We start from the raw sequence: 138496 nt of genomic DNA on the forward strand, positions 1-138496 counted from the left end.
TACCCCCAAATTCTCTGAGGTACACCTTCCCCTCAGGTTTCTCCCCCGTGGGGATCACTTGGGGCTCCAGCCTCCCCATGTTCTCCCAGATGCCCCCATACTCACCTCCATGCTCTCTCCACAGCTTTGCCCCTACAGGCCCCTCCATATCTTATCTTTAATCTCCCCTCCTCCCTGGTATAGCCCCAGCTCCCTCTGGGAACCCCAAGTCCCCCAGCTCCCCTGGGCTGGCCCCATTGGTCTCCCTTGCACTGTACTCACATGTCCCCTTCCTCTCCGCCATGGCCTTCCCTTACGTTTCTCTCAGACCTCCCCCCACTCCCCTCCCCACACTGCGCCGGACAGCTGGGCACTAAGTTTAGCCCTTGGCTGGCACACATGGGCTCTGGTTACACTCCAGGCGGCAGTGGGTACCGGGGCCCGGCCCTCCCCAACACTGCCCAGCCTGGAGAGCCCCTGAGCCTGGCTTTCCCCACCCTGGAGAAGTGGTCCCTGGTCCTTGGCCCCCAGCACTGATGGCCACCGCCTTCTCACCCATATAGCCCCTGGCCAAGCGGTGTCGCCTCCAGCCTAGAGATGCCGCCAAGATGCCTGAGAGCGCCTGGAAGTTTCTCTTCTATCTGGGCGCCTGGAGCTACAGCGCCTACCTGCTCTTCGGCACCGACTACCCCTTCTTTCACGACCCACCCTCTGTCTTCTACGGTAGGGGCCTTGCTGGACAGAGCAGGGTGGGGGAGGGTTCTGCTCGACATGGGGGAGCTGGACACTCATCATACATCTCATGCTGGATGTCAGCTCCAAGATAGGGCCGTCCCAAGGCAGCCCCAAGACAAGGGTGCCTAAAGGGCTCTGGGGACAGGAAAGGGTCCTGTTTAGGACCTGGTGCTATTAGGGCTCAGGGAGGTGTCCTGAATGAGGTGACCCCTTGTGTGGACCCAGGTGGGCATTCCTGGTGTCTGGAACAGCATGTGCAAAGGCCCTGGGGCCTGCCTGAGCTTGGTGTGTGAGGACGAGAGGAGGGTAGGAGGAGTTTGAGTTTCATTCTAAATGGGATGGGTTTGTGGATCATAAAAAGCTGCTTCTTCTGGCTGCCATGTGGAGGCAGGAGAGTCCCGGATAAGGAAGAAAGGGCCCAGGGGGGAGGTGAGGGCCTAGTGTGGCTTGGACCAGCTTGGCGAAGAGATAAGGATGGTGAGAAACGGCTGCATCCATTGATTGGATTAGATGTGGGGGTCGTCAAGGCCTGAGCTTAGTGGGGTAGGCAGGAAGGTGACTGTAGTGTCCTTTATCGCCTGCAGGCAGGCTGTTCTAGAAAACCCAATCTGTGATGGGGGTGTCGGGATTTCTCTATTCCTGTGCTGACCGCTCAGGCTGTGCGCCAGGGACACACATGGAAGTGTTTCCTGCCACAGGACGTAAACAGTTTCTGAAGCCTCCGTGGCACCAACCCCGCGCTCCGATCCAAGGGCTGGGCACAGAGCTTCTGTGTTTCAGTTTCCCGGTGACGAGCACCGCGTTTGCTGGGCACCTGTCTGTCTTGGTGGGACTGCGTCGCCCACATGGCCACTCTCCCCACGTGCATTGCCCTTGTTATAAACCCCTGGAGGGCAGGTTTTAGCTGTCATTCAATTTCCCTTTGTGTGACTGAACCACCATAGATCCCTGTCAGTTTCAGGCATGGAGTTGCCTCTGGCTTTTTCTTTTAAATTATGCTGTGATAACATGCTTGCAGGTGAGCTGCTGCTTTGCATGTGCACTTATTGGGCACCTACTGTGTACCAGGCACTGTGCTGACAGGGCTGTGAGTGCTCCAGAGAAAGCCCCCCGCCTTGATGTCTTGTGGTGACAATTAAGTACGAAATCTGTTAACAGCTGATAAGAAAACTCCAGGGGGGCGGGGAATGTTCTACAGAGATGGGGATGGCCCCACCAAAAGTGACCTTTGCATGGGGACCTGGAGGTGCCTGGAGCAGATAGGAAATGCAAGGGCCACCGTGGGACAGGCACACTCCTGGCAGATGCTCAGAGGCAGAGAGCAGCCCCCCCCAGGACAGGGGGTAGCTACCGGAGGGCTGTGAGCAGCGGGGGATACTGACAGGCCCAACTGAGAAGGGGGCTGAGGGCAGGAGCCAGGACACGAGGGGGCTAGGCCCAGGATGGGGCCCAGAATGGGAGAGAAATGGCCGGCTTGAGAAATGTTTTGAGGGCAGAACTGATAAGGATCCACTGCCAGGCCAGAGGGAGGGGTGAGCAGGGAGGGTGGGGATGACACCAGGGGCTGGGATCCAAGGTAGGGGGCAGGTTTCAGGGAGAGCAAGGAGCTGGGTTTAGGACACCGCGGCGCTGATCCCAGAGGCCAGGGTGGGGGATGTGGTGGGGGTGACACGAAGCGTCCAGAGCAGCAGGTTGGATGTAAATGCGGAGAGCAGGCCGGGGCTCCATGGCCCCCCGAGTGCGGGGAGGTGCAGACGGAGTCTGGATGGGGGATTCCATGTGTGTCGCACTCTCCCTACCCCGCCCCAGATCCGGGGCTCTAGGGTGGAGGGGGACGCTCGCGCAACGGTAAAAGTCTTGCCAGTGCGATTGGTGGAAAATTCTGCGTCCTGTTTCCACAGCGGGCTGGCTCTGTGCACCGAGGCACCTCTACATCCCTTTCCTCTCAAGGGGGGCAGAGGCGCCTGGCAGGTGTTGGGGGGGGCCTCCACCGGCTGCAACATTCCCACAGAGCTCGGGGAGGGGGGCTCCTGCCAGAAGTGTGCGTTTTGCTGTCAGACTTTGAGGAGCCCCTGGACCTGATAAAGTGGTGGGAGGAGATCTAATCCATTGTGGGGGGGGTGCATTTTTTTTTTTTAATTAGGTAAAATATACATGACGTAAAGTCAACCATAATTTGCCAGTAGCTGGTACTGTCCGCTGGCGTGAGGTCCCTGGAGTAGCCAGGTGCGTGGAGATGGAAGCCAGGACTCGGGGAGGGCACGGGGAGCCGGGGCTTAAGGGGCACAGAGGTTCGGGTGGGCGCCACGAGGAACGTTCTGGAGATGGCCGCGCCGCGGTGCAAACACAGTGGGGCCACAGAACAGAAAAATGGCTGAGGTGTCAGCGTTCACATGGTACGTGTCTTACCACAGTTTTTAAATATTTACCATGTTCAGGTGGGCAGTTCCGTGGCACACGTGGCACATTCACCGTGTTGTGCCTCCATCCCCGCCCCCCCCCAAGGAGGCCCCCCCCCCCCGGGCAGGCCCCCCCCCCCCCCCCCCCCGCCCCAACCACGGATCTGCTTTCTGTCTCTATGGATTTGCCTGTTCTGGACCTTTCCTGGAGGTGGAAAGGGATTATGCTCTCTGTGACCTTTTGTGTCTGGCTTCTTTCACTCAGCGCCGTGCTTTTGAGGTTCATGGACCCCATAGGAGAGCTGGTGCCTCGCCGCTTTGTACGGCTGGGTGGTAGTCCGTCGTGTGCAGGGCGCACATTTTGCTCACCCACTCGCGCGTTGGTGGGCACTTGGGTTGCTTCCACCGTCTGGTGGCGGCCGCGGCGCTCCTGTGCACTTGCGTGTGCAAGGAGCCCTGGCCTGAGCTCCCTTGAGCACCTGACTAGGAGTGGACTTGCTGGAGCACATGGGGCTCGTGTGTTCACAGCTGCTGCAACCACCGCAGGGAGGGTGGACCGTCGGGGACAGGCTCTGGAAAGCCAGGAGGAGCTGGGGCCGAGCTGAGCGGGAGACAGTGGTGCCCGGAGCAGGGTCAGAGTGGCGAGGGCAGGGGAAGTGAGCAGAGGCCTGGACAGAGAGGGGACCCCGGATGGGGGCCCACGTGAGTGGGTCCCTGTTGCGTAAGGAGTCAAGGCGCGGATGAAGAAGGGTCGCCGAGGCGAGGCACTGGGCGTGGGGGTTAGGGGACAGCCAGGCTCCAGGCGGCATGAGGGTCTGGCTCCAGGTCTCTGAGGGTGGAGGCAGGAGCCCTCGGGGGGAGCCCAGGGTGGTCATTTTGGGGGTGTGAGCAGAGAGGGAGTGGCCAGGGAGGTCCAGGTCGATGCAGGCCAAGCCCTCTTGGTGATGGTCCTGAGAGAGGAAATGGGGAGAGCCAGGGGTCAGTGTCACCGGGAGGGGGTGAAGCCTGAGTGTGGGTGGGCACAGGTGGCCGCAGGAGCAGGTGGAGGGGAGCCACACCCCACTGGGTGGGACAGCCCATCTGCAACAGGATTGGCCCGTCAGCTTTCTGCCTCGGCAGTCCTGCCTGGCATGGTGAGGCGGGTGGCAGCCTCCATCCTGCAGGGGGATTTGCCGGGATGGGAGAACCTGGGACAGGGGCATCGAAGCTGCCTCCAGAGAGCCTGATAAGTGAGAGAACACAGGAAGGGGAAACCAAGCCAGAGTTGGAAATCCTGCAAGGGACAGATTTCAGGGGTGGGAGCATCTTTTTCTATAAATCTAGAACCACTCCAAAAAAAGAACACCCGTTCATAAAAAATAACAGGTAGAGAGTGGGAACAGACTACCAGGGACCAGTGTGCCTGCAGAAGGGGGTGGCACGCCTTGGCTTGTGGAGGCTGCACCCCAGCTGGAGGGGTCCTGGAGGCCCCTGACCACACAGGCCTGCTCTCCCCAGACTGGACGCCGGGCATGGCGGTGCCCCGGGACATCGCAGCCGCCTACCTGCTGCAAGGAAGCTTTTACGGCCACTCCATCTATGCCACGCTGTACATGGACGCCTGGCGCAAGGACTCGGTGGTCATGCTCATCCACCACGTGGTCACCCTGGTCCTCATCGTCTCCTCCTATGCCTTCCGGTGAGTCCGGGAGCGGGCTGGAGGGCAGCGGGCACAGCATGAGCAGAGAGGGTAGGCTGGCAGGGGCCACGGTGGGTATCCATGGGGGTGGGTTCTGGAGAGAGACTGCAGAGGGATGGGGTATATCAGGTGCAGAGAAGCCCCAGCCTGCTCATACCCCATCCGTCCCCCTCTGGCCCCTCCGACCCCATGGCAGCCTTGGCCGGGTCACTTAGAAGTGCTTCCTGGGCCACCAGCCATGCCCGGCTGCTGCAGGGGGTGTGGCTAGGAACACAACCAACCCACCCTAGCATTCTAGAGCCCACTGTGGCCACCACACGTGGCCCCTGAGGGCCTCAGACGCAGCCCGTCCACACCTCAACCTGCCGTACGTGTAAGGTCAAAGACAGTGGAGAGTGAGTATCTCTTGCCAATCCTTCTGTTGTATCAGTCGCATGTGAAGATGACAACATTTTGGACTTACCGAGTCAATTAGAATATAGTGTTAAAATTAATTGTCTTTTTTTTTTTTTAAGATTTATTTATTTGAGAGAGCGAGAATGAGAGAGAGAGAGAGTACATGAGAGGGGGGAGGGTCAGAGGGAGAAGCAGGCTCCTCGCCGAGCAGGGAGCCCGATGCGGGACTCGATCCCGGGACTCCAGGATCATGACCTGAGCCGAAGGCAGTCGCTTAACCAACTGAGCCACCCAGGCGCCCTAATTGTACGTCTTCTTTACCTCTTGTTTAAATGTGGCTGATAGAGAATCTGAAGTAACACGCACGGTTCACCTGCTTCCCGTTGGACGGGCTGCTCCACACCTCTAGAGCTGCCGGCCGCCAGGGCCTGTGTCAGCTCGGACTGAACTGAAATAAAGCTGCATGTTCTCTTCTGCAGCCACAGTAGCCACGTGTCAGCTGCTTAGTGGTCACGTGTAGCTGCTGCCTCTCCTACTGGACAGTGCAGGTTTAGAACATTCCTATCATTCTAGAAAGTTCTATTAGGTAGCAATGTTCTAGAGTAGAATTAGGTGATAAGACCCAAACAAACAAACAGACGAGAAAAGAACTAACAGTTTGTTTGAAGGTGATAACTATGGAGAAAAATCAAGTGGGAAGATAAGGACCGTGGGGGTGGTGAGGTGTGGGTGGTTGGGTGACACGTGAGCAAAGTCTGAAAGGTGAAGGAAGGCTCCGTGAACACTGGGGAGGTGCATGTTAGGCGATGGGAACAGCATGTGCAAAGGGCCTGTGGCACGTGAACTGTCAGGAAGGCAGAGTGAGAGAGGTGCTCAGGCATGTTCAGGCTGAATTCAGGTCCAGTGGCCCAAGCAGCTGTCAGGTGGAATGCTGGGGAGGGACAGGCGGATGCCTTCAGGCTTCTTTAGAGCCTGGTGGGGACTCGGCCTTCCCTAGGCAGGTCTGCAGATTGCAGCAATGTTCAGGTTAAACGAACAGACCTAGGAGGGTCAGTGTGGCAATGATGTTGGAGGTGAGGGACAGACTTGTGGGGGATGCAAAATGGCCCAGGCCACTGAGGGTCAGGGGTCACAGAGACGAGGAGGGGCAGACAAGGAACTTCCAGGGAGGCTCCTGGGTCCCCTGGGGACAGTGAGGCAGGGAGGGTGAGGGAGTGAGTGGGGCCACCAAGGCGCAGGCACAGCTTGGGTGCTGCCCCTGACCTGGCCCGCTGAGGAAATGGGCAGGTCACGGAGGCCAGGGAGGGCAGCTTTGAAGGGGCCCACAGGAGGCTTGGGGTACAGCCTTGGTGCAGGATAAGGGTCTCCAGTGTGACCCACCCTCTCTCCTCCCCTATCCCACTCCCCTCCCCAGGTACCACAATGTGGGCATCCTCGTGCTCTTCCTGCATGACATTAGCGACGTGCAGCTGGAATTCACCAAGCTCAATGTCTACTTCAAGTCCCGCGGCGGCTCCCATCACAGGCTCCACGCTCTGGCGGCCGACCTGGGCTGCCTCAGCTTCAGCCTCAGCTGGTGAGGGGGCAGGGAAGGGGGTGGGGCTGGCGAGAAGGGGTGGAGGCATTCCGGGGAGGAGGTGGGGCTGGCGAGAAGGGGTGGGGCCAAGCTGGAGGGGGTGGGGCCTGGCGGGACAGGGGCGAGCCGGAGGCGGGGCAGAAGCAGGGTTGGGCGGGGATGGAGACAGACGGGCAGGGGTGGGCAAGGAGGGGGCAGGGGGACCGGGATGGGTGGGGGTGTGCAGGGACAGATGGATGAGTCCAGGTGGGACAGCACAGGGCCCAGGTGGGGCAACCCTCCACCTCTCCCCGACAGCTTCCCCAAGCCCCCCTCCCCGCTGCAGGTTCTGGTTCCGCCTCTACTGGTTCCCGCTCAAGGTTCTGTACGCCACGTGCCACAGCAGCCTGCGCTCCGTGCCTGACATCCCCTTCTACTTCTTCTTCAACGCTCTCCTTCTGTTGCTCACCCTCATGAACCTCTACTGGTTCCTGGTGAGTCAGCAGCCCACCGCTCCTTGCCCACCCAGTGGTTGGTCCCCAAGCAGTGGTCCAGGCACAGGCCCTTCTCAGGCATGCCCAGGGAGGGGGCATATTCGGCCCTGGGAACAGCACGTGCAAAGGTCCGGTGGCAGGAGCACACAGCCATCGGGAGGGCAGCAGGGTCAGGGAAGTGGCTTTTTCTCACTTGTGCGCCCCCCTCCCCCCACAGTACATCGTGGCTTTTGCTGCCAAGGTGCTGACAGGCCAGGTACACGAACTGAAGGACGTGCGGGAATACGATGCGGCAGAGGCCCAGAGCCCCAAGCCCAGCAAAGCTGAGTGAGTGTGGAGGGGCCGCCGCCCCGGTTCGTTCCTTTAGCCACATCTGTCTGGTGCGCACACTCTGGGGGCCGGCTCTGGAGACAAGGCAGCGGATGAGGCTGCCATGGACACTGCCCCCGTCCCCAGAGCCTCTGTCCCAGAGAGAGTGCAATAAAGGCGTGGAAGCTTAGCGACAGAGTTAGATGCGTCAGGCCAGACAGGAAGTGGGTGGAGCAGCCTGGGGGTGGGGCAGGTTGGCGAGGGTGGAGAATCTGGGTCTCGATGGTAGGAGTTGGTGGTAGGAGCTAGGAGCATGAGGGCCAAGCTGAGTCGCTGGCCCAGTGGGTGAGCAGCCATGATCCAGGTCAGAGGGGAGCCTCTAAGCAGGTGGCAGTGGAGGTGGGGAGGACGGGGAGCCGTGATGGCCCAGAGAGCCCACACTAGGTCCGTGTTGACGCTCCCTGGCCTTGAGGCCCAGCAGGGCAGCCCACAGGGCAGTCAAGCAGGAGAGGGGGCTGGGGGCTCAGACCCAGTCTGGCCCAGGCGGGAGTCCTAGGGAAGGAGGGGAAAAGGGGCCTCATCAAGCACCACGGAGGTAGGACCCCTGGGATTCGCCAGCCCCAGGTTGTAAGCCAGACGATGTCCAATGCTCCCAGCCTGGAGGGGCCCCAGGAGTGAATGGAGGCAGTTTTGGGTGATCAACAGAGTCTAGGGTGTACAACACCCCAAGATGGGGGGCTGCTGTCGGCTTGCAAGGTACCAAGTCAGTGGACCCTGTGATTTGGCTTCTGGGGGGCTCATCAGTGACCAACCTGAGAAAGGGGGTTTCAGGGAAGCAGTGTGCTCAGAGCTCGATGAGATGGGTCAGAATGGGCTGTGAGGAGGATGAGAGAAGCAGAGATTTTAAAAATCTCCTTGGAATACGTAAGAAGGGGAGCAGAGAACCGGCGGGTTCCAGAGTGGAGAGCTGAGGGCTCTCTGGCCAGTTCACATAAATAAAAGCACTTTGCAACCCCCAAGCGTGGCACTACTGTTGGGGGGGTGCTAAGGCCAAAATGCCAGTGCCCAGGCCAGAGAGGGACCAGACAGGCGAGCAGGGATCACGGACATGAGAGGACTGGACAGCAGGTGAGGTCTCCGCAGCTGGATGGTGTGGGGGCCTAATCACCACGCGGCCGTCCCTGTCATCGGGACGGGTGGGCACAGGGGCCGTCGCCAGGACGAGTGTGGTCAGATCCCAGCTCTGCTATAGAACCTACCAGACTTGTTTTAGGTGAACCAGAAATAAAAAAAGCAAAGACAATCCAAGACTTCCGTCTCGAGCTGCCATTTACCGAGACGGAAGTTGGGGCTGAGTTGGGGTAGGGCTGTGTGCACCGGCCAAGGGGGGTGGGCAGGAATCAGGCATCTAGTTTGGGGGCTGTTTGATCATCCGATGTCCAGGGAACATGAGTTAGGAATTCCACGAAGACATCAATGAGGTATCCCCAAGGAGTCTGACCAACCCTCAGAGAAAACCTCAGAAAAAGCAACAGCTAAAGCAGCAGGTGCAAGAGGGGAGCACTTACTTGGCCAAAACGAAAAACTGGAAAGATCTTCCTGCTGTAGACTGGGGAGCTCCTGGTGGAGATGTCCAGACCACCTAGCCCCACTCGGTGCGGCTCCCTAGCCTGTCTGCCCTGAGAACACCCGGCCAGAACATGGGGTGGGGGGCAGGGGGCTGGCACGTGGCCGGCATGTCCAGTAGGATGAGAGCGTGAACTCCGCACAGAAAGGACAGGGCAGACCAGGGAACGCACTGCCAGGATCCACCCCCCGGGTGTCACCCGCAGAGCTCAGTTCCCCAAGGCTGGCCACAGTTAGCGCAGTCGGATGTAACATGGATAAGAAGCAAGGAGAATGTGGAACATGCTGCCGAAGAGTGGTCAGGGCGCCTCCAAACCCTCAGGTCGTGGAAAACAAGGCAGCTGAGGCGCTGTCTCCGGTCAGAGGCAATGAAGGCATGTTGCCTGAACGCAGTGTGGGCTGGTGGGCCAGAAAAAGGACATTCGCGGAAAAACTCGGGAAATCAAATAAGGTCTGCGTTTCGTTCGTAGCACTGTCCCGGCCTTGGTGTCCTCGTTGTGACAAATACACGGTGGAGGTGTGAGATGGTAACATGCAGGGAAGCCGGGCGAGGGGTACCCCACAGCTCCCTGTCCTGCCTTCGTAGCATCTCCACAAACCGACGATTACCCTAAAATAAAAATCTTATTTAAAAAAAAAAACATGAAAGATCGTCAAAAATGACATTGGATGTCATAGTGTGTTGCCAGTTTTGTAGGAACAAAGTACCGTGAGTTGGGGGACCTTAGAACAGAAATTTGTCTCTCACAGCCCTGAAGACCAGGAGTCTAACATTGTCGGCAGGGCCATGCGTGCCCCCTCCGAAGTCTCTAGCAGAGGACCCTTCCTTGTCTCTTCCAGCTTCCGGGGACTCCACGGGTCCCTTAGCTTGTGGCCGTGTCACTCCAGTGCCCATTCTCTGTCTTCATATGACCTTCTGCTCTCCAGCTCTTCTCTCTTCTGAGGACACTTGTCTTCAGACTGAGGATCCATCCTAAATCCAGTCTGATCTCCGCCCAGATTCCTTCACCTAATCACATCTGCAGAGAGCTTTTTTCCCCTAATAAAGTCACATTCCCAGGTTCCAGAGATTAGGATGTGGGGACTGCCCATCAGCCCCCTGTGGATGTTAAGGCCCATAGAATTAGATGCTGCTGGAGAGAGAATCAGAAAGTTAAAAGCTGGGGGTGCCTGGGTGGCTCAGTTGGTTAAGCGACTGCCTTCGGCTCAGGTCATGATCCTGGAGTCCCGGGATCGAGTCCCGCATCGGGCTCCCTGCTCGGCGGGGAGTCTGCTTCTCCCTCTGACCCTCTTCCCTCTCGTGCTGTCTCTCATTCTCTCTCTCAAATAAATAAATAAAATCTTAAAAAAAAAAAAAGTTAAAAGCTGCGAAGAAGTGACCAAGGTTACAGCAACCGCAGCTAGAAACGATGACAGCTAGAATTCTAAGCATGACCTGGCCTCGCTGAGTTCTGATAGGAGACAGACACAACATGAGAAGACACAGTGCTGAGAATTTTCCAGACGTAACGGTGTAAATCAGAAAGAGGATGAATAAAAAGACATCCATGGCCCCAAACACGTCGTAGCGAGAAATGCAAAACAGCCACAGGAAAGATGGCCTATGCAACAAGGACACAGCCGCAAGGGACGCAGGACGAGTGTGGAGGGGACTGTCCTGTCCAGTGCCGAAAAGAAGGAAGCAGCAACTGGGAATTTCTTACACAATTCTGAAAACATTTGCCTGAGGGAACCTGACCGGCTTCGTCGGTAGAGCACGCGACTCTTGATCTCCTGGTCCTGTGTTCGAGCCCCACGTTGGGTGTAGAGTTGACTTAAAAAAGTAAAATCTTTAGGGGCGCCTGGGTGGCTCAGTCGTTAAGCGTCTGCCTTCGGCTCAGGTCGTGGTCCCAGGGTCCTGGGATCGAGCCCCTCATCGGGCTCCCTGCTCAGTGGGGAGCCTGCTTCTCTCTCTCCCACTCCCCCTGCTTGTGTTCCCTCTCTCTCTCTCTCTCTCTCTGTCAAATAAATAAAATCTTAAAAAAAAAAAAAGTAAAATCTTTAAAAATAAAAACAATTCCTCAAGAGACAGAACACCCACAAGAAGAAAAACTAGGAAAGTTTACCACTCATAGATCTTGAGGGGTGTATTTTAGAACACAGGAAAGCTATCCCAAGAGGTAGATCAGCAGGTGAAATGACACATATCTGGGTAAAAAAATGTAAAGGCCCGATCTGAGCTTTAAAAAAATGAGAACTGAAGCAGTAAATACTGAAATGGGATTGGGGCCTTTGCACTTTGCAAGAGGGTGGGGATTACCTTTAGGCTATATTAAGGACTTCTGGGAACGCTGGTAGGATGTAGAGGGGAACCCCGGACAGGGACAACAAAAAAAAAAAATGCAAAAAAGGAAGATTAGTAAAAGCAGGATAAGGAAGGCAAAACCAGAGGGTAGACTCTCAAATATTACTCATCCAAATAAGCATACATGGAATAATCGTGACAGTTACAAGGTTTTTTTAAATTTATTTTTTTAAAAAACTTATTTAGAGAGAGTGCAGCAGGGAGGGGCAGAGGGAGCGAGAGAGAATCTCATGCAGACTCCCTGCTGAATGTGGACCCCCGACACGGGGCTCGATCCCACGACCCCGAGATCATGACCTGAGCTGAAACCAGGAGTCAGATGCTTAACCCACTGCGCCACCCAGGCGCCCCACAAGATTTTTTTTTTTTTAATCCACCTCTTCGCTGGTTAAAGGACTTCAAGTCCAGGATACGTGAACGTTGCAAGTAAAAGAACAAGACAAAAAAATCAGATGTAATACTTGATCTGGAACATTCCACGTGTCACAACCCTAAAATCTCAGCATGACGGGACCACGGGAGGTAGTCCGAGCTCCTCATTGAGCAGCTCAGAAGCAGTGGGAACAGATGTTCTTTTTAAGCACAGGACGTTTCTCAGAATTGACCAAACCCAGCCACAGGGGAAATCTCCAGGCCCCAGAACCAGGATCCTGCAGGCTGCGTAGACGAAAGTTCAGGGAGGTTTGAGAACAGTGAGGAAATGTTGACTGAGACCCACGACTGTGGAGCTGGGAAACCGAGCACGTGGCCAGTAAGTAGCCCCGCCCCCTTCCTCGTAGTGCCCGGCTTCATTCGTTCTGGCTGCTTCTCTCTTTTTTTTTTTTTTTTAAAGATTTTATTTATTTGAGAGAGAGAGAGAGAGCGCACACGAGAGGGGGGGAGGGTCAGAGGAGAAGGAGACTCCCTGCCAAGCAGGGAGCCCGATGCGGGACTCGATCCCGGGACTCGAGGATCATGACCTGAGCCGAAGGCAGTCGCCTAACCAACTGAGCCACCCAGGCGCCCTGCTTCTCTCTTCTCACTCCCTCTGCCTCCCAGAGCCCCAGGACCACCAGCACTGCCTCCACCATCAGCCCCCTGGAGGGGCCCCCGTGCCCCAGTCCTGGCCCAGCCCCTCGGTCTGAAGCCCCCCATTGCCGCCTCAGGGGCTGCTGAGACCAGCAGCCACCAAGGGCCCTCACCCCACTCGGTCTGCTGACCTGCCCTGCAGCACCCACCACTTCCCCACGGCCTCCCCTCTCACGGCCCCTTCATTTAATTCACCTGACTTCCAAGTTTCTCCCCCAGCTCCCGATGCTCCTCTGCGCGCCCATTCTCTGTCTCCGGGTCCGCCTGACATTCCCAGCTTCTGTGAAACTATTGGGAATCAGCCCCTCTTCCCTCCCCAAAGTACCTTTCTGGAACGTTTGCCTATCGCAGTGGGGGGAAACTCAAAGTGGAAACCTTGCCAAACCCTAGGGAGTCCCCTCGCTCCCTGTCCTCCTTACCTCCGAGGAAATATCCAGAATCCTCCCAAGATGCTGCCTGCTTTCCTCTCCCTCCAGTTTCCACCCTTGTTCTGATTCTCTTTTCCCCATAGTGGGGCGATGACACTGAACAGCGCAAATCTGACATCGTAGAGAAGCCATCCCCACCACCCCACCCCCCACCCCCCACCCCGCCAAATACTGGTTTTGAGTGGGGAGGGGTGCTTGGAAGCTTGTACAGAAAAATAAACCAGCATCATCGGGAAAGTTCTGGTAAGGTGCATGGCGGGGTACCGATCCTCGAACGTATTAAACCTACTATAAAAGTATAGGAACTGAAACAGTGAGGAACAGAGCTGAGTCCATAAATGGAATAGACTGCAGTCCTAAAGATCACTGGGAGCAAAGAGCTGTCAGAAATACTTGGTAACCATCTGGAGAAAAGAGCAAACTTGTGTATCTCGAATCAGCCCGAGGCCAACTTCCGATGGATCAGATGTCGAAGCCAAAGCAGAAGCTGCGAAATAAAACCCGAGCCGAAAAGGGAGATTGTGGCATCTAGCACCTGAGCCATGAGAAGAGTCTAGAAGCCAGCAGCCCCCACCTCTGCTCCGTCTAGAGAACCAACAGGCAAAAACGGACGACAAAGGACAAACCTGAGGGCTTATCCCTGGGGGCTTATCCCTAACCTCACAGATCAAGGGCTCCTGCCGGTGGTAGCAGCCAGAGAAAGGGCAGCAAGCCACGGAAAAGTGGGCAGAGGATGGGACGCGCGCTCCCAGGAAGGGACATGCAGTGGCTCCAGCCCAAGGAAAGAATGAATTAAAGTGACTGAGGTCATCTCGAGGGAAGTAGGTTCCTATATGAAAGGGTCTCTGAGCCAGAGTGCTCCGCAAGACGAGGGGATGCCCGGGGTGGTAGCACACGCCGTGAGCTAGGATGTGGGTGAGATACCCGCAAGATGTGTGTGAAATGCTGCACGGAAGCAAGAAACCCAGGTTGATTTCCAGGAGTGGCTCAGGCAAACTGTGAGTTCCCTGTGCTTTCTGATGTCCAGATCGTGAGAATACAGTAGCCGCTCAAAAAACTTGATAACAGGTGTACGTAAGCCGCACCGTAGGACCCACTTCTGCAAAGACACGGATAGACCGATGCGCAGAGGCAGGAGGGGGCTCCCCTAAGTGGGAACAGGAGTAGCCAATGCCATGACCAGTAAGCGGCAGTGAGATGCTGGGTCAGCACCAGCAGGCACTGGCAAAGGCACCAAGGAGCAGGGGCGGAAACCCTTGTCGAATCTGGTCAGGTGGTCCTGGGCAGACCCCGAGGCGGAACCCGAGACCTGCCACCAGCGCCGGCAGGGAAAATAGAATTTATGGAGAGCGGTGGTGCGCACGGCAGCAACCTCTGGGTCGACTTTTGGGAACACTGGGGTGCAGAAGACATCTTTTTTATTTTTTTAAGATTTTATTTATTTGAGAGCAAGAGAGGGAGAAAGAGCACAGAGGGAGAGGGGGAGGGAGAAGCAGACTCCCTGCTGAGCAGGGCTCTATCCCAGGACCCCCGAGATCAGGACCCGCACTGAAGGCAGACGCTTAACTGACTGGGTCACCCAGGCATCCCCCAGAAGACATCTTTATAGTTTGAAATATGCAAACCATACCTTATTTAGAAATTAGGGGGCTTGGGGCGCCTGGGTGGCTCAGTCGGTTAAGCGTCTGCCTTCAGATCGGGTCATGATCCCAGGGTCCTGGGATCGAGCCCCACATCGGGCTCCCTGCTCAGCGGGGAGCTTGCTTCTCCCTCTGCCGGCCGCCCCCCCTGCTTGTGTTCCCTCTCTCTCTGTGTGTCAAATAAATAAATAAAATCTTAAAAAAAAAAAATTAGGGGGCTTTCTCTGGACTTAACCTGGACACTTACCATATTGATTCGAGTTTTTAAAACACTGCATAACTTGTTTTCAGAATGTGGAAGGAATGTAGGGGCTGTGGCAGATGGAGACAGAGGCCAGTGGATGGAGAATCACAGAGGCTGTGAAGACTTTCCTTGTTGGGCTGTGAGCCAGCCAGGGCCCCCGGAGCCAGGGAGGAGCCCTACTCTGGGCGGAGTGTCAGGGAGCTCTGGCCAGTTTTGCCCACTCTCTGGAAGGGGAGGAGGATAAAGTGCAGGGTTTATCCAGACCCAAGTGGTGGGGTTAAATCAGGCGGAGGGCTTTTGCCCTCCAGCGGCAGTGGGTAGCTCCAGAGAGAGGAGAGAGGAGGGTTTAATTGGGAGGAGCAGGGACGCCATGCCCACTAGGCGGAAGGCAAGGTCTTATGGCCGTGTGGGCAGGGAGGAAGGACCCAGGTGGGCCGCCGCCTGGCAGGAAAAAGGGATGGGGAGGGCGATGCGGGCGAGACAGGGCGGTATGCGGGGCATGGGGTCCCGGGGCTAACCTGGGTCCGGTTCTGGCCCCCAGGAAGCCGCTGAGGAACGGCCTGGTGAAAGACAAGCGCTTCTGAATTCCTTGATCACCGTCCCACCCCTTAGGACCCAGCCTCGCCCGACCACGCCCCCCAGGGACCGACCACGCCCCTCCTCCGGGACTCTGGCTCCGTCCCTCCCCGCCCCACCTGGGCCCTGGCCACTCCCGGTCACCTCCCCCTGGACTCCTGCCCCGCCCCCGGGGTCTACCCCCGTCCGGCTTCAGGACCGCGGCCACGTCCCCCGGGACCCTGACCCCGCCCAGCCCCAGACCTCCGTCCAGGCCCCTCCAGGGACCTCGGCCCCGCCCCCAGCCTGCAAGTCGAGGGTGCCCGGCGGCTCCTGAGCACTCGTCCGGCCGCCGCCAGCGAGGAAGATGCCACCGCCGCGCCGCCGTCCTGGCCGCCGCGTCCTTTTCCTCCTCCTGGCCCTGCTGCTGCCCTCACCGCCCCCAACGCGCGCCCCAGCGCCCCCGGGCCCCGCCGCCGCTCTGCTCCAGGCTCTCGGGCTGCCCGACGTGCACCGGGGCGCCCCCACGCCCCGGCCCGTACCCCCCGTCATGTGGCGCCTCTTCCGCCACCGGGACCCCCAGGAGGCCAGGGTGGGCCCGCGGCGGACGCCCCAGGGGACCACCCTGAGACCGTGCCACGTGGAGGAGCTGGGGGTCGCCGGAAACATCGTGCGCCACATCCCGGACCGCGGTGAGTGGGGCCTGCGCTGGGGGCGTGTGTCGGGGAGGCTGGACCCCGCCGCGCGCCCCGCCACGAGCCTCCAGCGCCGCGTGGGGGAAGCCAGAGCGGCTCCGAATGTCCCCACCCGTCCCGTCCAGCCCACGAGCAACCTGGCCCCCCGCACTCCATGGGCTCTGCCCCGTGGGCACCTGCGGGGACCGGCTGGAGTGGTCCCACGGCCAGGCTCCCTTGCACGGGGCAAGGCCCCTAGCTTGCAGCTGAAGCCCTGCCCCCACTCTCCGCTCGTTCCCCCCGCTGTTTCACACCATTTGATGCCTTTCCTGCAGATACCACCTCTCCAGCATCGCTTCCCCACCGGCCCCAGGCATCCGTTCATCTCTAGCCCCGGCTGGGTCCCGCCGGCAGGCCGCCCTGCACCGGGCCGGGCCTCCTCTTACTTGCCAGCGATGCCCTGCCCCCACTCCCTCACTCCCCGCCCCCTCCCCCGCCCCGCGCGCCACTTAACACCGTTTGACGCCTTCCAACATTTGCCGCCCCCAGCCCCAGGCGCTCACCTTTTCCCCGTCCGCAGCAGAAACCCCCTCGCGGGCAGGCCAGGCAGGGCGCGGGGGCGCAGCGCGAGCCCAGCCTTCTCCCTGCCTCCCCAGGTGCGCCCACCCGACCCCCGGAGCCCGCACGGGCCGCGGGGCAGTGCCCTGAGTGGACCGTCGTCTTCGATCTCGCGGCCGTGGAGCCCGCGGAGCGCCCGAGCCGAGCCCGCCTGGAGCTGCGCTTCGCGGCGGCGGAGGCGCCGTTCGGCTGGGAGCTGAGCATAAGGCAGGCGGCGGAGGGCGCGGGCGCGGGCGCCGGGCCGGTGCTGCTCCGTCAGGCGGTGCCCACCCTGCGGACGCCGGTGCGCGCCGAGCTGCTGGGCGCCGCCTGGCCCCGCAACGCGTCCACGCCGCGCAGCCTCCGCCTGGCGCTGGCGCTGCTCCCCCGGGCCCCCGCGGGCTGCGCGCACCTGGCCGAGGCCTCGCTGCTGCTGGTGACCCTCGACCCGCGCCTGTGCCACCCGCTGGCCCGGCCGCGGCGCGAAGCCGAGCCCGCAGTGGGCGGCAGCCCCGGGGGCGCGTGTCGCACGAGGCGGCTCTACGTGAGCTTCCGCGAGGTGGGCTGGCACCGCTGGGTCATCGCGCCGCGCGGCTTCCTGGCCAACTACTGCCAGGGCCAGTGCGCGCTGCCCGCCGCGCTGTCGGGCCCCGGCGGGACGGCCCCGCTCAACCACGCCGTGCTGCGCGCGCTCATGCACGCGGCTGCCCCCGGCGCCGGCGGCCTGCCCTGCTGCGTGCCCGCGCGCCTGTCGCCCATTTCCGTGCTCTTCTTTGACAACAGCGACAACGTGGTCCTGCGGCACTACGAGGACATGGTGGTGGACGAGTGTGGCTGCCGTTGACGGGGCCAGATGGGGGGCCCAGACAATAAACACTGCGTGGTCCGCTCCCCTGTCTCCCGTCTGGTCGCCTGGGGGCGGGAGAGGAAGCAGCCAAGGTGGTGGGACAGTGACCCCCAGTGACGCCACCTGCCCAGCTCTCCCAGGGCTGGGGTCCTACATCCCAATCTCCACGTAGCCCAACAGCTAACCTGCCCAAGAGCCTGGGAGCTGCCCACAGCAGGCCCAGGCACTGCCCAATAGCAGGGGCCTTGGTCACTACCCGCGGCCAGTCCCCGCCATGCTGATCATCTAGCCATTCTCAGCTTTGCCGTCCAGGCGACCCCAAGGCTTCCAAAAAGCCAGGCCCCCAGACCAGGAGCTCTGCCACCTCCCTGCAGTTCATCTGCCCCAGTGTGAACACAAGAGCTGTTTATTAAGATTTTATTGGTGACAATAGAGCTTAAAACAAATCGACCAGAAATCAAAAGTTACATTGCCTTGGTACAGATGCCCCTCAATTTGGAAAACAAGAACTGCTGCTATTAAGGTGGAGAACAAAGCAAACAGCACAAAGCAGAGGCAAAGCATTCCAAGGAACAGAACAGGGCGGGCGGGTGGGCACAGGTTGCCCACGGGGTGTCGCACAGGGGGTCAGAGCGGAAACCTATCCAAACTCTACGCCTCTATGTGGCCTACCAAAAGAAGGGGGAAACCGAAAGCCCTACAGCAATGGTAATAAATAAGAGGCCTAGCCAGAAGGAAGGTGGCCTGTGTGTCCCCGTCTCCCAAGTACAAGCTGGAATCTGGAGGCTTTGATAAGGGCCAGTGTCAGCCTCACAGGGACGGGGACGCTGGGGGGGGGGGGTATGGTCAGGGTCACCAGGGCCTGGGTAGGCAGGGGATGGTCCCCAAGTAGGTGGTTGTCAGGGAGACTACCACCCCCACAGTGGTGTGCAAGGAGCTGGGGATGGCTCTCCCAGCTACAGTAACTTCTGGAGTTGTGGCCCAGACCCCTCCAGACAGAAGCCCCCTCTACTAGCTGATGTGACGAACTGCTCCAAGCCCCTTCGGCGTAGAACCAACTTATTTCTGAAACTCCTTTACCCCAAAAAAGCAGAAATCACCCCACCCCATCACAGCCATACCCACAGGTAGGAGGTCTCCCAACCCGGAGGGTGGGGTAGAGAACAAGGCAGGTGGGGCGCTCGGCATGTCCAACCAGCCACGGGCACTGTGGGCGCCTCCCTGGGGATGGGTCCTCTTGGCGGCGGTCTTCCACCAAATCCTCAGGAAGGACCCCGGGGAAGAAGCCACCCCCCCACCCTCTGGCCTCACAGCCAGTCCTGCCCAAGGCCCGTCCCGGGGTGGGTGGGGCACGAGTCCGCGGCGCGCGGGAAGCACTTGGCTTCTCAGAGTCCAGCGGAGACACCGTGGGGCTGCCTGGCCCGGGACGAGACCGTGCTCCCTCACAGCCCTGACGTGCAGGGAGAAGCCGCTGGAAGCTAAAACTGAAAACAAAATTTCTCCTCGCGATCCCGTCACAGGTGTTGATCCTAATCTTGAGATGTGTTGGCTTGTTTAAACTTCGTTTCTGGAAGCTTCTCACATCTCCCAGGTCCACCACTAAGATTTGGGAGACAAACTCAGGAAAGTATATTTTTCAGTACTCATTTGAAAGAATCTTTAAAAAACAAACAAAAACCCCAAACACCGTGTTTTCTTCAAATGAAACCCTCTTAGAACACAGGCAGCGTGACCAGGGCCGTTGCAGAGCTGGCGTGGACAGAACCCACACCTCCGCGGGGCTCTCCCAGCACGGCTGCCTCGGCAAGGAGCCTGCTCGGCACAGAAATGCGAAGTTTTTCCTGCTAAAACGTAGTCCCCTTTCAAGAAAAGAGAAACAGAAAGAAAAGAACAGAGGAAAGGGCTACTCTGAGATGAGGGTGTGCCTCCCTCCGCCCTGGTCGCAGACCCAGGTGTGCACGCGGCGAGCGCTGGGCCTCCTTGGCGAGCGGGGCAGCCTGGCAGGGCTCGCTGGCGGACGGTCCTCCGCGGCCGCCCGCCTCCCGCTCTCCCTTCTCCTTCTCCTCGCCGCCGCGGGCCAGCAGTGGGCGCTCGCTCGGTCTCGGGCTCCTCTCTCCCTCGGGTGCTCCTCTCCCTCTCCTGTTGCTCACAGTGGTGCTTCAGTTTTAGCAGTGGAAAACAGGTATCCATTTATTTTTATTTTTTATTACCCAGAATAAGATGCTGATGGACTAAGCCACATAGCTTAGCTCTTCCGCTGCCACCTGCAGGGAGGGAGGAGAGCAGAGGGCCATCAGAGCAGCTCGGGGACCCCCCGCCCCGAGGGTGCAGGGCTCCTCCCCTCGCCCCACCATGCGCTTGTGAGATGGAGCGTCGGAGGCTGGGCGAATGCCCGCGCTAGTGACTCCCCACGCCACGGAGAGGGGCGCCGAGAGTTAAGGGGCCCTTCTGCCAGCGGCACTAGCACCCCGCTCACCCAGCACACAGGGAGGGGGCCCGGGCGCAGGCTCACCAGCTCTGGTCACGCCACATTCGGGGGAACCCTACGTCAGGGTCTTAGCGGCCCCCCGAGCCCCTGGTGCAGAGGAGCCCCGTGTAGCTGGGACAGGACTCCCACCCCCACCCCTTCCTCACGGAGTCCTAGGACTCTCTCAGGCAAGGACCACCACGCAGGGAGCTGGGCACGAAGCTCCTATCCCCGTCACCACGAGCAGATGCACAGGAGCCAAAACGGCCGGCCACAGGACAAGCTGGCCTCTTGGGGACTTGAGACCCCTACCACACATTTCCCTGATTTCCCATCAAGTCCAGATCCCGACGATGAAGACCTCCTGCAGGGGTCAGCTTGCCTTCTAGTACTGGGACAGCCCTGTCACTCCGCCGTGCTGGTATGCCCGCTCCCCTTGGTACGTGGAGTCTTGCGACAGCGCCACATCGATCTGTGACTTAAACTCATCGCCAAGGTAACTGTCCTGAAAAACAAAGTTGGGGAGATAGGCATCCACTTGGAGGATGTGTTCACGTCCTTCCAGCCTCAAGTACCTGCCCCAGAGAAGGATCTGGAAAACCCGGTTCTAAAGCCTAAGTGGCAGGAGACCCACACTGGTTACCTCACCATCGGACACAGGTCACCCAGGCCAGCTGCCTAAGACTGCATCGGGAAGGTGATGCTTTAGGCCCCCCAGCCCCCCTGCTGAGAGCGGACCTATGCAGAAGGCCAGGCGGAGCCGTGCTCAGGTCTGCAGGGGTGAGTATGGGGGGTCAGTCCCGGCTGTCCTGACCTCCCTGCCGCCGGCTCACCTGGGACAGCTCGGGCTGGGAGAGGCCAGGCTGGCTCATCTGGGAGGGCTGGCTCATGGAGATGTAGCCCTGGGTCAGGGCGCCCTGGGAGAATGGCTGGGACGCCACGTCCTGGCTGGCCTGGCTGTTGGGGAGATTCGTCTGGCTGGGTCCAGGGAGCCCAAAGCGGTTCTTCTGGCGCCCCCCACGACCAGTCTTGCCTTTTGGGGTACCCCGGCCTGAAAGACAGCAGCCCAGGTTCCTTGAAGGTGATCTGCACCCGACCGACCAGCCCAGCTGCCCAAAGCCCAGACTTGAACAGACTCCAACGCCAACGTGCTTTGTCCGACATGCTGCCGCCTGGCGCTCACCTGCTGCTGGCCCGTTCGCTTGTCCAAAATACCCTGGTGGGGGCATGGGGGGCATGACAAGGTTGAAGGGGATGGGAATGTTCATGGCGGCCACATGGCTGGGGCCTGCACTGATCATGCCGATCTGGTCGTGGGTCTGGAAGTACATGTTTGAGGGCCGGCCTGCAAGACACAAGGTGGATGGCAGGCGTCACCGCCACATCCCAACGAGCCTGCTGCCTGCCCCGCCAATGGCAGCTGGAGTGGCTGGAATGTCACTCGCACCCTGCTGCTGCTCTGAGTGCCACAGCGTTGCTCGGGCAGCCCGACAGCAAAGCCACCTGGGTGATACAGAATTTCACCACTCGACCCCCACTCCTGAGAGCCTCCCTGGGGCTGGCTCCTGGGAACAAGCCTTTTCTCCCAGGGTATTTGGAGAATCCCTGGCCTACAAGCACCCAAAAGACTGAAGCTACGTTGCATTTCCAACTGAAAAAAAAAAAAAGTTCTTTGTGGATAAAATTCTATGCTCGTATTACCCGCACCCCCCTCTCTACCATTACCACCAAAAGCAAGAAAACACCTTACTGAACAGACCAGTGGATCCCACTGAAAATGAAGGCCCCCGGGTACCCCCAGGCTAGGCATATCCCAATGTGCACAGAGCCGCCCCAGGGCCTGGGAAGTCAAAGGGAGTCAAGGCATGACAGCACAGCCTTCTGGTCTGCCCCCAAGGGCCGAGAGCCTTCGCTGGGCCCACGGTGAGCTCAAGGATGAAAGATGGACCCAGAGCACCCTACATGGCAACTCACTGGATGTGGCAATGAGATCTGTCACTTGAGCCAACAACCAGGAGAATACTGGGCAAGCAAGGAAAGCGGGGGCTTGCTCATTTCACACGTGAAAGGAGCTGCTGGGGTGCATCCGGCCCCAGGATGGCCAGTGAGCTCACGAGGGGACGAAGCTCAGTGTAAAATGCGGGCGTGTGGCACCAAGCCCTGGGTGAGCCAGTCACCCTCTGCAGAGGCTGGTGCGGGGAAGGGTCCCAGGAGGCAGGGATCTGGGCGATGAAGGGGAACCATCCAGATGCTGGCTCAGGCAAGAGGGGCTGTTGCACACAGCAGGGGTAATGCTCAGCTTCAGAACAGAGACCCTACACAGGAGAGCGGTCTGAGAGAGCAAGCAGAAACGGGAAGACCGGCGAAACTGGAACCAAGACTGTGGGCAGCCTGGAGGAGCTGCAGCGGTGCCCCTCCCACTGAGTGGGCAAAGCGCAGGGGCTGGGGGAGGGGAACACCGTGGCCTGGGGCCCAGGAGCAAACAGGCAGAGCTACAGTATTTGCTTGCAACCCTCCATAAGCAGACCTGTGATATTTTTTAAAAATGTGTCTTTAGACACTGGCAAAGACCAATTCTTTGATTTCAGACAAGGGAAGGTGAGAAGGAACTGTCAGGCAAGCTTCTGTGGACTGAGGCTTGGGAGGTGACCCCAGGAGTGACAGGGCCAAAAGCTGCAGGCGTGGGAATGATCAACATCCAGGGCCCGCGTGGTCCCCCGCAGACTCACCCTGGCTGCTCCGATCATAGACGGATCCTGGGATAATGGCCTCCCGAGCATCATACATGGCTGTTGTCATGAAGCGGGCTCCCTGCAAACAGTTCAGATAGGTGAGGAATTTACCACCTCGACACAAGAACCACCTCTCAAGATCTGCGGGCCGGGCCACGCCTGGGCCGACCCTCCTCCACGGACTTGCTGACTGTGGGCTCTGGGCCTTGCACACCCCTCCTCCACGGACCTGGCCTTTGGTGCTGCACGAACTCTGTCTTCGGCCTTCACGTCAAGCGGCAGCACAGCTTCTAGGTGCCCCAGAGCACCCTGGGTTCACAGGGTTTCCTAACTGCCTGTGTCCAACTCCTGGGCGCCACCCATGACTTTACATCCCGAAAGGCCAGGTGGAAAAGCCTTGGAGATGTGGGGCGGAGGAGCTCTGTGACAACTCAGCTTGCGCCGGCCGCCACCCACTGCCACACGCCGCGAACCGCAGCCCGGCCCTGGGTTCCTGCCACCGCACCCGCCGCCGCTCACCGGGTTGATGGTGTTGACCAGCTTCCTGGGCTTGCTGAACTGCATGAGGCTCTCCCGCAGGTTGTTCAGGGGCCCCTCCACCAGCACCTTCTGCTCCTTGTAGTAGTTCAGCAGGTGGTTCCAGAGCGGCTGCTTGGACAGGGCCTTTGGGTTGCCCACAATAATGACCCCATACCTGCAAGGCGTGGGCACGAAAACACGGTGTTTGGGGCTCTGCATGGTGAGTGGAACACCACGTAACACAATGAAGCAAGACTGAACAAAAACTCAAAATCCATATCCAAGGTGACGGGCCGTTCTCCCGGCACCCTGTCTGCCTCCCTGCCCCGACGCCCGGCCTGCCCATGACAGCGCCCACCGCTGAGTGCCGGGGACAGAAGGGCATACCGCTGGTCACAGTGACCCGGCACTGAAGCCCGCCACGCAAGCTGCCCACAGTGCACTGGGTGTATCTGCAGACAATTTCTGAGGAGCCCAGACATCAAAACCCCTCCATGAGCAGAGGAGCTCAGATGAGTCTCCTTGTTTGCAGCCACGGGTCGGCCTCCTGGGAGGTCAGCCCCAGCAGGCTCCGTGGCCTTGGGAACCCCGATAGGCCAGGGCACAGACCTCAATGACCAAGCCGGGGACTGGCTTCTCTGGTGGACGCTCACCCCACCGAGCTGTTTCAGGACCCCCGTGCCCCAGTGCTGGCCACCAAACAAGACAGCACCTTAGAAAGGGGGGAGGTGGTAACAGATAACAAGCAACATGTCCTGACAGGGCAAGGAACCAATGTGTGAAGTGAGCCTGACTTCTGGCTGGTATGGGGGCAGCTGCAGTCATTTTACTCAAAGGTGACAAAGAGCCACCTTATTCTCTGGGTCCCCTCTGCTATCATTATTTCAAAAAACATTACATTCTAGGGCCAAAAAGGTAGGCGAGACCAAAAGATAAGATTTAGGGTTAAATGTCTCCACGTGGACACAACCTGCACTAGTGGCTTTCTTAGGTCAAAAGGGCCTAGATGACCCTTCCCACAAAACTGAGGCCACACAAACCCACCAGGACATGAAACAAAGGCATCTCATGGGGAGGCATTCTCTCTAAACTGCTGCTTGGGAGCGCTCTGACCTCTGGCGCTGGCGAAGCCCAGTCCCGCCCCAAGTGCAGCCCAAGGTTCAGGTGTGGGGCAAGGAGAAGAACCGAAGAGGCGATCCAGGCAGGGAGCAGCTCTTGGGCGGACCCTCCCAGCTCCAGACTCTAAGGGAAAAGTCCCTCTGAAGAACTCCCATGGCAGGAGGGAGGCACCTGCCATCAGCAAGGCCCAGCGGGACACAGTCCTCTGTACCTCGCTCTGGTCAGGGCCACATTAAGTCGCCTGGGGTCGTTTAAAAATCCGATGCCTTGGTGCTCGTTGGCTCGCACACAGGAAAGGATGATGAAGTCCTTCTCTCGCCCCTGGAATGCGTCCACGCTGGCAATCTCCACCTCCTACAAGGGACACACGGTCACAGTCAGCCAGCTGCTGGCTGCCTTCAAGGACCCTCAGACTGTGGGAACGCTGTTGAGGTGCACCGTCCAATCCCACCAAGGAGCCTGGGACCTGAAGCCTGCAGAGCACCCCCACGCCACCCACCTGCTCGCTGCGCCTCCGGACAGCAAGGACGGAGCCCCTCTGGCTGGGCCTGCTCCCACTGGGCCTTCACGGTCCCCAGCCCCACTCTCCTGGCCTTCCTGTGCTTCAGCTGCCTTTTTAACTGTGGCAATTTGTTTCCCAATAATAAAAGCACACGTGCTTGCCATAAAAGACCTTAGACTGGACCCAAGTTAATGAAATAGAGACCACCTGTCATCCTCACTCAGTTGCTACTTTGCATTTTGGTTCATTTCCGCAGAGATAAAGAATGACGTTGTCCCGCACCCTTTCAGCACACACATCCTGGACATTTAATCCAGGCAAGGACACAGGGGTGAATCGCATTTTCATGACTACATAACACGCACTGTAAGGCTGCCTCGTAATCACACCGTATGGCTCGACTTAGAATTATTTTGTTTAGCTCTGAAAACTATCCCTCGCAGGCCGGTGCCCTCACAGCCGCAGGCCAGGCAGGGGGAGCCGGCAGGCCCGAGTAGGTGCGCGCACCTGGTAGAGCTTGGTGTGCAGGGAGCCGCTGAACTGCATGTACTGCACCAGGTAGGAGCGCTGGCCCTCGTACGGGGTGATGATGCCGATCTGGTCAGGCTTGGCGCCCGCCTTCAACAACTTCGTGGTGATCTTCTCCACGTTGGCAGCTTCCGTCCTAAGAAAACCCACCTTTCAGCTCCTGGGCTGCCCCCGCGGGCCCGAGACCAAGGCTGGAGCCTGTGGGAGGTGTGGGGCCAGCTCCACCTCTGGGGCAGCCCTGAGAAGGCCTTACCCGCTGCGCCCACAGCCAGGCTCCCCATCATTTACCAAGAGAGTCACAGGGGACGGGACAGGCTCACACGTGGGCTTAGCAGTATCTGCTCAATAGAAGAACCCACACTGAAGATGCAAGGTGGAAATACGCTGTTGGTTTAGGTGTCCACACAGAATGGGGACGAGAAGGGCGAGGAAAAGCTTTAGCACCGCGGTAGAAAACGGAGTGCCAAGCTGCCACTGACGCCTGCGGATGCTGAGGGCGAGTCTCTGCTTACCTGTTCAGGTAGGAGGTGCCTGAGCTAGCGATCTCCTCTTGGCCCTGGGTCACGTAGAAGAACATCGGCTTATCAGGTTGGGGCCACTGGAAGTCAAACCCCTTCTTCACTCGGTCCGCTGTCACCGGGGGGGGGGGGGGGGGGGGAGGGAGGGGAAGAGACAACACTACCCATTAGAGAAAAAAGCCACAGCCCACCTTGACTGAGTGCCGATGGAGCAACGCAGAGACCGGGCCATCAGAGGCAGAGGCCTGTGGTAGAGCAGTTAACAGCAGGCTTCAGGCAAGAGACCCTGGTCAATGGGGCCCCGAGGAGGCCGCTGGAGCGGGTTCCACTGCCCCAAAACGCCTCGGATGAAGGGAAGCTGCACATACCAACACCCAGCTGCCCGGTGCACAAAGCTGGCTCACTCACTGAACATTCTCTCACCAGCTGGTGCTTTCCGTGGCCTGTTTAAGAAATCTCTGCCTACCCCAGGGTCACAAGGATACTGTTTTCTTCTAGAAGTTTTACTGTGGTGCCTTAAAGGACCCCTAAGTCCCTCCAACTGGCTTTTGTGGATGACACTGTTGAGTCAATCTCATCCTGTCACAGACCAAAGCCTACGGACGGGTGGGCCTGCCTCTGGATTCTACCTGGGGCACCGTGCCCACAGTACCCTGGCAATTGCAGTTCTACAGTAATTCAGGACATGTGGTAGTGTAAGCCACCACCTCCACTAGGCTCTTCATGTTCACCTTGGCTATTCTGGGCCCTGTGCATTTATTTCCTTATAATTTAAAAAATTAGCTCATCCATTCACACGCCCCACTCACCCCTTTGGGAATTTTGGAGCTGCATCTAATCAACAGATCAGCATGAGAAAAATGGCATTTTTGCCTCAAAACAGCCTAACATCAGGGATCCACTTTATGTCAAGCTGAGAAAGAGGCCACATCCACCTCCACCCTTCCCGCAAGGGCAGTAGCCAACTGGCTAGCTCAGTGGCGCATTAGCCCAGGGGCTGCCGGCAAACGTTTGCCCACTGGGGGCGGTGGGGCAGGGCTGGTCTATAAGGCTCCTGCCCCAGCTAATGTCAGGCTACCCCAAGAGGGAGTCTGGGTGGGTGCCAGCACCGCCTTGGGCAGGGGCCACCTCGGGGCTCAAGGGGGCTCCTGGGAGCTGCTCAGGCTGTGTTCTGGGTTCAGATACTAATTACACAGGTGTGTTCACTTAGAGAAGACTCACCAAGCTGAACACAGGATTTGGGCACTTCTTTACACTTTAATGAAAAATTAAAAAATATGTATTCAGGGCACCTAGGTGGCACAGTCAATTAAGTGTCCGACTCCTGGCGTCTGCTCAGGTCATGATCTCAGGGTCAAGAGATCAAGCCCCGTGTTGGGCTCTGTGCTCAGCGTGGAATCTGCTTCAGATTCTCTCTTCCCTCTCCCTGCCCCTTCCGCTCATGCTCACTTTCACTGTCTCTAAAATAAATAAATAAATCTTTGAATGGAAAAAAAAAAAAGACAGACATATACATACACGTACGTACTTACTGGGTGCTGACCACGTGCCGGGCACGCAGGACACTACAGGGAACCACCAGCACTATGGCTCCCTGCCCCCCAGAGCCGCCACCACGAGGAAGGCAGAGCAGGGCCGGCAAGGGCCAGAATCGGTGCTAAGTGGTGGCTTTCCCAACTAGTGTCAAATGGCAAACAAGCTCCTTGTGGCCTGGCCTTTCCTCGCCCCACCCCCCAACGGACCAGCACCGTTCTAAGTGTCACGGTGATGGTGATGATAACAGTGCCGTCAACCCCCAGGGCCACACGACACCGCGGCTGCACGGCCGGGCCAGGCGGGCACTCAGCCTCCGTCTCACCCAGACGGCGGGCCGGGCAAGGCCGACATGGCAGGCTGCTGGCATTAACCGGACATTAAGAACGCCAGTCTCAGGACCCCTTATACAGCCTAAAAAGTTGAGGAATCCAAGCAGCTACCATTTGCATAGCTTGTATCTACGACATTTGCTGTATTTTAAAACCCAGAAACATAAAATATTTATGAATTCCTTTAAAAATAATCAGCCAAAAACATATTTTATAAAAAATAACATTTCCTGGGCGCCTGGGTGGCTCAGTCGGTTAAGCAACTGCCTTCGGCTCAGGTCATGATCCTGGAGTCCCTGGATCGAGTCCCACATCGGGCTCCCTGCTCGGCGGGGAGTCTGCTTCTCCCTCTGACCCTCCTCCCTCTCATGTACTCTCTCTCTCTCATTCTCGCTCTCTCAAATAAATAAATCTTTTAAAAATAAATAAATAAATAACATTTCCCACTAAAATATGTATCTCTTGAGTTTCTGCAACTCAGCGACGTGGCTGACTCTGCTTCTGTGCTCAGTCTCCCATCAGCCCTTGCAGGAGGACGATTGGGCGTCACAGATGCACATAGTTGGAAAAGGGAAGAGTGTTTTATAACTTTCCCCACAATCGTGGGGTTTTGACCGATTCCAGACCAAAGCTGGACAGGAGGTCACCCTGCAGGTTCGTGATGCTGGCCTCTCTCTTCTGCCCTGCCTTTGGGACGGCCTCTGACTTTGTAATGCCCTTGCTGGCCATCAGAATGAGAAGTACTTGCTCACCAAGTCTGGCAGAGCTCCCAAAGACTCGCACGCCTCACGGACATTTGTCACCACAACAGATCCCACCAGAAAAGCCACTCAGCATTGGAAAGACTTGGTCAGCCCAGATTAGGAACATGAGTTTTCCAAAATTCTGATTTTCATTTTGAATCCTCAGGTTTTATCACTGGAGACAAATACTGTCAATTGTTTTCCTTGAAGCCAAGGGCTGACTCACTTTGATCATTTCTGGCAAAGCACTGCTGAACTCAACCCCAGTCTGAATGACCGACCATACTGTGTCCCTGAACCCTTTTAAAAGCACCTACCACACCCTTCAAGTGTCTCAGAACTCCCTACCCCGTCACACCCAGGGTCATACGGATGGGCACCCAAGGGGTTAGTAAAGTGAGTACTCCCCACTGATGCATTCAGGGTCTTGCCTGCTGCAAGCATGTGGTGGTGACGACACATGGCAGTCTGGCAGCACTGTCCCCACTCATGTCGAGGCACCAGCCAGCCCTCCAGGGTTGTTTCTGTACCCTCAGCACGAGCGTCCGCATGGCAAAAGGGCACACGATCCCTCAGTGTTACTATGAGAGTAGTTCTGGCCTCAGTCCTGTGAAGCCCCAGGGCCCGGGGTACGAGAGCACCGGGGTGAGGAGTGGGAGGCACGGTCAGCTCAGCCACCTCCTGTTCTGTCCACCGTGTGACAGGCCCCCAGCGTGAATTCTCATGGAGTGACCCTGCATTTTACAAGGACAAGCTCCCCCTTGCCCACGGGCCAAGGACGTCCCCACTCCAGAGTGGACATGCCGTCCCGCAGACCACTGTACCTCTCTGAGGTCCCCCCTACACATAAGTGATCACCATGTTAAGGCCGCTTAGGCCGTGACAATAGGTTTCATCTCCCCAGGCTGCACTCCCTCCAGGCCCCCCACTCTGGGCTGAGCACTACCTGCCGTGACGCCATTCTGGAGAGAGCCCTCGTAGAAGATGTTGGATGGGAAGGCGCTGAGCGCAGGGTGCATCCGATACTGGACCTGCAGGCGGATGGGACGGATGCCCAGCACCACCAGGCGCTCGAAGAGTGACTGAGATAGTCCGGCCTTGGCTGCCTTCTTGCACATCACCACGGGGCCCAGCTGACAGTGGTCACCCACGAGGATGAGCTGTGGCGAGAGGTCCACACAGGTGAGGAGCTCAGGTGTGAAACCGCACAGACGTCCACTCATGGGGCACCAAGGGGCCCTGGTGTTATACAACCACCCAGCCACATGAATTCAACCAGGAAGAGGCGACCAGCACAGGACACCACCCACCACATAGAGGCATCCAGCTTTCCTAAATAAGTTCGTGTCATGTCACTGCTCTTTTACGGAAGACCTACGTTAGAGGTAATGGCTTTTGTCGTAAAAGCAAGAATCCTCTTCAGATTTCTTTTGGTTGTCAAAAACAGGTACTAACGTAGGTCTTTTGTAAAAGCAAGGTGGTGTAATAGGAACTTTCAGAAAGTAGGGATATTCTTCGCTTTATCCCATTTTGGCTTATAAGAGGTTTCAAAGCAGTGTTTCACTTTCGGATAGTGGGGGAAACCTATATATGAAACACACAGACTTGCACTCAGGACCCACAAGAGGTGCTCTGTGTGGCACCCATCCTTCCAAGAACCACTCAATGAGCCCGCTGGGCATCCCTCTGCTCTGCCAGGACATCACACGGCATTACAGAGCATTATCAGAAATGAACCCCCAGCACTGAGAATGACACGGAACTGGAACAAGAGAACACACACTGGTTTTCAAACAGGACGACAGTGAATGGCCCACCTGCTTGGCGCCAAGGACCACAGGGACCATGCACTCTGGTTCGGTGGCCTGGGTGCTCTCATCAATTAAAATGGAACGGAACTGCATCTTGGCGAGCCTCGGGTCCCCTGCACCCACACACGTGCAGCAGATGACATCTGCATTCTGGAGACGAGAGCAGGCAAGGCATCAGGAAACCTGCACGGTAAATGCTACCAGGCCCCAAAGGGCAGGCGGAACAGGACACTGACTGGCACCCTCCCCGACACCTACGGACACGGGCCACTGTCCCACCTGGGGGGCCGCATCTACGTCCAGGCTGCAGCGGCACTACCTTCTGAGACCCTAAGTGATCATGCTTCGTCACAAAAACCTATCAGCACAGATGTGGTCCTGTGCCTCAAGACAGCCTCAAAGAGGCAGTGCTGAGCTGGGGAAAGCTTGTCTGTTATAAAAGAGCAGGGGAGTGTTCCAGACCCACCTCCAGGCCAAGCTGTACAACCACTGACAAGGCAAATACGGGAGGTACTGAAGTTCTTTCTCAAAAGCAAACTAAACTGATGTAAAGGCTCCACGCCATGATCCGCATTCTGCAACAGGTCCCACGGCCACACGGGGCCAAACGGCCCAGAGGTTAAGAGCTCACCATGAGCAGCTCCCTCTCGGCGGTGCGCTTCAGGGCCCGGTACCGCTTCTCGTCAGCAGAGGACAGCTCCCCCGTCTCGTCCTTCAGCTGCTGTAACTTCTGCAGCTCCGGCATGCTGGAAGCATGGCGACACGTCAGCAGGCACGGGAGCCAGGCGTCGCCAGGGACCGCGCATGGGAGACGTGCTGCACTCGAGGCAGGCTACCCAACACCCACCTATCCATATTCCTGATCTGGTTGTGCAGGGCCAGGAAGGACACTGGGGAGTCAATGGCCTCACGGCTCTTCGCGCAGAGCCGCACGACTTTCAGCCCAGTCTGGTGGATCTTCTCAGTCAGCTGATCCACAGCTATGTTACTCGGAGCACAGACGAGCACAGGCCTTCAACACACAAGGCGAACAAACATCTCAGAGCTCAGCCAGAGGAAGTTCAGGAAATGCTCACTGCCAGGACTATCGTTCTGAATCCTAGGCAGTGGAGCACCTCCCCACTGGGGACCTAGAACTAAAGTCAGTGAACAAAGCTGAAGGAGCTAAAATCCAACTGGTCTGGAGCTTCCTGTTCCCAGCTGGTTTTCACACTTCTCATGTACAGCAACGCTACTAAGTGAATCCTGCCTCCTCACCCTCCTGGGTCTGCACCGTAAAGACTCTGAAAGCTCTGCGACGCGCACAGGCCCGACACTCGGGATGCGCTGACCCACCGCCCCACGGCTGCCTCCACCAGAGCAGCAGGCTTACTTGTGAGTAGCAACCACAGAGACCAGATCACATACAAATAACGTAGAATACACAGTGCCGGGACCGTGCCGAGCCCTACCCATTGCCCTGCCGAGCAAGGTGGTAGACGATGGTGGCAGAGGTCACCGTCTTCCCCGTGCCTGGTGGTCCCTGGATCAGGCTCAGCGGTCTCTGCAGCACAGTCTTGACAGCGTAAACCTTCGGATAACAGGCAGTCGTTAGGCTGCAGCCACCTCCGGGGAGTGGGGGGCCACCCACCCAAGCAGGCTCTGCCAGCCAGGCCCCTCCTATCCCCCAGAAGGGGTGAGAACCTGCGAATGGTTGAGGTCAGGGAGCCCCTGTGCCGTGAAGCGCTTCGGCAGCTGGCACTTGATGATCACATCCTCCACCTCGTGCCCGAGCAGCTTGTGGTAGATGTAGCCCGAGACAGAGGTCTCATCCACAGCAAACGTTTTCAGCGCGCTCTGCATCCTGGAAGGCAAGCTCGGGGTCAGCGGCATGCACACGACCATGGAGCGGTGAAGCCTGGCTCTCGCGGGTGAGCAGAATCGTCCAGATGCCGGAGGCGGTGGGGCACCCCAGAGCAGATGCAGTGGCACGGGCAGGGACAAGGTGGACGTACCTATCAAACGAGGTTGACTTCCACACGAAATCCACCTGGAAGTTGTGAGTCACCTCCACGGGCGCACCCACACTGCTCCGAAGCTCAATGGCGATCTCATCGCCATAATCTGTGCCGCTGAGTTAAGTTTCATCGTTGTCAAAAGCTGAGTTTACCTTTCTGAGGAGCCTTCATTTGGTGACTGAGGAAAAAGACCCTCCTCTGCGCCAAACACAGAAGACTCAGCCCGCCCGGCCTGTGCTCACCGCCAGACGCCGGCCCAGTGTCGGGGCCCCTGCTGCCAGCTCCCGTGCCCTCCCTGTGAGCGCCTGGGCAGCGCCCAGCATGGAGCACGCCGGCCGGGGGTCGGGCTGAGCCGCCAGAGCCCTGGGGCGCAGAGCTGGGAGCACCCTGGCTTCAGGCTAGGCAGCTCTTTGATCAGTTTGATACACATGGTGCACCTCCGAGTACAACTGAAGAAAGGACTCAGTGGCAAACACCATTCGGAGGGGCCCCCCCAGCGTGGCCGCCCACAATGCCCTCTCCTCCACCTGTGGCGATCCCCACACAGGCCGCCCGTGCTCAGGACGAGCTCACCCGTCTTTACACAAAGGATACTATCAGGGACCTTGATGACGTGGCCGATCCCTTTCCACAGGGGTGCCAGATCCCCTTTGTACCTCAGGCATATCTCATCCCCCTGCATGAGCCGCATGTCTTACAGAGAAAAGACAGCAAGAAAGTTAGCGCTTTCAACACGTGCCGTGGCTGCCATCATGAAGAGTTCAAATTAAGGGACGCTTTACAAGGGTGAAACTAGGAATTTTATGCTACTTATGGTCACAAATATTTTAAAACTTAAAATCACCTCTTAACCAAATTATGACTAAATCCTCATTACCAGAGTCAGTCTTGGGCAAAGTGAAGTAGGCGATTCTCTTCTTGTTAAGGCCCAGGTCCCACCTGACCGTGATGTTATCTTGAGTCTGAGCACATGAAAAATAAGAGCCCTGTTAGCCTGAGACACAGACACGGCCCTGGACTCCTCGTGTCTGCGTTTCCACAGGTGTGTGCCCTACGGCGACCTTACGAGCCGTGACGTCAGGGTGCCATGCGCAGCACCCAACAGCCTGCGACACCAACAAGGGCACGTCCGGGAGAAAAGCCATTAGGACCCCCAGACCCCGCTCAGGATGACCAGGAGACCCCCACACGACGTCTGCTCTCGGAGGCGGCTTCTCTGTGAACTGCGGAGGGAGAAGGAAGCTGGCGGCCGGCCGTCTGAGCTCCCGCCGCCTCGAGGTGATCTTCGCGGGACTGGCACAGGGGTGCCCTCGGTGCGCCACAGGCTCCTCGGTTCTGACGCTCGTAGCCGTGGGCAAAGGCCGCGACCGCGACCGGGAGGGATTTTTGTTGGCTTTTACATCAGAAAACACTCAGGCCGGCGTTCAGCTCTGAGCGACCGGGCGTGCGCCCAAGGGTCACTCCCTCGCCTGCCCTCAGTCCGCCGTCCGTCTCTCCGGGCACCGCGCCTCAGCCCGCAGCAGCGTCCGCAGTTTGCACAGGAAACCGCCCTCCCCAGACCTTAGGAGAGAGGCTGTGTTAAAACGACCGAAACCCTCCTGCACACACCACATCACCTGGGACTCTTTCAGTTTCTTATCGTAGTCGGCCTCCAGCTTGACCAGAGGGCCGAATATGTTCTGGTACTGGTAGGCATCCTCGTACCGCAGGAGGACGTGCTGCGGCTCCTCGTCCACGCCTGGCTTCTCCAGGTCCTCCAAGGTGGCAGAAGGGTTTTCCTAGAAGACAAGCACCGGGCCGGTTCTTCCCCATTTTCGCCTACAGACGAGAGGAACTACACGCGGGATCACTAGTCACTAGAAGAACAAGGCCTATCCGTCACCTCTCAGAACGAGCCGAGGTCGGCCCGTCATACAGAGGGCACCGGTGGTTGGTGGTGTCCCCTCCATGAGGACAGCTCTCGTACGGGGAAGTGTATGTGGCACGGGGAGGTGGACACTGGCCTGGGTCTTTGCTCACCCTTCAGCCACTGCCCCTAACCCTCCCCTGCCCAGGGCCACACCGACAGGGTGAATACTGGGGAGGACACCTCAGGTATCAGGTACACAGCCCGACACACCTGCACCACCAAATGGCTTCATTCCCCAACCAACGCCTAGTCCCTGAACTGAAAGAGAGAATACCTCTTTCGAGCTGCCAGAAAGACCACTAGTTCTCTGCTTGTGTAAATAGAAGGGGAGGCCCTTCTTCCCCCCACCAGCGCCCCAATTTCCTCCTGACCCTGTGCTGCACCGACAGGGGCGACACACTCCTCCCTGGCAGGGACAGAACGGTATCTGGGCTGTGTGGCTATAAACGGGAAAGGTCAAAGAGTTCTGGCCATCCAAAAATCAAAGCAGAAGGGCACCTTGCTAGATGATACTTGAGAAATATTCTGACTTGCACTCAAATTGAAAATAAACTCACATTTAAGATTCTGGATTATATGGGCACCTAATTAAAATTTATAGCCCAATTACTAAAACTTTATCATAAAAGCTGAACGGCCAGAACCAGAGAAGGGCTTCCTGGAGAACTGGGTCTGTCAGGCAGGGCAGGCACCCCACCACCCAACCTGGAAGCCCCTCCCCTTCACTCATCCAGCTGCGGTAGACCCTGCTTCTCTGACCTTTGTGACCTGGACTCCTTTTCCCCTGGACATTCACCCCTGGCCTGGTGTTACCCTGGCTGAGACACATCACAAGCCCAACGAGGTCTTACAGCACCCTCACAGTCCTGTCTCCCCAGGCCCGGCTCCTCCTGCCATGTGCACCCTCAGCCACCTACGGCCAGTTCTGACCTTCCTCCTTCCCACCACCCACCCTCGCCCTCGCCCTCTGCAACAAAAGAAAAATTCCAACAACTGGAGCTGTCCTTTCCTAGAGGCCTGGCAGGAGGTGCCTGTGGGATTCCACCAAAGGGCCATTCCAGGTAGAGACTGCAGTCTCTCGCTCAAGTTCCTTCCAGAATCTCCTGTTTTGAAGACACTCCCAGCAGCTCTCCCTGGACAAGAACCGTGCTGAGGCAGATCTGCATTCTCAGCAGGCCCTCACCTTCCAGAGCTCCTCCAGCTTGTTGATCTGCTGGGCGGTGATCTGCCGGGCCCGCAGCTGCTCTTGCTCAGAAGGGATCTTGACCAGCCAGGAGAGGAAGCAACGGTCCTGGATCAGGGGCTGCCACTGGGAGCTGTCCCAGTTGATGTCCTTGAGGCTGCTTTGACTGGCGCAGGGCTGCCTACAAAAACACCAAGGGCAGGGAGAGCCCAGGTGAGGATGACGACCTCCGCCCACAAGCCTTACCTTTCATCCCCAAGTGACGTTCCCTGAATTTTACTATGTGATCATATTACCTTTAAATTGTTGGTAATACATTGCCTCTCCCCATGCACTTGAGCTCTGAACTCTTAAAACTCCTAACACTGTTTTTACAGAATTCTTTTTATGATTTAACCAGAACACACCCCAAAAGAGTTACTCAGCATTCCCAGTTCTCTAACGAGCCCCAGCCCCCAAATATCCTCACACCTCTCTAACCGGCAGAACCGGCCCGCTGGGGCTGAGTGCCCCGCCCCCGCCCTCACCTGCACAGCAGCACCACCACCGAGTCGGCCTTGGCAGGGATGAAGCCAAGGAGGAAGACATTTCGGCAGCCACAGTTGTAGCACTCCAGAACTGTCTCCCCCAGGGGCCCATCCTTGTGCAGAGTCACCTCTTTGCATTTTGCCCTCACGAGGTGATTTACAATGTGGCTGAAACCAGGAAATGATAAATAGTTAACACCCAAAGTCTGGCTTTTCACCACTTCCAATTGTCGAGCCCCCCGTTAAAAGTTCCGGTACCGTTCACAGTCCATTAGCAGGGGCGGTCACACCTCATCCATCTGGCGTCCCAGGGGACCAGCCCGCCCCTGAACTGGCTCCCCACTGAGCGCAAAAATCAATCTGACTTGAACAGCCTTTAAGGAAAACGCTCCTAACACGTTTCACATAGTTCTTGCTTCTTTCTTTTAGTTCCTGCTTTCTGAAATCCTACGGACAGGGCCTGAATGAACCTACAGTGAGGCAGGCGGCCTGCCGCTTCCACAGCTCCTCTCCACTTGCTGAGGCTCCTCGGCTGCTGCCCCCACTTTCGACGTCGCCTCTCCGGGCCCCTGTGCCTGCTTCCAGGAACAACAGCCCCTCCTAATTTGCTGCAGGCCAGGAAACTTGATAACCAACCGTATTAGAAACCTGAGGACAGTAAAAAATACTGAGCAGTGGGGCTCAGGGCTACTCTCAGGAAGCGGAGGGCCGGTTCTGAACTGTCTGAAACCCCGCTGTCTCGGCTCTTTCCTTACCGCCGCGTGGCCAGGACTCTGCTGTCCCTCCCACTTCCGGGACACAGCTCACTTACTCCCAGGGCTTGCAAACGCTGCCCCAAGACAAGCCAGCCTCGCGCGGGGCCCATGGGTGGCGCCTGGCTCTGCCTTAGGCTCTCCCAGCTACCTGTAGCCTTGCCGCGGCTCTGTCAGACACCGAGCCCGCCAGGCATCCAGCCTGCCCGGCCGCCGCCCTCCCCGACCTCGGGGAAACCCCTTGTTGCCAGCTTCGGCTCAGACGCCACATTCTAACCCCCTCGGGCCCATTCTAACCCATGAAGCCAGTCAGATCATCTAACCCGCTGTCACCACTCTCGGCACCCACAAAGCGCCCACTCTTCTGAAGCTGTCACAACTGGGCATTTTACCGGACTCTGACTTCCTCTTGTCTTTCCTACACCCACCTCACCCCTTTATACTGGAAGCTCCCTGAAGGCAAGTGGCTGCCCCATCATTTTACCATCTGGCCTCATACAAACACTCAGTGCTGACTGATGGGGTCTGTTTTCTCTTAGAGGCCTTTCACTCACTTCCCTGATCTTGGCTCTGCTGACCGGAAGCTGGGGTTGCCAGCTAAGAAGTTTTATTTAATTGCTTTTCCTGCAGGAGAGGAACTAATGCAAACATAGTAATGCTGAAATTACCCAGAACATTCTGAAAATGGGACATGAATCTGGTTACCCTGAAGATGCTTTTCCTTTCACATCTTTAGAATTAAATATCAGCCCACTTTCTTGCCTCACCCAGAATCCCACAGTTTGCACTGCTAACTTTTAAGATGACACGAGATCTGACCACTGTATCCTCAGGCAGCACGAGATGGTGAGGCCTGGCCTGCAGCTGTGGAAGACACAGGAAGGGTGGGGGCTCTGTGCAAATAAACCTGCCTATGGGGTTTTGTCACTGTATGTCTCCAAAACACGAGCCCAGGAAGATGCTGCTTTCTTGCTGGCAGCCTGGAGCCCTATCCCACAGGACCCTGCTCTGCTTCTCCATGACAGTGTCGTGAGCTGTCACACACCACGGCAGCTCTGGAGGAGCCACCAGCACTGGATTCTCCCCTGGAATCCAAGCCCCAGCACAAAACTGGTCTCACCCCAAACACAAAACACAAAACAAGAGACCCAGTCACAGCTGCTGCTGATCAACAGCAGGAAGGGAAGCCCAGAGACGACGGTAAAGTGAACTTAATTTAATCCGATGATTCAGGATCTGGCCCGTATTAGCCTCAGGACTGCTCCGATGAGCTAAGGCCAGAGGGAGCCTTCTCAGGAAGCGGCTCCCATGGATGCCCATTACTGTCTTGGGAACATCCTCCTCAGGCACCCAGTAATGAAGATGAACGGGCGTGCCAGGAGCTCTTCTTGCAGGAAAATATAAATAAAAACTGGGAACGAGAATTAAGCCAACCCTACTTGCATAATAAAAAGAACCACAGAGAATAAATCAAGGGTAAATACATTAAGGCATTCACACACCACCATCTGTTTCAAGTTAAACCAGTCACAGAGGAGGGAAAAAACCAGGTTTGTTAGCGTGATTTTATATTGTGCTTTCGCTTCAACATTTCCATAATTTACACACAAATCTGAGCACAGCACTGATTAAAGACACATGCACCGTCTGATTATCTACCTGCCAGAAGTATTTCCACGCCCGTTACAGAACCACTTCTTGCTGGTGTTACAGTAAACCACGCAAGCAGGATCGTGTATTCCGCAGTAACTAAAAAAGTCAAAACATCAACAGTTAAAAGCTGGAAGGTCTCTCTCTGGTTTTAATTTGGCAGGATGTAAAATTCTTTCCTCTTACAACATTTTAAAATTTTTCATTAAACACATACTCAAACCCAATGATCCCACTAGCAAAATCCAATCAGTTAAACTGCAGAGGCTTCCTGACCCTGCAAATGCAAGGAAAGGGTACAGGGTGCTGTGGGGGTTCCCGAGAGAGGCCCCAGGCAACAGCAAAGCCCCTGCCAGGTGGGGGATAAGAGCTGTGGAAGGTACCAGGGGAACCCAACAACAGAGGTCTGATGCCCCAAAGCAACCCTTAGCCACCCCACTTTGGCCTTAAGTTTCAGAAACCGTGACTTATAAGCAGGGAAATCAGCATCCCTGGCTCTGGGCACACAAGAGTCAGGCTGTGACCACACTGCGTTCACAAGGCGCTCCACTCTCCGGCAGAGGGCGCCATGCTCCCGGGAACACTCGGGAGCTCAGACCCAGCAGCAGAGGGTCTCCGGGTGCGGGTACAGACTGAGCTCAAGCTTGCAAGGAGCACCTCAAGAGAGCCCCCAGCCTCATTCTTCTGAAAATCAACACATCAAAAACAAAACCCGGCTCGCCACAGAGTTCTGAATGTGTATGAAGCCAAGCCTCAGTCTCAAACTAGAATGTGCTCCAGACAAGAACCTTCCCCCAATACCCCACACCATGGGGACAGCTGGGCGGGTGAGGGGGTGTGCAAACATTAAGCACCTGCAGCTTTACTAGAACCACTTCACCGGCAAATGTGTAGATAACAGAACACTAACACATCACTAACACATATGTAAAAAAATTTTAAACAAGTGAGAAAAGAGCCAAAATAAAGTTAAAAACAGAAAGCCAAAATAAAGTTCAAAAAAAAAAAAAGGTCTCCCCACAGAGCAGGGAAAGAAGCAGCACTCTGTTCTGTGGTGGGCACAGACTTCGGAGGGGCAGTGTGCCTGGGAGGCCAGCAAGACAGTGTCATGGCCCAGGCCCAAAGTGGCCCTGACTGGCCAGGTGTCCTGAACAAAATCAATTCATCTCTTTTGGTTTCAATTTCCTTGTGTACGTGTAACAGAAAAGTAAGAAGTCCAATATTAAGGGTCCAAATACAAGCGATGGGTCCTGCTCTAAATGAGAATTCCAAATTTGGCCAAAAGCAGTTCTATCCACGGACTATTCAATTCCAATTTTTCGGGAATTTTGAACACATCAGAGAGGCAGATATTTTAAAGTACCCTACATTCATCTCTTTGTAAAAGAAATCTTAGCTGCTGTTTACCCTCTGAACCGAAGTCCTCACCAAATGTGAGTTTGTTTTGAATGAGTGAGTGGGACAGGTACCGGGAACCACCAGGACCTAAGAGAAGGCAGAGAAGGGGAGCCTCTCCCCTACCCTCTGGGTGAATCAGGGGTATCAGAGGGGGCTGATCCCACCCTCCTGCCCAGTAACAAGGACTATGTATACATTGGCCTGAAGAACCTTATTTTGTAATACCACGTCACAGTCCCTCATCTTAGATGGGCTTCTAAAGCCAGCAAACCCACTCAAGAATGCAAGAGCTCTGGGAGGTAAGTCTGCGCCTCCGCCATCGGCACTTACCTGCAGGCATGCACAGGGAGATCCTTCGTGTAGTAAGTATCTTCTTCATCTTCTTCAAAGTTCAACTCAGCCAACAACTGGCTGGTCTTGGCCACGCTGTCATCCACGGCCCCATTCTGCAGAATGCCCTCTGGTCCACCAACCTACAGCAGAATAGCACCATTACCACGCAAGGCTGCAGCTCTCGGGCCTTAGACGAGGCACATGGGTTCTCCCCAAACGAGCAGCCACGGCGACCTTCCCAAGAAGCGCTGGCCTGCTCTCCACTTCGAGAGTTCAGCTTCTTCTGATTGGACTTTTCACACTCTCCACCTCCCTCTTAAACCTACCTAGCCAAAAACAGGGTGCTGGTGGCGTAGGTCATCCACCCTGCCTCCTGCATATCCATGTCCAACCCCACCTGGTCAAAGAGCCATGACCAAACCAGGATGCTGAAGAAGACGCTTCGTTCCCATGATGGGGGGGGTGGGGGCACAAGGAGCAAGATGACTTTTTACAAAGCAGTTGCAATCCCCTCTGGGGACAGCTGCACAATGTCAGGCTAGACGGCCTGGAATCCCACCAGAGTGAAGGTTCCTGCCAAAGCCTAAGCCAAAAGTAAAGGTTGTGTCCACTGGAAATGTGAGAGAGCAGTTCCCTCGTTAGTCAACATACTTCCTTCACTGCCAGTTTCCCTCTCTAGAAGGCAGCCCTTCTTCATTATGAATTAGAAGTTCAATGTTTAGGATAACCTTCTGAACTCAGGCTATAACCTTACTACATGTATTACCTTTTATAGGTTACAACAGCAAAAACATACAAACAGGCAACTTTAACAATACCCATGAATTTCACGGGCACTTCTGAGCTCACAAGTCCATTCAGAGGCACACAGATTCAGCTCACCAGAGAGGGGCATTCCTAAAGCCATCCCCAGGAACCTCGGGTGGCAGTTAATAGTCCTTGTCATTCCCCTCCCCCTCCTGTGGGGATGACACATCTCCCATATGAGGCTCGGTCAGGCAGCAAGGGCGTGGAGTGGTGATGAGGGCAGGGAGGAATGACAGGAGCCCCAGGGCAGGCACTAGGTTTTTCTGAACTGTGAGAGAGGATCAGACACTGGCCCTTGCCCTCAAAGAGCCCCTGCCACCTAGAGCCGTGCCATGTGGGGCCGGCTCAGGCCAGTGCAGCTCAGGCCAGCAGTGCCCACAGGACCCTTCCCTCTCCACTGCTCCAGCCAAGTCACCTGGAAGATTCTAAAGACAGCAGTTCAGGGACTCCTGCGTGGCTCAGTGGGTTGAACCTCGGATTCTTGGTTTCAGCTCAGGTCATGATCTCAAGGTGGTGGGATAGAGCTTTATACCCCACCCCCCACCCCCGCTGCTGACTCAGCTTGGGATTCTTTCCCTCTTCCTCTCCCTCCCCCTCCCCTGCTTGAGAACTGCACTCTAATAAATAAGTAAATAAAATCTTAAAAAAAAAGGGGGGGGGGCGCCTGGGTGGCTCAGATGGTTAAGGGTCTGCCTTCGGCTCAGGTCATGGTCCCAGGGTCCTGGGATCAAGCCCGGCATTGGGCTCCCTGCTCTGCAGGAAGCCTGCTTCTCCCTCTCCCACTCCCCCTGCTTGTGTTCCCTCTCTCACTGTGTCTCTGTCAAATAAATAAATAAAATCTTAAAAAAAAAAAAAAAAGGGTGCCTGGGTGGCTCAGTTGGTTAAACGACTGCCTTCGGCTCAGGTCATGATCCTGGAGTCCCAGGATCGAGTCCCGCATTGGGCTCCCTGCTCAGCAGGGAGCCTGCTTCTCCCTCTGACCCTCCCCCCTCTCATGTGCGCGCTCTCTCTCATTCTCTCTCAAATAAATAAATAAAATCTTAAAAAAAAAAAAAAAGACAGCAGTTCATTTGAGGAGGGGGGGAGGCAGGAATCGGGGGTGCATTGCCCCCTAGGGGGCATTCTGGAAATTGCAGGGGTAAATTTGGGTTTTAAGTAGGGGGTCAGCCCAGACCAGACCACCATTTCACAGCTTCTGCCACTACTTTAACGTACTTTTTTCATGTAGGCAACAACCAACTTAAATGCAAGAAAACTGCGCTTTGTTTGGGGGGAAAAAAGGTTTTTTTCCCCAAAGAAAAATCAAAATCAACTTTTGGATTTTAATGCAAAGAAGATGGTGCTATAACATAATTACAAGCATTTCTTTATGAATCCCTGATCTCTTTTTAAAACTGTGGTAAAATACACACAATATAAAATGTACCATTGTGGGGCGCCTGGGTGGCTCAGTCGTTAAGTGTCTGCCTTCGGCTCAGGTCATGATCCCAGAGTCCTGGGATCGAGCCCCACGTCGGGCTCCCTGCTCCGCGGGAAGCCTGCTTCTCCCTCTCCCACTCCCCCTGCTCGTGTTCCCTCTCTCGCTCTGTCAAATAAATAAATCTTTTTTTAAAAAAATGTACCATTGTAACTATTTTTAAGTGTACAGCTCAGTGGCATTAAACACATTCATATTATTTTGCAACCATCACCACCACGCATCTCCAGCACTTTTTCATCTTCCCAAACTGAAACTCTGTCCCCATTAAACACCAACTCCTCATTCCCCTCCCCTAGCCCCTGTCTCCCACCGTTCTACTTTCTGTCTCTGTGAATCTAACTATCCTAGAGACACCATATAAATAGTCTCATAGTATTTGTCTTTTTGTGACTGGCTTACTTCACATAGCATAATGTCCTCAAGGTTCATCCATGCTGTAGCGGGTGTCAGAATTTCTTTTTTTTTTTTTTTAAAGATTTTATTTATTTATTTGACAGAGATAGAGCGAGAGCAGGAACACAAGCAGGGGGAGCAGGAGAGAGAGAAGCAGGCTTCCTGATGAGCAGGGAGCCCAATGCGGAGCTCGATCCCAGGACCCCGGGATCATGACCTAAGCCAAAGGCAGACGCTTAACGACTGAGCCACCCAGGTGCCCCAGAATTTCCTTTTTGAAGGCTGGGGGCACCTGGGTGGCTCTGTCAGTTAAGCATCTGACTCTCGACTTCAGCTCAGGTCATAATCTCAGGGTTGTGAGATCAAGCCCCACATCGGGCTCCGAGCTGGGTGTGCAGCCTGCCTGAGATTCTCTCTCCCTTTCCATCTGCCCCCCACCGCCGCCGCACATACAGGCTCTCTCTCAAAAAAAAAAAAAAAAGTCCTTTTTTAAGGCTGAATAACATTTCACTGTATAGATACACATTTTGTTTATCCATTTATTCTTCAGTGGGCACTTGGGTTTCTTCCACCTTTTGGCTGCTGTGAACATGGTATACAAATACCAAGTCCCCACTTTCCATTCTTTTGGGGATATGCCCAGAAGTGGGCTTGCTACATCTTATGGTAATTCTCTGTTTAACTTTTTTAAGAAACTGCCATAGGATTTTCCATAGAGGCTACACCATTCTCCATTCCCACCCACAGTGCACAAGGATTCCAACTTCTCCACAGCCTCATCGATACTCATTATCATTTTTGTTTGTTTGTTTTTAAATAGCCATTCTAATGAATGCCACCTGATATCTCATTGTGGTTCTGACCTGAATTTCTCTGATAGCTAATGAAACCAAGCCATCTCTTTATGGGTTTGTTGGCCACCTGCATATCTTCTTCGGAAAAATGTCTATTGAAGTCCTTTGCCCATTTTTAATCGACTGTTAGATTTTTTGAGTTGTGCTCTGAAATTCTGATAGCTGGCTATCACTTTAAAAAGTCACCTCTGTTTCCCAACGCTTCTCCTGACACCACTCCTGGTGTGACTGTGCCCAGGCACACACACGTTGGCTTCCTGAAAGTGTGTAGCCAAGTTAGGGCACCTGGATTTTACCTTATGGCAGTGAAGGAAGTATACATATCACACCACAGAAGGCAGCAATTAGAAATCGACATCTGTGACCCCTTAAACTCAATAAATTGGTTTCTCAAGTATTTGAGGTAACAATGTTTTTAAGAATAATATGAAACTCGCACTTCTTTTTACTTGATCTGAAACTATTCTTTCCATAGATCTGGTACTCTGAGCTTAGATAAATGGGTATTGATACCTTTTATGACTTAACTCTGATCAGCTTTCATCTTTCCAGAGAGAAATGTGCTACTTTTCCAATCTAATCTAAGCAGAAAAACACCTTAAAACCCAGGAACACCAGAGGGCTAAGAAGGTAGTCCAGTAGGAATCAGCTCGCGGGCCCCCACCCCCCAAGCTCAGAACAGTACTTATATTTTTAAATGGTTGGATTATCCTCAATTTTGCTTCTTGTCCCACAAAGTCTAGAATATTTACTATTGAGTCCTTTAAGAAAATGTTTACAGATTCCTTGCCTAGAACAACTCGTAAAATTTTTTATCAGGTTGCATAAGCTTTTACGTATAAATAAATGCCCTTGGTGATACCTGAACCTTTACTTTCCTGAAATATCAAAATTAGTACATAGAGTAATATAGAAAAGTACACACCACCCAGATGCCCTCTTTCAACCCATTCCTGCCTCATCTGGGCCTCAGATCCCACAGTTCACCTCCCATCACCAGGGGGAGGCTTGACCCAGCAGAGCACACATCCTGACCAGCCATGTGGGGACCCTCCCTGCACCACACTTACCCCTTCAGGTTAATAAGGGGCAGGAAATTTAGGTCTGCTCTCAGAACTCTTGGGAGACAGTATGATACAGATACAAGGTCAGGTAGACTCTCCGCACCTCCACTGAAGCTGGGGAGGCTGGAGAGAAGAGTCCAGATTTCCCAAGGCCCAGTAGCCCCCTAGCCCCCTGGTTGGGAAACGTGTACATGCACCACCCCCTACACCCCCAACCCCACTCCCAGCTCCCACTCAGCCCCACTCCTGCCCAGCTATGATCTGGCCACAACACAAACTGACTTCTATTGCTGGGTTCTACTCTCTGGGAAGTTTTAAGATAAACATTAACTTCAAAAATGCATTTGACCTTAGAAACTATAATTAGTTAAAACAAAGCACTAGAGAGTGCCCGGCACAGAGAAGGTCCACAACCCGTGCCAGGTGACACGACGGGAGGACTGAAGGGTCCTTGTCCTTGGCCAGTACAGGACTGAGGTCCTCTGAGGTTATCAACCTCTCACTTCCAGCCAGGACCCCTGGCGCCGGCTAGGCTGAGGGGCAGGACCCCCCCCCCCCCCCCCCCCCTACAGCCCCCCCCCCCCCCCCCCACCTCACTGAGGAAATGATTCCCTCTACACCTCTGCTCTGAGTACTATTTGAAGTACATCTATGAGCTGCTGAGCTGATCAAGGCCTGCCGACATTCTCTGCCCAGGGACAGTTTCATACAACCGAGTACAGAACTCAGACTGTGCACATCAGAGTAGCAGGAAGAGAGGTCATTTCAGACCCACAGAGGAAAAGCATGAAAATTCAAAAATTACTTCTAAATGTGCTGGTAAGAACTTTTAGACCACAGATTTTTACTCCAAACCTCATAAGCACTGTACCACTCAGGAAGAAATGGGACCTTTCACAGTCCCTCAGTCTGCCAGTGCCCCACGGCCTTTCCACTCACTGTCCCCTGGCTTCTGCACAGCTGGCTCTTTGTCCTTTGGGTCTCAGTGCACAGGGCATCTCCCAGGAAGGCCTCCCCTGGCCCCATCTGTGGGGCCCCATGGCAGAAGTCCCTGCTATCACCCCAACACCTAGAAATGAGCCCAACCCCCAGGAGGTCCTCATAGCGTAGGCTATATCTTCACATCAAAAACCTAAAGACTGGGATGTAAAATAACTCATTAAATATTCTTTTATCCCAAGGTTTAAATAAAAAGAGTGGGAAATCGCCTTTCCCTCAGTGTGGCCCAAGGCAGAGGGGAGTGGCAGAGCCTCTGAGCCTCACCTCAGGAAAAGGCTAACAGAAGTTCTGGCCTCCCCCCCAGCTTTTGAGAAAGTTTCAAAACTACAGAGGGTGAACAACTCACACATCTGTCACCTGTATCCACCAGCCACTCCCATTTTGCCATGCTTGTTCTCCCCCTTTGTGCGCGTGCACACACACACACACACACACTTATTTTCCCCATCCATTTCAGAGTCATGGGCCCCAGGACAAGCATTTTCTCCACATAATCACAAGCCTCCCACTCAGGAATAATACTGATGAAACTGACAGAATACTGCTATCTAATAAGCACAGTCACAATTCCCCAACATCCTAATAATGTCTTATAGTTTTTTACATTCAAGACCTATATAACACGTTACTTGTGATATCTCTTTAGCCTTCTTTAATTCATTAGTTTTAACCAGATATATCGGCTGAGATTCAACCATTTCTGACCTACAAAGATGTCACACGGTCCCACTCAAGAGAGTGGTCCCCAGGGCGCCTGGGTGGCTCAGTTGGTTAAGCGACTGCCTTCAGCTCAGGTCATGATCCTGGAGTCCCTGGATCGAGTCCCGCATCGGGCTCCCTGCTCGGCAGGGAGTCTGCTTCTCCCTCTGACCCTCCCCCCTCTCATGTGCTCTCTCTCAAATAAATAAAATCTTTAAAAAAAAAGAGAGAGTGGTCCCCAGGTTCTGGATGAAAAGGATCTTCAGGGACACCTGGGTGGCTCAGTCAGTTAAGCATCTGCCTTCGGCTCAGGTTATGATCCTAGGGTCCTGGGATCGAGCCCCACATCGGGCTTCCTGCTGAGCTGGGAGCCTGCTTCTCTCTCCTCCTTTGCCCCTCTCCCTGCTTATGTTCAGTCTGACAAATAAATAAATCTTCAAGGAAAAAAAAAAAGAAAAGAAAGAAAAGAAAAGGATCTTCACCGGCCTCTCCCTTTACAGCGGACCCTTTTTCTGGTCAGCATGCAGAGTCCAGCCCTACGGTTCCATTTCAATGCTCAAAGTATCCCTGACGTGTCCAAAGCATCCCCAGCTCGTCCTGGGCTGTCCCTACCTGCCCAGTCCTGGGATCACCACTCTCAAAGGAGCCCACTCCACACCTGCAGGGAGAAGCCAGGGTGTGACGCTTTTCTCTCCAAAAACATAAAGGCTGGAATGTGATGGGGGGCTCAATCCAAAAACCAGGATACATCACAGGACAATGACCCAGACTGAACCCCAGCTCAGGAGCATGAAAGGAAGAGGGAGGGGCTGCCCTGGAGAGCAGGACCAGGAGACAAGACAATCACATTAACGCAGACCTCACAGGGGACCAGACCAAGCCAAGACATTTTCTGACGAGTGAAGAATCTGATTGTGGAGAAAGAGAAGCCCCACGTATTAGACGATCCCAAAAAACTGTTGGTGCTGTTCATCCGACAACAGCAGTACTATGACAGAAAGATGCCTTTTGTTTCTAGAAATGCATACTAAATATGATAAGTCAAAATGACTGAGTATCACTAACTCATATGGCTCAAGCTCAGAAGGAAGGGTGAAATGACAAGCTGGATTTGCTTTAGAACTCTTCGGCAATGAAAAGAAAGGGGGAGAAGAAAATCTTCACAACTGCTGAATTGAGGAGATGGATGGTCAGGGTTTGTTTTATTTACAGAGAATTCATAACCAACATTTTTACACAATACAGATGGACGAGGTGGCCTCCTGGGATCTGGGCTAACTCTGTGGAGCCATGCACTCAAAGAGAGTAATGGAAAACAAGCACAGCTCTGACCAAACGCCTTCCAATCCAGGATAAGGAGAGCCACCTCCCCAGATTCACTGTCATCCCTGGCAGCTGAGTTCTGCAAGGAGCTAAGCAGACAGGAAGGTGCCGTCCTCAGTTGTGACAAATGGCTGCCCACAGAGTTCAGCAAGCAGCCTATGTCTAGAAGCCATCCTGGCAACAGTCTGCAGGGATCTGGCTTGGCTCGGTAGGCCAGCTCACAAGGTGCTACCAGACCAACATATATAAACGGCACAATGACCCTTTCCCAGGCATGGGGTCCCAGGACCCAGGATCCTGATGTTTATCAGAGGAAGGAGGGTTCTGCTCTCAAGGAAACCTCCTCTGGCAAGAAGAGTTCAAAGTCCTCCTGAGAGCGTGACCCTGAGACTTGGAAAGAAACACCGAAGACTCAGCCAGACTCACTGCCCTTTTGCACCTTCCAGGCCACGCTCTGTTTTGGGTCCCACTGAGCAGAGCGAGGTGTCATGACCCTTCTCTGTGGTCAGGACTACCGCACATCACTGAAAGACCACCCTGCCACCCTGCCAGGGTGACAACCCCAACTGCCCCTCAGCTGAGAGCCACTGCCCAGCATCTGCCCCCTCCAGCCTCCATGCATGCTACTCTGCTGGGGCCTCTTGCCCTTCCTCTCAGGGCAGGGCCTCCAAAGGCTCTGCTAACCAGCACCACCCTCACCCATACCTCCCATCAGAGGGGAGCCCTGCCTCACCCTTGGGGGATCATGGGCCCTGATGAAAACCACAGACAGGAACTCGTGTCTGCTCCAGCCATAATTCCTCTGAGGACTCAGGGCCAACAGGGTATCCAGTGCAGTGAACACATCCCAGGAGGAGTGGCCACTCTGGTGGCCTGGAACTGTGGCAGTTCACACTCTCACGGGTACACACACGCATAGTGCGCAGGGGCACATGTCTGAGCATCATGCACTCTGCTTGAGCTCCCCTCTGGCCTCGTCCACACTCTGCCAGGTCTACCTGAATCTAAGGGCCCTTCCTCTCAACTGAGGTCACGGCGCCCTCCAGCAGCTCCATGAGGCTCCAGGATCCAGCCCGAGCCCCATGGCATGGCATACCAGCCTGTGCCTGCCCCCACTCTCCCTCTACCCCAAGCCAAGTGTAGTGTCCCGTGCCCACCCCTCTGCCTAGCAGGCATGCCTTCCTGAACAACTCGAGGACCACTACTCACAAAGGCTTTCCCTGTGCAGGACAAACCACTCCCTCTTCTGGGCCCTCATGATCCCTAAGGTCAACTGCAGTCTGGGCAGCACCTGTCATTTCTAACAAAACAGTTACGGATGGCAAAGGATTCACTTTGACCCCCAGCGCTCAGAGAGCACAGCAAGGCAAGGAAGCAGGAACTGCTGAGAGGGCCAAGAGCCAAGGACCGGGCCGAAGAGGTTGGCCTGACAGCCTATAGAGTGGGGACAAAAGGAAACATGAACAGATATATGAGGGCTCCCAGGCTCACCCTGAAAGCAGTGTGGCCAGGTCTCAGTTCCTGACTCTGAACTCAAGTGGAGGGCCCAGCACAAGGGTGGTGAATCTCCCCAACATGTGACTGGGAGTAGCTGAGCACGGGGTCACTCCATTTCCCTACATTAGAGCTGCTGAAGAGACACTACAAAGATTAACAGGAGCAAAAATGAAGGAGAAGGAAAGAAAAAGAAGAGTGAAGGAGAATCAAAGACAATGAACAACTGGGGGATGATCGAACAACTCCCCAAATTTACTACGAAACACTGAATTGCACACATACAAACAAGAAACTCTATAGTATGTGATCATACCTCAATAAAGCTACTAGAAGAAATGCCTCCTTTTCTTTCGTTGTGAGAGCTGGAAAGAGAACTTTTTAAGTTAATATTGATATTGTACTAGTGTTAACTTTGCCCCCAATCATACTGAATCTGGGTTAAGAAATTGGGGTAAATAAGGTAAGAAGTCATTTCACTTATGTGACTGACACAGAAACCCTTTCTCTCCCCTGATTGCCCAGAGTCCTAGCCATTTGGAAACAAACCCGGGAAATCCAATAAGGGGAAAGTGCCGGACAAACACTTGCCAGAGCTCCTGCAAGGTTACCAGCGTCTTATCTCCAATTTTCTCAAGGTGTGCTTATATCACAGCTGAACTGAGTGTTCACAAAACCAGATGGAAAAAGTCCCACTCAAATTTTAAACTCACCACTTTCAGGAACCCCTGGACTGTATCGAACTCATTCCTCCTCTTCATAAGCTACAGGCCAGTAAGCAGAAGATGACCTGTTTACCTGGCTGATCATGAATATGTAAGGACAGCCTTCCATGATGAATTCTGAAGGCAGCCAGGACTATGGTTTTGAAGACTAGGTAGCAACTCTTTAGCCAAGTATCTTACTACTTAAATAGGAAAAAAAAGCCCAAGTGTATGTACACAAGACTACAACTGATGGGGGCACCAGGCTGGCTCAGCTGGTAGAATAAGCAACTCTTCATCTCAGGGTCATGAGTTGAAGCCCCACGCTGGGCACGGAGCCTACTTAAAAAAACTACAATTGATGAGGAGCCTCTGTTTATCTGTTTACCTGTTGATGGCCCCTGGCGTTGTTTCCAGCCTGGGGCTCTCATGAATGAAGTAGCTATAAACGCTCAGAACAGCCTCACGTGGGGACAACCGCCTTTGTTTCTCTGCTGGGCCACAGAGGTGGGTGTGAACCATTCCACCAGCGAGGTATGAAAGTTCCAAGTGGTTTTCCATCCAGCCTTTTAAAAAATTTGAGCCACTCTTATGAGTGGGTAGTGATACCTCTGTGTGGTGTTTCTTTTAAGTTTCACTGGGGTATAACTGACATACAATAAAGAGTGCAGGTTTAAAGTGTACAATTTTACAAACTGACATACATCAATATATGTAAACACCCACAATCAAGATAATGAATACATCCATCACCAAGTCTCCTTATGCCCTTTGTCATCCCTTCCTCCTTTTTTTCCTTCCTCCCCCAACCACTGATCTGCTTTCTATTACTATTAGTTAGCTAGCACTTTCTAGAGCTTTATATGAACAGAATCACAGAGTATATACTCTTTTTTTGTCAGAGTGCTTCTTTTACTCAATGTAATTATTCTGAGATGCATCCACATCATTGTGTGTATCAATAGTTCATTCCTTTTTTTTTTTTTAAGCTGGGTAGTGTTCCCAACTTAGATTTTTACCATAATTCCCATATTTGAAGAAAACATGACAACAGCGACCATCAAAAGGAAATATTCAACTAGGCAGGCCAGAAGGTTTGTAACACCAGCTATTATGCAAAGCGCTTCTGAAATTACCTTTCCTTGCCCTTTGAGGGGTGGGGGAATGGCCCAGAAAAGACTCAGATAAGCAAAAGAAAATGGTCCCTTGTATCTTAAGGACACTTGGCAGGACTATGTCAGCACTTTTCATCCCAGGATCTCAAGGGCTTTAAGAAATACCAGTTTTATTTCATATACAAGAAAATAAATGTTACTTGAACGGACTCAAGAGCTCAGCAGGAGTCACCCTTGCCTGCCATTCTCCTACTCTGGCAGGTACACACATTCTGCCTCTAAACAAACTTTCAGGTAAAACCAACTCAACAAAACTGTTATCAAATGTGGCTGCACGTCAGGAAACAGTCTGGCAGCTCCTGGAAGGGTTACACACAGAGCTACCACACAACCCAGCAATCTCACCTACAGCCACACAGAAACTTGCACACGAATGTTCACAGCAGCACTGTTTATAATAGCTAAAAGTGGAAACAACCCAAACATCCACCAACAGATAAGTGGATAAACAAATTGTGGTCTGTCTGTACTGTGAAAATTTATTCAGTCACAGAAAGAAATGGGAGTAGATACGTGTTACAACATGGATGAACCTTGAAAACATGCTCAGTGAAAGAAGCCAGACACAGAAGACCACACAGGGTCATTTATATCAAATGTCCACAGTAGGTAAACCTGAGACATTAAGATTAGTGGTTGCCTGGGGTTGGAGAAAGCAGAACCGACAGGCTAAGAGGTGTGGGGTTTCTTTTTAAGGTGAGGAAAATGTCCAAAAATTGATTATGGAGATGGCTGCACACCTGTGAATATACTAAAAGGTACTGAACTGTACACTCTAAATGGGCAAACCGTACGGTCTCTGAATTCTATCTCCAGAAAGCTGTGAAACAGAGGTGGCTGCACAGCATTTGATAAGTCACAGCCACTTACCCAATAAGATAAAATCAAAACGCATTCAGAATGGGTTTTTTGAGTCTTTCTGAAAGCCCCATCATACAGTTAGCTACACAGCCAACTCCTAAAGACAAATAAGAAAAACCCCAAATGTTGTAGGCAGCCAATGCTACCACCTGGCACAGGAGATAATCAACTTTTTTCTACTTCCCAATTCTACTCAGACTTTCCTGCCCCAAATTCAGGGCCTTCTCTTGCAATACAAAGGATATTACTCCCAATCCCCAAACACAAAAGTTAGGCTACAGGTGAGTGGCTCATTAGAGTTAATTAAAGGCAAGGAAGGATAAACCTTTTCGATGTCATCAGAACTCAAGTGAGCTCAACTGCAACATCTACCTTCGGTGGAGAGTTTTAAGGCTCTTATTTTATACAGCTCAGTGTCCAGGCGCAGAAAAATAGATTATTTCAACTTAAAGAGAAGGACACACCCTGCAATTAATCGCAAATGGAATGCAAGGAACAAAACTAGAAGTCAGAGCTGCTGTATTATATTAGTTACAGTTTAAAAAAAAATTTGCAATAAAACAATTACCGTTCCCAATCCTGAGCTGCCATGAATCATGGCACACCGCTCAACTGAGAAATCTTTCTCCTCAGCCTTCTGGACACACTGGACACAAGTTATAGACAGCGCTTATCTGATCCATCTAAACATAAGTCCAGATTTCATCTATGTTTAAAAATAACAAAAATAAAACTCCTTACACCCCCTTTTTACAGCTGTGGGAACAGAGAAGTCTACAGAGTATGAAACTACAGGTGTTATTATGAGCCTCCAACAGCTCATTCACTTCTCCAGGCAAACTCTCCCAGTCTCTACCTTCCTCCACCATATGTACACCAAACTGAAAACATATACATACTCACACACCTGTTCTCCCTGATGCTCCGCCCATCAGGCGTCTATTTTTAAGGAGTCTGGGGTTAGAATGAGTCAAATTTTTTCTGCTTCTATTAGGGGCTAAAAGAAAATCCAAGTGGGTGGTCTACCCACGGGAGTGACTCAATCAACTAGAATGCAAACCCTCCTCCCCCAAGGACAGAGTCTGAGCTCACTCTGGCTGAGATGAGGTGGCTCCCCCAGCCCTGACAGTGGGTCCTCACGCCAAGGGACCCCTGTGACAAGGGATCCCAGCCCAAGACCCCTGCCATTCCCCTCTGCCACTCCAGGGCAGGGACCTAGGTTCAAGAAGTGTGAGCAGGCGTTGGTGGTATAGCGGTGAGCATAGCTGCTTTCCAAGAAGTGTGAGCATGATACTTTCCATAACACAACCCAAACTTAAAATACCTAAGTAGCTTTCCCTAAACATTCACATCATTGAAAACAAAATTTTCCAACGTGGCAGTACCACTTACGTAAAACCCACTATCACTGCCCCACTTGAGGAACAAACTCAAACCTAACTTTTCCAAGGTAGGGCTGTGGAATTACATAACAGGTCGGTTTCAGCAACAGGCAATGTAAGGAGGAAAAACAAAACCCAACCTGACTCTTGAATAATCTTAATAGCCAGCAAGTATGGGATTCTCCACTGGAGGCAAAAATTCCGTTTCTGCTCCGGGAGCTTCGACCCTCCCCTCTCCAGCGTCCCTGGGCCCGGGGAAATTTGAACCCGCAGCTCAGTGGGCATGATTAGGGGGGTAGGGGGGTGGGGCAGGGAGGACGGATTGGCCAGAGGGGGAACCGGGGTAGATCACCACCCCGGGAGCTGGCTTGAGCAGGGCACGGACCCAGCAGGAGGGAAACTCGGAGACAGGTCACCCCCGACCTGGCTAGGGACGGACCGAGGGCAGGTCACCTCGGACACGCCCGGAAGGGACTTCGGGCAGGTGACCTAAGACGCAGCCTGAGGCAGATTCTGAGCAAATCACACAGACCCAACCAGAGCCGGACTTGAAACAGGTCTCCCCGGGCCCGGCTGGAGACCGAGAACCGAGGCAGGTTACTCCGAACCCGGCCGTAATTGGGGGACCCGGGGAAGGTCAGCCCGGGCCGAGCCTGAGTGGAGGACCAGCGACAGGTTACTCCGAACCCGGCCAGAGTGCGGGACCCGGGGCAGGTTCCCGGGCGCCGAGGCCCGGCCCCGGCTTCCGGCGCCGCCATGTGCCGCTCACCTGCGCGTCCAGCTGTCCGGCCGCAGAACCCGCGCCCGCGCCGACCGGGCCGCCCGCGCCACCTCCTCCGGGGCCGCCGGGGCCACCCGGGGGCGTCTGCGTCTGGCTGGGGAGGGTAAAGTCGGTGAACTCGAACTCCGAGCCCTGTGTGTCGGCGCCGAGCAGCTCGGCTTCCTCGGTGTCCAGGAAGGTGAGCGTCTGAGAACTGGGCCCGTACGCCTCCACGCTCATGGTGCCGCCGAGTAGGGCCCTCAGGCCGGCTCCGCGCCGCACTCGAGCCCGCCGCCGCGCTGAGGCCTAGGCCGCAGGCCTCGGGCCGCCGCCGCCGCCGCGCCCACGCTCCTGAACCGGGTTGAAACGCCCGCCGCGGCGCGAGCCGGACCAAGAGCCACGCGTGCCGAGCCGCCGCCGCTGCCGCCGAGCCCCTCAGCGCCGCTGCTCCCCTCGGAGCCGCCCGCCGCTCGCAGCCCCCGGCAGGAACCGCCGCCGCCGCCGCCGCCGTGCGCGTGCGCGAGCCCGACGCCGGCGCAGGTGCGCGTGCGCGAGCCCGACGCCGGCGCAGGCGCGCGCGCTCCTCGCGGACGCCTCCAACCGCGCCCGGACGCCCGCAGCCGAGCGGGCCAGCGGAACACTTAGCGCGCACGCGCGGGAGGCGGGGCTTCTAACCGCCGTCGCGGCGGCCGCACGAGGACGTGGTCCCGCCCCAACCACTGCCCAGTGGCGCCCGGCGGTTTGACTGAGATAGTTGCTTCGGTAGGGGTGGCGAGAGTGCCTCGGGTTAATTGAGCACTATCTGGTTGCTTTACAAAGGTGGTCTCGGAACAACCAGTTGAGGAGGCTTGGCAGGGACGATGTACCTGCATCTCTGGGAGAAGCTCCCTGGGCCTCAATTTCCCCATCTGTAAAATGGGGTTGCCTGGCACAGAACGGGTGCTCACTATTCATTGGTTGAATAAAGGAATGGGGACAGTCCTTAGCACGGAGGCTGGCACAGGGCAATGGTGATTGCTGCTGCTTCGGACCATAATCATAACAATAATGTTAATTATTAATGTAATTATTATATTAGCCATAATAACATGATATATTGTAATTATTAATTACATTAATTATAATCACATAATAATTTTAAATCTTATTCAGAGGCAGTATATAGCAAAGTGATTGGGAGCACTTGCTCTGGGGTGAAATCCAGACCTGGACACCTGCCAGCTGTGTGACTTTGTACAAGTGACTTCACTTCTCAGGGCCTAGAGTTTCCTCCCCTGAGAAAGGGAAATACTATCCATTAAGATGGGATGAAGAGGGGCACCTGGCTGGCTCAGTGGGTGGAGCCTGTCCCTGGATCTCCAGGTTGTGAGTTCCCGCCCCATCTTGGGTGTAGAGATTGCTTTAAAAAATATTTTAAAAATGGGATGAAGAATACGTGAACAACTATTCACTCCCTTAAGTATTTATAAAGGAAAATTCCACATGGACAGAGGTTGGCTTTGTTCACATCACACAGTCTTCCCCAAGGGGAGACTAATGCCCCCACACAGTAAGTGCTCAGTAAAAGTTTGTCCAAAGGAAGCCTCAGCTTCCTTTTTTAATAGCGACTCAGAGAACCTCCCCACCTCCACTTCCCTTTTTGTCACAATATTCTGGGGCCCTCTAAATGCTTGAAGGCAGTTCACGGGGCTCCTGGTTTGCACAGCTACACTAAAAGTTCCTGATCCTTCATGGTTCCTCATTTTCCAATATTCCTGTCATTACATTGATAAGAGTTTCCTTTTTCTTTCTTTACATCTTTTCTGGCCTCCTACCATGCATTAAAATGTGGGAATATAGAAATTAAATAATTAGGTCCCCAGGAAGACACAGTTTAAGAGGAAATTCCAACAAACCAATAGATGGTTTCAATAAAACACAAAGTGCTCTTTGGAAAATATTCAATTGAATTGATAGAAGCATTTAAAACCAATCTAGTAACACCTATCAGAGTTTTAAACACCTCCTCCTCCCCTCCTTTGACCTAGCAATTCCACTTCTAAGGATTTCCTCCTTATTTTCTACATGCAGTTACGTTTGCAAAATGACATTTTGGATGCTATGCTAAAACATTATTTACTACAAAAAAGTTGGTAATGGAATTGTGGTGAGAAAAGACATGGGCATATAGAAAACAAACAGCAACATGGCAGAAATAAGTCCTTATTCGTAATTACTTAAATGTAAATGGATTAAAATCTTCACTTACAAGGCGGAGATTGTCAGATGGATTTTAAAAAATGATCCGACTAGGGGTGCCTGATGGCTCAGTCGCTTAAGTGTCTGCCTTTGGCTCAGGTCATGATCTCAGGGTCCCTGCTTCTCCCTCTCCCTCTGCCCCTCCCCCTGCTCATGCTCTCTCTCTTTCTCTCTCTCAAATAAAATCTTTTTAAAAAATGATACAACTGGGGCACCTGGGTGGCTCAGTCGTTAAGCATCTGCCTTCGGCTCAGGTCATGATCCCAGGGTCCTGGGATTGAGCCCTGAATTGGGCTCCCTGCTCTGCGGGAAGCCTGCTCCTCCTTCTCCAACTTCCCCTGCTTGTGTTCCCTCTCTCACTGTGTCTCTCTCTGTCAAATAAATAAATAAAATCTTAAAAAATAAAATGACCCAACTAGATGCTGTCTACAAGAGACCCAGTTTAGACTCAAAAACACAAATAGGTTGAAAGTAGAGGGATAGAAAGAGATAGTCCATGCAAACAACAACAAAAAGAGAGCTGGATTGTCTATACTAATATCAGATAAAATAAACGTTAAGATAAAAATTATTACTCAAGACAAAGAACATTATATAATGATAAAAATTTCAATTTTTTTTAAAGATTTTATTTATTTATTTGAGAGAGAGAGAATGAGAGACAGCATGAGAGGGAGGAGGGTCAGAGGGAGAAGCAGACTCCCTGCCAAGCAGGGAGCCCGATGCGGGACTCGATCCAGGGACTCCAGGATCATGACCTGAGCCCAAGGCAGTCGCCTAACCCACTGAGCCACCCAGGCGCCCCAAAAATTTCAATCTATTAAGAAGATACAATAATTATTGGGATGCCTGGGTGGCTCAGTGGGTTAAGCGTCTGCCTTCGGCTCAGGTCATGATCTCAGGGTCCTGGGATCGAGTTCCGCACTGGGCTCCCTGCTCAGCAGGGAAGTCTGCTTCTCCCGCTCCCACTCCCCCTGCTTGTGTTCCCTTTCTCGCTGTGTCTCTCTCTGTCAAATAAATAAATAAAATCTTAAAAAAAAAAAAAGGAAGATAACAATAATTATAAAAGTATATGCACCTATCAACAAAGTCCCAAAATACATGAGGCAAAATGGGATAAAACTGAAAGAAGAAATAAACAATTAAATAGTAACTATTGTTTACAATAGAGAAAAGAAGTCAAAGACTTACTTCCAGATTGGAATGTTAGAGTGGATGGTCATTTAAGACCACCCTCAGAGGGTCCAGAGGACACACTTTTTCTCTGTGACTATGAGAAGTGAATTTGGGGGGAGCCCCAGCATCCTTAAGGTGAGCTCTCTGATCACTCATCTCTGTAGGCCAGAACTTATAGTGGCAAGAGTGGCCACTGAATTGGGAAACCTAAATGTAATGAGAGTAATTGGACTCTGGGGAGGTAGGGGCCCAGTGGTGGCCCTCAACCACCAAAGGCAAGGTAGGTGTGGTTACCATAATGGATAGCAGGGTCAAAGGAGCACTCAGAATAGTCTGACCCACAGAATAGTCTGTGGTTTGGGCTAGTTGATCATGGTACTCCCAGAAGTGAAATAGATGGGAAGCTTACTAAATCCTTATTTGTTCTGTATAAGCAGAAGAGTTCTAGATCAAGTGAACGAAAGTCTAACTTGAATCAAAAACAGAGAGTCACAGCCTCTCAATCAACTTCTGGACTTGAGCCAGTTCACAAACCCAAGTCCCTTGAATAAAGGGGAGGCCAGGTCACCTTGAGGAAAGACCCCACTACACTACTGAAAATTTATACTATTAATCTTTCTCACAGCCTCCCCCCACCCCGGGACCTATGGCTGGCCCTTTACCAGGGTGACTGTGCGTTGGGGAAAAGGCAATAATCAGAGCTCTCAGGGATTACTGGACACTGGCTCTAAACTGACACTAATTCCAGGAGACCCAAAACCTCACTGTTGTCCACAGTCAGAGTAGGGCCTTCTGGAGATGAGATATGGGTCCAGTGGGTCCCCAACCCCATCCTGTGGTTATTTCCCCAGTTCTGGAATGCACAATTGGAATAGATACACTTGGCAGAATCTTCCTATTGCTTCCCTGACCTGTGGAGTAAGGACTATTATGGGAGGGAGGGGCATAGCAAAGGGAAAGCCACTAGAACTGCCTCTACCTAATAAAATGGTAAACCAGGGCGCCTGGGTGGCTCAGATGTTAAGCATCTGCCTTCGGCTCAGGTCATGATTCCAGGGTCCTGGGATCAAGCCCCACATCGGGCTCCTGGCTCAGCAGGGAGCCTGCTTCTCCTTCTCCTTTTCCCTCTGCCTCTCTCCCTGCTCATGCTCTCTCTCTCTGTATCTCTGTGTCTCAAATGAATAAATAAAATCTTTAAAAAAAAAGAAGACCACTTTATCTTTAAAAAAAAAAAAAAAATGGTAAACCAAAGCAATACTCTTGGGATTCCGGAGATTAGTGCTACGATTCTCACTCCATTCCCATTCAACGCTCCTATGTGGCTTGTGCAGAGGACAGATGGAGCTGGGAGCATGACGGTGGATTATTGCAAGCTTAACCAGGTGGTAACTCCAATTGCAGCTGTTCAACCAATGTGGTTCCATTGCTTAAACAAATGAACACACCCCCTGGTACCTGGTGTGCAGCTCTTGGGCAGGCAAATGTCTTTTTCTCCAATCCTGTACCTAAGGGCCACCAGAAGTTGTTTGCTTTCAGCTGGCAAAGCCAGCAATACAGCTTCAAGGTTCTATCTCAGGGGTATATCCACTCTTCAGCCTTATGTCCTAATTTAAGTATCGGGAATCTTGACCATCTTTCCCTTCCACGAGATACTGCTCGAGGCCATTACATCGATAACATTCTGTCAATTGAGCCTAGCAAGGAAAGAGAAAATCCTCTAGACTTATTGGCAAGACATTCTCTTATCGGAAGATGGGAAGTAAATCTGACAATATTTCAGGGACCATCCAGCTCAGTGAAATTTCTAGACATCCAGCGGTGTGGGGAAATGTTGAGATACCCCTTCTAAGGTAAAGGATAAGTTGTCGCATCTGGCGCCTACCACAACCAAACAAAAAGCACAATGCCTGGCGCCTGGGTGGCTCAGATGGTTAAGCGTCTGCCTTCGGCTCAGGTCATGATCCCAGGGTCCTGGGATCGAGTCCCACATCGGGCTCCTGACTCAGCAGGGAGTCTGCTTCTTCCTCTCCCTCTGCCTCTCCCACTGCTCATGCTCTCTCTCTCTCTCTGTATCTCTGTGTCTCAAATGAATAAATAAAATCTTAAAAAATAAAAAATAAATAAAAGAAGCACAATGCCTAGTGGGCCTCTGTATTTGGAGGCAACAGATTCCTCATTGGGTGTGCTCCTCTGGCCTGTTTACTGGGTGCCTCAAAAAAACTTAGTTTTAAGGGGGGGAGGGTGGCCAGGACAAGAGAAGGCTCTGCAACTGACCCAGCCTGCCTTGCAAGTAGCTCTGCCACTTGAGCCATGAGACCCAGCAGTTACCATCGTGCTCAAAGCGGCCGTGGCTGATAGGGATGCTACAAGAGAATCACAGCGCAGGCCCTTAGGATTTTGGAGCAAGACCCTGCCCTCCTCTGCAGATAACTACCCTCCTTTTGTGAAACAGCTCTAGGCCTTAGTAATGACTGAATACTGCCCCATGGGCCATGAAGTTACCATGTGACCTGAGCTACCCACCACGAACTTGATATTGTCTGACACATCAACCCGGAAAGGTGGGAAGGCACAGCAGCACCCACCATCAAAGGGAAGTGGTGTATATACAGATCTGGCCCAAGCAGATCCCAAAGGCCCAGGTAAGCCCCATGAAGAAGTGGCCCAAATGCCCATGGTCCCCACCTGCGCCCTGCTGCTTTCTCTCTCCTGTATCTGTATCTACGGCCTCCTGTGAAGTTCATTATGATGGGCTCACAGAGGAAGTGATCTTAGGCCGGGATTATCCAATATGCAGACACCGCCTAAAGGCAACAGCCGCAACACTATTGTCCCTCTGGGACATCCCGGAAGGGCAACGGTGAAGGGAAGTCTTTCCAGCGGGCAACGCCTCAAGCAATACGCTTAGCTGTTCATTTTGCTTGGAAGGAGAACTGGCCAAACATGCAACTTTATACTGATTTCTGGGCTGTTGCGGATGGTTTGTTTGGGTGGTCAGAGAATTGGAAGGAAGACAATTGGAAAATTCATGACAAAGAAATCTGGGAAAGAGGTATGTGAATAGACCTCATGGAATGGGGGGAGGTGTGAAGATATTTATGTCCCGAGTGAATGCTTACCAGAGAGTGACCTCAGCAGAGGAGGATTTTCATAGTCAAGTGGATAGGATAACCTGTTCCATGGATTCCAGCAGCCTCTTTGCCCTGCCACCCCCGCCATCGCCCAGTGGGCTCATGAACCATGAGGCCATGTGGCAGGAACGGAGGTTATGCATGGGCTCAGCAATATGGACTTCCACTCACCAACGCCAGTCTGGCTGTGTCCACGGCTGAGTGCCCAATCAGCCAGTAGCAGAGACCAACACTGAGCCCCCAGTACGGCCCTATTCCCTGAGGTGATCAGCCAGCCACCTAGTGGTAGGTTGATTACAATGGTTCCATTATGGGAAGGATCCACCATCATGGTGTTCCACACAGCGTTCCTCCCCACCAAGGAACTCGCTTCCCCGTAAATAAAGTGCAGCGATGGACCTATGCATGTGGAATTCACTGGTTTTCCCATGGCCCCCACCGCCTTGAAGCTGCTGGTTTGGTAGAGCAGTCGAATAGCCATTTGAAGACTCAGGCACAGCACCAGCAGGGGGGTACTGCATTGCAGAGCGGGGGCACGATTCTCCAGGAGGCTGTGTGTACTCCAGATCAGCATCCAATATATGGTGCTGTTTTTATCTCCAACCAGGAATCAAGGATCCAGGAATTATTACCCGCAGTGACCCACTAGCGAAGTTTCGGCTTCCTGTCCCTATGACCTTATGCTCTCCTGGCCTAGCGGTCTTTATGTCAAAGGGAGGAATGCTTAGACCAGGAGAAACAATGATCCCATTGAGCCGGAAGTTAAGACGACCACCTGGCCACTCCGGGTTCCTCATGCCTTGGAATTAACAGGCAAAGAAGGGAGTTACTGTGCTGGTGGGGGTTATTGATCCTGACCACCAAGGAGAATCAGCCAGCGACTCCACAATGTAGGTAAGGAAGAACATATGTGGTCTGGAATATTGGAGATCCCTGAAGTTACCTCTTGGTATTCGCATGCCCTTAGTATTATCATTAAGGTCAATGGAAAATTACAACACAATTAGGCCAGGACCACTCATGGCCCAGACCCTTCAGGAATGAAGATTTGGCTCGCCCCACAAAGTAAAGAACCATGAGCACTCAGGTGCTTGCCGTGGGCAAAGGGAATATGGAATGAGTGGTAGAAGAAGCTAGTTAAGACCAGACATGCCCAAAGGGCCAGCTACAAGGTGAGGACCGTAACTGTCATGAGTATTTCTTCCTTCTTCTGTTATGAATGTGTGCGCGTACAATGTAGATAGCAAATATCTTTGTTTTCTTCCTTCTCTTCTCCCCTTCTCATGTGCCATGATGTATTGACTTTATATCATAGCATTTAAGTGTTGTCAGCTTCACATCATAGTATTTAACCTCCAGGATATCAGGGTCAAGAACAAACATCACCCGCGGACTTCGCCTTTTTCTGGAGAAAGGACTAGTGCATTTCCAGTTGTTCTCAGGAGAGTTGCATCGTGTTAGGTGAAATTATGACCTTGTTAGTGTCTTTATTGAAGATTAAGTATGATTTAAGGACATGTGTATGATTGGCCAGTTGAGAAGAGGTGGACTTATGACGGTTAATTTTCTGCATCAACTTCACTAGACCACGGTACACTGATGTTCGGTCAAACATTATTTTAGATGTTTCCAGGAAGGTATTTTTTAGGTGAGATGAACAATTAAATCAGCAGACTTTGAGTAAAACAGATTCCTCTCCATAGTATGGGTGGGTCTTATCCAATCAGTTGAAGGCCTTAATAGAAAAAGACTGACCTCAAGAAAAAAGGAATTTTGCCAGGAAACTGCCCTTGGACTCAAAGTGCAACCTTCCCTGGGTCTCTGGCCTGGTGGCCTACCCAGGAGATATTGAATCGGCCAAGTTTCCATAATCATGTGAGCCAGCTGTCTGAAATAAATTCTCAATCTCCCTCCCCCCTCCCTCATTCCCCCTCCCTCTCCCACTTTCCCTCTCTCTCACTTTCTGTTCTGTTGGTTCTATTTTTCTGGAGAATTTTGACTCATGCACCATGCAATGGGGAAAAGCATTCTTTTTAACAAATGATGCTGGGACAACTGGATATCCACAGGCAAAAGAGAGAGAGAGGTAGAATTCAGAACCCTACATCACATCATATACAAAAATTAACTCAAAATGGATCCAAGATTGGGGCGCCTGGGTGGCTTAGTTGTAAGCGTCTGCCTTCGGCTCAGGTCATGATCCCAGGGTCCTGGGATCGAGCCCCGCATCGGGCTCCCTGCTCCGCGGGAAGCCTGCTTCTCCCTCTCCCTCTGCCTGCCGCTCTGCCTACTTGTGCTCTCTCTCTGTCAAATAAATAAATAAAATCTTTAAAAAAAAAAAAAGGACCCAAGATCTAAATCCATCAAACTCTTAGAAGAAAACACAGAGGATAATCTGTGTGATCTTGACATAGACAAAGGTTTCTTAGACATTGACAGTAAAAGTGTCAGCAGCCAAAGAAAAACTAGACCAACTGGACTTGATGAAAATTGTGCAAATTTTCTGTACCAAAGGACACATGAAGAAAAGGAAAAGATAATTTACAGAATGGGCTGAACCCCTAACCCCCAATGCAATGGTATTAGGAAGTGGGGCCCTTGGGAGGAAATGAGGGGTAGATGAGGTCATGAGGGTGGGGCCCTTATGAGAGGATTTGTGCCCTTATAAGAAGAGACACCAGAGAGTGTCATCCCCCCTCCTGCCAGGCAAGGACACAGCAAGAGGTGGCCATCTATAAGCCCCAAAGAACCCTCACCAGGAACCTCAACCCAAGGCTGGCACCATGGGCTTGGACTTCCAGCCTCCAGAACAGTGAGAGATGAATGTCTGTTGTTTAAGCCCCCCAGTCTACAGGATTATAGCAGCCCAAGCAGACTAAGATAGCGCCCTTCTTGAAAATCAACTGATTGCGGACGTCAGGCTTTACTTCTTGATTCCAAATTCCATTGCATTAATATATTTGTCTATCCTCATGCTAGTACCACTCTGTCTTGATTACTGTGGTTTGGAGAGATTTCCAAAATCAGGAAGTATGAGTCCTCTGATTTTGTTCTTTTTTTTTTTTTTAAAGGTTGTTTTCTGGAGGAGAATGGCCTATTTGAGTCCTCTGTCCCTTTTATTTTTTATTTATTCATTTATTTTTAAAAGATTTTATTTATTTGACAGAGAGAGACACAGCGAGAGAGGGAACACAAACATGGGGAGTGGGAGAGGGAGAAGCAGGCCTTTTACCAAGCAGGGAGCCCAATGCGGGGCTCGATCCCAGGACCCTGGGATCATGACCTGAGCCGAAGGCAGACGCTTAATGACTGAGCCACCCAGGCGCCCCTCCTCTGTCCCTTTTAAATGATTCATATTTTTATTATTGCATGGTAGGAATTCTTTCTATCTTCTGGATACAAGTCCCTCATCAGATGTATGATTGGCAAATGTTTTCTCCCCGGTCCGTGGGTTGTCTTTTTTGCTTTCCCGATGGTATTATTTGCAGGACCAAAGTTTTAAATTTTGATCAACTCCCCCTTATCTGTTTTTCCTGCTGTTGCCTGTGCTTTCAGTGTTGTTTCTAAGCGACTATTGCCTAATCCAAGGTCACAGAGATTTATTCCTGTATACGGTGAGGGTCTGACTTCATTCTTTTGTGTGTGGACATCCAGATGTCCCAGCACCACTTGTCGAAAAGATTGTTCTTTCTCCGTTGAATTGTGTTGGCACCCTTATCAATGTTTTTTAGTGTAAATATGTGCCATGCAGGGCGCCTGGGTGGCTCAGTTGGTTGGGCGACTGCCTTCGGCTCGGGTCATGATTCTGGAGTCCCGGGATCGAGTCCCACATTGGGCTCCCTGTTCGGCGGGGGGTCTGCTTCTCCCTCTGGCCCTCCCCCCTCTCATGCTCTCTCTATCTCATTCTCTCTCTCAAATAAATAAATAAAATCTTAAAAAAAAAAATATGTGCCATGCAATATTTGGAATATACTCAGGCGAAAAAATTATTATTTGTCTATCTGAAATTCAAATTTACCCTGGGCATCCTGGGTTTGTATTTGCTGAATCTGGCAACTCTATACTGGCATCTAGTGGGTAGAGGCCAGGGATGCTGCTAGAAGTCCTACAACACACAAGGCAGTCTCCTCCCCTCCCCTCCCCTCCCCTCCCCTCCCCTCCCCAGGGAAATCTGGCACAAAAGGTTGAAAGTGCTGAGGTTGAGAAACCCCGCCCATGAAACAAACAAGGGGATAGGTCACCTGACAATCAGTACCACAGCAACTCTGAGAGTAGGTGGCATTTGCCCATTTTCCGGGAGTGGAAATTGAGGCTCAGAGCAGTGAAACACACTGCCTTTGAATCCAACACTGGGGGAGAGGAGGGTGGGATTCACTTGGATACTCTTTAAAAAATTGTCCAGGAAAAATTGTCCCAGAAGGGAACCCAGGGGCTTTTCAAAGGGGCCTGGGGTGTCCCCCTGGATACAGGCATCACAATTTGAGGGGGTCAATCTCCAAGGACCCCGCCCCCTCCCCCACCAGGCACTCAGCTTGAGAAGGTCCTGGATAGTCCCAGGCATCTGCATTTTCTTAAAGTTTTTTTTTAGGGACGCCTGGGTGGCTCAGTCATTAAGCGTCTGCCTTCAACTCAGGTCATGATCCCGGGGTCCTGGGATCGAGCCCCGCATCAGTCTCCCTGCTCAGCAGGAAGCCTGCTTCTCCCCTCCACTCCCCCTGCTGTGTTTCCTCTTTTGTTATCTCTCTCTCTCTCTGTCAAACAAATTTAAAAATAAAATAAAATCCTTAAAAAGAAAAGTTTTTAAAAATTTATTCATTTGAGAGAGAAAGAGAGAGCATGGGCACTCGAGCACAAGCAGTGGGGGAAGGGAGAAGCAGGCTCCCCGTGGAGCAGGGAGCCCCATATGGGGCTCGATCCCAGGACCCTGGGATCATGACCTGAGCGGAAGGCAGATACTTAAAATGACTGAGCCACCCAGGCACCCCCTCTTCTGTCTCTTATATGGACACCTGCCATTGGATTCAGGGCCCACCCTAAATCCAGGATGATCTCATTTTGAGGTCCTTCACTTAAGTACATCTGCAAGGGCCCTTTTTCCAAATGAGGTCACATCCATAGGTTCTGGGGGTCAGGACTTGGCCGTATCTTTTGGAGGAACACCACTCAACCTAACATAGGAGGCAAATGTTAATTATTGCTTGTTAGGTTTTTTTAAAAAATGACTAGTAACCAAGTAAACAGAAGTAGTCACAGAACCTCTAGTGATGAGAATATGGCCAGACCAAGCGTTATTTTCTTTCTCATCCTTTCCATGTGACATCCTAAAAACGCCCTCGGGGTTAGTATTAAAATACAGATGCCTGGGACGCCTGGGTGGCTCAGTCTGTCGAGCGACTGACTCTTTTTTTTTTTTAAGATTTTATTTATTTATTTGACAGAGAGGGAGAAAGCCCAAGCAGGGGGAACGGCAGGCAGAGAGAGAAGGAGAAGCAGACACCCCACTGAGCGGGGAGCCCGATGCAGAACTTGATCCCAGGACCCTGGGATCATGACCTGAGCTGAAGGCTGACGCTCAACCGACTGAGCCACCCAGGCATACCAAGCGTCTGACTCTTGATCTCAGCTCAAGTCTTTTTTTTTTTTTTTTTTTAAGATTTTATTTATTTGGGCGCCTGGGTGGCTCAGTTGGTTGGGCGACTGCCTTCGGCTCAGGTCATGATCCTGGAGTCCCGGGATCGAGTCCCACATCGGGCTCCCTGCTCAGCGGGGAGTCTGCTTCTCCCTCTGACCCTCCCCCCTCTCATGTGCTCTCTCTCTCTCTCAAATAAATAAATAAATAAATAATCTTAAAAAAAAAAGATTTTATTTATTTGACAGAAAGAGAGCGAGAGAGGGAACACAAGCAGGGGGAGTGGGAGAGGGAGAAGCAGGCTTCCCGCAGAGCAGGGAGCCCATGCGGGGCTCGATCCCAGGACCCCGGGATCATGACCTGAGCTGAAGGCAGACACTCAACGACTGAGCCACCCAGGTGCCCTCAGCTCAGGTCTTGATCTCAGGGTTGTGAGTTCAAGCCCTACATTGGGATCCACACTGGGCATGGAGCCTGCTTACAAAAAAAAAAAAAAAAAGTGCATATACATTTTTAGTTGGATTATGTTTCACTTTGTAAAGGTCATCATGCTAGCTGTGATCTAAGTGGTCCTTACTCCTTTCCACGTAGTGGTTCTATGTCTGAGCTCTGGCCATTTTGGTGCCCAGCCCTTGGGGCGCACTTTGGATGCCTTTCTGACCTCCATTTGGCATTGAGGTAGATTCCAGGTCTGCCTGGCTCTGGACACCTCCAACACATCCAGCAATTTCTCTTGGGCAAATCACAGGGCGTGCGACTATTCCACTCCAGGAGGAAGAACCAGCTGGCTTCAACACAGCTACTATTACCCATCAGCAAACCCCCCAGCAAACCCCCACCCCCCACCGTCTGTGAGATTCTTCCTGGGGAGCCCCACTCCCACCAAGCTGGGTATTGTCTCCCTTGGTCATTTTCCCCAAACAACTGTAGGCAAAGTGGTATCTCACTGAGGTACTCAGGCTTTTCTGATGCACCTTTTTAAAACATTGAATTAAAAAAAAAATCTAATCTTAAAAATTCACATAACGTAAAATGTCCCACGTTAGTGGCTCTAAAGTTGGGCAATTCAGTGGCATTTAGTGCATTCACAATGTTGTGCAACCATCAGCTCTATCTAGTTCCAGAACATTTTCATCACCTTAAAAGGAAACCTTGTACCTTTAATGAGACTTCTGAGCAAAACTAAGCCGCTGTCTAATCAGCATTTAATATTTGTGTGTTTCTCCTGTTTGGGAGAAACCCAGAAGGTTGGTGTGTATGAGACGGAGGGTCCCCGACTGTAAAAGGAACATATTCTTGATGTTGGGAAAGAAAAAAAAATCGGACAAAAAAGAAAAGTGGAATATAAAACCACTGGAACCTCACAACCCAGAACACTGTGTCAACCGTGAGCCCTTCCCCACCGCACTAACATGAAAAAGCTGACACCAGCAAGTGCTGGTGAGGATGGGGAGGAACCGGGACTCTCGTCCAGGCTGCTGGAAATGCACAATGGCTCAGCGCCTTGGAAAGGCAGCTTGGCAGTTTCTGAACAGGTTCATCGTGGACCCACCGTGGAGCCAGGCTGTCCCCGCAACTGACCATCATCAGGGTGATGGATGGAGCCACGATGAAATACTTCTCAACAATGAGAAAGTGGAAGCTGGCAACCCCACGGGTTTACCTCTGGGGCATTACGCTGAGTGAAAGAAGCCAGACCTAGAACCTTACATCGCGCAAGATTCCATTTATTTGCGGTTGTAGAAAGTGCAAAGTATTGTAAACTGACAGAAAACAGATCAGAGGGTGCCCGAGGAGAGGTGAGAGGGAGGGACGAGAAAGGGCAGGAGGGAACATTCAGGAGTGATGGCTGTGGTCACTATCTTTTTTTTTTTTTTAATAATTTTTTTTAAAGATTTTATTTATTTATTCATGAGAGACAGAGAGAGAAGCAGAGGGAGAAGGAGGCTCCCAAGGAGCAGGGAGCCCGATGCGGGACTCGATCCCAGGACGCCGGGATCATGATCTGAGCCGAAGGCAGACACTTAACGACTGCCCAGACGCCCCTATGGTCACTATCTTAATCCTGGTGACAGGTTCATAGGTGTAGACGTATGCCAAATGTATCAAATTATAACACTTTAGGGGCGCCTGGGTAGCTCAGTCAGTTAAACGTCTGCCTTCGGCTCGGGTCATGATCTCAGGGTCCTGGGATCGAGCCCTGCATCGGGCTCCCTGCTCAGAGGGGAGCCTGCTTCTCCCTCTGCCTCTGCCCCTCCGCCAGCTCGTGCTCACTCGCTCGCTCTCGATCTCTATCTCAAATAAATAAATAAAATCTTTTTAAAAATATTGTACACTTTAGCCACAGAGGAGAGCCTGTTGATGAGTTTGGGTTAACTAGAGCAGGCCTGGATTCACCTCCTTGCCCTGCCATTGGCTTGCTTTGTGACCTCTCTCAACTGTCTTGGCCTCTCTGTGCCTCACCCGTGAAATGGGATTCTAGTAGCCCCGACGCCCCATGGTGTGTAGCTTAGGGCAGCATCTGGCCAGCAGCCATCAAGCACTGGCTTTTTACGAATGCTCAGCTCTGCTTTGCTTTGTCTACATTTTAACAATTCATCATTGAAATTTTTTAAAAAATATCCTTTCAGACCATGCCAAGTCCCACAGGGCTTCCACTACAGGTGTGTGTGTGTGTGTGTCTCGGCCCTGGCTGGGTCCCGGGTAGGTCTCGGCTAATCCCAGGCCCATCCCACTTGGTGACTTTCACCCAGCTCGGGTTGCACTCTTGAATCCACCCGCCAGTCCTGGATTCACAGCTTGGCCCCACATCCTGGTCCAGCCCCTCCTCAAGTTCCCCGCCAGCCTCCAAGTCCAGGAAACTGGAATTCTTCTCTCGTACCAAGAGAGGTCCCTCAAGGGTAAGCAGCGGCTGTGGCTGCCGCAGGGAAGTTCTACAACTTTGGAGAAAGGAGGTTTAGGATCATGCAGCTGCTTCTCCCAGCCCGGCCACCAGCCTTTGTGAAACCCCCCTGTCTTGGGGTCCCGGCTCGCACAGATATGGCCCTCCCCCTGCCCTTGCTGAGATGAGGCCAGCTCCAGCAAACCTGGACCCCATGTAGGGTTCCCCCCAAGAACAGTGGGCTCTTGTGGGTTTCTGTGGGCACCCCTCTGCGGCCCCATTCTTGCTTCAAAGGAGCCCTTTGTGGAACATGGCTGTGTGGCCAAGGCCCCAGCGATGCTGGTGGGGAACAGAAAATAGACATGTGTGTATATTTCATAGCCCTTCTCTGCTCTCTGAACGGCCTCTTTGAAGGTGACGATGGGTCACAGCAGGCCTTGGGTGGGAGGACCGTGTGTGGCCACCTCGATTCTAATTTGACCATACGTTGCTTTTCTGGGGGATGTGCTGGGGTGTCTGGAGAGGTGGGTTTTGGCTTGGCCTCAAAGCTCTGGTTCCCACAGAGACTCAAGGCCCCTATTGTGGGTGGCAAGGCTCCGAGGAGGAAGGCAGCCCCTGGGGACCCCCTTCTATTCCCGCACCAGGCTGCATGCCGGGATATATTTTGGATGGAATACCACGGTGGCTATTTTTGAAGGTGCTGGGGTGGGAAACTAACCAACCCCTTCTTAGAGGCCCCGACCCCAGGTCACTGTCCCCCATTCATGGATAGCTGTGTGACCTCTTCCAGCAGCGGGATGGACGACAAGCAAAGTCGTCGGGAATCAGTAACGCGCGTAGTGTGTCAGGAGGTGAACAAAAGAATCAAAAGGAGAACGGACCACGTCAGAGCCACTGGGATGATCGTCGTCCAAAATGGAAAATAACCAGTGTCGTCAAGGACGTGGGGACGCTGGAACCCCCGAGCACCGCCAGCAGGAGTGTAAAATGGGGCAGCCACTGTGGAAAGAAGCTTGGCGGTTCCTCAAAAAGTTAAACATAGAATTATTTTATGACCCAGAGACTCCACTTCTGGGTGAGTACCCAACGTAAGTGAAAATAGGGTTTCGGGCGCCTGGGTGGCTCAGTTGGTTAAGCGACTGCCTTCGGCTCAGGTCATGATCCTGGAGTTCCGGGATTGAGTCCCGCATCGGGCTCCTTGCTCGGCGGGGAGTCTGCTTCCCCCTCTGCCCTTCCCCCCTCTCATGCTTTCTCTAATAAATAAATAAATAAATCTTAAAAAAAAAAAAAAGAAAGAAAGAAAAGAAAATAGGGTTTCAAGGAGATTCTTATACATGTACAATCACAGCAGCATCACCCAAAGGTAGAAAGAACCCAAGTATCCGTGAACAGAGGAGCGGATAAACAACGTGGTCCATGGGCATGAGGAGTATTACTCAGCCATGAAAAAGAATGGAGCCCTGATACACACCACATTGTGGATGAACCTCGAAAACATCATGCGGATTGAAAGAAGCCAGACACAAAAGGCCACATCGTGTGGGATTCCATGTTTATGAAATGTCCAGAAGAGGCAAATCCATGGAGACAGAAAGCAGATACGGTGGGGGCCAGGGGCTGGGGGAGGGGGATGGGGAGTGGCAGCTAATGGGGCTGGGGCCTTTGTGTGGGACTGATCAAAATTATTTGAGGGGCGCCTGGGGGGCTCCGTTGGTGGAGCGGCCAACTCTTGATTTCGGCTCAGGTCCTGATCTCCGGGTCAAGACCGAGCCCTGCGTCGGACTCCACGCTTGGCATGGAGTCTGCTTGAAGATTCTCTCTCTTCCTCTCCCTCTGCGCCTCCCCTTGCTTGTGTGCTCTCTCTCTCTCTAAAGTAAATAAATCTTTTTAAAAATGATTTGAAAGCAGAGAGAGGGGATGGTTGCAACATCATTGCGATTGTACTAAAGGCCACTGAATTGTCTGCTTTAAAATGGTGAATTTTGGGGCGCCTGGGTGGCTCAGACGGTTAAGCGTCTGCCTTCGGCTCAGGTCATGATCCCAGGGTCCTGGGATCGAGTCCCGCATCGGGCTCCCTGCTCCTTGTGAGCCTGCTTCTCCCTCTGCTTCTCTCTCTCTCTCTCTCTGTCTCTCATGAATAAATAAATAAAATCTTTTTAAAAATAAATAAATAAATAAATAAATAAAATGGTGAATTTTATGTTATGTAAATGTCACCTCAATGAAAAGAGGACAAACAGTGCTGGAGAATTGATAAGGACTTACCTGCAGGATATGTTGTACGTGGGAAAAACAGCACACGCTGGGGCAGAGGAAGTGTACCCTTAGGACCCCCATGCGCACAAGTTGGGAGAGGTAGACATGCGTCTTTCCGAGCATGGATGATGGCTGTGGAAGGAGCTCACGTCCAGGCGCACCTAGAAGGGAGTAGATGTGCTAGAGATTTGGGGGGGCTGCCAGAGGCTGGTGGGGCCATCAGACCACGCAGGTGCCACCCCGAGAAGGGGAGGAAGGAGGGTGGGGAGAGGCTGGGGGTGGGAGCCATGAGAAGGTCCAGGTCAGGTGGAAGGAAGGAGTCCTCCTGATTGGGCCCTGCCCGATATCAGTGTTGCTCTCTGTGGCTGATACGCTGGACTCTTCCAGAAGCAGTGGTAGCTGGATCATCATTGTAAGTGGGGGTGCCTGCTGCTGGCCTATGTGTCGCCCCTTTGCGGCCCCATGATTCCTCTGTTCGTGAGCCTGTCACATGACAAATTACCAAGGCAGCCAACGTCACCAGGCCAAGTCATGTGGTCTGTGTGATGGTTCCAAGCCCCTTCGTGGCGGATGCCTCCTGGAGGACATTGATGCTGGGACAAAAATCCTCACGCTTAGTCCAGCCCCATTGGTCCATGCATGCCTCTACCCCTGACCTCCTTGTCTCTGTCCTTTTCCTTGTGGCCCCAGCCCAGAAATGCTCTCATTCAAGGTCACCTCCCCACCCCACAAAGTGGGGGGCCACGGTCTCCCTCACAGCTCTGCTCATGGGGAAGGATGCCCCTCCACTGTCCTTCAGACCCACCTGCGCAAGGCTGGACTGCAGCCACTGGCTTGTCCCTGTGTGCCAAACAACCCCCCACAGACCCATGCAGGAGGGTGAACATGCCCCCGAGTGTCGGGCTGCCAGATTTATCAACACAGACAAACACACACCCAGAAAACAAACAAAGCTTTTTATTTTTTATTTTTTTATTTTTTAAAGATTTTTTTTATTTGACAGAGAGAGAGATAGCGAGAGAGGGAACACAAGCAGGGGGAGTGGGAGAGGGAGAAGCAGGCCTCCCGTGGAGCAGGGAGCCCGATGTGGGACTCGATCCCAGGACCCTGGAATCATGACCTGAGCCGAAGGCAGACGCTTAACAACTGAGCCACCCAGGCGCCCCCAAACAAAGCTTTTTAAAAAGCACACCCGGATGGATCTGAGTTTCACAGAAGCAACAACAAATTTCATTTACAATTTTTTAAAATTGTGGTACAATATACACAACATAAAGTTTATGTGCACTTAACTGTGCATTTCAGTAGTCTTTTTTTTAAGGTTTTTTTTTTTTTTTAATGAGAGAGTGAGAGAGAATGAGCTGGCGGAGAGGCAGATGGGGAGGGGGAGGCTGAGCAGGAAGCCAGATGCGAGGCTCGATCCCGGGACTCCAGGATCATGACCTGAGCCGAAGGCACGCGCTTAACAGACTGAGCCACCAGGCGCCCCTGTGCACCTCAGTAGTCTTAAGAACATTCATAATGCTGTGCAAGCGTCACAGCTGTCCATCTCCAGAACTTTTTCATCTTCCCAAACAAAAACTCCATTAAATACTAACTTCTTAGCCTCTTCTCTCAGCCCCTGGCATTCAACCGTTCTTTCTGTCTCCAAAAATCCCACTATTCTAGTGACCTCATATAAGTGGAATCACACAGTATTTGTGCTTTTGTGACCAGCTTATTTCACTCAGCATAATGTCCTCAAGGTTCATCCACGTTATAGTCTGAGTCAGAATTGTCTTCCTTTTTAAGGCGGAATACTATTCCCTTGTATAGATGCACCACATCTTGGTTATCCATTTGCCTGTCAATGGACATTTGGGTTGCTTCTGCCTTTTGGCTATTGTCAATAACGTTGCCGTGAACATGGGTGTGCAAATATCTGTTTGAGACCCTGCTTTCAATTCCTTTGGGGATCTATCCAGAAGACGACTTGCTGGATTATTTATTCTATTTTTAACTTTTTCAGGAAATGCCGCAGGGACTGTACATTTTACATTCCCACCAGCCGTGCACAGCAGGTCCAGTTTCTCCACATCCTCGCCAACACTTGTTTTTGGTGTCCTTTTTTTTTTTTTTTAAGGTTTTTATATATTATTTTATTTGAGAGAGAGCACAAGTGGAGGGGAGGGGCAGAGGGAGAGGGAGAGAGAGAGGCAGACTCCCCACTGAGTAGGGAGCCCGACACAGGGCTTGATCCCAGGACCCCAGGATTATGACCCAATCTGAAGGCAGATGCTTAACTGACTGAGTCACCCAGGTGCCCCTGCTTTTGGTGTTCTTGATACCAGCTACCGGATGGGGATGTGGAGATATCTCATTGTGGTTTTGGTTTGCCTTTCCCTAATAATTAGTCCTGTTGAGCAGCAAACACATTTGGGATATACTTATCCTTAAAAAAAGTCATTGTTGATTTGAATTCAAATTCAGTTGGGCATCCTATATTTTTGTTTCTTTTTTCATTGCAGTAAAGTACACATAATATAAAATTTGCCATATTAACTATTTTTAGGCATAAAAATCCATTGGCATTTAGTACATTTACAATGTTGTATAAACACCACCGCTATCTAGTTCCAGAACTTTTTCATCAACCCTCCCCCCGCCACCCCAAACAGAATAGACATCTGTATCTTATCTGGCAATCCTAGCCCCGGGACAAAAACTATAAATGCATATTCTTGTCCATCTCATGGGAATGTGAACTGTTTCTCATTCTTTCTTTCCTTCCTTTTTTTCCCCCATCCTTCTTTCTCATTGAAATAGAGAAGAATGTGTTCACCCACCCAGTGGCCATGAGCCACACGCATGTGCCACTTACCAGGGATAAGCTCCGGCAAGGCTCCCCAATACGGCCCAGCAGCTGGATGGGGGCAGCTACTCACTCAGGCCTGTGGGGGTCCACGGTCATTCTCTGGTGTCCATCTAGGGTCTACAGATGCTGACTGGAGATGTAAAGGGACCCACACCTTCCATTCTTCAGGCCTTTGATGGTGGCCTCCCTGCAGGTGCAATATCCGTTATCTTTTACTGCTTTGGCAGGGGTGGGGGGCAGTTTCAGAAGCCTCCTACAGCCTTCCCCACTCTTAACCCCCAGGCCAGGAGCTCAATGGTCGGAAGCAGGTCCACCAACTCTTATCAGCTCTGATCACACACTGGGAGCCCAGTGAGCCGGGCCACGGTGAGCCGAACTTTCTCTGGGACTCTGTCCATTCCCTGGACCCCCAGCCCTCAGTCTGCAGATGGCCACTGTGACTTGTTGGTCTCTGGGGATCAGTGTCAACTCAGCCTCTGGGTCTGATAGTCCTTGAAATGTCTGGGCGCCCCCTTCCGCAGTGAACGGTGACTCGAGTTCAGGACCGCAGGTCATCGTGGGGAAGGACTGGGGGCTGTCATGGCACCTGACCACCTCCTCCATCTGGCTCAAGCCTGAGAATCACACAAAGCGATTGTGGCTTTATTGGGGCGCCCGGCCTCGGCATCCTACTCCTATCTTCCTTTCTCAGGTGATGGATGTTAATTAAAAGGCACCTTCGGTGGCTGCCCATCCATCTCATCCAGAGAGACATTTTTTTTTAAAGGTTTTATTTATTTATTTGATACACAGAGAGAGAGCACGCGCACAAGCAGGGGGAGTGGCAGGCAGAGGCAGAGGGAGATACAGACTCTCTGCCCGATGTGGGACTCGATCCCAGGACCCTGAGATCATGACCTGAGCCTCAGGCAGATGCTCAACCAATTGAGCCACCCAGGTGCCCAAGAGAGACATTTGTTAATTCTATTCACCATCTCCATGACTCAGTGGGGGTTTTACCACCTTGCCTGGCATATCAACCGCGTTCTCCCAGAGATGGAACCAACAGGATATGCATATATTGGGCAACCTCTCTGGTCCCCTCCCTCCTCTGGAGCTTTGTACTATCACTTTGCTATCGCTCAATAAATTTGCTTTTCTGCCCCCCCCCCCAGAAAAAGGATATGCATATGTCAAGAGACTTATTGCAAGGAGCTGGCTTATGCAACCATGGGGGCTGACCAGTCTGAAATTCGTAGGGCAGGCGGGCAGCCTGGAGTCTCATGCAGGACCCGATGCCACAGTCCACAGGCTGACCCAGACTCTCCATAACCAAACTCAAGCCAGGCTCCTCTGAACCCACTTCTCGACTAGGCCTGAACCTTGGCCCTCTAAAGACTCACTAACATGGTGCCTAAAGGCTCAAGACCTCATCCCTAGGATGACCCTAGCCCCTCTTACAGTACCTACCTGAGAAAACTCAAGGCTGCTCAAGGAACTGGCCATTTGTTCCAGCAGCACCTGAAGGTGGGCCCCATCTCCCAGCCTCTGGGGCCGAACTTCAAGAAGGACCAGTTAGCAAACCCAGATGGGTTTCGCAAGGACCAAGCCCTCCCTCCTTTCAGTTTTTTGTACTTGTTCAGTTCCCTGACTGTGAAGCCCCCCTCACCCACCTCCCCATTCCCCCATTCTCCCTGTAAAGTGCCAAATTGATGTTGAGTTCACGCCACCCTGGGCCCTTTGCCTACTGCAATAGTATGTTACTGACTAAAGTCTGTCCCGACTTCAGCTAGAGTCTGGCTTTACCTTGGACAAGCTGGAACTTGTTTTGCTCTCGAGGCCTTTCAGCTGACTGGATGAGGCCCACCCCAATTACTTAGGGTCAAATGGTGTGGATGTTAATCACATCTACGAAATATCTCCACGGCAACACCCGGGCTGGTGTTTAATAGTCGACTGGGCGTTAAGGCTTAGCCACGTTGACATGTAAAACTCTCCACGGCACTGTCTTAGGACAATCGAGGGCTCTGGCAGGCCGGTTCCCTCTTGTTCCCACTGTGTCCCCAGCGCCCGATGGGGACTGGTGCACAGTGGGACAGTAGTAGGTGTTTGTTGAGTGAATACACGATGGAAAATACATCAGCCCCTGGCTTTAGCCCAAGCCTCTAGGGAATTTCTCCCCGGTCTGGGGGACGGGGCGAGGGGGACTTTGCTCGGGTAGAGAGTCTCTGCAGAGCCTGGACCTCCGAGGAGAGCAGAGGAGGACGGGTGGGGTCTGAGCTGCTCTGCTGAAGGAACAGCAGCGTGACGAGGCCTTTCCACTCTGCGGTCAGACTCCTGGCCCCGAGAGCCATAAAACAGCCCTGCTTGGACTAGAAACATTTTCCTTTAATATGTTCCTGGAGGCGTTGGCAGAGCCTGTAAGGAAAATTCCAGGGGAATAGGGAGAGAAGTCTTCAGCAGCCACTGAGGGCTGGGAGGCGGTGGCCATACCCGTGGCTCTGGGGGGACCCAGCTGTCTTGAGGGGAGGGTGAGGGACCCGGGCAGGGCCAGGGAGCTGTCACTGTGTTATCTGGGTCTGGGAGGATCCTGGGGACTGATGGACCTCCCTGGGCCCTGTGGTGGTGGGGATGGCGGGCGGCCTCACCAGTCAGAGGCAGTTCTCCACAGGAATTTGTATAAAGCCGCCTGGAGCTGGTCTCAGCAAGCATGAGCATGTTGACCCCACAGGGCGCTGAGGTCTGGGGAGGGAGCCTCCAAGGGCCTGGCACAGGGCGATGGGGTACAGGTCTGATGTGCCTTCTGCTCACTCACCTCCTATGGTTCCCCATTGCCCTCGGATGGTATCCAGACACTGTCATCCCAGGTGCTGTCATCCCATCCAGCTCCATCAGCCCGTCTCCCCTCACCCCATGTGTACCCAGTTCTAAGAACGCCACCTCGTTCTCTGTCACCCCCAGGCCTTTGCTCACACTGGGGCCTACCACCCCAAGCACCCTCTGTGGCCTCTGACCTGGCTTATTCCTATCCCTCCTTCAGTTGGAGCTTAGAGGTCCTTCTTCCTGGTCCCCCGTGGCTGCCTGTGTGCCCCCCATCACGGCTGCAACCATCCTGGCTGAGATGCAAGTCCTGGTTACAGATCCTGGGGTGTTGCCGTGAATCTGACCTCCGAGGGGAGGTCAGGGGGTCTCGGAGGGACAGATGTTTCTCAAACTTTGTCAGTGGGACTGGGTATGTCCCTTTGTCCCCAAGAAGACACAACCCCACCTACTACGGGCCAGGCACAGTGGTACGCCCCAGGGGATAAAACACAGTTTGCATTTGCATGAACACACCAAGATGATAACTTCAAAGATTGGAGAGTATTTGGAAGAAAGTTGGGTGGAGGTGTTTCTGCTCAGGGGTTGGCGGAGGCCTCTGAGGTGCTAACATTTAAGCCGAGACTTGAAGGAGGATAGGAGAGTATTGTGTAGCTATGGGAGATGAGCATTCCAGACAGAAGGGATGACTCGTGGGGCCCTGGGGCAGGAAAGGACTTGGGGGCTGGAGGGACATGGAGGAGGCTGGCGTGGCTGCAGCCTAGTGAGCAAAGGAGGAGGAGACCCTCTAGAGGGATGGGCTGAGGCCAGATCACACGGGGCTCTGCAGGCTGCAGAGAGAAGGTGGGTTTTATTCTGAGAGAAATGAGGAGCCATGAAAGGTGTGTGAGCGGGAGGGGAACACGATCTGATTTGTGATTTTGAGACATCCCCTGCGGCTGCTGTGGGGAGGAGGCGAGGGCCGCGTCTGGGCAGGAGTCGGGAGGGCGGAGACCAGGACCGGCTGGCAGGAGAGGACAAGTGGTTGGATTTGGAAGCTGAGGGGACAAGAGCTATTGATGTCCTGGACAGAGGGGGGCAGGGAGGAGTCTCAGACACCACCCAGGTCTCAGGCCCAGCGCTGAGTGAATGGTGGGGTCGTTGTCGGAGACAGGAAGACTTGGAGAGATGACGTCAGGAACGGCCCCACCTTGGCCGTGCACTTGTGGTGTCTGGTTGGACCCATGAGCCTGGGCTGGGATGGCCAGGCTCCAGATGGAACCATGGGCTTTGCAGGCCAAGAGTGGCCTTCGGTGTCCGGGCCTGGATGGGGCCCACCGGGGAGAGGCAGGCAGGGGGCAGGGGCCAAGCCCTTGACGCCCAACTTTTGTGCACCATGCCGGGCCCACCCCAGGTCCTTTTGTTCCAGCTGGAAACCGGGACCAAATCGAAAGGTCCAGATGTGGAGTTGGACACGGTCCTGTGACCGTGCGGTTTGGGAAGGCCCAGCAGCCAGGCGTCCAGTGGGTCAGGCCTCCGTGTGGCCCGGCCGGGTGTGGGGGGCAGGATGGCTTCGGCTTTGAGTCTCTGGCTGCAACAAAGGTTAAAAAAATAATCACCAGCACTGAGATCTGGCCCCTCCCAGCATCAACTCCAGCGCCGGTGGAAAAACAGGTCCCGGGACCCCCGCCAGCCCACAGGCCTGAGACTTGCCCAGGGGGCCCGCCCCGTTCATGAGCAGTGGCAGGGGTCAAGAGGGCATAAAGCTGGATCCCAATCTTTCTCTACCGGGGTGACTCAGTTTCCCGTCTGGAAAATAGGACATTGCTCTAGAATCACATCATGCTCAAGTTCTCCTGAAACACCTACGGGTCACCAAGCCCCCCTCCCCCTCTCCAGGTGCTGGGGACTTGAATGTTGGACAAGCCAAGCCTGGCTCTGCCCTCACAGTCTCCCAGGCAGGTGGGATGAGATGCAGGATTCGCTGGACAAGGGCTGTCACATCCCTGGGCCTTGGTTTTTCCATCTCTATGATGGGGAGAAAAATAGCAGCTACCTCTGAGAGTCATCATTATTCCTGTGACAGCTTCCCCTTATGGGACTGTTTATGACCCAGCCTGGAGCACCAGGTGGTCCCAAATCTTCCAGGCCAAGGGGGCAAGTTGGCTGTTTAAAATCAGGTTCTCGGGGTGCCTGGGTGGCTCAGTTGGTTGGGCGACTGCCTTCGGCTCAGGTCATGATCCTGGAGTCCTGGGATCGAGTCCCACATCGGGCTCCCTGCTCGGCGGGGAGTCTGCTTCTCCCTCTAACCCTCCTCCCTCTCATTCTCTCTCTCAAATAAATAAATAAAATCTTTTTTTTTTAAAGATTTTATTTATTTATTTGACAGAGACAGAGACAGCGAGAGCAGGAACACAAGCAGGGGGAGTGGGAGAGGGAGAAGCAGGCCTCCCGCTGAGCAGGGAGCCCGATGTGGGGCTTGATCCCAGGACCCCGAGATCATGACCTGAGCCGAAGGCAGTCGCTTAACCAACTGAGCCACCCAGGCGCCCCTATAAATAAAATCTTAAAAGAAAAAATCAGGTGTTCTGGGGGCGCCTCGGTGGTTCAGTCATTAAGCGTCTGCCTTTGGCTCAGGTCATGATCCCAGAGTCCTGGGATCGAGCCCCGCATCGGGCTCCACACTCAGCGGGCAGCCTGCTTCTCCCTCTCCCATTCCCCCTGCTTGTGTTCCCTCTCTCTATCAAATAAATAAATAAAATATTTTTAAAAAATTTATTAAGATGGTAAATTTTTTTTAAAGATTTTGTTTATTTATTTGAGAGAGAGAGAGAATGAGAGAGGGCACATGAGAAGGGGGAGGGTCAGAGGGAGAAGCAGACTCCCTGCCGAGCAGGGAGCCCAATGCGGGACTCGATCCAGGGACTCCAGGATCATGACCTGAGCCGAAGGCAGTCGCTCAACCGAGCCACCCAGGCGCCCCTAAGATGGTAAATTTTATGTTATGTGTTTTTTACTACAATAAAAGCTGATTTTTTAAAAAGAGGGAAAAAAGGTAGAGTTTGGAATCTGGTCTGCCTCTTTTTTTTTTTTTTAAAGATTTTATTTATTTATTTGAGAGAGAGAATGAGAGATAGAGAGAGCATGAGAGGGGGGAGAGTCAGAGGGAGAAGCAGACTCCCTGCCGAGCAGGGAGCCCGATGCGGGACTCAATCCCAGGACTCCAGGATCATGACCTGAGCCGAAGGCAGTCGCTCAACCAACTGAGCCACGCAAGCGCCCTCTGATCTGCCTCTTGTTTACTGTGTGGCCCCGAGCAAATGTCTTACCCTCTCTGGGCTCCTGTTTGTTCCCTGCCTCCCTCCCTCCCAGCTCTGGGTCAGGGTCACCACCTTGATTTTACGGGTTCCCTTCAAGTCTGCGTTTCCCCGTTTCAGCCCTCTGGGGCTCGAAGCAGCGCTGGGAGCAAGGGAGCTGAACATCACTTGAGCTGCCTTGGAACTGGTGATGGGGTGAGGAGGTCCCTCCTGTGGGCTCCTCCACTATGAGCCAGCCATTTGGAAATAACAGGCTGGCAGTAGCAGCCGTTCTGGGCAAAGCCTGTTTCCTGTGATGTTCAAGGTTGCTTGGTACCCACGAGAGGTCAAGAGGCCACCAGAGTAGGAAAGGGCTTTGGCTGGGCCTGCAGCCGCCCCCAGCAGCACCCTTCCAGGGAAGCCTGGGTCACAGCTGGGACTGCCACCCTTCCCAAGGGCAGAGGGCAGCAAGGAGGGCCTCTCATAGTGTTTGCAGACAGAGGGAGAGAATGGGGCCTTGGCACGCTGCCAGAATCACCCCCCATTTAAAGCAGGTCAAGCCTAACAGCCTGTGATCCAGAAAGCCCACCGAGGCAGGAGTGAGGGGTGGGGGATCCAGTCTCTACCATTTGCCTGCTCAGAGTGGCATCCAGGAGGGGCTGACCACCACCACCGACACCGCCCCCCCCCCCCCCCCCCCAACACACACCTAGAGAGGCTGGCTCGGGCCAGGGCACAGTGATTGGTCCTGGGAAGGGCATGGGACCTGAGCTGGACCAATGAGAGTTAGCCCTGAGATCTCCGCTGCGCCTATCAGGGGAAAGGTGCTCCGTTTCCTCCAGACCTGGGCTAGGAGAGATCTAAGCCTGGCCCGCCTGGCCCGCCTGGCCCCTAGGGGCAGGAAGAGAGCCGACCACTGAGACGCAAATCAGAGCCACGACGAGATACCACCTCACACCCACTAGGCTGGCCGTCATCACAAGCGGAAAAAATGAGTGTTGGCCAGGCTGCGGAGAAGCCGGAACCCTCAGGAAGTGCTGGAGGGCCTGTCAGTGGCCTGGCCTCTGTGGAAAACAGGGTGGCAGGTCCTCAGAAAGTCAGACATCGAGTTATAGGATTCAGGGATCTCACTCGCCAGTTACATACTCCAGGGACACGTTCACCGCATCCATTCCGCACAATCGCAAAAGGGTGGGCACAACCCAGCTGTCCAGCCACTGGAGGATGGATACACGAAATGTGGTCCATGCGTCCAATAAAATGCTAGTTAGGCATGAAAAGGAACGAAGCTCTGATACAAGCTGCAACGTGGATGAACCTTGAGGACACGCTCGGTGAGAGAAGCCAGATGCAAAAGGACACATGTTGTATGACTCTGTTTATATGAAACGTCTAGAACAGGCAAATCCATAGAGACAGAAAACAGATTAGTGGTTGCCAGGGGCTGGGGAGTGCCTACTAATGGGGACCAGGTTTCCTTTTGGGAGGAGAGGAACATGTTCTGAGATAGAAGGGATTATTGTGGGGTATCACGAATGTTCTAAAAACCACTGAATTGCACACTTCATTATTGTTGAGATGATACATTTTATGTCATGGGTATTTTACCACAAGCTCTTTTTTTTTTTTTTTTTTTTGAAGGAAGAAGAAGACAGCTGACAGACACAGATCCTGGAGGCTTCATTTGGGGTCTGGATCCAGCCATGCCTGAAGGCAGACCTGCCATTGGGGTAAGGCAGCAAGAGATGGGCTTTCTCTCCCTATAACTTGGCATTTCAGAAAGTTAGCTGTGTTTGTTCTTGCCCATGTCCCCATCATGATGAGAAGAGCCTCACCGAAGGTGCTGGAGGCCTCAGGAAGGTCCAAACCTCACTCCCTAGCCCTCTGCTTTGCAATCTCTAAGATGAGAGGGGGGCAAGGTCCCGCCACACTAGCAACACCAGGTCCCAGTATGCACTCACTAGGATGATGCTTCATTGTCCATCACAGGCCTGTGAACAAGGTGTTCTGAGCTCAGCTAAGGGAAGAAATTGCCGGGGCCCATGTTCCTGCCTTCCATGCCATGCCACCTTTAAGCAAACTGCCAGGGCCTCAGGAGGAAGGTGGCTGGGGCCCCGAGAGGCAGCCCGGCTGGGTGCTGATGAGCTCACGCTTAGCATCTGATAAGTTTGGGTTCATGTCTTGGCTCTGGCCCTCTGTGATCCTGGGCCAGCTCTTTCCCGTTCTGGGCCTCAGTTTCCCCTCTCCAAAACAGACTGGCTGTTCTGGGTCTTGGGTGCGGGGTCTGCTGGGTGAACAGTTGCTGTCTCAGGAGAGCTCGTTAATACACGGATGTGTCTGGTGGCATCCGAGCTGGACTAGGACTACTGGTGTGGGCAGAGCTGGGAGCTGGGAGAGGGGACGGGGACAGCTTTCCAGTTTACTGCGCCCCTCCCCCCCGGAGAGGGATGCGGCCAGGATACATCCTCCCCTCTGTGCTGTGTTGCTATTGGCTTCTGAAAGGATAGGGATGTAGAAGTAACTCGTTGATTCTTTTTCCACTTGCTGCCGAGCACTCAGCGTCCCGGCGCGCCCGGCCGGAGACTGGTACTGTTCCCAGGCACCTGGACGGCTTCGCTTGGCCCTGGCACAGGGACTCACTGAGTGTTTGGCGGCTGGCGGGCTCCGGGCGTCGGCACATGGCGTGGTCCTTCTCTCCTGTGGCTGCTCCAGAGATGGGGGTGGAAAGCGCCTCGTAGCTCCCGGACAGCCAACGCATGAGGGTATGGCCAAGAGGGCGGTTCTGTTGGGGTCAACTCGGAGACTCCCTCCTGTGGCACCTCAGATGTGGGATGCCCCCGTGCCGTGTCTCCAGCCTCCCTGGGGCCCTGTGGCTTCCACCATCCTACAGCTCCGTGCTCCCACTGACTGGCAGCCACATCACCCTAGGCCCGTGGCTCTGTAACACCACGGTCCCGCAGCTCTAGGATCCCACAGTCCTGTGGCTTTAGCACACTGTGGTCCTCTGGCCCCATTGACCCATGACGCTATGACTTTGTCATTCCTTAGTTCTGTGTCTCCTTGTTCTGTGGTCTCATGACTCAGATTATTTGGAACTTCATGACTCTAGAAAAGAGTAAGTCATTCACACCAGTGGGAAATAGAGTCAGGAAGCCTCATGAGGTGGGTGTTCCAGAGACACCCCCCCCCAGCACCATGTGGACCAACAGCAACAGTGACATCACCCCTTTTCCAGAAGGCTCCATGGAGCCGTCATCGTTCCACAGCTCCCTCTCAGACTGCCCTGACAGTTGCCGTGGTTTGGCCATTCCTGGAGGGTTTTATTAAACACCTCAGTCTCCCTCTGTGGCGCAGGAATATGGACACACAGGCCAGACAGCCTGGTCTGGCCTGAGGGAGTAACCTTTAGGTTAGGGTGAGTAGGGGCCAGCCAGGTAAAGAGCAGGAGGAAGAGTGCTCCAGGCAGAGGGTACAGCCTGTGCAAAGGTCCTGAGACGGGGAGAAGCTGAAAGGTGAGAGGCCCAGAGAGGCAGCCACTGAGGCCTAATTGTTCACCTCCCTTTGTCTCAAGTAGGGCAAAGGGAACAGGGAATGGACAAAAAACACCTACTATGTGCTTCAGTTTCATTCTCCCATTGACTCCTTATAGTGATTTCTGAATGGGGTTGCCACATAGCCAGAGAGGCTCCTGGGTGGGGTCCAGCCAGCCAGCCAGCCAGCCACCCATTCACCCACCCCCCCACCCCCCACCCACCTATCCACTCACTCATCCATTCATCTGCCCAACCACTTGACTGTCCATCCATCCACCCAGCCAGCCAGCCATTCCATCTATCTACCTACCCATCATTTATCCATCCATCCATCCATCCATCCATCCATCCATCCATCCATCCATCCATGATCCATCCATCTATCCACTCATCCCCAACCCATCCAACAATACAAACATCCATCATCCATCCATCTATTCATTCAACCACGCACCCACTCATCATCCTTCCCATCTGTCACCCATCCATCCATCCACCTACTCACCCGTGGAGCGCAAACATGGTTCATGGCTCTGTCCCTGCACAGGGTTCCCATCACCACATCCCTCCCCACTCCATTGCTCCCTCACCTCTCTGCTCCAGCCACGCCTGCCTCCTCGGTGAACCTCCAATGCATCAGACATCTCCCACCTCTGGGCCCTTTGCTGTGCCCTCTGCCTGGGATGCTCATCAGCCAGAACCCATTCACCTGCCCTGGTCTTGGCACCAACATCCCCCCACAGTGGCCTCCCTGACCCCTGGGCTTCGTTCCCTGCAGTCCAGCTGGCTCCTCCTTCCGAGCAGCAAGCACTCCATGCCCCTGCGTGCACTTGTCCACCTTCGAGACCACCCACCTCGGGGCTGAAAAGCCAAGACCACCTCCTCCCTATTGGCCATGTGGCAAGGGGTCTGTATGGTGGACGAAATTGTCTAATTTCATCCCACTGACCAATGATCATTTCTTTGGCACCCATTGTGTGCCAGTCTTCCTACATTGGGGCTGGGGCTCCTCCCTGCCCAGTACCCTCCCTCCCACACTGGCCCATGCCCTGGTCTGGGCCACTGCCTGCCAGGCAGCCGGTGGGTAAACACACCCCGCCCTCAGCCTCCCGCCCCATCCATCCCTGACCTGAACAAGGGCCTCCTGTTAATGAGCTGGGGTGGGGGCCAGAGAGGGACAGGAAGAGGGAGGATGAGGAAGGATGAGGAGTCGGGGTCAGGGCCCTGCTTCCTGTGCTCTCTGCTGCCCACCCACCCATCCTCCCGACAGCTGCAGAAGCCTGGGTGGGGGACCCTCTCCCTATGGCCTTTGTGGGGAGGGGAGTGTGTGACTTCCTTCTTTGAGCATCCGGTGCCCAAACTGAGGCAACAGGACGAACCTGCCTCTCTGAGCCTCAGTTTGCCCATCTGTAGAGTGGGGACATTAATGAGTGCCTCCATGGAAAAGTGCTCAGCACACTTCTTATGTATGGGCTAACTTACTCAGTTCTCATGATGACCGTAAGATGTGGGGGCTCTTGTTGTCCCCATTTCACCTGGGTTTTTACTGCTCCTGTTAAGGCGCCCAAAACTTTAGCCATTTCTCTTCTTCACTTCATTAAACACACAGAGAGAAAGAGAGAACAAAACTTGTGTAGTTAGCCCCACAGGCTGTCTCTCTCCCTGTAACACAGACACAGACTTGTTTTACTATTACCCTACAAAACTCTCATTAAATGTGAGAGGAAAGGAGAGAGGAGCAAGGTGCTGATTTGCCCTGAATTATAACTTCATTCTCCAAAATCGGTACCCGCTGAATGCCACATCGGTCAATTCCAGTCAGTTCCTCATGAGGTGAAGTTCCTTCTCCCCTGCAATGATTGTTCAGTACACTCACTAACCTTGAGAATTCAAAATTTACATGATAATAAACTTTTGAAGGTGGCTCTGCCCTTCCCCCCCAAAAAAAAGGAAAGAAAAAAGAATAAACCGAGGCACAGACAAGTTAAGCAGCCTACCTCAGGCCCCACAGCAGAGCTGGGACACACGACCCAGGGCCCCCTGTCGGGGAAAAAAGCAAGACCTTCATCGCTGTGCCCTGCTGCCCTGCATGAGGAGTTCCTGCCTCCTGGGGCCAGGAGAGGGGGAGCAGAAACGGGAAACCCACACATGTGGTATGGCAAGGTTTTGAACCCTTGGCACTTGCTCAATAAAATTGTAGCCACTATATTTATTGTTATCTCCTTTCTTTATCAGCACTTTCCTGGGCACCTGGGATGGAATGGGGACAGGGTTGGGGCAGATTGGAAACCGGGAGCGTAGGCAGGGCTTCCTGAAGTTCACAGTGTAAGTCGGGGTGGGTGTGCCCGACTCCAGTGTCTGGGTGGCACCCTGGCACCCACTCCCATACCCCCAACTACTTGGTCCTTCTGGAGAGATGGGTCCAGTGGGGCCGTCTGAGGCAGGCTGGGTCAGACTCTCAGCTACGGATGCAGCCGTGGCCAAGTGGCCTCCCTCATGGCCCTGATGAATTCCCCAGACCCTGGGCCTGTGGCCGGACCCGCCCAAGGCAGGGCAGCTGCCTTCCCGACATACTTTCCCTCTGGATTCACGAGAGGCGGCTGGGTAAGCTGGGGGCGCCCACATGTCTCCTGGCCCAGCAAGCCCCTGCCAGGAAGGGCCCGGGGGCCCCATCACACAGGCACCAGCCCCTCTGCCCCAGCCTGGCCAGGGTCCCAGAACCACTGGGTCTGGTGTGATGGGAAGGGGAGCCGGCTGGGGCGCCAGCCAAAGGCTCAGGCCAGGAGGTCCTGGGCAGCAGAATCTTCACAGCTAATGAGGGGCCTGGGCCAGCACTTCTTGTCTGGATTCTGGGGCCAAGGGCAATGAGGGGGGTGTGAAGGCCTTAGGGGTCCCGCCTTCCCCAGTTCTAATTCCTGCTGTGTGACCTCGAGCTGTCTCGTTTCCTCTCTAAGGAAAATGTGAATAAGGGCAATCTGAGGTGTAAGTGACATAGTATATACGTTCCATATTGTATAGCAAGGCTAATACTGGAGCCAGACATCAGGCACAGGTTAGCTCATTCAATTCTCTCAACCATGATCACTCGTATTTTACAAGTGAGGAAACTGGGGCACAGAGAGGTCATGCAACTTGCCCAAAGTCACACAGGAAGGCTGAGCCCAGCCAACATTTGAACCTAGACCATGTGACCCCCAAGTCTGTTGTAAAGTATAGTGGGGGCAGGTATTACTATTATTAATAGTAAATAGTAATTAATAATGATTAATAGTAAGTATTAATATAATTAATAGTAATAGTAATGATGTCACATGAATGATAAGGAATAAGAAGTGACATGCTAATCCTAGTAGGTAACCTCACAGCTCACCAGCCTCCTCTCTCTGCACCGAGGGATCCCCAGGCTGTGAGAGACAGAAGGAAACAGAGACAATCCCAGTTCCCAGAGTCAGGCCATCCCAACCTTTTCTGCCAGGAATATTCTGCCAGGGGTCCCAGAGGGCTGTCATACAGCCGCCAGCCCCTGAGCCCAGCCCGGGAAGAGCACGGAGGGCTCCATGGAAGAGGAGGCATCGGAGCCTGGACTTGAAGGATGGAAGAAGGTATTTGGGGTGATGGGGAACAGTATCTGCGAAGACCGGGAAGGACACCTGGAGTAAGTTATTCTGTAATGTGAGAGTGGTGTGGTGTGCTTGAGAGAAGGAATCACCGCCTGGAAGGAGGATTTCAGGGTTGGTGAGATCCAGGAGGCAGGATCGTGAAAGCAGACTGCTTTTCTGGGCCTCTGTTGTCTGATCTGCAAACTGGGACATCCTCAGGACCTCTGCCTTTACCGTTCCCCCTGCTTGGAATGCCCTTCCCTGCATCTCCCCGTGGCCTGGCCATGAACAAGGCCACGTGCGTCCAAGTCCCAGCCTCGTGCCCAGCCTGTGGCAGAGGCCTGGCTTCCATGCGCCCTTGTCTCAGCTGCATGAGGCACACGCAAGCCCACAGGCCCTGCTGGAGGTGTGGTTTTCCCAAGAACTCCAGTGCCAGCCGGGAGCGGCCCCCAGGTGTGCTGGGCGCCAAGGAAAACAGGAGGTGAGCTCATGGCCCGGCCTCAGGCAGCAGGCAAGGTGGGCACTGTCAGGGCGCAGGCTTCACTAGAAATGCCCACATTGGGGCTGACTGCTCCCACCTAGTCTCCCTGCCAGGCCCAACCCCTCCTACTCACCCTCTGCAGCTCCCTATTGCCCTAGAAGACAGCCTGAGCTCCGGACCACTGGCACTGCATCTTCTGAGCCCCAACATCTCTCCACGCTGAGATCATTCCTTCTAACAGACCAGGCTCATTTCTGTCTCAGGGCCTTTGCATATTCTGTTCCTCTACCTGGAATGCATACCACCATCTTTTTGCCTGGCCATGTCCTCCTCACCTTCCTGGTCCGAGTTTAGTGTTCCCTCCTCCTCTGAAAAGCCTACCCAGGTTCCCCCCAACCCCACCCAACCCACCCCACCCCAGGCTAGGTCAGGCACCTCACTGGGTCTCCCACTGCTGCCTGTGTATCCCCATCACAGCTCTGGCCCCTTTGGGTGATTATGCAGCTGCCTCCCCACCAACCTGGTCTCCCCTCGAGGGAAGAGCCCAGTCTGGCTTGTTCATCCTGTGTCAAGAGTCCGGCCTAGGACATGACACATAGTAGGTGCTCAGTGTGTGTTTGTAGAATAAATTAATGTGTCTGAAATTTCCCCACCTCCAAGCCATAGGTGCTTCCTCTGCTTATCTGAGTCCTTCCTTTCCTTGAGGTTTCCATTCCATCTCCTCTGGGAAGCCCTCGGTGACTTCTCTGCAGCCTCCCAGGAGAATAGATCTGGCTATGACCCTACTCTGACTTCACCCTTGCCCCTCGTGGTGGCCTTAGGCCGGCCACTTCCCCTTTCTGGGCCTCCGTTTCCTGATCTATACAATAGAGGCTTCGAGCACTTGGAGGGTGGGGTGGAGAGGGTTAACTCCAGAAAGTCGAGATGTTTTGTAGCTCAGGAGCGAGGCTGAGGCTGCGCTGGGAGGGACGATTTTCCTGATTAGCAGTAATTTTTATTTTTATTACAGGCTGTGCCCACAGGAGCTGGATTGGAGCTCGGAAGGTATGGCGAAGTCTCCACAAACAGAAGCCCTGGCCACCCCCCACAGACCTCCTCCTGCTGGAGCCCTTGAATTTGTGCGCTCCCCTGCTGAGGATGGACCTCCACACAGCCCATTACACAGATTGGGAAACTGCGTGGGCTCCGGGCCAAGCCGTCCCTACCTACCACTCACCAGCCAGAGAACCACAGAGAGGGAAGACCATAAAGCGGATGGGGAGGCACTCGCAACCCTCTAGACCTGGGCAGGGAACCCAAGAGTCCCCGCTCTCACTTGACTCCCCGTTTTCCTATAATAATGATAATCATTAACAATGATACTTATTACCTCCATTGTGCAGGGGAGGAAACTGAAGCACAGAAAGATGTCATTTGCCACATTTTGAAGCAAGTGAGGAAAGAGTGGAGGGCCAGTCAGCCTGACTTAAAGCAGAGGGCGGGGGTGGAGGCTAACCTTTAGCCTCTCTTGACTCTGTTTCCCCAAGTGAGAGCTGAGGGGAGACGCCACGGGGATCACCTCGTATTCAGCCATGTCCCACTCTTGGCATACAGCAGGCACTCAGTAAATAAGGGAAAGAGGGCTGGAGGGTGGTCCCACCTGACAACCTGCCCCACCGACCTCTACACTCAGTTTCCCCCGTGACTCAGTTTCCCCGCCGTGTCCAGGTTCAGCAACACCCGGCGGGGCCTTGAATGCAGAGACCAGTGCCATCTGTTTACCTTGCGGCTGGACGCTGGGCAGGGCCGGGGGTGGGCCGTCCCGGGAGCCGGCTGCGCCGCCGGGATAAATAGGCCCCGCGGCCTCGTGGGCAGCAGAGAGCGAGCTGCAGTCCAGCTCCCCGCCGCCGCCATGGTTCCTGCCGCCGCCTGTGTTCTCCTGCTTACCCTGGTCGCCCTCGGCGCGTCGGGTCAGGGCCAGCTACCACTAGGTAAGCCGCCCCTTCCCCCACGCGTGGCCTCGACCCCCAACCATACCGGAGGACCCGTGAGGCCTGGGGTCGCGGCTCCCAGGGGCTCGGGGACTGTTCACCGGGACGTGCAGGACGGAGGAAGCAGGCAGCAGGGCGGACGTTCAAGGAATGAGGGCGTCCCGGGTCCCTGCCGCGGCGCCGTGAGGACTGGTGGTGGGGGTCTCCAAACCCCGACGCCCCAACAGCGCCTCCTGTCGGCGCAGGTGCAGATCTGGGCCCGCAGATGCTTCGGGAACTTCAGGAGACCAACGCCGCGTTGCAGGATGTGCGGGAGCTGTTGCGGCAGCAGGTGCGGACCAGGGTGGGGAGACAGGGAGTGCGGAGGAGGGGAGAGAGGCGTGGAAGAGGAGGGGAGGGGAGGGAGGATGGGAGAAGGAGGTCCCGGTGGAGAGGGACAGGGTTCTGGGTACCAAGATCCGGGGAGGACGTTGTAGAAAAGAGGGAAAGGGGAGTCCCAGGGGTAGAAGGTTCCGCGGGAGAAGACAGGGGTCCGTGAGGGGATTAAAGTCCCAGGGAAGGAGGGGAGGGGCGGGGAGGATAGGGAGTACGGGGTGGCGGGGGGGGGGGGGACCCGGGGGGGGGGGGGGGGCCTGTGCGAAGGGAGTCGGGGGGGGGGGGAGGGGAGACACAAGGGAGGAAGAGAGGGATGGGGCCCCGCTGACTACACCCCATCCCCCCTGCACCGCAGGTCAAGGAGATCACGTTTCTGAAAAACACAGTGATGGAGTGTGATGCGTGCGGTGAGCGCCGCTGGGGCGGCAGAGAGGCGGCAGGCGGGAGCTGGAGAAGAGATGGGGAGACAAAGAGACAGCGACGATAAGACCGGGAGGAAAAGAGGCAGGAAGAGACGGAGGCTGACCGAGATGGAGAGATTGGATGAGGGATGGAGAGAGACGAACAAGGAGGGGAGACAGAGACTATGGGAAGGGAGATGGTGGACACACGAAAAGAAGCAGAGGCCGTGCGAGAGATGCAGGGAGATGCAGGGACGCTGAGGCAGAAGCAGAAAACGGACGGGCGCGGAGATACAGTGACTGAGAAAACCTGGCGGGCAGGGAGCGTGGTCCGGGGCGGGGTCCCAGAAAGCCCGGGACCTCGCCACGCCCCCAGGGGTGGCCCCCAGGACGGGGCGTGGTTCCGATAGACTCTGCCCACGCCCCACCCCCCGGCGTGGCCCTGACCAGCCCCACTTCACTCCCCGCAGGGATGCAGCCGGCGCGCACCCCGGGCCTGAGCGTGCGGCCCCTATCCCAGTGCGCGCCCGGCTTCTGCTACCCGGGCGTGCTCTGCACTCAGACGGCAAGCGGCGCGCGCTGTGGACCTTGCCCCGCGGGCTTCACTGGCAATGGCTCGCACTGCGTCGACGTCAACGAGGTGCGCTCGCCCCCCACCGCCCCGACGATCTCCCTAACGCCTGCCCCCACAACTGCCGACCTCCCCAACAATCTCCTCCCCCGCTGAGGGCCCTCACCCGGAGGACCCCTTCACCTCTGGGGGCGCACGTCCGGACGACCTTGCCGGCGGGGGGCCCTCACCCCGACCACTTCCCTCACCATCAGTGACTCCGGTCCCACCAACCCCCTCCGTAGCCAGTGACGCCCGCCCCGACCACTCTCCTACGGCAGAGAGCCCTCCGCCCCGACGACCCCCCTCACCTCCGGGGCTCACAAGCCCCAGCGGCGCTTCCACCACCGCGAGGCCCCCGCCCGGACGACGCTTCCCCCGCAGGACACGCACGCCCCGACGACCACTACCCCCCTCTGCTGGGGACGCCCGCCCTCGCAATTCCTTCCTCCACCCTTGAACACCCAGCTCTTCGGCTCCCGGGAACAGCCCCCTCCAGACACTCCCCTCTCTCCGCCAGGTCGCTCCCCTAGCCCCATCAAGGCAAAGTCGCTCCTGACCCCTGACCCCTGGGACGATGGCCTCTGCCCCACAGGGCACCCCCCTCCCCAAATGCTGGCTGATGGCCTCTGAATTTTCTAAGTTCAAGCCCCAAAAATCCTGAGGCGCCACTCTCGAGGGGGCCCACCTCCTGCATCCTCTGACCCTCCGTGGCCCTTCCTCCCCCAGTGCAACGCCCATCCCTGCTTTCCCCGCGTCCGCTGCATCAACACCAGCCCCGGCTTCCGCTGCGAGGCTTGCCCGCCCGGGTACAGCGGCCCCGCTCACGAGGGCGTGGGGCTGGCCTTCGCCAAGGCCAACAAGCAGGTGAGGGCCATGGAGGGGTGGGTTCCAGGAGGGAATTGGGGGGGGCGCCTCATTTTGTTCAATAAACTGGTCCTCCAGCCTTGCGGCCATTTTCCTGCCTCGCTTCAGCGGGAAGGGGTGGAGGACCGGGGCCTGGGGGATGGATAGGGGAAGGGTCCTCATCAGGATGGTTGAGGTTGGGGGAGGAATGGAGGGGAGAGGTAGGATGCAGAGGAGACGTGAACCGGGTGGGAGGCCTGAGGGTTTGTGCGTGTGGGCGGTGACCTCTGCGCTCCCTGCCTTCCAGGTTTGCACGGACATTAACGAGTGTGAGACCGGGCAGCATAACTGTGTCCCCAACTCCGTGTGCGTCAATACCCGGGTAAGGCCCGGGAGGAGTGGGGAAGGATCGAGACACTGGGGGTGGGTGCAAAGTGGCAGGCAGCCCAAGCTCACTGCCCGCGGCCCGGGCCCAGGGCTCCTTCCAGTGCGGCCCTTGCCAGCCCGGCTTCGTGGGCGACCAGACATCTGGCTGCAAGCGGCGCTCACAGCGCTTCTGCCCGGACGGCACGCCCAGCCCGTGCCATGAGAAGGCCGACTGCATCCTGGAACGCGATGGCTCGCGATCGTGCGTGGTGAGTGCGGGCGAGCAGGGAGGGGCGTGGCATGGGTATGAAAGAGTGAGGTGGGGTGGGATGGGTGGCGATCACGCCGGGGCACCTACTCACTACCCCACCCGCAGTGCGCCGTTGGCTGGGCAGGCAACGGGCTCCTCTGCGGCCGAGACACGGATTTAGACGGCTTCCCTGACGAGAAGCTTCGCTGCTCAGAACTCCAGTGCCGTAAGGTGGGCGGGGTCTCAAGGGCGTGAACTGGACGGCGATGGGCGGGGCTTCCCCGACCACGCCCCTCATGCCCGCTGTGCCCGCCCCTAGGACAACTGTGTGACGGTGCCCAACTCAGGGCAAGAGGACGTGGATCGCGACGGCATCGGAGACGCCTGCGATCCGGATGCCGATGGGGACGGGGTCCTCAACGAGCAGGTGGGGCCAACGTCGAGTCCTAGGCAAGGCTGGGTGGGGGTGTGGCTTGGGTGAGGAAAGTGACCTCAGAGGATGTGGACTCGGGGGTCCAGGAGGGATGAGGGTGTCTCTGCGGAGGGGGCGGGGCCTCGGAGATGGGCTGGTCTGGGGAGTGACGTTTGCCCCTCGAGGCCTACCCCCCCCTCCACCCGGCCCTGTCACCCAGGACAACTGTAAGCTGGTGCGGAACCCGGACCAGCGCAATGCGGACGGTGACAAGTGGGGTGACGCTTGCGACAACTGCCGGTCCCAGAAGAACGACGACCAAAAGGACACAGATCAGGACGGCAAAGGCGACGCCTGCGACGACGACATCGACGGCGACCGTGAGCGCAGCAGCAGAGGGGAGGGAAGAGGGCAGGGCCGGCAGCGAGGGGCGGGGCTTGCCTGGGGGCGGAGCTCGGCTAGTTTTGGAAGCCGCCGCGGTGAGCTCCCCTGGGCTCCAGGCACCACGATTGCGCTCTGGTGGGCGGAAAGATGCAAGCCGGGACACGACGCAGAGGGTAAAAGGCAGGAACATTTGGAGGAGGGGAAGGTGGACCCTGTGTCAGATGCTGCAGGGATTAAGTAGGAGCACAGAGACGTGAGCTTGGGGTTTAGTGCCAGGGAGGTGCCAATTTTACATTCACAGTGCCATTGGAAGGTCCCCCTGAGCTTCCCCTGTGAGAGCCAGTCCCCTCAGCCGCCGGCCATCATTAAGTCTCTGAGGTTTGGGCCCGTGCAGAAGCACTTGATTTAACTTCGTATCTACGGGAGAGGCGTGGTTTGCATCTGCCTTGCTGGTCAGCCTGGCCCCGCCCCCATCTTGGGATCCTGTGCTGTCCCCCTGCTTCTCGCAGGGATCCGAAATACGGTGGACAACTGCCCAAGGGTGCCCAACTCAGACCAGAAGGACAGTGATGGTGATGGTGTAGGGGATGCCTGCGACAACTGTCCCCAGAAAAGCAACCCAGACCAGGTGAGCGCGGGCCACACCCCAGATGGGTCAGATCCCTGAGATGAGCTCTAGACTAGTTAAGGAGACTGAAACCTAGTCTAAGCGCGGTGGGGGGTGTTCCGTGGGGTCAGGATGACCTTGGCTCTGGAACGGGGGTGGGGGTGGGTGGGAGGCTTCGGAATTTCCCTGCCCTATTTCGGACTCCTGCATCCTTCCTCCCCAGAGGGATGTAGACCACGACTTTGTGGGAGACGCTTGCGACAGCGACCAAGACCAGTAAGGATGCCATCTGGGGTGCGAGTGGGGACCGAGGGTGGGCGGCCCCGACCCAGCACTCTGGGAAATCTCACTGTCTCTGTGTCCCACCCACCAATTCTAGGGATGGGGATGGACACCAGGACTCACGGGACAACTGCCCCACAGTACCAAACAGTGCCCAGCAGGACTCAGACCACGATGGCCAGGGTGACGCCTGCGACGAGGATGACGACAACGACGGGGTCCCCGACAGTCGGGACAACTGTCGCCTGGTGCCCAACCCAAACCAGGAAGACGTAGACAGTAAGGCCGGGGGCGGGGCCTGTGGTGGGATTGGGGCTGGTGTGGAGACGTGGGCAGGTGTGGAGACCTGGGCAGGTGTGGGCGGGGCTGGGACCTGGTGTGGGCGGGACCGATAGCAGATGTGGGCGGGACCAGGTCTTGGGCGGGGCTGGCGCTGACCCCACCGCTCGGGTCTCTCAGGGGACGGAGTGGGCGACGCGTGCCAGGGCGACTTCGACGCGGACAAGGTGGTGGACAAGATCGATGTGTGCCCGGAGAACGCCGAGGTCACCCTCACTGACTTCCGGGCCTTCCAGACTGTCGTACTGGACCCCGAGGGCGACGCGCAAATAGATCCCAATTGGGTGGTGCTCAACCAGGTTGGGACTGGGCCCTGGCGGGAGGTGGTGGGAGCGGGTCCTAAGCTGGGGGCGGGGGAACCGAGGGCCCACGCGGCCGGCCTGAGGCCCTTCTTCCTTTGACCCCTTCAGGGTATGGAGATCGTGCAGACGATGAACAGCGACCCTGGCCTGGCTGTGGGTGAGACGAGGAGAGGGGCAAGGCGGTGCAGCGAGCTGAAAAGGGGGCGGGGTCAGAGGAGGGCTGGGGCGGGGCGGGGCCAGGGGCGGGTCCGAACGCAGGAAAGGCAGAGCCAGGTTGGGACTGGGCTCCGGGGGCCGGACAGTTCCGGACTCTGAAGGAGCGTGGCCCTAGGCGGTTGGCAGGCTCAGGGGAGTGGTCATGGCTGGCCTGGGGGGGCGGGGGGGATGGGGAGGGCCTGTGGGTGGGGATCTGGGCCTAGGAGGCAATTTGGACTCCAGGGGGGCGGGGGGGGGGGGGGGCCAGGGCTCCGGTGGGGGTAAAGTTAGCGTCCCTTCCCCCAGGTTACACGGCCTTCAATGGCGTGGACTTCGAAGGCACGTTCCACGTGAACACGGTCACGGATGACGACTACGCAGGCTTCATCTTTGGCTACCAGGACAGCTCCAGCTTTTATGTGGTTATGTGGAAGCAGATGGAGCAGACATACTGGCAGGCGAATCCCTTCCGCGCGGTAGCTGAACCCGGCATTCAGCTCAAGGTGTCTGTGGCCCTACCTGCCCTCTAGGTCCCTGTGCCCTTTAGGAGGCCCCAAATCCTTCTGCGGACTCCCAAAGCCTTTACAGCCCCCCAGCATCATTCTATGGATCTCAGAGTCCTCCCAGCCCTCCCCTGGGTCCCACAGGCCCTCACACACTCCCTCGGGGCCCCCCAATCTTCCTTTAGGCCCCAAAACCTTCTCATGGAGCCCTAAACTTTTCCTCAGATTCCAAATCTTCCTGCAGAACCTCTAGACCCCAGTATGTCACTGAAACCCTGTAGTAAATTCCCCAAATCTTCTAGCCCCCCGTTTATCCCATGGACACCCAAGACTTTCTATAGGTCACTAAGTCCTCTTGCAGACCCTTCCAAATCCTCTCAGAACCCAAACCTGTCCATGGACTCCCAAATCCTCTCATGAGATCCCGGACCATCCCTGCCCCCCATATCCCACCTACAAATCTCCAAGTGATCCTCAGAAAAGCTTCCTTGCAGGTCTCCCATCCAGGCACCCTAAGGCCTCCCACCACTGCCAAGACCTGCAGCTCCCCACCTGTCCCAGCAGGCAGGGTTCTGGGGGGCTCCAGTAGCCTGTGCGGTCTCTGACTCTGTTCCCCCGTCCCTGGGCTTGGCAGGCCGTGAAGTCCTCCACAGGCCCTGGGGAGCAGCTGCGGAACGCACTCTGGCACACAGGGGACACAGCATCACAGGTGCGACTGCTATGGAAGGACCCCCGCAACGTGGGTTGGAAGGACAAGACATCCTACCGCTGGTTCCTGCAGCACCGGCCCCAAGTGGGCTACATCAGGTGGGGACCCCACCCCTTGCCGATGGACCAGGAGTCCCTTGCTCTGTCCTGGCTCCTGGCGGTTCAGGGGGCCTCAGTCCCCTTATCTGTAAAATGGGAATGATACGGGCAATTAGATTAACTGTCTGGCTCTGGAACATGACCCTCCTCCTAAGACCCAGGACACAGCAGGTCCTCAGATAGAAGGTGGGGTCCTACTCACTCCCTGTTTCTCAGTCCCCACTCTGCACTGCCAGCAAGTCCAGGCACTCTGCTTAGCACCTTTTGTGTCCATCCTCTCATGCAGGGAAACTGAGGCTCAGCTCAGAAGCCCCACCTGCCCTAAGTGTGGCCCAGGCAGGGGGGAACACATGGCCCCCACTCCCAGACAGGAGGGGACCCATCTTCCAAGTCAGACGCCAAGGTCTCAGAAGGGAGGGCCTAGCCCAGGGCCCTGCCTCACCGTCCCATCCTCCTCACAGAGTGCGGTTCTACGAGGGCCCTGAGCTGGTGGCCGACAGCAACGTGGTCCTGGACACAACCATGCGGGGTGGCCGCCTGGGCGTCTTCTGCTTCTCCCAAGAGAACATCATCTGGGCCAATCTACGCTACCGATGCAATGGTGAGGGGAGCGTCCCGCCAGGGAGGGTGGGGAGTTCATCCTGCCCCAGCTCACCCCTTCTCGCTTGCTTGCCCTTTCTCCGCAGACACCATCCCAGAGGACTACGAGACTCAGAGGCTGCTGCAGGCCTAGGGATGGGGGTGGGGATCCATTGCTGGAAGATGGCCACCATCGTGGCCGCCCTTACTGCGACAAGCAGGGAACTTAACACCCGGCTCCAGGGGGTGGCTGCCCTAGAGGGGCTCAGAGAGGACAGAATAAAGCGTGTGTGCTGGAGTGGCTGGCTGCGAGCTCTGCTGCAGGTGGGGTGGGGCCTCTGAGGGAGCACTGGGAAAGGACCCCAAACCCAGGCCTGCCGCTGACTCCCTTCCTGACTGGCTAGGGCCCAACAACCTGACTAGGAGTGTCCAACCCCAATGTGGGAGGCCCCAGGCCTGCTGCTGCATCCTACCCACTTAAGGTCATGGGCCTGGATCCCACCGAGTGCCTGCTCCAGGATCCTGGGGTGGGGGTGGGGGGTCCTTCCCCTTCCAGACATTAGGCCCCACTAGCTGGCTAGGGCTGGGGATGAGGGGCTCCCGCCTGTGTGTCCATATGCATGTGTGTGTGTGGGGGGGTGCCTGTGTGTGGCTCCCACCTGGCATATCCCACTAGGCCCATGTTCCATCCCCGTTGTGGGGGGAAAAAAGGGGAGGAGGCAGAGACGAAAACATTGGATTTTTATTATGTTTCATTACAAAGGATGCAAAGGTACAAAGACAAAAGCGTCCACACCAGAGAGGATGGGCAGGGGCCGGCCGAGTGCGCCCTGAGCCGCCCGCCCCCACCCGCCATGGGCACCCAACCCACGGCCCACGGGACATCCACAGCAGAGTGTACATGCTGGGGGGAGGAGGGGGGCAGAGCCAGCCTGGGGACAGAAGAACACAGGCGGAGCAGGGCTCGGACCAGTGGTTTGCATATATCAGCGGGCCTGCCCGGCCCCCTGGGGGGCAGTTTCCTATGGTGGGGCACAGAGGGGCTGGTGGACCTTGGCTGCCAAAGCCCTCCTCTCGGGGCCTAGTGGCAAAGGCCACAGCTGTGTCCACCTGTCCCGAGTGGGCAAGAGGTCAGAAGTGATGGGCTAGGATGGGTTGGGCATTGATTGCCCCCAAGCTCCAGAACCCTCCCCTGGCAACACCCCTCCCCCGCAGGTACCATGTGTCCCTGGCATCCTGGGACAGGGTGTGGAGGGCTGGCCAAGAGGGCAGAATGCAGGGGGAAACTGTCTGAAGTCAGCATCACTCTCATGTCCAGCCCCTACCCCTGACCCTGCCAGGGAGGAGCCTGAGGCCCCAAGACCCATGGGGTCTGAGCCAATGACGGAGGGAAACTGAGGCCTGGGTCACAAGGGCCTTTTTCCCATTACCCTCCCCTCCCCCATACCTCTCAGAGTACTCCAGCGCCCAGGCCTGAAGGTGCGGGTCACCCCACCTCCCTCCTGGGGAGTGGCCACTTCAGAGAGAATGTGGCACACGAAGGGTGATGAGAGGTGCCTGAGCCCCACCCAACCAGGACCCCTGGAGGCCAAAGGCCAAGAGAAACCAAGAACAGAGAGTCAGCTCTGGCTGGGCAGGGCCTGATGGGGGAATGTCCCAGGAACCCCCAGGAGGTGGGGCAGCAACAGACCCAGCTGCCCACTCACCCCAGGCAGGCCTCCAGCAGTGGGCAAAGAACACAGAACCCCCCCCACCCCCCACCCCGCAGCTCTGCAAGCCAAGTGGGAAGGGCTCCGGTGGCCAAAGCTCCCTTACCTGGAGCGCCACCTGCAGGAGTGATGGGCCAAGACGAGGGGCACGGGGTACCCTTGACCTTGCAGCCCCCACACCCTCTGTGGCCTCTTAACTACAGCTCCATCAGAACCCAGGGAGGGTGATGGGTGCTGCTGCTGCTTTGTCAGGAGCAGGGTGGGGGGGGAGGGCCCCCCAATACCACCAGGCCTTACCACACCCAGCCTGTACCCAGGAGTGGGGATGCCTTCTTTGGAAATGCAGAAAACCCAGAATCCATTTGGGGGGTGGGAGTCTGGAAGGATGTTTGGTTATGAACCAGCTGGGGGTTGGCTGAGATGTGGAGGCCTGGGGAGGGGGGCACATTCCTGTGTGTCCTCAGCTCCCCTGAGGGCCCAAGGACGGTCCCTCACGCGGGCTCATCAGGCCCAGGATGCTGGGTGGGGGAGAAGGCAGCCCAGCTCCCCACAGTCCTGGCACCGGCTCCCGTCCTGCCTGACCGGGCCACAGCCAGCACCTGGCACGCAGCCCTGCACATCTGGATGGACGTGGAGCCTTCTCACCCTCCACATGGGGGTCTCCTGGAGTTGGACGCCCATCCTTGCCTGCCCCACTATGACTCATGGGCCTCACAACAGGGTCCACCCGGCTAGGCATCCTCTGGGGACCTCAGCCACCCAAAGAAATCAGGCCAAACACACAGACAGAACCCTTCTTCCCAGCCCCCCCAAACCCACAAATAGACGAGACCAGAAAGATGCTGCAAAGGCAGGACCCCTGCCCTCAAGGCAACACCCCCGGGGCAGGCAGGTGGCTCAGAAGCCAGCAGGGAGGTCTGCGTGGAGGTGTGGCTGGGGAAAGGGCCACAGGGGCAGGGGGGGCTGGACTCACCCCAATTAGGGCCCCTTCTGCTCTGGCTTGTCCCCCACAGGGGAGCATAGACAGTTTTTGGATGCTGTCAGCTGTGGGCCCCTAAATTTTGCTGAAGGGTCAACCTGCCTCCTAAGCTTTCCACTGAGGGTCTCGGCGTCCCTTGCCCCAAGGGGTTGGCTCCCCCCAACCCTTCCTGCCCAGAAGAGTGTCGGGAGGAAGCAGGGTGTGTGGGGAGAACAGGGAGGGGGCTGCAGGATGTCCCGAAGAACGCTGCCTATCTTCCCCCTGGTAAGGACTCAGTGGGGATGGAGGTTGGCATGGGTACCTGTGACAGGGAATACGATCCTGACAAGACCCCTTCTCCTCCCCGACGTCAGCCCTGGACACTGGGGGGGGGTGACTCTGATGGGTGGGTGTTGAGGGGGCAGGGACACAAGCCCTCTTCTCTGGAGGACACAGAGAGGGGCTGATCCTGGGCTCTACTTTGGCCCACAAACGTCCCTGGGGGTAAACAACTCACTGTCCTGGGGGCTTGGGGGACAGAGGGTAAACTGAGGCAGGTGGGAACACACTATTTGGCTTGTTCCCGGGGCAGAAGTTCCCATAGCTGAGGGGACTGAAATCGGGAGAACTCAGGGCCAGCGGCAGGGGGACAGACTGGCTTGGCCTCTGACTTCACGTGGGCTGAGCATCCAGGCCTGTCCCGAGCGAGCGAGCGAGCGAGGACACAGGCGGCGGGTCTATGTACAATATTCCGGGGCCCCGGCCCACCCCTCACGGCGCGGCTCGTCTGAAATCACAGTATTTTCACATCACAAGTCAAAGGGCTGGTTCCCTTAGGCTGTCCTGTTTCAGGAAATCTTGGCAATTCAAGAATACTTAGTAGAGAAGCAGTATTTAAGAAATAAGCAAAATCCCCTGTTGCAGACCTCAGGAGGCCTGCCCAGGCCCAGGCAGGGGTGTGAACCTTTTTGAGGACACAGGGACGCCTGGCCACCGGCTCCTGGCTGGGACCCCTTCCCTGGGAAAACTGCACCTATGCCCCTCCTGGGCCAAAGTGGCCACATAAATACAATGTCACCTGTGCCCCCTAGCCAAGGGGATGCTGGACACAGGCTGCAGGGGTGGACACCCTCCCTCTCCTGCCCATCTGCACTGAGAACCGGGCGCCGAGCAGACGGGAAGTAGGGGCTGACGAGGCTCCCTCATGGGGGTCCCCAGTGCCTCATTTGAAAATTGCATCCAGGAAGGTTGCTTGTAATCTTATTAAGGCCATTTTTTAAAAAGTTCTACACACAAGTCTAATAGTAATCAAACTCTTCTATGTACATGTAGTTTTTTCTTTAAAAAAAAAAAAAAAAAGTCTCACTCTTTGCTCCCAGCCCCTGCCTCAGTAAGAGGCTGGGCCCTCGACCTGGACGGACTGACCCCGTGTCCCCCAGCCCAGACGCAGGCAGCAGGGGCCACCTGACGGAGGAGGGGGCCTTCTCACGCCTGTGGCCGCCCAGTCGCTTGGCCAGGTGCTACGAGCCTGGCCCGGGGGACGAGAGGGAGGGATGTCACTAGGATGAAATCTGGCTCCCACACGGACAGAGCCGAGGGCTCGTAAGACCTAGAGGCAGTGGCCGCGACACCACACGGAGAGATGCGCACCGCGCAGAAGGTGCCGGCCCGGCCTGCAGGCCGAGCGCTCAAGATGATGCGGCTTCGGAGGGACCGAAACGTAAGTTCCCATCTCCGAGCAGCTGACCGAAAACAAAGACACCCCTGTCACCCCCTCCCAGGGCCTGGAGGGCACAGGGACAGCGCCCAGCACGGTCCGAGCCCTGATAGTCACCTCAGCCTCCTGGAACGCCGCCGCTACAATGCACACGGCTCTTTCCTCCGGAGCCAGCCCTGCCCAGAGGGGCCGTGAGAGGGGCGGCTGGCGGGGACGACTGTCAGCTGGGTCTCGTGGCGAGGGGGCACCCCATCGCTGGGGTGCATCAGGGCAGAGGGGCTGCCGCCGCCGCCAGCCTCGGGGTCTGGGACTAGCCCTCCCTGAGGACTGGCAGGCACCTTGAGGATGACCAGGCAGAGCTGGGTCTTCGAGGGACCCTTAATAAAAGCCGTGGCTCCTTCCTGGGAGTCTGACATGTGGCTGGAGGGCACGGCACCCCCGGCCACCTCGAGCTTCTGCCAGAGACCCTACCAGGCCCAACCCGCCCTCACTCAGCCCTTCCATTTCGAGATAGTGCGGGCCTGAGCGAAAGCGGCCGGAGACTCAGCTCAGACCCTGCAGGCAGGAGCCTACTTCCAGTTAGCTTAAAAAATATATAACATGGGATATCTGGAATAAAAACATGCTCTCAGGCAAGTGTTGGATTGAAGGAGTCAGCTACTCGTCTACAACCAAAGTGTAAATACAAACCAAAAGAAACAAACAAAAACACAACAAAAAATGCCCTGGCCACCCCCTCCCCACCCCGTTCTTTAAATAACAGTAACAGTGACCACGGTACAGAGAAAAAAAGATGAAAACAAGTTGAGAGACGAAAACAACCCCCAGAAATAACCCCCGTCTCCACATGCATCCCCTGGCAGGCCCCTTCATCCTGGCCAGGGGCTTCACTTTCAGGGCAAAGGTGGCCACAGAGGGACCTGGCTGGGGGAGGGCAAAGCAGGTGTGTGGGTCCCAGGAAGATTTAGCTGCTTTGCATGCTCTGTTCACACCTTTTATAGTCTACCTCCATGGGACGGACTCTAGCATTCTCTGAATGTGCTCAGAAATATAAAAGACAGCAGTCAAAATAGTGTTTATTTCACTTTGTGTCTGCCCCTCTCTCTGGCACCTTCTCCCTTTGGCGGGGCGGGGAGTGGGGGAGGCTGGCTCGCTACCTAACCTCAGGCTGGGGGGTGGCCGGGCGGGTAGGGGGAGGACCAGGAACGAAGGAAGGCAGTGAGAGCTGGACAACAGTCGGAAAATGCACCTCAGCCCACCGCCGCCGTGGACCACAGCGCCCCCTCCAGGCCGGCGGCCCTGCCCAACACGCTTTCCGCATCTTACAGGGGGGACGGCTCATGGCCCAGGGTGGGGGGCGAGAGAGCACGCGCAGGGAGGGTCCGCGGGGGTGACACGCGGCCTCCCGAGGGAGGTGGACAGCTGGGGGGGCGGGCGGGTGGGCAGGGGGCGCTTGGCGGCATTGCAAGCTCAGAATCACAAGCTCGGCCGTTTGCGAAGGACGGAGCGCGGCCGTCCCTGGGCTCAGGGAGACGCCGTCGGGACCACTGACCGGCGGGGTGATGGAGCCGGGGGCTGGGCGGCGATGTGCCGGGTGTGCAGCTCACAGACGGTCCATCCGGAAGGTGTCCTCGGTGGCCGGGTCGGCCAGGACCATGTCGGGGTCGTTGAGCATGTGCAGTCCGTCCAGGGTCAGGGGGTCAATCTTGAGTTCGTCCAGGGGGAACTGGTTGTCGGAGTCGAAGCTGACGTCACCGACCCCGGCCAGTGTGCTGGTCAGTTCTTTAGACAGGCTGGGAGGGGACTCTCCCGTCACTGGGCGGGGAAGGTGGGGGGGAATAGGACAGAAGTCTCAGCATGGCCCTGGCTCTCTGTTCCCATGCCCTGTGCCCCCATGGACCCTGTCAATGCTCAGGGAAGAGGGCCTTGGGCCACCCCAGGAGTACTTACCTGGGGGTTCACCCTCTGGGGGTTATACTGGTGATGTCTAGGGGCATTTTTAGTTGTCATGACTGGAGAAGAGGAAATGCTACTGGCATCAGGTGGGTGGGGAGCAGGGATGCTGCTCAGCACCTCGGAATGCACAAGATAGCCCCCACCACCCCCCAGAGGAAGATCCAGCCCCACGTGTTAGCAGTGCCAAGGCTGGGAAGCCCTGGGCTGAGACCTAGGTCACAAACATTCAGCGTGAGCTGGCAGGGGCAGGGGCCTTTCCTGCTCTGCCAGGACATCTCCTCTGTGTGCATCCTGAGAAGCAGACTGAGGTGTGTGTGAATTCCCCCCTACCCCCCCACCAAAGACCTGGGTTCAAACCTGAGCTCTCTCCTCTACTTGTAGTGACACCTTAGGCCTTAGTTTCCCAATCTGAGACATGGGTATGAAAATCCTGGTCTTTCTGGGCTACCGGGGCAATCACAGGGACCTAAGCCTTGTCATGCATCTGAAGCTACGGCCCCCAGAGCATCTACTGCAGACCACTGCTCACCCCTGAGGTAGGGAGGAAGCACTATGCCTTGGGGTGGCGGGGTTAAGGGTGGCTCTGGGCATGGACTCCTCCATCCTGGAGATGTCAGTGGGACCACCAGAGAGTGTCACTCTCAATCCTCAGATAGCCCTGGCTTAGAAGGAAGTTGCTTCTTTCAATAAAACCCAGAACCTACCGGGTGGGGCGGAGGCAGCAAAGGGTCTGGGTTCTATGCCACATGGAGCAGGGACTGACTCACACGTGCTGTGCTCAGGCTGTTCGGGGATGCTCATCGCAGTGTGTGCGAGCTGTTCCATGTCCGTTGACTGTGACAAGTCCTGCCAGGCAGGGCCCACCCCCCAGTCACCTGTGACTCCAGTATACTCAGCTAATGGGGTTGAGGGACCCGGGTAGCAGACGCAGGGCTGGGTGAGTGACTGGCTCCGCCTGCTCTTGCTCTGAGAACGGGATACGGGAAGCCTGGTCCAGGGTCCAGTGTGTCCCCGGGGGCCTGTTCCACACAGCCCAGCAATGAGTCAAGGTTCGTGGGGTTCTGGCCTCCTCATCCTGCAGGGCAGGGGTGCCATCTCTTCTGGGGATGAGGCCCCTTGCAGCTGCCAGGCCCCCTGGAGGCACTCTGCCCAAGACCCCCAGCTAGGACGCCACGGCCAGGTGGCCTCACCTGTGAGGATGATGTTGGGGATGCTGCTGTGGCTGGGGTAGCCAAGCTGCTGGGTGTCCGGCAGGCTCCCGTGGCTGCCCGTGAGGCCCATCATGGCCGCCTGCGAGTAGTTGAGCGTCGAGCCCGGGCTGTACAGGCTGCTGGAGCTGATGGCATTCTCCATCATGTTGAACTGCTCCAGCTGGGGGAGGAAGCACACAGGCATGAGGCCGGCCCTGCTGAGCCCCTGGCTATTGCTGGCTGGCTTGTCCTGCAGCAGCCGGGACCAGCTCCTCTGCAAGATGCCTGGCGCCTGTGCTCAGACACTGAGGGCTTGTTGAATAGGAGACTCTATGCCCTAAGGTCTCCCCCTCCTTCCTCTCTGAACCTGCCTGGGTCTGTCCACATACGGCCCCGTCAGTGCTTGCTGGATGGATGGATTGATGGAAGGATGGATGGGTGAGTGACCTGCTCCAGGAAGCGGCCAGCCCTTCTCATGCCCACATGCCCTTGACCCTGACCTCCACACCAAGCCAGTTCCGCCCCCCAGCAAACCCACATGCACGGCCCAGGCTGAGGCGCCAATGCCACAGGCACCACCTGTCCCTGCCGGTGTTCGCTGCCCACCCTTCCTCCCCCTCTGCCGCTGGCCTCGTTCTGTGGGCCCGGTGCAGGGGCCTGGGGAGGCCAAGCCGAGCCACGCCCTCCAAGGTCTAGAGACAGGAGGGAGCCCTAGGAGCGAAGCTCAGGCCCGAGGGGCGGGCGGGGTCCGGGTGAGCGTCTGCTGTGGGCGCTGTGACCCGGGCACCCGCTCACCTGGTGGGACAGAGCATTGGCCTGCCTGGCCGCCATCTGCTGCTCATAGTACGAGTCCCCAAACACGCTGCCCAAGGTGGAGGAGTGCTGCAGACAGAAGAGAGGCCTGCTGTCATCACTGTCCCCAAGACCAGGTCAGGGGCTGCCGGGGCGGAGGACCTCCCACAGGCTGCTTGTGCCCATAGGGAGGCCCCTGGAACCTCCAATAGGATGCTCAGAATAAAGGAGGCTGAGCACCTATTACAGGCCTCCTGGGAGAGCCCACACCTTCCAGGATGGAGGGGTGTCCCCCAATCTCAGGATGTTTCCACCACCTGCTCCGGGGGGGGCCTCTGTACCCCAATATCCCCCAAAGCACCACCCCCCATCTTCTCTACTTGAGCCCAGGTATGGGTGACCCTGTTTCTATCAGATAGAAGATGGGGGGGGGGCACAGGGATCAGGAAACCCCCGACAGGGTCCAGAGGAAAACACGTGACTGGGGCCAGGGTGGGGGGTGTTCTGAATTTCAGGAAGGGCAGTGCACTTGGTGACCCTTGTCAAGCCCCCAGGGAGACATGGGACATGGTGGCAGGCCATATACACGTGGACAGGACGGGTGCACAGAGCCGGAAACCAGCCGAGTGAGCACAGGACAGGCACACGGAAAGCCCCCCTGCCTGGCTATCTGCCCTGGCTGCCAGCCTGGGGGATCCCAGGGCCCATGGGTGGGCAGGAAGCCCACCTCCTGCTCTTCCAAGGCCAGCTGGGGGCCAGGTCTGCTCCTGGGAGAAGAGCAACAGACTGGGGACCCTCAGAGGCAGTAGAGATGCCAGGAACAGGAGCTTGGAGCCCCTGCCTGCTCCCATGATTCCAGAGAGAGACGGCAGGATGGAGCCTGGTGGGATGTGCAAGGGAGGACGGACAGCCAATGTGTGGCCAGACCTCACATGGGGCACCGGGCCTCAGGAAACATATCCGCAGCCCAGACCTGAGTCTGTTTCCTCCTTGGTGAGTGAGCTGAGAGCAGAAAGAAAAAATGCCACCTTTGCCCTAACTATAGCCAGCTTCAGGTTTGGAAAAGGGGGCTGCAAGGTTGTGGCTGGGGTTCCCCATTAAGGAGGAAGCAGGTCTGTTCTGGGGTATCTGTATCTATCCCCACGGCCTTGGCCTCAAAGGGGCCCATCACAAGCAGAGGACCCAGGCTAAGGTTTCTTTTGTGAGGCTGCCATGAGAGTTTGCCAGAAAGGTCCACTCAGAATGGAAGGGAGGAACACAGTACCGAAGGCCAGCTGCCTAAGGCCCAGGGTACGGTCAGACAGATACAATGTGCACTCGAGGCTGGCGAGGCTGGGGAGGAAAGGGGAGGAGGCCCTGGCCCACGGGGCCACTGAATGCAACCTAGGGACCCAGCTGCAGTACGAAGCCAGGCCTGGCCTCCCCCCAGCACGGTCTGCCCCCAAGTGAGCCTCTTGGCCATCTTAAACCCAGGTCTGGTTGAGTCCAGACAACCTGAGAGCCCTGTCCTCATAGCCACTCGAGCTGCCTGCCTCCCTTGCCAGCACCCCAGTGAACGGATGGATAGACCAACACACAGACTTGGGCTTGACGAGACGGCAACACACTTTCTGCCTAGGATGGATGAGCCCACTTTGGTCTAGGCAAATCTCTCCTGAGAAATCTGCTCCACCCTTGAATTCCTGTCCTGCTTCCTGTGTAAAAAGAGACCTTACTCAAGGACCAGCCCCAGGAACAGGCCCCACCTGCCACTTCCCCTGCCTGACCTGCTTCTCCCATTCCTCAGCATTCCATGACACCACACGACACGACTAGACGCTTTTCGGGAGCCACAAGAGCTGGGAGCCGGTGTGGATGTATCCAGAGCTTGCAGACACCAGGCTGACCTCTGGCCTGCCCTGAGCTCACGGATGCCCTCCCCACCTGCCTCTGGAGCAGGAAGCTGCACACGGATGGTCCCACCAGGACCCCAGGCCACTGTGGGGTGATGGAGGAAGCGTCCTAGAAGAGCTCCTCCTATAGCAGATGGAACCATGAGAGCAGCCTTCCTGAACAGGACACCCACCATCTCAATACAGGGCCCAGCTTGGGTGCACTTCTGAGAACTGGGGAAGTAGGGACAGCAGGGCATGTCCCCCTGGGACAAGGGAGCCCGACGTTGTTCTTGCATGGTCCTGCCTGGTGGGACAGGTCCTCTCCCTTCCTTAGCAGGGAAGGAAAATCCTGTCGCCCCCCTGGGCCAAGAATGAGGCTTCAGGGCCTCGGGCACTGCCCTGTGGCAGCAGCTCCTGGGAGTCTCTCTGCTTGGTGACGTTTTGGGGATGGGGTGGTGGGGTCCTGAGGAGGCTCTGCAGCATCGAAATTCTGAGCCCAGATGTCAGCTTTGTAGGCACCTCTTCTCCTCTGGTGGAATGTTCCAGATAGAATTCAGCCATGGGCTGAGAGCGGTGCTAAGGAGAATTCTGAGGAACCTGGAGGGGGGTATGTGTGCATGTACATGTGTCAGAGGCTGGGGTCCAACGGTGCTGGGGGAAAACCCAAGTCTGATGGATGTGGTCAAGCCCTTCTGTTGCCTGGGGCAAGCCTCAGTCTCCTCCTCTGCTGAGACGGGGACAGAGGCCCCTGAGAGGCTGCAGTGCCACTCAGAAAAGCCCCCTGTGAGGACCTGCCTTCCAGCGAGGCAGAGGGGAGAACGATCTGAGGACTCAGGGCCCCAACCACAGGCCAGCTGTCACCTCAGCTGCGCCCCACGGCGGGAGGAGAACCCCTCCACTTCTGGGAGCCCCGATGCTGTCGGACACGTGCTCTGAGCCGCAGGCTGAGGAGGCCCTGACTGCCGGGCAAGAGGCCAAGGTGTGGCCGACGCGAAGGTCCCTAGTGTGAGTGAGGAGCCCACCACCCGCAGACGGGCCCGTGGGCATGTGGCCGCGCCTCGTGCTCCCTGCCCCGCCGGGGCGGACGAGATGGCGTGGAATGAGGCGTGAGGCACAGACGGCGGGCGGGTCGCTACGGGGGGGTGCGAAGCAGGGCCGAGTGCCGGGCGCTGGGCGAGGGGCGGCGGCGTCCCTTACTTGTGGGGAGCTCCCCGGGGAGAAGCCTTGATTGGAGACAGGTGAGGTGGGAGACTGGTTGGCCGGGGAGCCGGCGCTAGCGCGGTACTGCTGCAGAGCCGGCGCCTGCGACGACAGACAGGTCAGGACGCGCGAGGGGCCCCAGGCTGCCATTCCCCACCGGGCACCACCCCCAAAGATGCCCCCCTCCCCCGCACCTATCGGGTGAGCAGAGTATCAGGAGCACCTGCAACAGGTGTGGGTCCCCGAGCCCTGTCTGAGCCTGGGGCCTTTTGGGGCTCCCGGGGGGGGGGCAGCACTGGTCAGAGAACCCAGCTTCATGGATCATACTGGAGGGCTGTGGGAGGGGCACGGCGGGCTCCAGAGCACCCGCACGCACGCACGCCCACACCCATACAGGTGTGCACACAGCCACACGTGTGTACAAACACACCCACACCCAGGTGTGCACGGGAGGCCCAGGGCGGGGCAGGGACGTGCTGCCTTCTGCTGCCTACTCCGGGCAGCGCCCTCAGTTCTCTGAGCTCCAGCTCTGCGTGCTGGCACATCCTGCCCACCTCCAGCAGAGGCGGGACGACAGCAAAGGCCACCCGGGGCACACTGCAGGACACCCAGTACTGGGCAGTCACTATCAGCAGCATCACTTGGGACAAACCTGATGGGTATGCTGTCCAGAGACCTCCAAGGGACAGCAACCTCCTCACCCGAAGGAGAGAGGGCCTTAGCTTCTCACCAGGGGCAGGATGGGCTGGGTCAGGAACCTGGATTTAGACCCTGCTCTGTTCCCAGTCCAGCCAGGACCCGCTGTGTGCCTCTGGACAGGCTGCCTGATCTCTCCGGGCCCGTTGTTCACCAAGGCCCGGACGACCAGCCCAGGACCCCATAAACACTCGGTCTCCCCCATTTCCTCAGTGGCCCGTTCTAAGTAGTCTGGGGTAGGGACTGAGCCCGGGTGGGGCATGGGGGCTCAATTAACAAGGTATCAGTGTTGGAGGTGCCAGCACGGTCACTTGGCAGTGACTGGCTTGGACCTTCTCAGAGTTGAAAAGAAAATGTCCAGAGGGACATTCTCCTTGCTTGGCTGAGTCAACACAGACCAAGGAAGAGGCCGCCAGAGCCCCTGCCCCAAGGCAGCCAGAAGTCCCTGGTAGGGGCGCCCGGCAGCAGACGCGCCTGCCTGCGAGCCTGGGGGTAATGCCTGTGCCCCGGACACCCCTGCCTCCCTTGTCTGCCCGGCTCAAAAGTGAGGTACCGCTGGTGGAGGGCGTCAGGGAATGAGGTACCCCAGGCAGGCTCCACCATCAGAGCTTGCGTGCGTTCCTATCTGGGGGACCCCTGGGGTCTGCCCTATGAGGGGTCAGAGCAGCTTGGAAACAGGTCTCTATTCACCCACCCTGCCCAGCTCAGGGGGGTAGTCTTTGCAAAGCACAGGATATTCTGATGACATTTATCTTGGGGTTGGCAGCCAAGGGCTGAGTGGAGAGAGCTTGCTGTACCCCAAACGTGGTCCCAGTTCCTTGGATATGGCCAAAGGTAAGCTCTGACCGCCCCCTTGCCACCAGGACAAAAGTCCGAACAATCAAAAAGCTTTGGGAGTGCAAAGGTCGAAACCTAGCACCCATTACCCCGAGCCCAGGCCCAGGCAAGGGGTCCCGTGGTCTAAATTGCACCTCTGGGCCCAGGGCACTGTGCTGCATGAACCACAGGGGCGCTTTAGCTCTCCTCCTCGAAGTTCCCCTCTGTGCTTCTGGCTCCCAGGATCTGTTCCGCAAGCCCTGAGAGTTCTGAGCCCTCCCTGCCCCCAAGGAAGCCATTTCAGGTGGGAAGGGTTGAAGTACTAGGCATCAACGGCCATGGGAGAGCCTTGGCAGTTAGACACAGGGTGGCCCATCTTGGGTGAAGTTGGGGCAAATGATTCCTGCTCGAGTCTCAGCCTCCCCATCTATACATGGGATGAGACCTCAGCCCAGCAGTTTGCTTCAGCTCTGACCCCCCGGCCAAGTTAGCCTTGAAGTGGAACCTCGAGAAGGCTTAGGCCAGACGCCTGAGTGTTTCTGGGCCTTGGGAGCCCAATGGGGGCCTCCCACAGTCCCTGGGTTCCTCCTGCATGAGCCCCCCAGCCAGGCCCCACAAAACCCCACCCTGGGCTTACCGAGGTAATGTCGATCCCCATTGGCGGCTGGCCCGGGTTCTCTGAGGGGGACTGGGGGAGAGAGGACGGTACCGTGACCGCGAGTGGGGGCAGCTGGGGCCCCCGCGTCAAGCTGGCACTTGGCATCAGGGGGCCGCCTGGGGGGAGGCCGACGGGCACCTGCGGGGGTGGCGGGGGCGGCTGCTGCTGGGACGCGGGTGGCGGCGGAGGAGGGGGCTGGGGCTGCGGCGGCGGAGGCTGCTGGGAGCCCGCCTGGGTGAAGAAGGCGTAGGGCAGCTGCTGCTCCAGAGACAGGGCATCCATGGCCACAGCCTGGGGGAAGAGGAGGGCGTCAGGTGGGAGGCACTAGGCAGCGGGGGCCAGGCTGGGAGTACCTGGGCCCTGGGGACACCCCATGACCTGACGTGCTCAGCAAAGATGTCATGGATAAACAAAGGGACATCCAGACCCTGGACCGGAGAAGCACAGGCCTAGAGAGGACAGGCCTCGCCCAGGGCCACAGAGGGTTAGGCTGCAGCTGGACAGGGCCGGGACTTCTCATCCAGCTGGAAGTGCCCTGCCCCCAATGAGCCTTTTCTTCGTCTCTGCCACACACGGAGAGGTGGGCACCACCTTCCGTACCCACTCAGGCCCAGGAGGTCCCTGGCCTCTCTGAGCTAGAGTTTGCCCATTGCAGGCAGGCACAGGGCGCCACAGTCCGGCAACCCAGCAGGCAGCCTGCGCCTAGCCCAACTCTGCGGGGGTTGGAGACGGTGCGGGTGATGGACGCGCTGGTGTGGCCACTCGGTCATGACCAGCTCAGGTCTTCTTGGAGTTGGAAAGAGGAAAAGTTTTCCCTGGTTAGAGGGAAGTTTTCAACATTTGTGAATCTACAGACAGCTCCCGGGACAGGCCAGGGCTCCTGCCCTCCAAGGGAGGCAGCGTGCGACCAGGCGCTACAGGATATAATACTTCGCAGAATGCCCGGCCTCTAATAAGCGGTGGTTACTTCATGAACAAAAAAGGAGTCTCTAGAAAAGGAAGGCAGGTTTAAGGGAGAGGGGAGAAGGAGCAGGGGTCACAGATGGAGAGCTACCTGTGTCTCTGTTTGGATCCCGGTCTGAACAAGTAGACAGAGACATAGAGGAGAACCGGGCCTAGGCCAGGTGTTGGAGGGTATGGAGGAATGCCTGTCAGTTTTGTTGGAGGTGGACAATGCCACTGAGGTTATGTTAAAAAACAAACAACAAAAATATTATCTATTAGGGATTTAAAAAAAAATAGACAAAATGGAAAAATTCCTAGAAACACACAACCTACCAAACTGATCCAAGAAAAAATGGAAAATCTGAATAGACCTATATCAAGAAAGGAGATTTAATCAGTAATCAAAAACCTCCCAAGGGAAAATATTTGCAAATGGCATTTCTGGAAAAAGGTAGTATCCAAACATATAAAGGTAGTATCCAAAACGTATAAACGTATAAAGAACTTACAAAACTCAAAACCCAAGAAATGAATAGTCTAATTAAAAAATGAGCCGAAGACATGAATAGATATTTTTCCAAAGAAGACATACACATGGACAACAGACATGTTAAGAGATGCTCAACATCACTCATCATCAGGGAAAGGCAAATCAAAACTACAAAGAGGTATCACCTCACACTAGTCAGAATGGCTAAAATCAACAACACAAGCAACAACAGGTGTTGACGAGGATGAGGAGAAAGGGGAACCCTCTTGCCCTGTTGGTGGGAATGCAAACCGGTATGGTTTCTCAAAAAGTTAAAAATAGAACTACCCTACAAGCCAGCAATCGCCCTATTAGGTCTTTACCCAAAGAACACAAAAATACTTACTCAAAGGGATACATGCGCCCCAATGTCTACAGCTGCATTATCTACAACAGCCAAATTACGGAAGCAGCTCAAGTGTCCACTGATTGATAAACAGGTGAAGAAGATGTGGTATATATACAATGGAGTATTATTCAGCCATTAAAAAAGGATGAAATCTTGCCATTTGCAACAACATGGACGGACCTAGACAGTATAATACCAAGTGAAATAAATCAGACAAAGACAAATACCACATGATCTCACTCATATGTGGAATTTAAGAAACAGAAAAAACAAGCAAAGCGGGGGTAAAAAAGAGAGAGAGACAAACCAAGAAACAGACCCAACTATAGAGCATAAATTGCTGGTTACCAAAGGGGAGGTAGGTGGGGGAATGGGGGAAATAGGTGATGGGGATTAAGGAGTATACTTGTTGTGATGAATCACTATATTGTACACTTGAAACTCCTAGAACACTGTATGCTAACTGGAATTTAAATAAAAACTTAAAAAAAAAAAAAATCCTCCCAATGAAGATAAGCTCAGACCAGTGGCTTTGCTGGTGAATTCTACCAAATATTTAAAGAGTTTACACCAGTGCTTCTTAAACGCTTCCCAAGAAAACAGAGGAGGGAACACTTCCTAACCTGTTTTGTGGGCCTAAACTAAGTAAAAAAGAATCAAATTCCTGAAATCAGAAATGAAAGTGGGAATATTACTATGGACTTCAGAAAATGAAAATGATTGAGTGCTATGAATGATTATATGCCAGCACAATGGATAACTAGATTAAAGAGATCAATTCCTAAACACACACGAGCTACCAAAAAAGCAGATGAAACAAAATTATGGTAAACTGAAAAAAAAAAAAAATAAATAACTCTCTAGGGACGCCTGGGTGGCTCAGTTGATTAAGCATCTGCCTTCAGCTAGGGTCATGATCCCAGGGTCCTGGGATCGAGACCCGCATCGGGCTCCTTGCTCAGCGGGGAGCCTGTTTCTCCCTCTCCCGCTCCCCCTGCTTGTGTTCCCTCTCTCACTGTGTCTCTGTCAAATAAATAAAATCTTTAAAAAAATGTTTAAAAAAATAACTCTCTAAACAACTAGACCCTCGAGGGAAAGTAACACAACGAAGAAGAGTCACACGATCTGCCCATGACAGGTACAGGAGACTACAGGCCAGTAATGAACACATTTCTGTGTGTTTGAAAATTTGACAAACAGCCAAAAGTGTTGGGAACCTTTGTCTTCAGGATTCTATAGCCCCCAGGAAGGAGAGGGAGGTCTCCCAGAGGGGTAGAGCTGGCCACACCTCCCCCACCCCCCCAAGCCCTCACACCTGAGTGATGGGTGACAGCTGGGAGAGGGTGGGTGACACCTGCTGGGCCTGCTGCCTCCTTGTCTCCGTGCTCAGGGACAATGGGCTGACACCAGCCGGGCGGTGCTGTGGTGAGGAGCCTGGTGTGCTCATCCCTGAAAGGAAGGACAGGAGAGAAGGGTGGGCCTGACTCTAGCCTCCAGAAGGCTGCTCACACACCATGATCACTGCTGACACCAGCCCAATCAGACAGAATCCATTGTGTCCTGATCACCAAACCCAGGGTGCCCCCTCCAAGGCTCCAATACTTGTGTGGGCTCTGTTCTCCTTCCTGATCCATCCCCATGCTGGTCCACACTCTCCCACTTATCCTATCATCCCTCCCAAGAGGAGTGTGTCCCACAGGCCCTGCCAATCAGCACTTCCCTGCCTCTGAACCACCACATGATTGGCTCCCAGATGGACATGTTACCACACTGGCCCAATGAGAGCCTGCCCTGGGACTTCTGAAGGAACTCCAAGGAGGGACGCCTGGAGCTGTGTAGGGGGAGCATCACATGGCTGCAAGGGGAAGAGCCAGCTGGACAATCAGGGGCTGAGGGGTAGAGGCAGCACCTGTGCCCTGGATCCAGCCATACTGGTGCTTCCTGGTTTGGGGAGATAATCAGTGCCCTTTTTTGCCTAAACTGCCTTGGGGTTTGGTTAGCTTCAAGAAAGCTGGTCCTGGGGGCGCCTAGGTGGCTCAGTCAGTTAAGCGTCTGCCTTTGGCTCAGGTCATGATCCCAGGGTCCTGGGATTTGGCCCGAGTCAGGCTCCCTGCTCAGCTGGGAGTATGCTTCTCCCTCTGCCCTCCCCGCCGCTTGTGCTCTCTCTCAAATAAATGAATAAAATCTTTGAAAAAAAGAAAGCTGGTCCTGTCCAGACACTACAGTTTCTCTAAAGCTTCATGCTCCCCTTATCCTCCTCCAACAAAATCGTACCTTCCTGTAACTGCTCCTTCAGCCCCTCCCCCCACACCCCTCCACCTCGTGCGCTCTCCATGCTCGACCATCAGCCCTGCTAGAAACTCAAGTTATTCTCTATCTTCTTCCGATACCCATGTTCCCAACTGACCTCCTGCCAGGAGGGCTCCATGTTGCCCTTTCCCTCACCCTGGTTCCCTCCCCCAGCAATCCTATCCCTGGATGTGTCTGTCGTGAAGGAGCTGAGTGAGGTCAAGTTCCGTATGGCAGCAGTTGGGGCCTGCTGGGTTTTCCTGGGGCACTGTGCCAGGGAAGCAAGAGGCCTCCTGATGTTTGGGGGAGCCCTGGGGGCTTGGCCTGATCCCCCAGACTTGCTTCCTTATCCTTGAGATGGAAATGGTAACAGCCACCCTCAAGAGTTCACTGTGAGGGCACTAATGAGGTCGGGAGCAGGCTCTGAAGCCAGTCTCGCCTGCAGTCAAGGCCGATGTAGGAGCCTGACTCACCGGGGTCAACTGGGCACATCCTGCCAAGGCCATCAGATCAACCTGGGTCCAGCAGGTGAGACAGCGGGCTCACAGGCCAGTGGGAAGGCACCCAGCACACACCGAGGGGAGAGGACGGGCAGCCTTCTCACTGTGCAAGGCCAGCCTGGTCATGCCTGCATTTCCCCTCAGTCGCCCTGGCAGCTCCACACAGCCGTGCACCACAGAAGGGCCTGGCACCGCTGAGTGCTCCCGAGGCAGAGCCCTGGGTTCCAGGTTATGCACAGACCTCGGGCCCCAGAATCAGGCTGCTGCAGACACAGCAACATCAAGGGGCCATGGACAAGAAGCCTGAGCAGGGGGAGTCCAGGAGATGCCTGATCAGAGAACACTCAAGAGTCAGGCCCACGGGCTGCTCCCTCCCCTTCTCTGAGCGTCCACGGCCTCTTATGTTCTTCAGGCTGAGAACACGCCACACCCAGGGAGAAGCGATGTCAGAGCTTGCTAAGCAGCAGAGACCAAGGCCAGGAGAGAGAGGGTCAGGGGGGCAACAGGGGCTTGGGGCAAACTGGACCATCTCAAGGCCCAGGACCTCCACCCACCACTATTGGGCCTTCTGATTCTTCAAGAGAAGCCAGAAATCCCGAGATTTACATGCACTCTCCTGATTTTTAAATGTTGATTCAGGGGTGCCTGGGTGGCTCAGTCGTTAAACGTCTGCCTTCGGCTCAGGTCATGGTCCCAGGGTCCTGGGATTGAGCCCCACATCGGGCTCCCTGCTCCGCGGGAAGCCTGCTTCTCCCTCTCCCACTCCCCCTGCTTGTGTTCCCTCTCTCGCTATGTCTCCAACTGTCAAATAAAGAAATAAAAAATCTAAAAAAAAAAAAATGTTGATTCAAATATCACGCACGCAACTACGGGCCAGACAAAACACACCGTAGGCTGGATTTGGCGCTTGGGCTGCCAGCCTCTGTCGATCCGAAATACAAGGGAGTTTTTAATCCTCTGCTGGGCTGCAGAGTGAGCTCCTGGTCTCACACTGGGCAGGCCACCACCCCAGGAGAGGCCAGTTGGACCGGGAGGGCGGACGGACGCCTTGCTGTTGAATTCCTTTTGGCAACCTGGATCACCTTTGGGAAAAGGAGTGAGGCCAGCTGGAAGGGAAGTCTGGGGCGGGCAGGGAGAGCTGCCAAGGGAGGGCAGGCCAGGTGGCAGGGGCCCAGCCTGAGGCACGCAAGCCTTGTGTGCGGGGCCGGCAGGCCTCGGAGCCGTGCCAGGAAGGAGGACCTGGGCCTGCCCTCCTCCGGGTTCTGGCCAACAACCAGGAAAACGACCTCAGCAAATGTTTAAGAGGACGAAAGGGGCCGCTGTCTCCCTGGTGGCGGAAGCCTCCCATTCTTTCTCGAGGGGCTCACGTTCCGACTGGCGGGTGGGCTGGGGTGGGGGGGGGGCGACCTCCATGTGTGCCAGGGGCCAGTGGCTCGGCTTCATTTAAAATGCGCCCAGAAAGCGAAGCCCCTGCCAGGCGAGCTGCTAGAACGGCAGGTTCGCAAACAACCAAACACATGTCAGACATTACTGGGCTGGCGCTCCCAGCCAGGCGGGCTGGGGTCTGGGCCCCACGATCGGGGTCTGCGCTTGTTCCCGCGTCTATGACTTTCACATGTGCTGTGTTTTCCTGTGCTTGTTTAGACTCGGCGTGGGCCGGGGGTACACAGCTCCCGGGCGGGCGCTGGGGGGCTGCCAAGGACCCTCTGGAGGAGGGGGTGGTGCTCTCGGCGAGATGTGAGGAGAAAAATGGGGGGCCAGGAAACAGCGGTGTCTGCACACAGGGCCCCCCCCACCAGCATCCCAAGCCAACCTTCTGATTTCTTGCTTTGCGCAGACCTGTGTGGATGCTGCCTGCCCACCCACCTCTCAGGAGGCCGTGGGTCTCAGGCTGCCTGAATCTGCTCATTTTGTCTTCTAGGCCTTCGGGGGGGGGGGCACAGAGGGGGCTGGCATCCTCTGCCTGGTGGCTGAGCCTGGGTGGGCACGGGGCCAGGGGTGTACAAGCAGGAACAGAGCCTCAGTGCTGTTAGGCCAGGGTCTTGCTCCCCTTTGCACTGTTCTGGCCTCTATTTCCTCATCTAGAAACCTAGGAACACTTGCACTGTTCTCAACACCCTTCACCTGCCTCTGGCCCTGTCAGCACCAAAGCCAGGAACGGCTCCAGGCTCCTCAAGTTCCTCTGCTCCCCACATTGACCTAGCTCCCAGGCCAGACAACTTTACCTGGAAGCCTCTCTAGAGCATTTGATGGGGCCCTGCCCTGGTGCTGCCGCCCCTCCTGATAGCCTGTTCTCCCTGGGCAGCCAGAAGGGCTGTGGCAAATGTGAATTTGAGCGTGTGATTCTCCCTGGGAAAACCCTGCATGGTGCTGCCCACCACACTTGGGGCAGAGGTACGACAGGCAGATGGACGGGGTAAGCATTGGCTCCCGGGCAGACCGGAGAGCACAGCAAGGTAGTGCTCTCACTAGCCGCCAAGTCCTGACATGTGTGGACTCACAGAAGGGTCCCCCCACAGCCCGTCCTGCCTGTCTCGCCACAAGGCTGCCTGGGCTGCCTCATCTCCCCTGTGGATGCAAACCCACACAGCCCACAGTCAACATGGGTGCAAGAATGACAGCGGGGACATGGGGGTCATAGTGGGGACATGGGAGAGCTGGCCCTGACCCAGGGGACAGATGAGAGCAAAGGAGTGACTCAAGAGCAGCAGAGTGAATGCAGAAAAGCAATGCAGAGTGAGACCGGGGGTGAGGGTGTGTGGGCAGGGGGCCGAGACAGCTCACTGAGAAGAGGAGGTATGAGCGGGGATGGCGTGGGTGAGGGGCCCTGCGGCCACCTGGAGGAAGAGGAGGACTGTAAGAGAGGGGCAGCACGTGCCAATGCCCTCAGGCGAGCTCACTGGCTGGACGGGAGATGCTGTGGGGGGCAGGGGTAGGGGTGGGGCGGGAGACCAAGTCGGAGGGTGAACTGGACCTCCCAGGCCCCAGGGGTCTCAGGTTTTCACTGGGAGGGAGCTGAGGACCTGTGCAAGGTCCTGAGCAGACAAGAGCCACGAGGTGATTCTGGGTGAGAAGAGGCTGGGAGCTGGGGGGTCGGGTGGAGGACAGGCAGGTGGAGGCCATGCAAGGTGGAGGGGGTCCAAGTTGGGCGGAGCCCTAATGGTGGGGCTGAGGGGATGCATCAACAGGCTAGGGCAGGCAAGAGAACAGAGGAATTATGCCACTGGGAAACAGTGCTGCCCGTCCCCAGAGGAGCAGGACTGGGGCAGCACTGGGAGGTACTACGAAGGCGAGGGGCCCGTGGGATGTCCCCATGGCCATGGCCTGGGCTGGAGTGTCCCAAGCAGGTGGGACACCGTCAGCCACTGGGTGCAAGGGAGTGTGGAGAGGCAGGGGCAATGCCTGGTATACCCCAGGTCAAACCCTTGGGGGCTCCCCTCCTAGAATGTTCTGGACTCACTCAGACTCTCTGAAGCCCCCAGTCCACTCTCAGAACCACTGTCTGATCCCTGGGGACACTGGGAGTTTTCCCACCTCCAGGCCTCCGCCAAGGCTGTGTGCCCTCTGCCCAGGATGCCTTTCCTGGGCAACACTGGGAAATGCCAAGCCCCTGTGGTAGGTTCTGCCTCCCACTCCGTGCCCGGTATTTTGGATGTCATCCTGCTAAATCATCATTCAAACCCGTGTGGCATCTTCACTAGATGCTGAGCTCCGCTGGGGAAGGAAGTCCTGCCACCGCCTGGCCTGGCCTTACCCTGGCTGGTGCCGCCGATGCCCAGGTGAGTCAGGTTGGCTGCGAGGCTGCCGGTGCTGCTGGAGCTGCTGAGCACGGGGAAGGTGGGCTCCTCAGGGTCCAGTGGGGTCGGGAGGGGGGAGGGGAAGTGTATGTTGGTCAGGTCAGGCAGGGAGCCCCCTGTGTTGTGGGTGGCAGGGATCAGGGCTGTAGTGTTTTCCTGGTCAGCGGATGGAAAGATGCTGGGGGGAAGGCCAGACAGAGGGGGGAGGTGAGCTCTCGCCCCGGCCCATTCTCCCCCAGAAGCTGTAGTGGGGGGTGAGGGGGTGGGGGGGCTGGCGCAAGAACATTAGGGGGCACCAAACAGTACCCTGGGATTAGGTGCTGCCATGCTCAGAAACGACCGTCAGCCTGCACCTCCAACGGGACCTTAGGAAGCAGCCTGTCTACGCAGGACAGGGGGCTGGGGTGAGGGTCCTCCTGCTGCCCAGGGACAGGGTGTGTCTGATGAGCCCATGAGCTGGGGCTGAGTGGCGGGGAGAGGAGGCTCGGTCCCCGCAGGCAGGGAGGGGTAGGAGGGCCCCTTCTCCCCCCACCCCCGCCCCCACCCCGGTGAGGCTCATTGGATAGCTGCCAGCGGCAGGGCAGCCCTCTTGTCAGGACTTGCAGCCTGCTGAGCGGCCAGGAAGCCCGGGGGTCATCTGAGCGGCCCCAACAGCCCCGGGCATGCAGGGCGGGCCCTGCTGAGACTTACTTGATCCCAGGAACCTCGCAGGACTTGGGCCTGGACCCCGTCTGAAAGAGAAGACAGCAGAGGCTGAGGGGGCCTCCTTGCGCACTGCAGCTCCTCGGGGCACGGCTGACCATGCCAACAAGAGGGGGAGTTCATCAGGCCCCAGGATGTCTCACAAACCAGAACCAGGCAGCCTCTAAGGCCAAGGGGCCTGTCCCAGACATGCCCAGGGGCAAAAGCAAGAGTAATATGCAGAGGGGTCGCTACAGCTCCCACCTCCAGCTCCTGCCCTTGGTGGCAAGCAGGCACATCCCAGCCTAGCTCTGCCTGCCCGTAAGGTGGGCACAGCAGACAGGAGTGAAATGGTCCCCTGTCAGAGCAGGCATTTGAGGAAGAATGTGCCTTGTCCACTCTTTACACCTGGAAACCCCAGGGGCGTGCCACCGCGGTTAGACATGAACTCAGCAATGGGCCCACTGGAAACCCAGGCACCCCGAGGCCAATCCCCCATTCCATTCCTGGATCAGAGCGGGTGGGGTTCCTGGGGAAGGAGCTGCCTCTGCTCAACATGCGTTTGTCTACGGCAGGCAAGTACCTCATGTGGGGCAGCACAAGGAGGCTTGGACTGGGCACCACGAACATACAGAGGGCGCTGCCCATGCCCCTAGCTGACCCACAGAGGTCCCTCAGCTACGGCTCCCACAGGGACCCACAGAGCCGTGGGTGCTCCCATGCCCCCACCACCTGAGGATGAAGACTCTGGCTGCCCTGTGGGCTGGGGAGGGGGTCCCAGGGAAACCCCGCTGGCAGCAAGACCCTGGCTTCCTCCTCTCGAGCTAGGGCCACCAGGTCACCCGAGAACTGCAGGCTCTAGGCAGAGCCCCTAGACTCTCATTCAAGGACAAAGGAGGGAACTCTTCAGACGGTGGCAGACATGATGGGACAGAGCCTGCGTGCTGATGGAGGGCTCCAGCTGTGTCACATTCCCTAATTCCCCACTGGCCTCACAGGCCCTCAGGCTGATGTGTTCTTTAGGGATTATCAGATATAAGAAGGCGGATGCACTGGCGGAGGGCTGGGCTGGCGGCCTCCATGCGCATGCCCAGAGTGCGCGCGCCGGCACCGGCGGTGGGGGCTGGGGGGGGGCTGCTGGCAGCGACTGGGGAGCCTGAGGGGTAGTGTGCGACCAGCAGCGTTAAGCCTCTGCAGAGAATGCCAGAGGAACGGGTTTCTACTTGGCCACGGGCTCCTTAATTCTGTGAGTAAACAGTCGCTTCATTACTGGATTTCTGCAAAGCATGAAGACAATGACTTTCTAAAGAATCCTTTCAAAAGCATTCCACGAACATTATGGGGATAACAGTGGATTTCTAAACAGTATTAAAAATTTACCCATCACTGCCTGCCTCCCCCAGTGCCACCCCACTCCCAACAAATCCAACGGAATTCCTTTACTGACATCCTTGCAAACACATCATTTCGCGTGGGCGGTAGTTAAAGTTGGGCCACAATGCTGGGTCCCGCCACCCTCTTCGCACTCCCAGGATGTCAAGTGTGTTTGCACCAACATTCACCATCACTTTAGGGCTCAGCAGCACATTCAGCTGCTCGGAAGGACCCTGCTGTCTGTCCTTACCCACCTCTCTGCAACCACACATTTCAGTTGCTCCCCAATTTTACTGGGGTTGTAAGAATTCTTTATGAGTTATTTTCTTCCCTGAATATGAAAATCATATGCAAAATCATATGCCTGTGCAAAACTGGAACATGCAGACAGGGATAAGGGCTGACAGTGGCCATGCGAGAGGACACGCCCCCTCGCACATCTCCCCAGGCATCTGTGTGTAGACAGGCGTACCCTTGGAGATACTGTGGGTTCAGTTCCAGACCACCCCAATAAGGCAAGTATCACAGTAAAGCAAGTCAAATGAATTTCTTGGTTTCCCGGTGCACATAAAAGTTAAGTTTACCCTATCATGCAGCAAAGTGTGCAAAAGCACTATGTCTAAAAAAACAACTTAGGTACCTTAATTAAATATGCTGATCATCATCTAAGCTTTCAGCGAGTTGTAATCACTGATCAGACATCACACGACAAATATAATAATAATGAACACAGGGGCACCTTGGTGGCTCAGTTGGTTAAACACCTACCTTCAGCTCAGGTCAGGCTTCCTGCTCAGCAGGGAGTCTGCTTCTCTCTTTCTCCCTCTCCCTCTGCCCCTCCCCACCACTCGTTCTCTCTCTCAAATAAATAAAATCTTAAAAAATAATGAAAACATTTGAATTACTGCGAGAATTACCAGAATGTGACACAGAGACACAAAGTGAGAAAACTGCTGTTGGAAAAATGGAACTGATATTCTTGTTCAACACAGAGTTGCCACAAACCTTCGACTGGTAAAAAACACAGCACAATAAAGAAAAGTGCAATAAAATGAGGTGTGCCTGTCCGTTTCTAACTGTTGTATGCCTTTCTAAATAGCTTTATCCTGCTCTTTCCACACAACATGAGGAGTATCACTCATGTCTTTAAAATTCCTTCAAAAATCTGGGGCGCCTGGGTGGCTCAGTCGTTAGGCGTCTGCCTTCGGCTCAGGTCATGATCCCAGGATCCTGGGATCAAGCCCCGCATCAGGCTCCCTGCTCAGCTGGGAGTCTGCTTCTCCCTCTCCCCCTGCTTGTGTTCCCTCTTTCGCTGTGTCTCTCTCTGTCAAATAAATAAATTAAAAAAAAATTTTTTTTTAATTCTTCAAAAATCCTAACTCCAGGGGCACCTGGGTGGCTCAGTCAGTTTACGTCAGACTTTTTTTTTAAGATTTTACTTACTTATTTGAAAGAGAGAGTGAATTGAGAGAGCATAGCAGGGGGAGGGAGAAAAGCAGGCTCCCCTGCTAAGCAGGGAGCCCAACACGGGGCTCGATCCCAGGACCCTGGGATCATGACCTGAGCCGAAGGCAGACGCTTAACCGACTGAGCCACCCAGGTGCCCCTAAACGTCCAACTCTTGATCTCGGCTCAGGTCTTGATCTCAGGATCATGAGTTCAAGCCCTGCACTGGGCTCCATGCTGGGCATGGAACCTACTTAAAAAACAAAATCCCAACTCCACGCATGTGGAACTTTCCACATGAGGGACTGAGGATAATTTTCTTATAAATGCCCTACTGTCAAACATTCAGGTTGTTTCCAGTTGGTTTCAAAAGCTCTGAACACACACCCTTGAGGAACACATTAGTGTTTGCTCATTTGTCACCTCCCTACGATTTCCTGGAGGGGATGAGCAATTCATGTTGCTGCCCCTTTCACCACAACTTGACCAGTAATGGGTTTTATTTAGTTTTTTTTTTTTAATATTCAAAATAGCTTTGGTGTTAAGTGCATTTTGTTGTATGCAAATCCTCTGAAATCTGTATTCATGGCTCAAATTCTATCTTACCACTAGACATTTTATAGATTGAACTTGAGAAATTTGTTTCTGGACCTGGAAATAATACAGAAATTCCAACTGAATTGGAAATTCCAAGTAGACTTTGTAGTCTAATAAACGTTGTAGTTATTTGTGCAGATGAATGAAAGTTTAAGGATGACTGTCAACATTCATAAACATTAACGACTACCCAAAACTATGGGTTAGTAGGAAGATCAGAGGCTAAAAAGTAGGAGATACAGGTTCTAAACCCTGAGTATCCTCACAGCCTTGGACAAATCACTTAACCTCCATAGCTTCAACTTTTTTTTTTTTTTTTGAGCTATAACGGACCTATAATATTGTATTAGTTTCGGGTTACATAATGATTTGATATCTGTATATACTATGAACTGATCACCACAGTAAATCTAGTTCCCAGCCAATACCATACATAAAAACCTGGAGCGCTTCATGAATTTGTGTGTCATTCTTGGGCAGTGGCCGTGCTGAGCTCTGTAACATTGTACTTTTTAGTATACGTGCTGCCACGGCAAACATGGATTTTCATTTCTCATGGCTTTTGCCAGTGTAACAGGCCTGCCGTTCATGTTAAAGAGGCCTATACGACTAATCAAATCTGAGTGAGGGTCACCCTTGAGGGAAGGCAAGACTCCCCCGATAGACTATTTCTCCATCTTGGACCAGGCTATGCTTGAAGAAAAGATCAAGAAGGAAAATCGTTTCTGAAAGCCCTTAAGATTCTCTTACCTTCTTGGTGTCCCATGCTTGCTTAGAAAGATTCTTATCTGTCTCCGATGCGGTTTCCTCCATTCCTGGAACTGTTAGTAGTAAGACTGGAGTGGGGTGGGGTGGGGTGGGGTGGGGTGGGGGAGAGAAGGATGAATCAGAACCTTTTCACTCTGAAGCTATGTGGCACCAAGGGGGGAGTTTCCCCAACATACACAGTCATGACCATGACACAGGTGTAACTGCCCCAACAGCAACTTCTGGGGGTTGCACTCAAGTACAACAAACGGTTTCATTCAGAGCAAAACAAAACAAAACAAAACAAAAAACTTAAAGGTAAGGGGCGCCTGGGTGGCTCAGTCGTTAAGCGTCTGCCTTCGGCTCAGGTCGTGATCCCAGGGTCCTGGGATCGAGCCCCGTGTCGGGCTCCCTGCTCGGCGGGAAGCCTGCTTCTCCCTCTCCCACTCCCTCTGCTTGTGTTCCTGCTCTCGCTATCTCGCTGTCAAATAAATAAATAAAATCTTAAAAAAAACCAAAAAACAAAAAACAAAAAAACAAACAAAAAAAAGCAAGTAAGTGGGGGCGCCTGGTTGGCTCAGTCGGTTGAGGGTCCAACTCTTAGTTTTGGCTCAGGTCAGGATCTCAGGGTCGTGGGCTCGAGCCCCACGTCGGGCTCCATACTCAGTGGGGAGTCTGCCTGGGATTCTCTTTCTCCCTCTCCTTCTGCCCCTCCCCATGCTTAAGCATGAGCATGCTCTCTCTCTCAAATAAATAGGTAAATCTAAAAATAAATAAATAAATAAGCCAGAGACCCTGTGACTTAAAAAGAAATGAAAACAGGAGCTCTGGAGCTGAGGACATGTATTAATTCGGCCTCCCATGGGACCGACTCAGGCCTTGGAGGTCAGCAAAGAAATTCTCCCGGCCTCCTTGCCCCACCTGCCACCTTGTGGTCATCTGCCTCCTAGCCCATGATGCTCAATGTCAGCCAGGGGTTGGTTGATCTACTCATTGCAGCTGTGGCTTACGAATTAGTTGCAATGCCAGCCAGCCCCACAGGAGGAGAGGAAGGGAGGGAAGGTCTGAGGGACTGGACGGACATCCTTCAAGGCCCTGGAACAAGCTGTGCCTGAAGGCCCCTTTCTTTGGACCTTTTGGTTAAGGTGAGATTAAACATTATCTTTATGAGACCCGGTTTCTTCATGCGTCTTGAAGGTTCAGTCTTTCACTTGCAATAGAGCCATACTGAACACAGATGGTCAACAACAACTTCTTAAAACCCAGAGACCAGCTGTGGTGGGTGGGAGGGCAGCCAGGCTAACCCCCCACCCTGTCACTGCTTGGGTCCCTCCTAGAGAAATAGGGGCAGGTGGCAGGTCTCCCCTCTCTCCACCCTGAGGACAACTGGACTCTGAGCTGCCAAGGGACCCTGGGTTGCAGCTCCCTTCCATGGTCACAGAGTCCCGAGGGATAATGACGCTTGCCTTGGAAAGCCTACCTTGAAAGTCCCACTTTCCTGGGGAACCCACCAAGGAGACAGCCCCCTCAGAATGGTTCCCAATATTGGGAACAGGAGGGAAGCACCAGGTGCCCTGTGTCCTCTTCACCCCCGGAGCATTTGGAATCCTCACTTTTATTATGGAGACAGTTCCTTCTGCAATCTTACCTTCACTGTCTGATGAGCAGGGATCCCGGGAAGATGGCATGTGCACAGCCCCTGCCCAAGGGGTGAAGTTCTGGTTGATAATCCTTATTCTACCAGCAGAATCTCCCTGGTATGTTTACATGTTCACACAGTGCAATGCTACCCAAAAACCTGTAAGTGTTCAGACCTTAACTGTATGTGATGAATTCTCTGGTTTCTGCGTCTCTGGGCAGATCAAGCCTGGGTGGGGTTTCCCACAGCCTCACAGCACTGTGCTCCCCTTTCTGGGTGATGCTGCCCCAGTTTTTAAGATGGCATCTACCCTCCCACAAGGGCCTAGGGACACTGCCCCTGTGCCCAGCTCTGGGGAGAGGCTGGGGGCCTGGGCACAGATCTGCCCTAGCTACTGCAGGGGTGCATGCAGAGCCGAGTCAGAGAGGAGATTAGGAAAGAGGTGGGAAAGAACTGGCCCCATTTCCACCCACAGTAGGCAGAATGGGTCCAGGGACTGTGAACCATGAGGGTTCTGAGCTGCAGAGCCAGGAAACGGTCCAGCGTGAAGCCCTGAATTGAGCCACACCTAAAGCTGAACATCTAGCTCTAGACTGCTTGGTCATGAGCTGATAAATGCCTCCTTTTGTTTGGGCTGGCTGCCCCCTACAACTGTAAGAACCGGCAAGGCCCGCATACTGTGTGGCCATGCCCTGGATCCATGAATGGAAGCCAATGTGTCTTTGCAGGGGCGGTTTTCTCTGCCCAGAAAACTCCTATGCACTCTTCAAAACCCAACTCAAGGGACGCCTGGGTGGCTCAGTCAGTTAAGCGTCTGCCTTCGGCTCAGGTCATGATCCTGGGGTCCTGGGACTGAGTCCCACATCAGGCTCCTTGCTTGGCAGGGGAGTCTGCTTCTCCCTCTACCTGTTCTGCCTGCCGCTCCCCCTGCTTGTGCTCTCTCTGACAAGAAAATGAATAAAATCTTTAAAAAGAAAAAAAAAAAACAAAAAACTCAAGCAGCACCATTTCTGAACATGTTCAAGCCTCTCCCCTTGTCCCACAGCACCCACTGACTCTTCCTTTGCAGGTCTGTCCACCTATGAGCTTGTGAACTCTGGGAGCACAGGGGCCACCCACTGGACTCGTGTGACCCAAGGAAAGAAGCTCACGTGCCCTGCCAGTACCTCTTTTCTGGTGTGCATCCTGGGACCCGCCTGTGAAGGGCTCTGGTTGGGTGGGTGTCATTGTGCTCTGGTGCAGGGCAGAGTCAGAATTGGTCCTGAGGAGAGGAGAGAGACAGTGAACCTAGGCCCCAGCGGGGACGATGGGATAGTCCTGGCCCCACTCTATCCAGGAGATGCTCAATGGGACAGGGTGGGAATAGTGGGTCATACTTGCGAGCTGTTAGACCTGCATAAAACCCCAAGGCCACTGTTCTCAAAAGAACCACCGGAGTGACCATGAGTTTCATCTGCAAAGCCCGCTGAAGACAAAAAGCTGCTGTAGCAGAGATGTCCCTCCACTCCTAGCCAGCCCCTCCCCACTCCCACCCTGTCCGTGGGCTTCTCAGCTTTGGGGGAAAGGATGGTGCCTTCCTGCGGAAACTCTCTGGAGAGATGGCCCCACGGTCCCACGGTGGCCCAGCCTTGGGAGTACAAGTCCCAGCCCATCACTGGATCCCCTTCTGGTGACAAACACCAATGGGCAACCATGCCACCCCAGGGTGCTCAGCTGCAAACCAGGTGTAATGAGCAAAAAGGAGAGGCAGTAATAGGAGGCTAGAAGAACGACCCAGAAAGAATGCAGCCCCTTGAAAACTGCCAGGAGCTCTGCCTTCTGCACCAGGGATGGAGTAACTCAATGTACTCCCAGCTGCAGGTGCCTGGAGGGATGGTCCCCAGAAGAGCCCCTGGGGTACCCAGGAAACTGTGGGCACCCAGGGGAGCTGGGCAGGTCCAAGCCATATGGCTGGCAATCTGGGGATGAAAGTAAGAGCAGCATGAATCCAAAAGGGACATCCTAGCCACTGAGAGTGACAGGGAGGAAACTTAGTTGAAGGAGATGAGCAGGTTACAAGGGATTGGGTCAGCTGAGTCTCTGACCCTGGGGCCATAGGAGCAGTGAGAAGCTGGTCCGGATCCCGGCCCCCACATCGGATGTGCGTCCCTGAGCAAGTCTTCTGACCTCTCTGTGCTCATTTTCCTTATAGCTAAAATGTGGAGAATAAAAGCCCCTACTCCACAACACTCTGTACATTTTATATCAGTTAATGAATATGATGGTTGAAATTGGGCCTGATATATAATACATGCTCAGTAGGAGCTTAATTACATTATTGAATGATACATTACATGACATATATTATATTTCATATTTATGGGGTTTTTTTTTACAACTTACTTTCGGTCTTTGGTGAAGTCACCTATATTTTTTTATGTATGGCAAAACAGATGTAACATAAAGTTTACCGTTTTAACCATTTTTAAGTATACATTTCCGTGGTATAAGTATATTCACACTGGTGCGCAACCATCCTGTTATTTGCTGTAGGTATTAGTATCAACTACATTGTTATTCTAGACCTCTGTAGATGATGGCATTATTGATTTTTTCTTCCTCTTCCAGGTACACTTGTGTATTCCTGATCTTCTGGTAATAAATGTATAATACTTTTATAATTACATCTTCTGTGACTGTTCAGCAATGTGAGAAACCATTCATAATATAGCATTAAATGAAAAAAAACAAGTTACAATACTGAATATCCAACCTAAACCCAACTCGGTCTATAAAAGAAGAAAAAAAAAAGGCATGGAAGGAGAAAAAAAAAATCCCTGGAAGACTCCAAAGCTATGACCTTGGCGTTACATGGCTAGAGATGATTTCTAGAAACTTCTGGATACTTCTTAGTTTTGTCATTTTAAAGTGACTGCATATTAGTTTTCCAAGCACAAGCATGATGTAAGTTTGTTTTTGTTTCCAGCAAGAGGGCTGAGGGCCGGTTCTGGGTCACTGACCTTCTCCAGCTGGTGTCCGCGGGCGGCGAGAGGTACACGGTACCGTACGGGCAGCTGTCCGCTTGAGTGTGAGTTAAGGGGACAGCACTGTTGGCTCAGGCCCCACCCCGAGCCCCAGGAACCTTGTGGCCAGGCTGCTGGGAGCCTGCAAACAGCTGGGGCCGCAGGGCGGGGGCCTTTCCTGCCTGGCTGCAAGCAGCCCCCGGGGTTCGGCCTGTCCACCTAGCACTCAGCACTCACCCCCTGCAAGCACACGTGCGGGCTGCGCCCCTTCCAAGAGGGGCCTCGGCTGTGAAACTGGGGCCCGTGGGGGGCAGTGGGGAGTCTCGTTCAGCTGACATGGGTCTTGACTCTTAATTCTAGGCCGACAGGGCGGCTCCCGGAGCCTGAGGGGCCCAGCTGGTCGGGCTGCCCCAGCCATGGGAATGAGAAGTGGGAAATAACAGGCTTCTCTGTTCTCGAATGCTGGGGGGGTCCCAAGAGCAGCCACTCAGACTCTGGTGATGGGGGGGGCTGGCTGGCCAAGCACCAAGAGGCGGCCAAGTCTTAGGGGCGGGGGAGAAACTCCCGACGATCTCTGCTTGGCCAAGGTGCAGAGGAGAATTCTGTGTCTTCAGATGGAGCCTCCCTTGGATCTGTCTGGATCTGGCTCAGACCCCCCTCGGCCCGGCTGCCTGGGCTGGGCTGCCCTCTGCATGGCCCCAACACGTGGACACCCTGCTCACAGCCTTTCTGGGTTCCACTGCCGCCAGGCGTCCAACACGGTGTGGGTCCGACCTTACCTTCCCCAACCCTCCCCGCAGGCTGCATGCTCCAGCAGCCCGGGGCCTCTGTCCCCGTGTGCCCCTGCCCTAGCATAAGGCTCTTCGGCTAGCCACACTGCCTCTGCCAGGGTTGCCCTGCAGCTGTGCCCTCCCTCAGTGCTGGCCCGGGAGTGCTGGAGGGCTGGGGCAACCCCTATTCCAGCTCCAGAGCTGGCAGCTCAGTCACCTAGACTCCGGGTCCTGCAGTCACCAACAGCCCCCCTCCGTCCTCCGGGTAAAAGATATCTGCCGTCCGTGTTTGTCCACTGACAAGGGCCGGCGATGTGGGGAGCCCAGCCGGCCACGCTCTCGGTATACTCTGTCCACCAGCCCGTGGTGCCGGGTGGTTCGGCTGGTGTCCAGGCCCGAGGACTGGAAGGGTGTCTGGGCGGGGGGGGGGGGGGTGGGGGGGGGGGAAGAAGGAGACCAGAAAAGAGAGAGAAACCCAGACAGTTATCAGCCGTGGCCTGAGATCCAATGCAGCTCTGCCCCCAGGATCTGACCTCAGGGCCCACCCCACCCACTCCTGAGACACCCTTTGTCCCCACTCTGCAGCCCAGACGGGCTTCCTCCTGCAGCCAGGGCCCCCCAGCCTCTGAGCACTGCCAGGGTAGGGGCGAGCTGGGGATCCTGGGTGCCGGGCGGCAGGCGTGCAGTGCGGCTGGCATGCACGGGCCAGGCAGCGCAGCACAAGCTCGGGGCCCGGTGCCGGCTGGGGTGCCAGGGGTGCAGACGGCCCAAGCGCCCCCCAGCCTCGCCAGGTGCAAACAGGCCTCCGCCTTCTCTCCCTGGGCCTGGCTGGCCTCCTCTCCCCACCCACGTCATCCCTGGAGGGGCCTGCCAAAAGACAGCCCCCAGGGCTTCCAGCCGAGGACGTCAAGGGGCCCACCTGGCCAAGTGCTGGCTCCCCAGAGGCTCCTTATTGAGCCCTGGCCGGGCTTGATTGAGATGAGCCCCCCACGCCCTCCCCCACCACCTCATCCCTTCACCACTGGAGCCAAGTGCAAGCGCTTTCCGGAGCCCTGGCCCACGGCTTGGCTGGAAGGGGCTTCCTTCCAGCACCTGGGGCTGGCACGAGGCCTCCAGCCAGACCTTGCTCCCTCTCCCAGCTCCATGCCCCTGGGGCCCCTGGGAGCCTGCTCCCTGCCTGCCCTGGTGCCATGGGGCCCCTCGCCATCTGACTGGGGCGAGACTGGCAACCTTAGCCAGCTCTGGAGGCAGCCAGTCCCCCCGCCCCACCATCTGGCCCTTGGGCCCTTCTGTCTTCTCTGGGCAGCCAGGCAAAAGCAATTTCCTTCCGGAAGACTGCCACTGGCTGGAATCACTGCTCTTCCCTACCCGTCTGAACGCCTGGGCCAGTGTTCAGGGCTGACCGATCTCCCTGGAGTCTGGGGCCCCCTGTTTCTCTCTGGCCCAGACAGAATCCTGCCAGCTTGGGTCTTTCTGCACTTTTGCCTCCAAAAGGCCTTGGGCCTGGAGACTTCAGTGACTGAGGGAAGGTGGGAACCTTACCATCCAGGCACAAACACCGGAGGGCAGGGGCTGTTCATCTCCTCCCAGAGATGCTTAGAAGGCCGGGGGGTGGGGGTGGGGGGAACCAAGGCAGCTGAAGCAGAGCCAGAGGCAGAGAGAAGCTCGGGCCCGGCCACAGCCCGGTTCACCAGGCTGTACCTGGGATCCACACACACATACATGTGCATGTGTCACAGGAACGAACCATGCAGCATTGATGCCCATGCTCGGATCCCCCAGGCGGGGGCCTCTTGACGCAACTAGACACACTTCCCCACACAGGGCAGGGGGAGGTGCAGAGTGGATCCACTTCCGTTTGGCAGACAGGACACTTCCCGCCAGGCCACTAGGGCGACCACGCAGGGATACCCAGCACCCGCGCACGTGCCAGGGACGCCGAGGCCTCAGCCCAGGGGCTCATTTACCAGAGAGACAGGAGCCGCTGCCAGGGCCTCCCCCAGATATCCGCTGGGCTGAAAATGCAAAGAACCGATACTTTGAGACACTCCTGCCTCATCCGGCCCCCCAGCGGGATGCCCAACAGGTCCCAGGATACCCTTGGCCCGAGGAGGCTCTACGCCAGCCCTAGCCAGGGCCATACCGGGGGGCTGCCCAGAGAGACGCTCCCTTTGAGGGGGAAGGGGGTAGGGGAAACAGAGGAAGGGGAGAGGCAGGAGGAGGGGAGACAACTCAAGCCAGGATGGGCCTTGACAAAGAGGCCAGGGTCCTGGAGCACATTCAGGATTGGCGCAACAGGCCCATGTGTCTGCTCCAGCAAAGAGGCCATCTGAGGAGGGCCGTGCCCCAAGGAACCCAGGGGCCGCGGAGCTGAGCCAGGCGGACCCTGAGCCAGCCTAGGGGACCCCGGGCCAGTGCCCTCCTGCATCCCAGCAGTAGTGTGGGAGGAGGAGGAGCTGAGGAGGGACTCGGGTGGGTGGGGGACTGAACTCCATGCAGGACGGGCCCGGCTCCACCTGGCCTGTCAACACATGGACAGACGTGGTTGTTTCTGAGGCCCTGTCCCAGAAAGGGGGAGGGTGTGTGGCCGTCTGGTGGACCTGTCCCTACAGAGGCCAGACAAGCTGGGGGCGGCCCCAGCACCCGGTTCCACTCCCAGGCCCACCTCACCCCTGCTTCCACCTGTAGACCAGGGTCAGGGCACAGCCTGGGGTAAGAGGCCAGCCCGGCACCCAGGCGGTGGGCCTTATCTCTCATTATTTATGATAAGGACGTGCATGGCGGCTGTGTGGCCTGCGGGAGCCGCGTTGTGTGCGTCTCTGCCAAGAAACGTTTGCAGACAAGTGGGGTCAGGCCACAGGGCCTCCTTCTGAGAATTGCTGGGCTTGCGGATTAGTGAGGCAGGATGGAGCCAAGCCCCAGAGGCCCCGAGCGGTTCCCAATGCCGCACAGCCGGCCAACAGGTGTAGCGGCTGCCGAAATGCTCTTGGCCAGACCACAGCCTCACTGTGGGCTCTGCTGACAGGGGACAAGCAGGGGGATCCAGGCAAGGCCTGGCCAAGCCTTCCCAGGGACAGGAAAAGAGTAGGTGGGGGCGGGGGGAGGCGGGCTGCCGCAATTATCTGGTGACCCCAGCTATCTGCAGTGGCCAACACACACGCTTGCTCACTCTGTGGCCAGGGTGGGGCCCGGATATGACGTGCACCAGGTGGGAGGCTGTTGGGGGGGGGGGCGGGGGCTCACCTGGAAGGGCAGATCCACGGTGCCACTCCCGATCTGGTTCACGTTGGGCAGGGACCCACCGTAGTACTGGCCACGGCTTGGGCCCAGCTGCAGGTACTGAGACTTCTGGAGCTGGAGCTGCAAGAGAAGCCAGCAGCTGCAGTGCAGGCCCGACAACTTCCCCAGCACATCATGAAGAGTGCCGCCCCGGGGGGCTCCCAGAAAGGAACCAAGCGATGGGGTCAAGGGCACCAGTTACGGAGGATATGGGACCCTGTGACTCAGATACTCAAAGGAGCCAGGTGTCTCTCCACCCAAAACAGCAGAATCAGAAAGCCAAGGTGCCCCAGGCAGCTCTCCCTAAGCAGGGCAGCGGGCCCTGTGGGGAACTGCCTCCGTGAACCTGGGGGAGCCTTGCTGGTTCACCTGCATGGTTTGTGAATGAGCAACAGAGTACCGGGCAGACGTAGAGCCTAGAGCCCGTGGAGGAGGCCCCTCACCCACCCAGGGGAGCCATTTCTTATCACAGCCAAAGACTGCGTTCCCGGGGCACAGGCCAGAGGCTGTGAATGGTCGCCCGGACACAGGAGAAACTATCTTTCCAATGGCCTGAAGCAGAGGGGCCGTCTGAGAAGCACAGTGCTGACTTTCAAAGTGCAAGATGTGTGATCCCTCCGGCAGCACACACAGGGCAAGTGGGTTGGCCAGACCCTGTCTGAGTGCTAAGGGGGCCTGCCCAAGCCCCCAGCCTCCCTCTGCCTCTCTTGCTGGCCTCCCTGGAGCTGGGCCCAGTGGAGGGCCTTCATCCGGGATGGCCGAATGCCTGCACAGACCTCCACCCGTCGTCACGCACATGGGGACTTGTCCCACTGGGCCACACCTCAGACCCAAGGAGCCCAGCTCCCTGACTGGCCAAGGCTGCCTCGAGGTGAGGCTGGGACCTGGCCTCCTCTCCCTTGAATAACTGATTCCACTTTCCTGGGAACAACAGCAGATGTCCCTGGCATGGTCAGCGCCACTCGTGGCCCTCAGGGCTGAAGGTCCACGACGCCTGTCCCACTCCCCTTTGGAGGCAGGCGTCGTGTCCGAGGGGTGGTGGCCGGGCATTCAGGGAGGATGGGCGTCCGCTCTGGCCCGGGCTGGGGCGGTTGCTAGGGTCGACACTGTGTACACAACAAGGCCAGCTCACGTTCCCTCACAAACAGCTCCTGGCAGCGCTCCGCGAGCTGGCTGCCCGCGCCGCCCCGCTCTCCCACGCCGGCCCCTGCTTCCTGGGGGGCCTTGGATCCTGGAGGGGGAAGTAGGCTCAGGAACTGGCTGCCCGCCCAGCAGAGCACCTCACCCAGGTAAACAGCTGTGTCCTGCGACTGTGGTGGAGTCAGGAGGGAGACTGACCTTGTTCCATCCTTCCCAGGTGGTTCTTGGGGTCTGTGGGGCCCGCCCAGGATCTGTCTCCAATGGCTGGAGACCTCACTGGGAACACCCCACTGTGTCCCTCCCACCCTACAGTCATGCGAGATGAAACAGGCCAGCCTCCGGCCAGGGGAAGGGGGAGACCAAGCAGGGTGGGGCCCCCACCCCTGCCTGGGCACAAGTCACCTCAGACCCAAGACACCCACAGGCTTCCTTGTGGCAGAAGCCTGCATTGCATCCAACTCTCAAGAACCATGTGGCCCCCCACTTCGTGGCCTCGGTTTCCCCCTCCCATTTGTCCAGGAGTAGGTGGGAATGCCTGCCATGTGACACAGAAAGTGCTTACACCACAGGCTGAACTGTCAGCTCAGGGAGCCCGAGCATCCTGTCCAAGCACTCCACAAAGCCGCCATGTTCCAGGCCAGAAAGAGCCTGGTGTTGGGGACGATCTACAGGACTGGGGACTGAGAAGATGCTCAGGCTCGCACACTGCCGCGACACCAACCCTCCCAGGCCCCACCTCTGTCTGAGCCTTTCTTTCTAGCAACGGCCTCCCGTCCACCTCCCCACTTTGCTACAGGACTGTCAGGCTTCGGAGGACAGCCTCTAGGTTTGCAGTGGAAGGTGTGTGGGGCCCTGCACTTCTTTTGGGGGACCCTGTGCCTGTCCCTGGTTGCATACTGGCAGCACAGGAAAGTGTCCACCTGGCCTAGAGAAGTCTGGCCTTTGTCCCCAGCTCCCAAGAGGTGGAAGCCCTCTGAATACTCTGCCTGACAAGACTATCTTTGTCTGCCTGGGATCTTGGGCCACACTGGGTGGTCTATGCCAAGGGTGTGATTTAGGGTAGGGGTCTTAGGCCACGTGGAATCAGCTCGCCCCCTGCAGGGGCTAGAGACGGAGATCACCCGTGTGGCAGTCAGCCGGGTCCGTGTGAGTGAGCACCAGTAAAAACCCTGGACACCGAGGCTCAGGGAGCATCCCTGGACGGTAGTACACCATGCATGTTGTCACACGCTGGTGCCAGGAAAAGGGAAAGCTGTCCACAAGACTCCACAGACAGGGGACACCCAGAAGTTCCATGCACGGAACACCCTGGGTGTCTCCACCCCAGACACCCCTTCCCTTTGCTGACTGTAACCTGTGTCCTTTCGCTTGTCATAAACCCTAACTGTGAGCATAACAGCTTCCAGTGAGTCCTGTGTCTCTCAAGTGACCCGCTGATCTCAGTATGGTCTTGGGGACCCCCTAACTTTGCAGGAGCTGACTGCCATCCAAGGTCTTGTCAGGAACCCCCAGGAGCAGGGTACCGAGGTGAGAAGTGTGGCCCTGCCCAAGAACCTGCTGCTCAGAGGGCCCACGGGAAGAAAGGACAGCAGAGTGACACCACCAGGCAGAACCTGATGAGCTGCTGAATGTTGAAACTCAAGCCTCTTCCTATTGCCAAGTCACAGCCCCTCGTGCATCCTTCCACCCAGCAGTCCTCACTCTGTGCCCCCCATGATGGCACTTGTCCCTAGCCTCGCCAACAGAGCTCCGCAAACCCAGCATCCAAGCCAGGGCTGTCACTCAGCATCATCTGCTCATGGAACAAATACGTGTATGAACACGTGAGTGAGTTAATGAATGAACACCGCTATTCCTGCTCTCAAGGGCCAACTTTCACAAGCCAGGTGACAGGCCCATCTGGAGACCACACAAGCGCCTTTCTGAAGGCCTCCAACACAATTAGAGGCTCAAGGTCAAAACAGGGCTTGGATGCCTCCCCCCACCCCCATCCCATCCTCATGGCTGTTGGAAAGGGCAGTGCAGAGAGGCCCAGACAAGGCCATCAGGTGCTGGAGGCCACACGCTCAAATAGGAGACCTGCATCTCTCAGGGCGCCCCCTTGCTTGTGGCCTGTGGTCGGATATCCTGGAGTAGGAGTCCCGGCCTCCCAACTATGACAGTGGACCCCTCTCCAGATTCAGAGGGCCTGGGCTGAGGGTGGGTGGGTGCCCCATTACCCATGCTTTTGCCATAACCTCCCTATCTTCCACTCTCCCCACTCCTTGGCCCCAAAGCACCCTGACTTTATGCACCTCCAGGGCCTTGGCCTGTGACAGCCCCCCTTCCATGCCCATCCCACAGGGGCCTCCTTGACACCCCACCCAAGGAGTAGCCCCTCCAAGTCACTATCACATCAGCCTCTAGCTTGGTTTGTATTGTTTTTAATAAAGTTTTCATCACAGAAGTTTCAGATTTACAGAAAAACTGCAAAGATGGTACACTGTTCCCCAACACCCCTCAGCCAGCTTCCCCTAAAGCCACCCTCCTGCCTTACTGGGGCAAAATTAGGAAAGTGGCGGTGGTGCGGCACGCCTGGCCGATCCAGACCCACTTGTGTGAAGCCTCCAGTGTGCCTCATCAGGTTTGCTGCACTGGAAACACCCTTGCTCCAGGACCCTGTCCACCATTCCTATCTGGTCCCCGCCAGAAGGCGGGGACCCAAGACTCACGGTCTGCTGGTCACACTGTGTCTGGCGCCAGGACCGTGCGTGGTCATGCTGGACCCCCAGTAAGTACTACCACCTGTCTGCCTTACCTCCCACCAGCCTGCTGCAGCCTCGGATCTTTCCAGAACAATATTCCCAGTCCATGCCTCTCAAACCCTCTTGCTCTGAGATTTGAACCGATTAAGCAAGCAGCATCAGGCCCTAGGGGACAGAGGTATCTCAGGGTTGACGCCATCCACGATCGACGGCCACGAAGCTCAGCGCAGACCTTGGCCACCCTGCGCTCAATGTTTCCCCATGCCAAGCATTACAGATGGCACCCCCGGTGTCCCTGAGCCCCCGCCATGGGCACAGAGCCCTTCCCAGCACATTTACGCTACCACAGTAGTCCTCCCTTCAGTGTCCCAGGGCTACCGTAACAAAAGACCACAAACAGGGTGGCTTAAAACAGTAAGAATTGACTCTCTCATGGTTCAGGAGACAGAAGTACACAATGAAGGTGTGGGCTGGGTTGGTTCCTTCTTGACGGTCTGAGGGAGAGTCTGTCCCAGCTCCTGGCAGCTCCTGGCAGCTCCAGGGCTCCTGGGCTTGTGGCCACATCCCTTCAGCCTCCGCCTCCATCCCTCATGGCCTTTCCCTGCGTGTGCCTCCATTCTCCCTCTACTTTCTCTTATAATACCTGTCACTGGACTCAGGGCCCACCCTAATCAAGAATGATCTCATCTTGAGCCCCTTAATTACGTTTGCAAAGACCCTCCTGCCAATAAAGTCACATTCCCAGGTTCTGGGGTAAACACATGGACACAGGTTTTGGGGGGATACCAGTCAACCCAAGAGAGGCCCTCTGAGGGGAGCACCAGCACACACCACTTTCCAGATGGGAAAAGCAAGACTGGCCAGGCAAGGGAACTGCCCAAGGTCACCCAGCTTAGAAGTGGCCGAGCAGGGCACGGACTTCACTTCTGGAACCTGACCCCCACATGACCCTGCAGACCAGCAGGCAGCTGGCGCCACAGTGTCGGAGACCACGTGGCATCGTGGATGAGAGCACACCAGTTCCTCTGGGAGCCTCCAGTCAGGGCACCGATCCGATGACAAGTCCACCACACTGACTCCGTCAAGGTGGGACCCAACACAGTCTCTCCGTAAAAAGCCACTTGGGGTCCTGCCTCAGCCCGAAGACCCTTGTTTCCAGGGAGGCCACCCCCACTTCTTGACACAGCCCATGCCTGGACTGCCTCCCTTCCCCCAGAACAGTACACATCCCCCACCTTTGTCCATGCCCACACCCTCTGCTGGCCTGCTGGACACACCCCCTCCCCCCTTCCACCCTGGCAGTATCCACCAGCCAGGCAGAGGGGAAGCCACAAGGCTGGGGAATGGGGGCCGGCGGCCCTGGAAAGGCCTGGCGCGACAAAGACACATAGTTCTCCAGGCAGCCCCCCGTCCTCCAGGACCCCACACAGGATGCAGCGACACCCCTACCTGCCAGCTCCTCCCAGTCCTCACTCTATAGATGAAGCTGGCCTTGGCTCCCCCCCACCCCCCACCCCTCCCAGCAATCGTCGTGGCAACTGGCTGGCCTTCTAATGAGATTAGGGGGAGCAGACCTGCTGAAGGCTGAGCTCTGTCCTCTGCAAAGCCAAGGCAGCCATGGGGGCCGGGCTGCAGAGGGCCAGGGAGGAGCTCTGCGCTCCAAGTGGACCCGAATACCGCCCCCCCCAACACCAAAAAAGGCCTGCATGGTCTGGCCCTCTACTCTCCACCACCAGAGCAGGTCGCTGCCTCGGGGTGCTCGCACTGGCACCACTTCCTCCACTGGGTCAGCCCAACACTGTGCCCATCACCTCCACAGGATCGTCTCCTCCACAGCTCACTGTCCAAACCCACCTGACTAAGGTCCATCTCCTCTCACCAGACTGTCAGCCCCACAAGGACCCTG

General features: G+C 55.5%; 5 protein-coding genes and 1 non-coding gene across 10 annotated transcripts in view; 3 read left to right on the forward strand and 3 right to left on the reverse strand.

The window, feature by feature from the left end:
• The first annotated feature begins 403 nt into the window (after window positions 1–403).
• On the forward strand, window positions 404–15792 carry CERS1 (ceramide synthase 1). 2 transcript variants are annotated; one of them, XM_034997653.1, is made up of 6 exons: window positions 404–702; window positions 4611–4791; window positions 6602–6763; window positions 7089–7236; window positions 7454–7563; window positions 15437–15792. In XM_034997653.1, the coding sequence occupies exons 1-6, from the start codon at window positions 588–590 to the stop codon at window positions 15477–15479; spliced, it is 759 nt and encodes a 252-aa protein (XP_034853544.1). In that variant the 5' UTR covers window positions 404–587; the 3' UTR covers window positions 15480–15792. The 2 variants fall into 2 exon arrangements, with proteins under 2 accessions (XP_034853544.1, XP_034853545.1); XM_034997654.1 differs by lacking the exon at window positions 15437–15792 and having other exon boundaries at window positions 7454–10298.
• A 4-nt stretch (window positions 15793–15796) lies between these two features.
• Window positions 15797–17629, forward strand: GDF1 (growth differentiation factor 1). The gene is made up of 2 exons (XM_034997642.1): window positions 15797–16142; window positions 16781–17629. Exons 1-2 carry the CDS (start codon window positions 15818–15820, stop codon window positions 17563–17565), a joined length of 1110 nt encoding a protein of 369 aa, XP_034853533.1. The 5' UTR covers window positions 15797–15817; the 3' UTR covers window positions 17566–17629.
• Window positions 17630–17971: 342 nt separating this feature from the next.
• On the reverse strand, window positions 17972–54356 carry UPF1 (UPF1 RNA helicase and ATPase). 2 transcript variants are annotated; one of them, XM_034997622.1, is made up of 24 exons: window positions 54126–54356; window positions 40119–40261; window positions 38400–38489; window positions 35989–36156; window positions 35462–35642; window positions 33986–34147; window positions 33214–33331; window positions 32964–33062; window positions 32367–32475; window positions 32056–32215; window positions 31824–31942; window positions 31220–31384; window positions 31004–31118; window positions 30379–30522; window positions 29508–29721; window positions 25948–26065; window positions 25415–25571; window positions 24617–24759; window positions 23287–23461; window positions 22765–22846; window positions 21219–21380; window positions 20869–21086; window positions 20418–20540; window positions 17972–19832 (listed from the first exon to the last, which is right to left on the reverse strand). In XM_034997622.1, the coding sequence occupies exons 1-23, from the start codon at window positions 54354–54356 to the stop codon at window positions 20421–20423; spliced, it is 3393 nt and encodes a 1130-aa protein (XP_034853513.1). In that variant the 3' UTR covers window positions 17972–19832; window positions 20418–20420. The 2 variants fall into 2 exon arrangements, with proteins under 2 accessions (XP_034853513.1, XP_034853514.1); XM_034997623.1 differs by lacking the exon at window positions 17972–19832 and having other exon boundaries at window positions 20421–20540; window positions 33247–33331.
• Window positions 54357–89826: 35470 nt separating this feature from the next.
• On the forward strand, window positions 89827–97494 carry COMP (cartilage oligomeric matrix protein). The gene is made up of 19 exons (XM_034997659.1): window positions 89827–89938; window positions 90184–90269; window positions 90669–90720; window positions 91185–91354; window positions 92054–92191; window positions 92478–92552; window positions 92647–92805; window positions 92913–93017; window positions 93106–93213; window positions 93419–93578; window positions 94092–94210; window positions 94413–94465; window positions 94569–94750; window positions 94931–95109; window positions 95221–95269; window positions 95614–95810; window positions 96445–96617; window positions 97079–97218; window positions 97304–97494. The coding sequence occupies exons 1-19, from the start codon at window positions 89860–89862 to the stop codon at window positions 97348–97350; spliced, it is 2271 nt and encodes a 756-aa protein (XP_034853550.1). The 5' UTR covers window positions 89827–89859; the 3' UTR covers window positions 97351–97494.
• Window positions 97495–103002: 5508 nt separating this feature from the next.
• Window positions 103003–138496, reverse strand: part of CRTC1 (CREB regulated transcription coactivator 1) — a 73107-nt gene continuing 37613 nt past the window's right edge. The window contains exons 2-16 of one of the 3 annotated variants that reach the window (XM_034997625.1): window positions 132671–132787; window positions 131395–131442; window positions 129704–129841; window positions 128655–128716; window positions 126822–126916; window positions 125665–125715; window positions 124020–124105; window positions 119862–119902; window positions 119129–119349; window positions 113901–114034; window positions 110742–111053; window positions 108590–108694; window positions 105522–105608; window positions 104727–104907; window positions 103003–103395 (exon numbers count right to left, since the gene is read on the reverse strand). In XM_034997625.1, the coding sequence (XP_034853516.1) occupies window positions 103184–103395; window positions 104727–104907; window positions 105522–105608; window positions 108590–108694; window positions 110742–111053; window positions 113901–114034; window positions 119129–119349; window positions 119862–119902; window positions 124020–124105; window positions 125665–125715; window positions 126822–126916; window positions 128655–128716; window positions 129704–129841; window positions 131395–131442; window positions 132671–132787 (1890 nt within the window). In that variant the 3' untranslated portion in view covers window positions 103003–103183. The remainder of the gene's footprint in view (window positions 103396–104726; window positions 104908–105521; window positions 105609–108589; window positions 108695–110741; window positions 111054–113900; window positions 114035–119128; window positions 119350–119861; window positions 119903–124019; window positions 124106–125664; window positions 125716–126821; window positions 126917–128654; window positions 128717–129703; window positions 129842–131394; window positions 131443–132670; window positions 132788–138496) is intronic. The other 2 variants (XM_034997626.1, XM_034997627.1) reach the window with 2 other exon arrangements.
• Window positions 123705–123809, reverse strand: LOC118006130. The gene has a single exon (XR_004677960.1). It is a non-coding gene; the product is annotated as a U6 spliceosomal RNA (small nuclear RNA).

Source organism: Mirounga leonina, unplaced genomic scaffold, assembly GCF_011800145.1.
Source record: "Mirounga leonina isolate KUSES-001 unplaced genomic scaffold, KU_Mleo_1.0 Mir_94, whole genome shotgun sequence".
Lineage (NCBI taxonomy): Eukaryota > Metazoa > Chordata > Mammalia > Carnivora > Phocidae > Mirounga > Mirounga leonina.

What these genes read in the sequence shown, in the direction of transcription:
- CERS1 (XM_034997653.1), top strand. Translation starts at nt 588, where the DNA reads ATGCCTGAGAGCGCCTGGAAGTTTCTCTTCTATCTGGGCGCCTGGAGC. An exon ending in CCCACCCTCTGTCTTCTACG is followed by an intron (nt 703 to 4,610) that starts GTAGGGGCCTTG and finishes TGCTCTCCCCAG; the next exon opens with ACTGGACGCCGGGCATGGCG. An exon ending in CCCAAGCCCAGCAAAGCTGA is followed by an intron (nt 7,564 to 15,436) that starts GTGAGTGTGGAG and finishes TCTGGCCCCCAG; the next exon opens with GAAGCCGCTGAGGAACGGCC.
- GDF1 (XM_034997642.1), top strand. Translation starts at nt 15,818, where the DNA reads ATGCCACCGCCGCGCCGCCGTCCTGGCCGCCGCGTCCTTTTCCTCCTC. An exon ending in GCGCCACATCCCGGACCGCG is followed by an intron (nt 16,143 to 16,780) that starts GTGAGTGGGGCC and finishes CTGCCTCCCCAG; the next exon opens with GTGCGCCCACCCGACCCCCG.
- UPF1 (XM_034997622.1), bottom strand. Translation starts at nt 54,356, where the DNA reads ATGAGCGTGGAGGCGTACGGGCCCAGTTCTCAGACGCTCACCTTCCTG. An exon ending in AGTCATAATTTGGTTAAGAG is followed by an intron (nt 33,063 to 33,213) that starts GTGATTTTAAGT and finishes TTTCTCTGTAAG; the next exon opens with ACATGCGGCTCATGCAGGGG. An exon ending in AAGTCAACCTCGTTTGATAG is followed by an intron (nt 32,216 to 32,366) that starts GTACGTCCACCT and finishes CTTGCCTTCCAG; the next exon opens with GATGCAGAGCGCGCTGAAAA.
- COMP (XM_034997659.1), top strand. Translation starts at nt 89,860, where the DNA reads ATGGTTCCTGCCGCCGCCTGTGTTCTCCTGCTTACCCTGGTCGCCCTC. An exon ending in TCAGGGCCAGCTACCACTAG is followed by an intron (nt 89,939 to 90,183) that starts GTAAGCCGCCCC and finishes CTGTCGGCGCAG; the next exon opens with GTGCAGATCTGGGCCCGCAG. An exon ending in TCGCCAAGGCCAACAAGCAG is followed by an intron (nt 92,192 to 92,477) that starts GTGAGGGCCATG and finishes CCTGCCTTCCAG; the next exon opens with GTTTGCACGGACATTAACGA.